General features: G+C 38.5%; 1 pseudogene across 1 annotated transcript; it reads right to left on the reverse strand.

Annotated features, from left to right (window-relative positions):
• Positions 1–82104: 82104 nt before the first annotated feature.
• Positions 82105–82524, reverse strand: LOC308652680 (large ribosomal subunit protein P2-like; annotated as a pseudogene). The gene has a single exon. The product of its transcript is annotated as a large ribosomal subunit protein P2-like (transcript).
• Positions 82525–144179: the final 61655 nt, after the last annotated feature.

Genomic DNA, 144179 nt, shown 5'->3' on the forward strand with positions numbered 1-144179 from the left:
GTTCAGGCTTTCAGGAATCCTGGAATCAAGGCAGCTAGAGCCTTGAGTGGCAGAGAGAGGGGCTGGGACCAGGAGGAAGGAGGCAGGGGGATCTTACCCTGGTGCATACTGGATGAGGGAGGAATCCAGGGCAGCAGTCAAAGAAAGAGTTGAAGAGTGAGATCTGGGGACTTGTGCTCAGGCTAGGCAGCTCTAGACCTCAGGAAGAGATGCTAGCTGTGTTCCGTTCCAGCAGACAGATTGATGTGCATTGGGACTTTTAGGTTTCATCTGAAGATGAGCAGCCTCTGCCAGCATGGAGCACTAGAAAAGTGGTGCAGAAGAAACAGGCAGGCCTGGGTGGGATATGGCTCTGCCACCTGCTAGCTATATGACCTTGGGCAAGATACTTCATCTCTCTTGGCAAAGTGACTTTGCCTATAATATCTAGTTGGTAGTTGTCTTGCAGGATTGGGGAGAAGGAAACAAAAAATGTATTGGTTTTGCTTAAAATATGGCATACTCTTATTATTTTTATAACAATTCTGCCACAAAAGAAGCTTGTCTTCAAAGTAGCCCTTACAAGTGGGTATATCAAATTGCTGGGGTGCCAAGAATCTTCCTTCACTTCTCCAAATTTCTCTCCATATATCCACATGATCACTGAAAGCTTCCTTCCTTCCTTCCTTCCTTCCTTCCTTCCTTCCTTCCTTCCTTCCTTCCTTCCTTCCTTCCTTCCTTCCTTCCTTTTCCGGTGGCAGGGTGTTGGGGATTGAACCCATTAGTCATTTTCCTCTGAGCTACATTCCCAGTCCTTTTTATTTTGAGACAGGAGACAAGTTCTTGCCAAGTTGCTTAGAGCCTAAGTTGCTGAGGCAGACCTCAAATTTGCAATCTTCTTGCCTCAGCCTCCTCAACCCTCTTTAATCCATAGAAAAACACACATACTGTCTCCCCCTTTTCTTATCTCTTCCCAAAAGGGAGAAGGAACATACTGATCCTAATTCACTATTAAATGCAAGCAGTTGTTACATAATAAGACACATGATAACTTTACACTATTTTCTGTTTTTCATAGAGCAGGCAAATTGTGCCAGACTGGACTTAGAGTCTAAAACCCAGAGCTAAAAGACTCAAGTCCTCAAGCAAAGCTAAATCTCAGGATCAAAAACACAACAATTCTTTTCTTTTTCCTGTGGGCTCAGGCAGCTCTCCAGGGAAGATGTCCAATGTGAGTGACCCAGGGATCCAGACTGTTCCATCCTGAAGCTTGGCCATCTCATCTCAAGGAGGCAAGGTCCCCCTCCCACTCATCATGACAGGAGAAATGAGCCTGGAAAAACATCCAGGGCTCTTCACCATCTCAGTCTGGAAGTGACCCATGTCCCTTCTCCTAACAGATCATTGGCCAGAACAAGACACAGAGTGCATTATAAGTGTTGGGGGGTAGAAGCCTAGAATTTCTGAAAGTAAAGGAGAATCAGACTCTACTGGAACTGATGAAGGATTCTGGTGCCAGTGGAGGTCAGCTGTACTTAATCTCTGCAGAGCCCTGGAGTGCGCACAGGGCTAGGCTTTGGTCTGAGGGGTGCACATGAGGCAACCCCCTTTCAGCAAAACCATCACTGAGCACCTGCTGGCTCCCAGACTCTGTGCTAGGGACGTGAAGGAACATAGCCTTTCCTTTGGGAAATCTCACTCTAGAGGCAACTTTGAGTTCAAGCACAAGGTCTTGGTTTATCATTTCAGTAACAAAGCATAGTTTTTAATCAGGCTCCCAGATTCCTGCAACTGCCATTTTCTAGCATGATCTGAGATAAAGTTTATGTCAAGCCAGGCCCCTGGGCTTTGTCTCCCATGGCAAACACTGCCAACTCCTGACCACTAGGCTGGAAATCATGAGCCTATTCAATGCTAAAGCCAGAAGATGCTTCCCTGAGCTTAGCTGTTGTGTTGGCAGCCAGATGAGGACAAAATATCAGTTGAAAAAGTCAGCTAGAGAAGCTATTTAGTGTCATGCAGATCTCATAATGCAGCTGGCTGGAACGTTCATCTCTTCGTCAGCGGTTCTCAGAATGTGGTCCCCAGAATGGCAGCATCAGAATCACCAGGAACTAAATGCAAAAGCAGATTCTTAGGCCCCACTCCAGACCCACCAAATTCAGAAACTATGGGTGAGTCCATGAGATGAGGTTTAACAAGCCCTCTAGGGATGCCTGAAAATGGGAGGGCTAGTGGCATATGAAGGAGAGAAGGCACTCAGGACTTGCTTTTCATGTCTTCTTCAGAAGAGCCCATCACAGTAGCCTGGGGAGGGTGGCATGAAGATGTTATAGGGTGCTTGCCCTGAGTTTTCCTCCCATTTGCTTCATCTGAAGAGATTTCAAAGACAGCATATTCTGATGGTTTGCAATTCTAACTATAGAGCAGAATCATGTGGAGAGATTTTGAACACACTTGTGTTCAGGCCTAATGTTAGAAATTCTGATTCAATAAACCCAGACTAGTGCCTGGGTTTGCACAACATTTTAAAGGCTTCCCAGGTGGTTTTAATGGGCAGCCAGGTTGAGCATATTGGAGTGAAGGCCGGGAAGTGGAGCTAATAACTTTCTTGGCATGTTCCTTTCTGAGTATTGGCTCTTACACTTTTGAGTAGGTAAACATATTGGGGAACTACACATCTGGGCAGAGATGTGAAATCTATTTAATTCCCACGAAAGGCTGTATACGTGCTTCCAGAATACCCATGGTAGAGCTTCACACTGGAGATTGTAGATAAGCCTGATTTCCCCTCTCCTTGCCCCCAGTCCTCCATCCTGACCATAGAACTCAACATATATTGCTGCTTTGCATGGGGCTAGCATTCAGGCATTCTCCTATCTGGGTAGGACAAATTTCTTGAAGATGAGAAGAAACATCAAATTAATATTAATATCAAATCAAGCCCCCTCAATAAGAATCACTCTGGTGTGACAGGTTCCATCTCCAGCCCATGCCATCTCCCAATTCAACATATTAATGCTGCACTGACCTTCCTAACCCTATCTGTGCAATCGGCCAGGTACCATGAATAATAAAACAGACTTAGGACCAGCGGAGAGTAGCATCTCTTCACCTGGGTCGAGGGTGTGGGCCAAACTCTGCTGTGGCCTGTGCCTCCCCAGCAACTTTGATGTATTTCAGATTTTCTACTGGGTTGGAAGCAGAAGTCACCAGACTGTCCAGGGAGGGAGTGACATCATTGTGATCAGATGTCTTCTTGTTCTTCAAACATACACACACACACACACACACACACACACACACACATGCACACACACGCATGCACACACATGCACACACACATACACACACAGGGTTTGGATCAAACCCCTTGAAGACTTGAAGAGCTCCACTGGATAATTTAGGGTGCTGCCTGATGCTTTCCCCCTCAGTCAATTGTCTTAAGTAACTACAACAAATTGTTTGGTAGCCTGTCCTCCTTTCTTCACTAACCCCTTGAAGAGAAGGATTCCTTAGAATATGGCTTCAGCAAATCAAAATTTTCCTTTGCTTCTCTTTGGGGAGACCAGAATCCCCATTTGGAATCTTTCTATGTGGTGGGGCAAGTTATCCAACTTCTCTTCAAGCCAGTTTTCTTAACTGTAACAAGGGAATACCATTAGAACCTATCACATGGGATTGTAAATGAAGTGAAACAGTCATGATGTGGATTAGACACAGAGTAGCTGCTTGATGAATCAAAGTTGTTGTTCTTTTCAAATGCTTGCCAACAGTCTTGGTTGTTAGCTTAAAGGTTCAATGATGTTGGTTTTTTAAAGTTACAAGTACCATGAGAAGGCATGGACCTAACAGAATATAGCTATCCTTCAGTATCCATTGGGATTTGTACCAGAATCATCCCCCAAACACACACACACATACACACAAATACCAAATCCTCAGATGCTCAAGCACCTTATATAAAGTGTCACAGTTTTTGTGATACCTCCTCCTCTGGGTTTTAAATCATCTCTAGATTATCGATAATACCTAGTACAATATAAATATGATGTCAGTGGTTACTACCCTGTCTAGTTTAACAAAAAAATGACAAGGAAAAAAGTTTGAACATATATAGTACAGACACATTTTAAAAATATTTTCAACCCATGGTTGGTTGAATACATGGATGCAGAACCCACAAATAGCTGGGTTCATGGTGGCGCATGCCTGTAATCCCAGAGGTTCAGTAGGCTAAGGCAGGAGGATCGTGAGTTCAAATCCAGTCCCAGTAATTTAGTGAGGCCTAAGCAACTCAGTGGGACCCTGTCTCTAAATAAAATACAAAAAAAAAGGGCTGTAGATGTTCCTCAGTGGTTAAGTGCCCTTGGGTTCAATCCCTGGTACTTAAAAAAAAAAAAAAGAACCACAATATAATGGGTCAGCTGTACAAATGACTTTCAGGGATCTCTATAGCCCTCAAAGTCCAACTAAGTCTGGCCTATTTGTTGTTGCTCAAAAAAAGAGTCATTGCATTTTTAAAAAGAGGAAGAATAAGGAATAAACAGCACCATCTATAAGCCAGAGACACAGGTCTCAGTCCTGCACAGTCTAGGGACACATCTTAGGAGGCCACCAATTGACCCAGCCATTTCCTTCAGATCACCTTGTGGCCGGGACACCCAAGGAATATGGCTTCTGTTCCTATTCAAGTTCTTTATTCTTACTTTCATATGATGCCCAAGCCCTACTGTTGCCCAGGAAGCAGCCAGTGTTCTTGGCTCTCATACCCCAGGCCAGGCACCAAGTACGGCCTCAAACTAGAGCTGTACCTGGCCTCCTGAGCTCCCTCCTCATGGTGAGCATCTATCCTCACCCCACACCTCCTCTTCCCTCCGGTCTCTCCTCTCCCTTTGGAATACCTGGGTCCTTCTTGCCTTTCGTTTTTGGAAGAGTTTCTTCATTCACATCTCTTTAAAGCTCTTAGTAGGTATAATTGATTTTTTGGAAAACATTGAAGATAATTCTTCATCTTTGGGAGTCTTTTAGTAGTCCAATGCACTTAACAATGATGCAGTTACAACGATGTTAACTAGATTTATTGAGCATTTCTTCTGAACCACTATTCTTCAAGCTCTTAGTAGATTAAGTCATTTATTCTTCACAACAACTATGTGAGGTTGGGGAGTGTTATTATCACCGCTAACCAGAAGAGGAAATTGAGGCACTGAGATGTTACAAAACTTGCTGGAGGCTAAGCAACTAATCATTAATAGACCTGAGGATGAACTCAAGCAATTTGTGGCTTCTATCATAAATGTACTTAATATGCTACTACATTTTCTTAATTCCTATATAATTTAATTATGGCAAGGAGGCCTATCAGTATGCTCAATGAGTTGAGGGCAACGGTTTGTGAATTTAAAATGGAATGAGAAGCAGTCTGGGATGGTCAAATGCCAGCCCTTTTTTTATTTTTCTGATGCTCTGACAATTGGTTCCTCGCATAACATAGTGCAAAGACCACTGACTTTGGATTTAGAAAGATTAAAATGTCTTGTTTCTGTTCTGAGCTCTGTTTGTTTAGTCCTGGGACAGGCTATTTAAGCTTTTTAGCCTCAGCTTCCTCATCTTTGAAATGGGAAGAATAATAATAACCTACTGGCTCTTAATCCAATCCTTTCTTTCTGGTTCTATTCTGTATGCCAAAGAAAGAAGACCTCAAACCACACTTTTCAGTCTCTGGTGCCAACTAGATAGGGATTAGTCTCTGCCAATGGGAGGGACTGGTGGGGATCAAAAGTAAAGTCGTTGTGAAAAGAGAGTTGTTTTGTGCTTCTGACTTTGAAAGTGGGAGCAAGAGGAGAGTGGCATGCCACAGAGATGTTTATGGGTTGTTACAACAATGACAATGGTCACTTGTAACAGTAGGGCAAGGGTGACAGTGGAAATGAAGTCTAGAAGTCTGTGGATGGGATGCTGTTTCTGACGTTCCTGGGCAGCTTACAGAGGAAAAGGATGAGCTTGGAGTCTTCATCTCTCAACTCAGGGCCTAGTCATAGAACCAGAGAGCTTCTGGAATGGCATTGAAGAACCCTCTTATTTTGTATACACAGGACTGATATAGGTCCAAAATTCTGCCCCATAGCCTGGAGAATTACAAAAATCTGAATTAATGAATTTAAAATGGAATGGTGAGGTTTCACGGATTGATTTTGGAGGAGTAGGATCCCAAAAACTGGAATGGAGTCATCTGAATGGACTCATTCAAATCTGAGGAACTCCTGGCCACCTGAGTCTGCTGGCCAGTAAGAACAGGTCTCCTCTTCCCCATCTGGGAAGACTGAGTAGTCTTCTATACCTCACTTAAGTGGCTGCCTTATTAAGTGAGGCTGGTTTTCCTAAGAATCACTCTCTCTGCCCATTATGGCCCACTTTATATACTGAATTCCCTCTATTTGAAATACACAGGTAGATTTTTGTTTGTCTAATCGGACTTGGACTGACCCAAGGACAGAGAAATATCATCTTCATGTGGTCATAAGTATTAAAGGAGAAAAGCAAAAAGAGGCTTCATGAAATATCTGATACAACCACAATCAGATTCCAGAAACCCCAAGGGCAAAAGTTTGAAGTCTACCCCTGAAGGATAAAACACATAAATAATTGGAAGATTTTGTTCATTATATTGGTAAAATCCTAAATTAAATGATAGATTGATGATAGAAAGAGATGCAGATAAAGATATGATTTACAGGGCTTTTAGACCAAGGAAAAAGAACAACATAATGGGTTGTACCATTTGAGACACATTTTAGAGATGGATAATCAATTAGACTTTAGAGTTCCCTTTGGGGGGAGGGTGAAACTATCTTTGTACAAGGGATAGTTGCATTGCATTAAGTGGAATCATGAATTTGTTCATGTTCTTGGTGAAAGTTTATGTAGGTAGAAGAACATACACAGATGCTGAGTAGCCAAAGGAGTGAACTGTTCCAGATAGCACTCTTCAATCTTGGCCCCACAGTTGTTCCATATTATTCTCCATGCTGCCAGAGCTAGATGCCTGAAAACTACGTTTCCCCAAATTCTCTTACCAGATGACTTCTGGGAAAATCTATGAAAGGGAGTCACTGGCCAGAGATTTAGAAGACTGACTAAAGACAGAAGCTGTTTTTCTGCTTCTGGATCCAGCAATGACCATACCAGGATTATAGGGTACTTCAGGTGACAGCAGTTTCTTAGATCAGTGGTGATTGCTGCAGCCACAAAGTAGGTTACTACAAGTAGCTGTACTAGGGATAATGGTTTCTATAAGTGAGGCAGTTGCTGTAGCAACAGTGCAGGGAGGAGCATCCAGGCTTCCTGCTCAGCAGCAGCAGTGCGGAGTCTACCCATCACAGAGGTTCAGCAGTGGAGTTCCATCAATCTCAGTAGTGACTGCACTCTGAGGGGCTCTGGGTACCATCACCTTCCCCTTTTGCCCCTCCAGACCTTGCAACTCTCTAACCCACTTTATATATTGAATTCCCTCTATTTGAAATACACAGGTGTATTTTTGTTTGTCTAATTGGACTTGGACTGACCCAAGGACAGAGAAATATTATCTTCATGTGGTCAAAAGTACTAAAGGGGAAAAACCAAAAGAGGTTCTATGTAATATCTGACAAAGAGGAGATATTTTGAAAATAACTTTACCCCCTTGTATTCATTTATTTTAAAAGTGTTAAAGCATAAACTTTGTGTTTGGAGTTTTTGCTGCTTAAAGTCCAGGACTTCAAAAGCAAGCTCATAGAAAAGAGAAGAAAACCACGCTCAAGGAGTGTTTAAGATCAGTCTGGGGAGTGACAATTACTCTTCTATTGTATCTTAGCTCCAGACTCACCCTTCTATACTCTGCTCTGTGATGCTCAGGCTGGACTCTGGAAACCATGCCTTTTCTTTACCAGCTGAATGGTTCCTGTTAGTTCTATCCATAGGAGCTCCAGAAGGAGGCTGGAGAGCAAGAGGTTGATGAGACTTGTCCCCGCCTTTTGTTCCTGTCAGTACAACAGCAATGGCTCTTCACCCCCACAGCAGCAGTTGGTTCCAAGAGCTGTAAGTTCCACTTCCTGCCTTCTTTCAACACTTCCAGAAATGGTCCTAGGCCCGTCTACGGGATCATCAGCACCATCCAGGTAGTGCCCTGATTCCTTGTCTATGCTACCCCTGCAAGATTGCAGCCCCCATAGCTGCAGCCTGTTCCGTGTTGTTCTCCAGTCCTTGGGGCATGGGGCTTCTTTAGCAGTGCTCCTTGTTTGCCTTTAAGTCCTCTAACCATGATATGACTAATTCCCAATATAAATTGACCTCACTAAAAGAATAGTTATAGTTCTGGTTTTCTGAGTGGGCCAGGCACCAGGGATAACCAGGTGCAGAGTTGAGGAAATGTGAAGTGCCTGTAATTGAACCACAGCTATTGGAGAAGTCAAGACTAAACTTTTTGTCTTTAAACGTGTGTGTATGTGTTGATGACTAAATGAAAGACTCTGAACATCATGATATTTTCAAGCAATGCTATCATGATTTAATGATGATAAATGCTTTGTTATGAACAATACTCACCAGGTACTTCTGCTGTATAACAAATGACCTCAAACTTGGGGCTTCAAACAATAAACTATATATTCAGTTCACGAACCTGCAGGGTGTCATTTGGGGCTGGGCTCAAGTGTACAATTCTTGTATTTCCGGCGGGACTCACTTGTGTACCTGTAGTTGGCTTCCAGTCAGGTAGCTCTGCTTCAAACAATTGACTGGTTGTCAACTGAGAAAATAGGAACAATGGGACATGTGCCTCTCATCATACAGAAGTCCAACCCCACCTTGTCCACATGAAAACACAGCAGAGCTCCAGGTGGGGAAGAGGAAGCTGTGAGGCCACTGAAGACCTAAGCCCAGAATCTACAAGTCACAATGTGGGCTCAGACTCAAAGAGTGGATAAATGTAATCTACTGTTTAATGGAACTGCAAAGTCCCACTGCAGGGGTATGTATACACATGGGGGTGGAGAATCGCGGCCAGTTTTGTTATCTTCCACAGACATTTATTTAATACAATATATTTCAGATTAACTTTGTTGTTAAGTTTTCCATGGTTTCCATAATTTATTACAAATAATTACCTACTCATAACTTTACATGTCTTGAAAAAATTGATTTTAAAAATGTTCTTTTTATACTTAAATATTCAGCAACCTAGAAATTAATACTATGTAGAAAGGCTTCTGCCAAAATGGTTTCTTGGAATAATATTCTTTTGCTCTTCAAAATCCAAAGACACCGGGGCTGGGGATGTGGCTCAAGCGGTAGCGCGCTCGCCTGTCATGCATGCGGCCCGGGTTCGATCCTCAGCACCACATACAAACAAAGATGTTGTGTCCGCCGAGAACTAAAAAATAAATATTAAAAATTAAAAAAAAAAATCCAAAGACACCATGAATGACTAGATCAAATTAAGCAGCACCAAGCAGAGGTACATTATCTGAAGAAATCAGATGCTTTGAGTTGCAGCTGTCAATAGGGAGAGTGTAGGGCTCTGGTTCTATAGATAGGTTAGTTCTTAAATATGCTTGAAAAGGTTATTGAGGTTCCCTCAGCAGAAATTAGGGTAAAATCCATGAGATCCAAAATTCCAGAAGCTAGTGTGGTATTTAATTGAAAGATGAGGTTGCTTTATCTCATTGTCTTATGTTAATTAAAGCAACATGTCTCTCTGTAGCATTACAGCCATACCCACAAGACAGGAAAGAACAAATGTGTACTCTATAAACATAAGTCATAGAACATGAGTGTCTGCTCCTGGGTGTCCCCAGCATAGAGCGGACATCAAATCTGTCAACTGGCTGAATCCAATCCTTAATCATGCTTTTTCTTTCAGGTTTTTTTTTTAAATACTCAATGTAAATTCCTTTGGGTGTATCACAGCCCAATTGGACAGGGCCACCATTATCTGAGACTGCTTTTGACATGCTAGGGGAAGTACCTTAGTGATTTCCCCAGAGTTTCTGAATGTTCTAGGCTATGTTGTATATAATTATGTTAGAGTACAATGTCAGAGTTATTGTTTCTAGAATTCCAACAGCCGTTGCCCATGGACACGGGGGGTGTTTCTGAGCCCAGGCAATTGGCTAAAGGGTCTCTTCTTCCTCTTTTTTGGCATTTCTTTTCTTTATCCCCTACTGTGCCTGCTAAACATCTTTCCCAAACCATTCTAAATTTCAGTAACCTTAATATGCACAGCCATCCAGCTCCTTCTTATTTTTTCCCTCTGATTTCTAATAACACAGAGGAGTAGGGACTGCCTGCCTTTTGTAGGGGTGGAAAGGTGCGATATAAATGATAAGTTAACAAGAGAAAAGGATATAAAAAGAAAGACAAGTTAATAAAAGAAAAGCATAAAAATTTTTATTTAATCAAAGTTGTATGTGATGTAGGAGGCTTCAAAAGCAGACTCAGGAAAACTGTTTTCATGCTTAGGTTGATGAAGAACGGACAGCCATGAAGAGATGTGATTGGACAAAAGGGTGGTATAATCTAGCGGTAACAGACTGAGGAGGGAAACCCAGCAGGTCCTGTCTGCTCCGATTATTCTTTGGCCTCTCAGTGTAGCATTTCATTCTCTAGTATAGGACAGGACCCCTCCAGAATAAGCATCTACAAGAAGACAAAAGGGAGTGAGAGAGGGAACTTTCTAGGTTTTATGCCTTGCTTTGGGGGAAAGGGGTTCTAATTTCAATGACATATCTTTAGGAAGAGAAGTTCTGGTTCTATAAATCACTTCAGAGAAGAAAAGAGGGAAAGGAGACCGGAGAGAAGAAGGAGGTCAGAGAGATGCCTCCTGAGTTCTCCCAAGTTTCTTCATTTTAAAGTACTTAGCATGCCAAAGTGCCAAACTTTGTCACATTCTGAGTCCCAGTACTTTTCACTCTAAAGAACTCATCAGTGATTCTTACACAACTTTCCTGAAGTGAATTATTCTATTCTCTCAAAAAAGTGGTTGTTTCAGTAAATATTTTCACTTCTTCTCACCTCTACAGTTAATTGACATAAAAGTTTGCTTAATACAATGCTTTGAGTTTAACTCAAAAGATTAAACATGAGTGACCACCTATCCCAGTCAATGATCAGGGGCACAGGCTGGTATAAATATCAAATTTTTATATAATCTAAGCATCCATAAGGGAAAGAGACTCAGAAGTCCTTTACATTAACCATTGGCCTCCAAAGAGGGTAGAACAGAGTCACTGAACATGGTTTGGCCCTCCCCCAGAAAGGGGAAGACAGCAAAAGAAAAAATATACAGTGAAGTTCTCCTTTGCCTCAGCCTTCTCATACCTTCCTAAGGCTCTTCTTTCCACCTTTCTTGTTCTGAGCTCTCCACCTGATGACTAACCTCCCACAGTGGCCACTTGGGGGACACACACCTGGTCATTTTCCTCTTTTTGTATGCACTGTTTAATGGCTTCTTTCTCCCATTCATTTAAAGTCATTCTGTCTCTTTTTTAAAGCCCCACCTCTTCATCTTTTACCCCTACTCTGGTTCTTAGGAATCCTCTTTCCTTTTTTCCCCATTTTTGTCCCCCCTCCCCCATGCTTCTTGCTCCCTACAATGTTTGTTAGTAAAAAAGGTCCCATTATTGCTTTGAACAAATTGGACATAACTTTCTTACACTCATTTATGAATATACAACCAGGGTAACTCCACACTGTGTTCAACCATGAGAATGGGATCAAAATCGTAATGGGTTGCACTCCATGTATGTATATGTCAAAATACACGCTACTCTTATGTATATCTATAAACAACGGAAAGAAAGAGTGAGTCTCTTCCACTAACTTCTCATATTCCTAGAAATTCCTAGAAATCCCTCCCCACCAAGGTCTGTTGGGGCTCTAGGTAAACCCTGCCTTTCATTGCTCTTCTCATTGTTTTATTTTTTCCCTGTTATATTTTGCTAATAGTAAAGTTTTACGAAGTGTTTTTCTTCAAATACTCAGTACTTTACATGAATCATTAAACATAAAACTTTGTAAATTCTCACAATATCTCTAAGTAATTTTCTCAAAAAAAAAGTTTTTGACTTCCAAAAACCTTTCTTTTTAAACAACTAAGAAGCAGTCCAGTACAATAATTCAGACTAAAGTTATTTATTAAGATTTGTGGCCATGAAAAACCAATTAGAGAGTTGGGGTACAGAGCAGGCAGGGAAAGAGGAAGCACGGGTGTCTCCCACGAAGTGAACTCCTTAGCCACTTTGGGCTCTCTGTGGCCAAAAACAGAGTGGATTCTGTGTAGTCAGATGGAAGCCCTCTGACAAAGAGGCATGAGTTCTAGCTGCTGGTAGAAAAGCATTCAAGGAACTAGTGTGCAGAAGAATGAGTTTGAAGGGATATTTGTTGAAATCCAGCAATGTATGCCACCGTCCTGCCTTACTCACTTTTATTATTCATTGTTTTGTAGGTGTTTGCTCTTATTTATTGAATGAATGTATGAATTCGACTTCATAGATATTTAGTCAGTTTTTTTTTTTCACTGCTGTGACCAAAATATCTCACAAGAACAATTTTAAGGATAAAAAATTTACTTGGGGCTTATGGATTTCAGAAGTCTCAGTCCATAGATGGCTGACTCTATTCCTCAGGGCCTAAGGTGTGACAGAACATCATAGTGGAAGGGTACATGGAAGAAAGCAGCTCAGGACATTGTACCAGGAACCAGAGGGGGGGAGAGAGAGAGAGAGAGAGAGAGAGAGAAAGAGAGTTCACTAGCCAGAGACAAAATATATATACCGAAGGCACACCCCCAGTGCCCACATCCTCCAGACACACCCTACTTGCTTTCAGTTACCATTCAGTTAATGCCATCATGGTATTAATTCACTGATTGGGTTAAGGCTTTCATAACCCAATCATTTCACCACTAAACCTTCTTGCATTGCTTCACACATGGGCTTTTGGGGGACACCTCATATCTAAACCATAACAGATCATTGATAAGATTATCTCATTTGTCTCCGATATGCTCTTCAATTTTTAAATGTCTTTCTCTTCTGTTATTCTTTTTTCTCTTACATTTTTATAAGTAATATAATAATCATTTTATGGAGTGCTTAATATTGCCAGGGGCTCTTTTGATCTTATGGGGTCCCTGATATGATTTAGGGTTTTTTTTTAATCCTCCTAATGGCTTCCCCCCTTTAATATCATCCTTATTCCCATTTTTAACTAGGAATTGTAAACATTAAGTAACAAGCTAGTAAGTGAACGTGGATGGATCTGCTTTTCCCTTCTCTACTGTCCCATTCCCTCTACTTCTCACCTTCTCTTCTTTTCTAAACACACACACACACACACACACACACACACACACACACACACACACAATTTCAGTACCCGTTCATTTTAGTGGGAGTTGCTTGCAGAGCTTATCAGAGACAGAGGGAAGGAGGAAGTCAACTTCGTTAAAATAATGCTGTGCAGCAGAACAGAAAATAAGACGTCACAGAAACTAAACACCTTCACTTTCACAACATAGGAAAGAGATGTGTAAGTGGTGACTTAAGCCAGCCAGAAGTTGCCAGAACCTTCAGCAAGAGCCAGGTGTCAGTGACTTTCACCCACCTGCTCACGTGAAGCTCAGGGAGACCAAAACATGGGGTGGGGAGCCAGGCTTCCTCCCTCAAGCCATCCCCAGGCCCTTCTCTATGCTCCAGTCAACTTAGATATTTGTCCAGAAAGTGAAGATGTTTAGTTTGCCATGACATCTTATTTTCTGTTTCACTGCACAATGCTATTTTCACCAGGGCAACCAAGCTCCCTGATAAACTTTGAGGACATTTGAGCCAGCTTGACAGTGAAAAGACTCAGTGCACTCTGAGTTTTATATATTTATTTATTTCACTTTATTCCATGTTTAGTATGACTGAGTAACCAGTTCAATAAAAATAAAGGTGGAGTAGGAGACCAGTGTGGATTGTATAATAAAGCAGCTCTGAGTATTGCAGACTGTATCCCAACAGTCCCAATACATCTTTCGAAGAACAGATTCTTAACACAGATAGATTAACTGTGATGGGCAGCTGATATTTCATCCCAATTCATATTATGGTTCTGAATAGGAACAAGCAAGAGTGTACTTCAGATAGGCAAGAGGTGCATGCCTCCCAGGACCTTGTTAACAGAGCAATGCGGAAGCAATAGCAAAGGACCTCAGGAAAGGCTTTGTCCTAACTAGCACAAGAACAAAGACATCAAAATCTGCAAGTGGTCTTCCCTCTTGTGTATGATGGCAGGAGCTAGCAATTTTTTCAAGGATGTGCCCAGAGTCAAAGCAAGCCGACCTCACCACCTGGTGTCTGTATTTTCACTATCTGTGAGGGTAGTCCACCCTAGTCTCCCACTTTCCCTTCTGGTTTTCAGAGGACTTCTATTTAACTTCCTATTTCTTTTAGGAAAAAAAGGATTTGAATGTTATTTTAACTCCCTATCTTGCAGTCTGGAGGCTGGGTAATGTAGAATTAAATTACTTGAGAACTGGAAGAGGCTGGAGAGATTATCAGGCATTCCCATGCAGTGCAACAATACTTCTTAAATACACGGGAAGATGATAGTCTCACTTCCTTGTGTTTCAGCCCATGAGAGTATTGAACAGCATCTTTTTTGTAGAGTTTCTACCTGGGTGATTTTACTGGAATTTTCTTCTTTTGAAAATTTCTTCCTACAGTTTTACCCTTTTAACACTTGTGACACTGCCTATCAACATTACCAACTCCAAAAGAACATGACTATATCTTCTGAATTTTTCAGTACTTCTGTTATGGACTGAATTGCATACCCTGAAAATTCATGTGTTGAAGTCTGAGCCCCAAATATCTCAGAATATGACTATATTTGGAGATATACCTTTTAAAAGGTCAATTAATTTAGAATAATTTAATTCAACCAGTTCCTTCTAAGAAAATGAAATTTGAATACAAAAAGATACACTAGAGCTGTTTTATGTGCAGAGGAAAGATCATATGAGGGCATGACAAGGAAAGCAGCCATCAGCAAGTCCAGGAGAGGGGCCTCCTAAGAAACCAAACCTGCTGACACCTCAGTCCTGGACATTATAGCCATCAGAACTGTGAGAGAGTAAATTTCTGTTATTTAAGGAACCCAATCTGTGGGATTCATTATGGCAGCCCCTACCAACCTAATGCAACTTCCATGTCAAAACCAAACCCAAACCAAAAGTTCTCATTGCTTTTTATCCTCAGAGAAGAAACCATTATTAAAATAATTAAATCAGTCTGTATTTCCATCATGATAAGATTTCCCTTATGTACTATTCCCTTTTTCTCCTTGTATTTGTACTAGTGCATCATAGCTGTATATATTGGTGGTATTTGTGCATATTATACAGGCACACTATTTAACAATGTACTTTGGCTAATATACTTCCCCAGTATTTCCTCTTTACCTCCCATCCTTTCTTCCCCTGGTCCCTTTCCTTTACTGATTTCCCTTCCATTTTCATGATACTCCTCTCGCCCCCACACACACCTTTCCTTTCTGCTCTAGCCTCCGCATATGAGAGAAAACATCCACCACTTGACCTGCTGAATTTGGCTCATTTTGCCTAACATAATGGTCTCTAGTTCCATTAATTTTCCAGCAAATGACAAAATTTTATTCTTCTTTATAGCTGAATAAAACTCCATTGTGTATATATGCTGCATTTTCTTTATCCATTCACCCATTGATGGACACCTAGGCTGGTTCCATAGTTTGGCTATTGTGAAGTGTGCTGCTATTAAACATGGATATGCATATGTTGTTATAGTGTGATGGCTTTAGTTCTTTAGGGTAAATACTGAGGAGTGGTGTAACTGGGTCACATGGTGGTTTCATTCCTGGTCTTTTGAAGAGCCTCCATGCTGATTTCCATCCCACCAACAGTGTAAAACTGTTCCTTTTCCTTCAGCATTTCTGCAGAGAATCTCTAACATTCATTATGTTTGTATTCTTCATTATTGCCATTCTGACTGTTATGAGATGAAATCTTAGTGTAGTTTTGATTTTTATTTCTCTAATTGCTAATAACTGAACCCGATTTACATATAATTTGTTGGCCATTTATACTTCTTTTCTCTTTTTTTTCTTTTCTTTTCTTTTTCTTTTTTGAGAAGTGTCTATTTAGTTCATTTGTCCATTTAAAAAAGAGAGAAATGAGTTACAGTATATTGGGTAGAGAGAGATGATGGGAGGGGAGGGGAGGGGAGGGTAGGAGAGGGGAGGGGAGGGGAGGGGAGGGGAGGGGAGGGGAGGGGAGGGGAAGGGGGATAGGAAGGGGATAGGAAAGGCAGCAGAATACAACAGACACTAGTATGGCAGTATGTATAAACGTGGCGGTATAATCAATGTGATCCTGCAATCTGTACACATGGGAATAATAAGAATTCATACCCCATTTGCATCAAATGTATGATATATGATATGTCAAGATCATTGTAATGTTTTGAGAACCAATAAAAAAAGAGAAGTGTCTATTTAGTTCATTCGTCCATTTATTAATTGAGGTGTTTTTTTCGGTGTTAAGTTTTTTGTTCTTTATATTTTTGGATATTAATCCTGTCAGAAAAATAGACAAAAAAATAAGACAAAGATTTTTGTCTTATTCTGTAGGTTCTCTTTTCACATTGTTAATTGTTTCCTTTGCTGTGCAGAAGCTTTCTAATTTGATGCCATCCCATTTATGAACCCTTGACACTATTTCCTGTGCTTTAGGGGTTCTATTGGGAAAAGTCATTTCCTGTGCCTATAAGCTGGAGTATGGGCCCTATGTATAAATGTTATTTCTAATATATGTATGTAGAGTTGAAGTCTCAGTCCACTCATTCATTCATTCATTCAATGAATTCTCACTAAATATGTGCTATAAACCAGGACCTTCCCTAGGCACTGAGACCTCCAAAGTGAATACTACATGCCTCCTCACTCTAGGAATCCACAAGTAACATATGGCAGCACTACACTTTAACAAATGCCAACCTGGGGGTATGTGTTGGTAAAAAGTAGCCAAAGAGTGAGCAGTTAACTCCTCAGGGGCAGGGAGGAAGAGAACAGAAAGGTCATGTACTAAATAACCCATGTACAGAATGATTAAAAGTTTATAGCTTGCAAGGCAAGGAAGACCTTCTCAGATGTGTGTGGTGGAAAATGAACCCTGAAAAATCAGGCAGCTCTAGGTCATACACATTGCTATGAGCCCTGCTCATGGATTTGAGTTTTATTCCCAGGTAATAGCCAAAGAAGGATTTTAAGCAGAGGACTGATAATGTTTACATTTCTATTACCACCAGTTCACAGGATCTTTATGAATCTAATTCATGCCCCATTAGTTTAGGCAGGCTGCAGCTTTCTCTCACAATATTGCTTCTGTTTTCCTCCTTAAACACTTGCGTCATTGTCATTGTAAAAACTTGAAACAATACAGTAGTTTGCAGAGATAATCATTAAAGTGACTTTTTTTCCTTCCTAAAAGCCTGTTAATCTTTTTTTTTATTGGTTGTTCACAACATTACGAAGCTCTTGACATATCATATTTCATACATTAGAATAAAGTGGGTTATGAACTCCCATTTTTACCCCTAATGCAGATTGCAGAATCACGTCGGTTACACATCCACAATTTTACATAATGCCCTATTAGTAATTGTTGTATTCTGCTACCTTTCCTATCCCCTACTATCCCCCCTCCCCTCCCCTCCCATCTTCTCTCTCTACCCCATCTACTGTAATTCATTTCTCTCCTTGTTTATTTTCCCATTCCCCGCACAACCTCTTATATGTAATTTTGTATAGCAACGAGGGTCTCCCTTCATTTCCATGCAATTTCCCTTTTCTCTCCCTTTCCCTCCCATCTCATGTCTCTGTTTAATGTTAATCTTTTCTTCCTGCTCTTCCTCCCTGCTCTGTTCTTAGTTGCTCTCATTATATCAAAGAAGACATTTGGTATTTGTTTTTTAGGGATTGGCTAGCTTCACTAAGCATAATCTGCTCTAGTGCCATCCATTTCCCTGCAAATTCCATGATTTTGTCATTTTTAGTACTGCATAGTACTCCATTGTGTATAAATGCCACATTTTTTTTATCCATTCATCTATTGAAGGGCATCTTGGTTGGTTCCACACTCTAGCTATTGTGAATTGGGCTGCTATGAACATCGATGTGGCAGTATCCCTGTAGTACACTCTTTTAAGGTCTTCAGGGAATAGTCCGAGAAGGGCAATAGCTGGGTCAAATGGTGGTTCCATTCCCAGCTTTCCCAGGATTCTCCATACTGCTTTCCAAATTGGCCGCACCAATTTGCAGTCCCACCAGCAATGTACAAGAGTACCCTTTTCCCCACATCCTCGCCAGCACTTGTTGTTGTTTGACTTCATAGTGGCTGCCAATCTTACTGGAGTGAGATGGTATCTTAGCGTGGTTTTGATTTGCATTTCTCTGACTGCTAGAGATGGTGAGCATTTTTTCATGTACTTGTTGATTGATTGTATGTCCTCCTCTGAGAAGTGTCTGTTTAGGTCCTTGGCCCATTTGTTGATTGGGTTATTTGTTATCTTATTGTCTAATTTTTTGAGTTCTTTGTATACTCTGGAAATTAGGGCTCTATCTGAAGTGTGAGGAGTAAAAATTTGTTCCCATGATCTAGGCTCCCTATTTACCTCTCTTATTGTTTCTCTTGCTGAGAAAAAAACTTTTTAGTTTGAGTAAGTCCCATTTGTTGATTCTTATTATTAACTCTTGTGCTATGGGTGTCCTATTAAGGAATTTGGAGCCCGACCCCACAATATGTAAATCAGAGCCAACTTTTTCTTCTATCAGACGCAGAGTCTCTGATTTGATATCAAGCTCCTTGATCCATTTTGAATTAACTTTTGTGCATGGCGAGAGGAGGGGATTCAATTTCATTTTGTTGCATATGGATTTCCAGTTTTCCCAACACCATTTGTTGAAGATGCTATCCTTCCTCCATTGCATGCTTTTAGCTCCTTTATCAAATATAAGATAGTTGTAACTTTGTGGATTAGTCTCTGTGTCCTCTATTCTGTACCATTGGTCCACCCACCTGTTTTGGTACCAGTACCATGCTGTTTTTGTTACTATTGCTCTGTAATATAGTTTGAAATCTGGTATCGCTATACCACCTGATTCACACTTCCTGCTTAGAATTCCTTTTGCTATTCTGGGTCTTTTATTTTTCCATATGAATTTCATGATTGCTTTATCTATTTCTACAAGAAATGCCATTGGGATTTTGATTGGCATTGCATTAAACCTATAGAGAACTTTTGGTAATATCGCCATTTTGATGATGGTAGTTCTGCCTATCCATGAACAGGGTATATTTTTCCATCTTCTAAGATCTTCTTCTACTTCTCTCTTTAGGGTTCTGTAGTTTTCATTGTATAAATCTTTCACCTCTTTTGTTAGGTTGATTCCCAAGTATTTTATTTTATTTTTTTGAGGATATTGTGAATGGAGTGTTTTTCCTCATTTCCATTTCAGAAGTTTTGTCGCTGATATACAGAAATGCCTTTGATTTATGCGTGCTGATTTTATATCCTGCCACTTTGCTGAATTCATTTATTAGTTCTAGTAGTTTTTTTGTAGACCCTTTTGGGTCTTCTAGGTATAGAATCATGTCATCTGCAAATAGTGATAATTTAAGTACTTCTTTTCCTATTTTTATGCCTTTAATTTCTTTCATCTGTCTAATTGCTCTGGCCAGTGTTTTGAGAACTATATTGAATAGAAGTGGTGATAGAGGGCATCCCTGTCTTGTTCCAGATTTTAGAGGGAATGCCTTCAATTTTTCTCCATTCAGAATGATGCTAGCCTGAGGCTTAGCATAGATAGCTTTTACAATGTCAAGGTAAGTTCCTGTTATCCCTAGTTTTTCTAATGTCTTGAACATAAAGGGATGCTGTACTTTGTCAAATGCTTTTCCTGCATCTATTGAGATGATCATATGGTTCTTATCTTTGAGTCTATTGATGTGGTGAATAACATTTGTTGATTTCCGTATATTGAACCATCCTTGCATCCCAGGGTGAATCCTACTTGATCATGGTGCACAATTTTTTTGATGTGCCTTTGTATCCAATTCACCAGAATTTTATTGAGGATTTTTGCATCTAGGTTCATCAGAGATATTGGTCTGTAGTTTTCTTTCTTTGAGGTGTCTTTGTCTGGTTTCAGAATCAGGGTGATGTTGGCCTCATAGAATGAATTTGGAAGAGCTCCCTCTTTTTATATTTCCTGAAATAACTTGAAAAGTATTGGTATTAATTCTTCTTTAAAGGTTTTGTAAAACTCCGCTGTATACCCATCTGGTCCTGGGCTTTTCTTGGTTGGTAGTCTTTTGATGGTTTCTTCTATTTCATCTATTGATATTGGTCTCTTCAAATTGTGTGTATCCTCCTGACTCAGTCTGTGCAAATCATATGACTTAAGAAATTTATCAATGTCTTCACTATCTTCTATTTTATTGGAATATAGGTTTTCAAAATAATTTATAATTGTCTTCTGTATTTCTGTAGCATCTGTTGTGATATTGCCTTTTTCATCCCATATGACCTTTAGAATCCAAGAATCCACTAATCCTGTCAGCACTGATCATGAAGACACAGACAATACAGGGTGCAGGAGCAAGGCAGGATAAGGCCAAACCAAGGCAACTAGAAGCTGGGGATCTCCAATTCTGTCAGGGGCAGCTCACAGAGAACAGAGAGACAGAGAGAGGTGATGCAGAGAGTGAGTGTAGGACAACAAAGTACCCAGAGATCTGTCATTATTTGTACATATAATTAATATGACTGTATATATGTCAGACTGATTCATTTCATGCTGTACTTTTGGGCCTGCTTGAATTTTTAGTAAGGATTTTTGCATCATCAGGGCCCTCTCAAAGGTTGTTAAAAAGAAGTAGCCAATGAAAAATGGGTTGAGGGGATGGTGATTAACCATGGCATTAATATCCAAGTATGAATCAGAATGTAATACTGAGTATGGCATACTTTTATTTGTTACTTTTAGATATACATGTTGATATAGTATATTTTGACATATTTACACAGCTCAATTCACAATAGCTAAGCTATAGAACCTACCTAGTTCCCCTTCAACAGATGAAGGGATAAAGAAAATGTGGTACATATACACCGTGGAATATTACTCAGCCATAAATAAGATTAACTTTATGACATCTGCCATAAATAGATGAATCTAGAGTATGGCACCATTTTTCAAAAACTGACCAAATAGTCCTAGTTCCTGTTTGGGTGGGCAGCTTTATTGAGAACCCAGAGTATGGATTTCAACACTCTTCCCTGATGGCTTATCTTTTCCTTCTTTCTCCCTTTTTCTCTCTCTACCACTTCCTTCTTGTCCAAATCTGCTTCTCACATGAAATTTATAGAAAGGCATGCTCTGGCCTCGTCAAGGTGGACACCAAACATGAATTCCACACAGGCCCTGGGCTCACTGAGCTCATATCTGGAGACAGTCATCTCTGCCCTGGTTCTCTGCAGGGAGCGGGGCTCCAGTTCCAAAAGAGGTAATTACTCATGCTTGTGAAGAAAGGGGGAGGATTCCAAGATGGCTTCACAGAGGAGAAATTACATGTTCAACCCAGAGCTGTTTGATTCAAAGAGTAAATTGGAGTTACCTGAGGTAACCCAATGCAAAGCACTCCTTGAGAAGTGCCTCCTGCCTCTCAGATGTCAAATGATCTTGTTTCAGATTTGTCAAAGCAGCAGGGATTAGCTGAGCCAGACACCCTTCAGTTCTGCTCCCTCCCACTCTCTGCTGCTTTGTTTGTCTAAATAGTTGTTTTAGTGAGTGGGAAGAAAGAATGGGAGGTAATTAGTGTTTCTTGTAATGTTCCATGTTTAGTTTTGTAATCCTTCTGTCAGGTTTATTTTCATGTTAAGCAAAGAAAGTCCCACTGGAATATTATAATCTCTTCTTAGTGTAAGCAGAAATCCATGCTATTTAAATTAATATTTTTTTTTTTAGAAAATTAAGGCTTTCCTGAGAGTGTCAATTTAAAGAGAGTGCCATTCTTCTGAGCTTGCCTGGTTTCTGAACTGTTTAAGGTCAGATGAGAAGCTTTCTAAGAAGCTGGGTAGGTGTTTTAGGTTTGGATTGTATGATTTTCTCAAAGTGACGTCTGTACTCTGACTTTTGCTTCACAAGGTCCTATATTCCCATTTCATTCTGTCCATGGCCTCTGCCCAGTTAGAGCTTGTCACAAGCCCCTGGACCCACTTCAATGGCCTCTTGACTTGACCTCCACCTTCTGTTCTGTCCTTTCCCACCAACCCTCCTGAACCCCTCATTTACTTCAAAGCTCCAAAGCCATTAAGCCCTACCCCAATGATCAGGTCCTAATCCAACTGTCTCCCTGACCCCAATCTTCCCATTTGCACTCATTCCAGGCGGACTATGGTTCTTTCTCTTACCCATCTTGCACTTTCCTTCCCCTGTTCCTGTCCCTTTGCACATACCATCCCTGTCAGGCTTGATACGGCCCAACCTTCAACCACAGGCTCCTCCTGTAGACAATCTCCTCCACCCTTTCCAGCGGGGAGTGTTCTCTCCCACCCCACATGTCCCGTGGACACCATCTCTATCCGCTGATCACACGGACCAGTTTTCACCTTGTATTATAGACTCCTCATTACCTAAATAACACATGCTCATGTTCTCCTTTTATGAAACTGAAACACTTCAGATAAAGCTTAAGATCCCCTTGCCTCTTTTCTTATTCCCTTCTCCACTCCTTAGCAGTAGCTCCTCTGATGAGGTTGGTATATCTTCCTTCTAGGTTTCTTTTTACATCTATATATTTATGTCTGTATCATATATAAATATACACTATAGAATTATGTATAAAAACACACAATTCTGCAACTTGCCTTCTTAACAGCACTGCTTTTTGAGATTTGTCCATGTCGACAGATTTAGAGATTTGCTTTTCTTTTTTCTATGGTATTGCATCATATGACAGAGCTTCACATTTTATTGAGTCTGTCCTGTATTTATGGACACCGTTCCCTCTACCTGGAAGGTTTCCCTGCCAGCTAGCCCAGCCAACATCCAGATGTGGCCTCCACTCTAAGTTATTTTCTGGCCCCCAGCTCCGCCCTCCTTTGCCACCACTCCTTCAGTTCACACTCCCAGGAAGACAGGCATCAAGAGTCTTCCCACTGTCACATCCAGTGGCTGCTCCTTCCTCACAAGCCCTTGCATCCATGGTGAGGTCCTGGAGGCTGGGCTTCCACCTTGAACATCTACTGATGTATTTATATCGCCAAGCACAGCTCTCCCCCTCCCCAAAGGAGCCAAGGAGCTGACTTGGAAAAACAATGACACATGCAGCAATGGGAACCACCTCTGTGTTTCAGGTGAGCTCCTGAGGGTGGCCGTTCATTGCCGTGTGTCAGGAACCCAGCACAGAGCCAGATACACATAGATCCTCAGTGCATATGTGCTGGATCCCCATGTCCTATTTCTCATATATGGTTGCAAGATCCTGGAGGTCAAGATTTTTATCCTATTCACTCTCCACCCCTTCAAAGGTCTTGCATGGGGCTTTACCAATCTGTGCAAACAAATACTGAATGAATGACAAAACTACAAGTCAATCTGGTCATTTCAGACAAAGAACCACTCATTTCCTTTGAAGAAGTGAGTGGAAAGTGAACTGAAAACTTAGCCACTCCTAGGTATAATCAAGAAAAATAATAATAATAGTTGTAGGGGAGGAGACAGAAATGAGACCAGCTGCTGAACCCCCCACTACCACCATCAGTGGTGATAGAAGAGATGCTGCAAAGAGGTGTGCCTGTCCTGGGATCCAGTCAGCACAAGGTTCTGAACTGGGCTTGACACATCTGTATCTGGAGTCTCTGTGCCTGAGTGGAACCAGGAGCTCAAGGCAGCAGTGAGGTTTACAAAGACACTATAGAGGTAGTTCCTGGACAGAGTTCCTGTTGATGTGTCCTGTGCCCATACAGAAGTCTCATGGAGCTCCTTCAGCCTTTGTATCCGCACCCCATTGGCCTCAGCCACACCACCTGACCCAGGCTCTACAGCAGCTTGCTCTGTCTCTGCAGAGATCTCTCCCAGGTCTCAAGAGAGGTACTAGCACTCACAAGAGCTTTCTGAAAAGGGTTAATTAGATCTTTAGGATCTTTTGTACCTAGTCCCCAAGGCTGTCCAGCTCCAGCCCTTCTCCTTATTCCACCCCTTATTTAAAACCTTCAGTGACTCCCTGATGCACCAGGGATAAAGTCCTAACCCAAGGTGCTCCTGAGCTGGCTCCGATCTCTTCTTGACTCCTGGTTGTCCATACTTCACAAAGCTCCTTGGATGCTTTTCTGCTCAGGGCCTTGCACATGGAGTTCCTTCTTCCTGGAACACTTTCCCCTTCTCTCCTCATGACTTCATGCATCTCTTCTTAGGTCTCAGTCTTCCATGGACAATCCTCCCTCAACGACGTGAGGTCATCTTGCTTCTGTATAGCACATCTCCTCCTTGTAGCGCAGGGAGTGTCACTGCTAGCTTAATTGTGCACCACGTCCGTCTGGATCACTGTGGCGTCCTGCATGCCTGGCAGAGTGCCTTATGTGGAGCAAATGCTCACAAACAACCAAAGAAGAAGTGTCAATGGAGGAACATCTTCCCCTGCCCCACGTGGCTGATCCTACAGCACCTTCCTGCAAGGTTCTTCCTGAATTCCTTTGTTTAAGAAGAAACCCTGGGGGATTTTGATTTAGAGTCTTTTCCTTGAGGGTTGCACTATGTTTTAAGAAAATGCCTATTCCCGGCTGCACAGTTTAGGTACATAAAATTTGCGTATTGCAATAAATACTTGGCCTCATGAATTTCTAGCCTGTTAAATAACAGAACTTAAAATGCTAGGTAAGCATGTAAAAAGAAGATAGCATCGTAAATACCAGAAAATTACAGGTTGGTGATTTTTTTTTCCCCTTTGATCTTGCAACTTTCACCACATGAAAGAGTGGTGGACTTAGAGAGAGTCTTAGGAGAGTTTTCCCTGCCTTGTTTGCTGTGGATTGGTTTGGGGTGAGGGGGGAAAACAGCACTCAGTAGACACCAATCAGGATGACAGCCCAGGTCACAACAGTCTACCCTCCCTACAAATGTCTCCAAACAAAGGAGTAAGCTATTGAGAATTGAGCTGCTGGAAACATTGATGTGGCTGCATTACTGTAGTTTGCTGATTTAAGTCTTTTGAGTATAGACAGAGGAGTGGGATAACTGGGTCAAAGGGTGGGTCCATTCTAAGTTGTCTAAGGAATCGCCATAAGTATTTGGTGATCACATCTGTGCTATGTGAGAGGAGTTGGTTAAAAGACAGACCACTGACCCAAGCAGGACCAACTGATCCTTCTCCTAGAATTTTCCTTCAGTAGTTTTATATTCTCATAGACTGGATATTAGGATGGAGGAGGCTAGGGAGGCTGTTCACATTTCACATATTAGTCCTGCTGCTGAGTTCTCCTGAAGTACTTGTGCTGGCTCTTTCCTTCCTAAGACCAGATTTCTTCCTTCCTCATTCCTGTGAGTTACCCCAGGATCATTTCAATACATTATCTTCTCAGATGCATGAATCTACCCATAAACTCATCTAATTATCCCAGGATCAAGTTAGGAGTTCATTGCTTCAATGTTCTGTCATTTTCTGAAGGAAGCTGACTCGCAGTCTGACCTAGAACATGGGGTGACTCAGCTGCACCGGTCATTATTTGTTTCTCCTACAATATTTTCTAGCACCTGCCAGGATGGAGAAGCAACAGGGGCTTCAGCTCTCTGAGCTCAATGGAAAGGGCATTTTGCCTGCCTTGCTGACAACTACTTGGTTCCAAAAGTAGAGGTCATAATGAATGGAACTGCCATGTTGAGTTTGCTAATCAGCATGTGAGAAACAGATCCCTAGTGGTGAGGAAGTGGCCCATCACGTCAACCATGCAGCATCGCGGCGCCCCAGACCAGGGAGCTAAACATCTGAATGTCCTGAGGAAATACAGTCAAGACTGAAGAGCTCTGCCTTGAAAGGAAATACGGCTCCAGAGGCTTTAAAAATGGAATTCTAACTATAAAATCACAAATAACTCCAAAGAGAAAGGAAAAGAATAGATAACCAGAGAAGCAGTGTGGTTTCAGAGGGAACTCCTTGATAAGCCCAGCTTTTAAATATGAAAAAGCATGGTCCCCATCCTCAAGGACATCACAATCTGGTAAAGAAGATAAAACTCTTAACCTAATAACTCAAACCCAAAGGAGAATGTGCCAAGTACCTTGGAAGAAGGGCAAGCCAGTGGCCACTGGGAGTGGAAAGTGACAAGAGCCACTCCAGCTGGGGAGATAATATCTTATCCTCATCACCATTCATTTCATATAGACCTGGTTGAGTTCCCTTTCATATTATAAGAACATGCAAGTCCCTTATCTTCTTTTATTCTCCCATGGTTTAAGCATATAGTAAGTGCTCAGTAAATAGTCGATTACCTGAGTCACTGACCCGTCATCATCTCATCACACTGGAGATTGATAGCATTGGTAGAAATTTAAATAATTATCATTTCTTTATTGCCTGCTAATTTCAAAGCTCTTTGTGGACATTCATTCCACTTATATTCTGTCTATCCTTATGCTATATAAATACTATCTTTATGCTAAATTGTATTCTTCCCATTTTACATTGAAAACAAACCCATCTTTGGTGAAGGATAAGATGGCTTGCCCAAGACCATATAGCTAGTAAACAGTGAAACTGGGATCCAAAGTCAGATCCTGGAGCTGTCCCATTCTATTCAGCCTCTTGAGAGAAGTTGCAGAATATTGAGTCCCATGCCTCAATTTATGAACAGCCAGGGAGATAACAAGGTCTTTTAGGATAGCTAATATAAAAGGGTCCTCAGTCCACTGGGGGCATAGACAACCTGATGCTGGAACTGTGCCTCTCAGGACAGGGATGTTGTCGAGATGTTGGTCTGAAACCCTAGTCCCTGGTTGGTGAAACCAAGGCAGGCTTGCCCCTAGCCAGGCTTCTGGTACCAGCTAATCTACCATTCTGGTTTAACCTGGCTCTAACCTGACCATCAAAACTGCCCATTTTCATGTCCTTATGTGTTGTCTCTACCACTCTTGGTCATTTGTTTTTACAGTTCACTGTGAATGTTTTGTTGTTGTTGTTGTTTTCCATTAGGCTCTTAGGTCCTTGAAGTCAGTGACTCTAACAGAATAAAAAGCCCAGTATATTGTTGTTTTGAAAAGTCTATATAAGACATTTTTTATTTAATATTCTGAAAAAGAGCTTACTTGGTAAAACTTCCTCAGAACACTACAAGAAATGCATAATTTTTCTATAATTTCATTATGTGCTATGGCCCCAGATGGGAAGAACCTAAAACCTATTTCTTACTCAGAATTTTATATGGATCTTCCTCTGGCCCAAAGAATTACCCCAAAACTTTGTCAGCTTGATGTTGACAAGATGTTGTCCCACAGAGACAGAAAACAGAAAGACTTAAATCATCATATTGTTTCATGAGCTGGTGAAGTGTTAGGCAAAATGGGGCATATTCAGACAAGGGAATACTATCCCTCCACAGAAAGGTAAGAATGACTGACTCATGCCAGGCAGCACCGATGAACCTTGAAAGCACGCCAAGTAAAAGAAAGCAGATGCAAAAGCCCACATATTCTTTGATTCTATTTTAGAAAAAGCAAATTAGTGGTTGCCTTGGGTCAGAGGAATGGGGGACCTGGGGTCACAACTAAAGAGTACAGTAGCGTTTCTTATTGGGGTGATGAAAATTTTCAAAAAATTTATGGAAGCAAGGATTGTACAACTCTATGAATGTGCTAAAAACCACTAAAATGTACAGTTTAATCGACTGACTTATAGGGCATGTGAATTACATCTCAATAAAGCTGTTACCATAAAATAAATAAATAAATCATAGTCTAATTTTATTAAGTGAATTTGTTTCCCTCACTGGCTTTGCCCATCAGGTTGGGCTTTGACAGAAAAATAAACTGGGTAAAAAAAGATCCTTCTCGATTCTTCAATCTCAACTTTTTGCAGAAAATATCACGTTGGTTTCACTCTGAGTGGTGGGTGACACAGAGCGATGTATGTCTTCCCCTGGAGAGCTGGGTAGCAAGGTGGGCTGCTAGGACCCTTGATGAAAGATTACCTTGAAGCTAACCATTTACAGGGTTGAAAAAGGCCTCTGGGTAAATCGAGATTTGAACAGACCAGAGAGATGAACAATTGGGAGATCAAATCTGCCATCCACAGGCTGTGAGAACACCCAGGTAATCTCCCCGCCTGGCATTCCTTGCTGCCTCTTCCTCTATTAAGAGACTCTCTTTCATGTGGTGTTAAGTTAAAATGCGACTAACAAAGTAATTGTCACTTCTGTACTTTTTTATTTTAATTTTTTTTTTTTTTGGTCCCAGACTACAAAAGACAGCTGAGTTTCCCCTGGCCTCATAAATCTTGGACTTGCTGTTGATGAATGACTCCAGCTACGTGTGTGTTTTGTTTTTACTAAACACAGCTCACATTTCAGTAATCCTGTCAACTTCTGGAAGCGCTCTTAGATGGTCAGAACAATCCAGCGCCAAAGGCTCCGCTGGTGCTTGTTGGACAACAGCTTGCAGGGGGCGAGGAGGGGAGCCGTGGTTGGATTCAAGCGACGTGAATAATAACGCTTTGGAGCTGGGAGGGCTGCGCGCGGAGCTGATGCATAATTCATAGGGCAAATTAATCTAGCCTCCTTTCCTATGCCCATTGCAATTACGGGAAAACGCAGTCCTCGGCTTCCTCGCCCTGCCTCCATCCCTTCCCTGTGGCTGGCAGCTCAGAAGCAGCTCTGGGACATCTCGATCTGAGTCGCAGTCAACTCAAGGGGCACCTGCTGGGCAGAGCAGTACCTGGGAACGCGTCCCCCAGTGCCTCTGCTTAGGCGAGGTTTTCTCCGGATGGGTGGGGAACTGGGGAAGCACAAGCAGGGGTTTGGTGTGCAGTAGAGCAGAGAGTGGGGACAATTAGTTTTCTTCATGCTTGGCTGAGCCTTAGTGTAGGGACGGACCGGCTTAGAGGGTGAGGCAGATCGCAGATAATAGAAGCTTCATTTCCAACTGACCCTGCAAGCGCTCTGCCAGGCCCAGGAGAGGGGAACAATGCCGACCACCTCAAGAAACGCGGGCCCTGAATGCTGAGGCGGAGGCTCCACCGAAACAAGGAGGGAAAAACAAAAGCAATGGACGGGGCTTTGCCTTGAAATGGTTTCTATAGTCCCCACCAAAAGCAAAAGGAAAAAGAAAAAGCTCCATTGAGAACAGAAAATGAAGCCTGGTAACGAAACGTGTATTTCTCATACAAGCAAGAAGCAAGAAGAACACACACACACACACACACACACACACACACACACATGCAGACTATTGTAGGGCCGAGTTTCTTCTGGCCGAAGGATGTATCTCCAAGGGGGTGGGGAATTCTTTTCTTTTGGCTTGAAGCAGAAGAGCCTGCACTACATGGCTTTCTAGCTAGGGTATGTGTCACCCAAAGGGTCCCATGGAGTGACTTGAGTGACTACCTGGCACCAAAGAAGGAAGCAAATCAAAAAGGTTGCACCACAGATGCAAAAAAAGCACCACCATCATTTGGAGTTTAAAAAGCACCACCATCATTTGTGGGTTTGATCTTTTCTGCTACTCCTTCAAAACTTAGGGGCTGAAAATAACATCCATTTTATCCTAGTTCATGATTTTGGGGGTCGGAATTTCAGGCAAAGCTCAATTGGGTGATTCCCTGGCTTCATGTGGTATCAGTTGAAGTCACTTGCTGGTGGTCAGCTGACATCTGGACTTGTCTAAGAGACCAAGATGGCTTTACTTATTTATCTTTTGCCTTAGGAAGGACAGCTGGAATGCTGGGCTACTTGACTGTGGACTGGGGAGAGCTAGCTGTAGCCTCTCCAGCATGGTGGCTCAGGACTCCTGGAGAGAATGTTCCCACAGATAGAAGTAGCAGTGGCCACTGTCTTTCTCTGGGTCTGGAAATTGACAGGGCATTACTTCTACCACATGTGACTGGTCAAAGTATTCACAGAGCCTTCTGGGGAACATAAATGTTACCCTTCATTAAGGAGAGCATAAGAATATGGAGTCATCCTTAATCCACCATATATTTCATCATTCTGGGGAGCAAAAGAGAAAAGTCTAGTTATAAATGACTGCCAGTGTACAAAATGTCCATTTGGGAATAACAAAAGAAGCAAAGAAAATCATCCTTACATTTACTGACCAACAAGTTTCTGGGAAGACAGGCCTGTGTAAAGCTCAGAGGAAATACAGGCTGTGTGTAGGGTAGGAATAGAGGACTCTAAATCAGTTTCCCAAACCTCTAACTCAAATGATGTTTTCCCTTTTCTGCATTTGCCTTAAACTCATAGTGACTTCTTCAAGTTTTACATAGAAATGATCACCATTTTTCTTTTTATTATGTTTTACTAGTACATTAAATTATACATAATAGTGGGGTTCATTGTGATATATTCACGCATGCATGTAACATAATTTGTTCCATTTCATTCCCCAGTATTTCTCCTTTAATGATCAGCAATTTTTAATGACTGCTGGCCCCAAAGTATTAATTTCTCCAGAGAATGGGCAAATGAATTTCTGATTCTAACTAGGCTTTTTTTTTTTTTGCACCAAGTATTGAACCCAGGGGTGCTTAACCACTGAACCATATACCCAGCCCTTTTTATTTTTTATTTTAGGGCCTTGCAAAGTTGCTGGGAATGGTCTCAAACTTGCAATCCTCCTGCCTCAGCCTCTGGAGACTCTGGGATTACAGGTGTGAGCTGCCACACCCAGTCAACTAGTCTTCTTAAGGGCAGAGATGTATCCTAAATGTCTTTGTATTCATTGTGAGCTGTGTAGTGCACCGGGAGGATACACATCTGCCATTTTGTGTTTAGTTTTCTTCTTGTGGATTCCTCCTTCCTGACATACTGTATCGAAAGAAACTTCACTATAGGATAGTGTGTCTTCTGTAGCCTGTTTTGTCCATCCATCCATTCTTTCTAGATGTCTTCCTTCTGCTTTTGGGGATAGTATTCTCTTCTTTCTCTGTGTTTCATCCTTTGGGAAAAGAGTTCAATATTCCTGTTTACAAGACTTGGTTTCATGGGAAACTTGGGCATTTCTAGGCCCCATTCAGCTGGGCAGGGACTCTGACGACACAGCCTCAAGGGGAGTGACTGACAGCAGAGCTGGGAATTCACCTCTTTTGTTAGTGCTTTGCATCTGCCAAATGCCAATTCAGACTTCCATCAACAAGCATATTTAAAAGGATACATGTTAGGGAAATTTGTTATCCATGCAATTTCAATGAGAGCCAATTCTATTAACTCCCCTGAAGCCCATGCATTATGACTGGGCTTTCAGGAGCGAGCCTTGAATAAACTTTTCAGTGATTTCACAACACTTCCATTATGGCTGTTCCATTATGAAGCAGATGAACATTTCTTGAACAATTAGACGGGGTTGTATAGAATAAAGAGTGAGGTTTGCCTGAGATCATGGAAACCTATCTGCTTAGGTGATTCATTTTCTTCCAACAAGGCAGCCCATAATAAGCTTTTCTTCTGGAGCCTTGTCTTGTTTCCCATTTCAATTAGTGACAATGACTGGAGAATGGGAAGAATGTCTTCTTCATGTCCTTGTGCAGCAAACAAGGCTGGCCACCGAAGAACAATGAGGGAGAGAAGGGGACAGCAAAGCGGGACAGGGGAGCAGCTGCAGGGAAACCAGCTTGCTTTCCCAGTGAGGCTCCTGCAGGCAGGACGGAGTCTGGGGGAGTCAGGTGGCAGAACTAAACAGACTTTCCATTTGGGATTAAATTCAGCAGGGGACCAAATCCCTGCAGAGAGAGAAGCAGGAGCAGCATAGCATTGAGGGTCCCTGCCTCTCTTCGTGTCTAAGGTCTGATCCTTGGGCTCTGCCCCTTGGTATTTGAGGCAGAATGAACAGGGACACTTTCTATAAGTCATTTGTCTACGTACGTTTATTGACATAGTTCTACTATTTTTTAAAAAACAGAGTTTCATTGTTTTCTTCCACTAGGGATGCAAAGATGCTTCATATCTATCCCTTGAACCCAAATGCTGAGATGGCCCAGTATCTTCTATCATAGCTGCACAGAGAATATCCCTTGGTTTGGTGGTCTGTGTCTTCAGCAAAACCAAAACCAAAACAAAGGCCCACGGGCAGCCTGGCTGTGGTCTGAAAAGCAAGCATTGGCAGTGAAGGGTGTAGGTGCAACTCCCACCTGGGACCCCTGTGCTGCCTTCATTGGATGATGTTTCTCTGGGAGGTTAGAAAGTAAGTATATGCTGCTCTTCAGTAAGGAAAACCCTTTCCATAATAACCAAGCCTCCAAGTCTCTCCTTTGAGTGGAATGAATCTGTCTGATTAGAGGGGGAATTTTTTCTCCTAGTATCTGTACAATAACAGACATTTTCTCATTCCTAATAGGATTCATCACTAAAGGGTTTGTCACCACAAAACCTGATGCTTTGATTCTCAGGTCGTAGAAACAAATAATTGATTTGCATGAATTGCTGATCTTTGTTGGTCTGAGTTCTCTGAGGAGTTTTTACAGCACATATATTGAGTAGGGGTGTCATAATGTTCTATGGCCCACAGGAATGAAACCACTCTTATTTATAGCTCCTTCTGCCTCTCCTGTGTCGGAGGTCATCGTGTCCCAGTCACCACCATCACCATGGGGTGGATTTTCTAGAACAACAGTACCTAAAGTTCCACTCACACCTCCAGTGGTGCAAACGTGGATATAATGTGCTTGGCAATTGTTTCCCTTTGTCAAACAAGAGCAGCTGAAGTTCTTATCTTGCTCAAAAGTTGAGTAGGAACAGAAAGAGGAAGGACAGCCCCAAGGTTATTGAAGATTTTTTCACCCCTGTCCACTTGTGCATAGTAAACTAGCTACTATCTTGACTTTTGTGCTTTTTATGACAACACTAATTGTCATGATCTGAATGTGTGTGTGCCCTGCCCCCTCCACCAGCACAAAAATCTGTATGTTGAAATCTAATCCCTAATGCAGTGGTTAGGAGGTAGGGTCCTTAGGTTGTAAGGGTGGAGCCCCCATGAAGGGAATTAATACTCTTATGAGATTGAAGAGACCAGTCTTGCCCTCTGTCCTGTGAGTTGACAGTGAGAAGACTCCCACCTATGAGGGAAGTGAGTGCCCACCAGACACTGACCCTACTGGCTTTCCTCATTTGTAGAGCCATGTGAAACAGTTCTCTGGTGTTCAAACTCCCCAGTTTATGGTATTTGGTTTTGGCAGCCTAACAGTCTAGACATTGACTCACTGAAAAATACTGTTTTTCACCAACCTTATAGTATTGTGATCTCCATATTCCACAAGATTAAAAAATTGGATCTTGGGGCTGGGGTTGTGGCTCAGTGGTAGAGCATTTGCCTAGCATGTGCAGGGTGCTGGGTTCAATCCTCAGCACTACATAAAGATAAATGAATAAAATAAACTACAACTACAACTAAAAATATATATTAAAAAATCAAAATAAATAAAAAACTAGATCCTATGTAGCAAGTCATAGTGGAGTTTTTCTAAAATGATTTTCAAAGCCTATGACTCTGGAGAGCACATATACTGGCCCACAAATTCATGATCATTTAAACCATCTTGTAGTACAGATCTTTGGATTTTCCCTTCCATGGCTCTCAGCCTCTTGAAATCCTTCATTGATCTTTCTCAAAACCTTCAACCCCATCCTGAAGGTGGGACTCATTAACTTTTATTTGGTTGCTGTGGAAGAATCTCTAGATGTGGTGAGAGGTGTTGGCCAGCCCCCTTTTCTGGACAATTGCCAGGCTCTTGAGTTTCCCAAGTCCCTGTCTCTCTGCACCTAAACCCTCATTGAGAAAGAATGCAGAAATCACTGTCCACTAGACCTCCCATCCAGTGCTGCCCTGCAGCATGCAATTTATTGCTGATAAGTGAGGCGCTGTTATCAGCCCACACTCAAAATGCTACTCCATACTTGCTTCTTAAATGTGTTCTCAACAGCCCACTTCAGCACTAAAAACTGTGAAGATAAGTGGGTTATCAAGCCTCACTGTCAGCAAGAGGTTCTTCTTTCCGCAGTTTTTCTAGCACAATCTTTATCCATAATAACCCACCAACCTTCCAAACCTGCTTATCTGTAACAAGAAAGGCAACTGAGGTCAGACAGAGGCAGGTCAGACTGAATGGTCATTCTACTCAAGTCACCATACTGACCACCTCCCACCAAATGGCTTAGGGCTCAGCCCTCCTATTTCAAAACCCAAGGTGCCCAGAGTCCATCTGCTTTCTGGAAACCCCAAGTTTAATTAGTAAATACCATCAAGCTCTCAATCTCCTTTGTTCTCGAGGACAGAAGGTAAGAGTTGAGGTCTGAGCCCCACTGAAATGACACAGAAAAACAGGTATCCGAGAAAAAAGCCACAAAAGTCACCAGCAACAAAGTGTTGGTCCTTGGTTTAGTCATTTTTTTTTTCACTGCTAAAACTAAAAGACCTGACAAGAACAATTTAGGAGGAAAGGTTAGTTGCAGAGATCTCAGTGCATAGACAGCTGGCTCCATTCCTCTGGGCTGGAGGGGAGGAAGAACACCATGGCAGGAAAGTGTGGTGGAAGGAAGCTGCTCACATCATGATAAGAGAGCAGAAAGACTCCACTCATCAGATACAAAATACATACCCCAAAGCCATGCCTCCCAATGCCCCTCCAGGCACACCCTGCCTGCCTTCAGGCACCCTTAGTTAATCCCTTCCAAGGATTAATTTATTGATTGTGTTAAAGCTCATCATTTCCCCTCTAAACCTTCTTGCTTTGTCTCACACATGAGCTTTTTTAGGACTCCTCTCATCCAAACCATAATAGTCCTCATGCCCCTAAAATCTTTGCAACACAAATATGTCCTTCAGAGACACAAGTGCAGGGTTCCTAATCCCAACATCATCTCCAAACTCAGTCCATGTACCTGCTCAACCTACCCTGGGCCCATTCATAGCTGAGAACACACTCCTTCCTTCCTACCTCTTGGCCTCCTGCTTGCTGTTCCCCTGCCTCAAGTAAGTTTTTCTCTGACCTTCCCCTTGCTGGCTCTTCCTTATCCTTCAGGTCTCAGGACTCCTCAGAGAGTCCCTTTTGGATCTCCCTGCCTAGAGTAGCCTCTCATCCCCACTTGTTTCCCATCTTTTCACCCTGATTATTTCCCTCTTTACACTTGAGTACAGTGTCTGCTTCCTCAGAGCCCCTTGAAGCCACCCACCTTCTATGACCATACTTTACTGAGTGTGTTTTGATCTGTGGTTTCTCCATCAAATTCCATCTGCTTAGTGACTTCAAATGTTCCTTATAGTTTCTGATCAATTAACATTGCCCTTTCTTGTTTTTAAGAACTACTGTGAGTTTTCAAAATATTTTTCTTTTTTCCTTTTTTGGTTAATTTTATTTTATTAAATTATTTATTTATTCTAATTTGTTATACATGATGGCAGAATGCAACTCATTTCATATTAGAGCACAATTTTTCAAGACACTGTACACAAAGTATTTTCACACCATTCATGTCTTATACGTGTACTTAGAGTAATGATATCTAACTCATTCCACCATCATCCCTACCCATATGCCCCTCCTTTCCCCTCCCTACCCTTTGCCCTATCTAAAGCTTCTCCATTCCTCCCATACTCCCCCCCACCCCCATCGCCATTATGAGTCAGCCTCCTTATATCAAAGAAAACATTTTGTCTTTGGTTTTTGGGGATTGGCTTGCTTTACCTTAGCATTATATTCACCAACTTCATCCATTTACCTGCAAATGCCATGAATTTATTCTCTTTTAATGCTGAGTAATGTTCCATTGTGTATATATACCAAAATTTCCCTACCCATTCATCTACTGGAGGGCATATCTAGGTTGGTTCCATAATTTAACTATTGTGAATTGTGCTGCAATAAACATTGATATGGCTGTGTCCCTGTAGTATGCTGTTTTTAAGTCCTTTGGGTTTAAACCGAGGAGTAGGATAAATGGGTCAAATGTTGGTTCCATTCTACATTTTCCAAGGAATCTCCATACTGCTTTCCAGATTGGCTGCACCAATTGCAGTTCCACCAACAATGTATGAATGTGCCTTTTCCCCCACATCCTCGCCAACACTTATTGTTGTTTGTATTCTTGATAGCTGCCATTCTGACTGGAGTGAGATGAAGCCTTAGAGTAGTTTTGATTTGCATTTCTCCAGTTGCTATAGATGTTGGACATTTTTTCATATGTTTGTTGATTGTATATCCTCTTCTGAGAAGTGTCTATTCAATTCCTTGGCCCATTTATTATTGCGTTATTTGTTTTAATGAGTGCTTTATATATCCTAGAGATTCATGCTCTATCTGATGTGCTTGTGGTAAAGATTTGCTCCCATTCTGTAGACTCTCTATTCACCTCACTGATTGTTTCTTTTGCTGAGAAGCTTTTTAGTTTGAATCCATCCCATTTATTGATTCTTGGTTCTAAGTCTTGTGCTATAGGAGTCTTATTAAGAAACTTGGGGCCTAATCTGACATGATGAAGAGTTGGGCCTACTTTTTCTTCCATTAGGTACAAGGTCTCTGGTTTAATTCCTAGGTTCTTGATTCACTTTGATTTGAGTTTTTTGCATGGTGGGAGATAGAAGGTTAATTGTAATTCATCACATAAATAGACTCAAAAGATAAAAATCATATGATCATCTCAATAGGTGCTAAGAAAGCATTTGATAAAATACAGCATCCCTTCATGTTTAAAACACTAGAAAAATTAGGGACAACAGGAACATACTTCAACATTGTAAAGACTATCTATGCTAAGCTCCAGGCCAACATCATTATAAATAGAGAAAATTTGAAAGCATTCCCTCTAAAAACTAGAACAAGACAGGGATGCCCTCTATCACCACTTCTATTTAACATAGTCCTTAAAACTCTAGCCAGAGCAATCAGACAGATGAAAGAAATTAAAGGGATATGGATAGAAAAAGAACTCAAATTATCACTATTTGCAGATGATATGATTCTATACCTAGAAGACCCAAAACATTCTAACAGAAATCTCCTAGAACTAATAAATTCAGCAAAGTAGCTGGATATAAAATCAAACACCCATAAATCAAAGGCACTTCTGTACATCAGTGACAAATCTGCTGAAAGAGAAACTAGGAAAACCACCCCATTTACAATAGCCTCAAAAAAATAAAATACTTGGGAATACATTTAACAAAATAGGTGAAAGTTCTCTACAAGGAAAACTATAACATACTAAAGAAAGAAATTAAAGAAGACCTTAGAAGATAGAAAGATCTACCTTGTTCTTGGATAGGCAAAATTAATATTGTCAAAATGACCATACTACCAAAAGCACTATGCAGATTCAATGCAATCCCAATCCCAATGACATTCCTTATAGAAAAAGAAAAAGAAATTATGAAATTCATCTGAAAAATCAGAGGCCCAGAATAGGCAAAGCAATCCTTGGCAAGAAGAGTAAAACTGGCGGCATTACTATTCCAGACCTAAAAGTATACTACAGAGCAATAGTAACAAAAGCAGCATGGTACTGGCACCAAAAGAGACCTGTTAGACTAATGGTACAGGACATAGAGTCTAATCCACATAACTTCAGTTATTTTATATTAGACAAAGGTGCCAAAAACATACATTAGAAAAAAGATAGCCTCTTCAACAAATGATACTGGGAAAACTGAAAATCCACATGTAACAATGAAATTTTATTTTTTTATTGGCTATTTTTAGTACTGCGTAACATTAGGTTTCATTTTGATATAATTATAAAAGTATAAAATATAATTTGCTCTAATTCAGTCCCCAGCCCTTCCCCTGTGCCTTTCCTCTACTCTACTGATCTTTCTGCTATTTACTTATAGTTTTTTTTCTTGATTGTTTTTGTTTAATGCTTTTTTTTTTTTCGTGGTCCTGGGGATCAGGACCTTGTGCATACTAGGCAAGTGTTCACCACATCTCAGCCTTAGTTTTTTTTAATTATCATCTTATGGATATTATAACAGTATGATTCACTTTGGAACAGTCATATATGTACATAAAAAAATTAGGTCAGATTCATACCACTGTTCTTCCCTTATTCTGTGCCTCCTCCCTTCCCTCAATCTCTTTCCTCTACTCCACGAATCTTTCTTCTATTTTGATGGAATTTCCCCCTTTCTTTTCTTTTTTTCTCCTTATATTTTACTAGTGTCTGCATATCAGGGAAAACATCCGACCTTTGACTTTCTGGGGCTGGCTTATTTCACTCAGCATGATAGTCTCCAGATTCATCCAGCAAATGCTATAATGTTATTCTTCTTTATGGCTGAGTAATATTCCATTGTGTGTGTGTGTGTGTGTGTGTGTGTATTCCTTTTATCTGTTGAAGGGCAGCAGCTAGGTTGGTTCCACAGCTTGACTATTGTGAATTGTGCTGCTATAAACATTGATGTGGCTGCATCCCTATACTATGCTGATTTGAGGTCTTTTGGATATATGGTGGGTCATATGGAAGTTCTATTCCTAGGTTTTTAAGAAATCTCCATATTGCTTTACAGAGTGGTTTCACTAATTCGTAGTCCTACCTACAATGTATGACTGTACCTTTTCCCTCATTATCACCAACACTTATTATTGTTTGTATTCATGATAGTTGCCATTCTGACTAGAGTGAGATAAATTCTTAATTTTGATTTGCATTTCCCTAATTTCTAGAGATGTTAAACTTCTTTTATATATATTTGTTGACCATTTGTATTCTCTTGAGAAGTGTCTGTTTGGTTCTTTAGTCCATTTACTCATTGAGTCATTTGTAAATTTTGGATTTTTGGTTTTATTTCTTGCACTTTAAGAGTCTTGTTAAGAAAGTCGGTTTCTGTGCCAACATGTTGTAATGTTGAACCTACATTTTTTTTCTAGTTGCAGTTTCTGATCTAAATCCTTGGCCCACTTTGATTTAACTTTCTTGCACAGTGAGAGACAGGGGTCAACTTTCATTTTTTTGCACATGGATATCCAGTTTTCCCATCACCAGTTGTCAAAAAAGCTATCTTTTCTCTAATGAATGTTTTTAGCACCCTTGTCTAGCATGAGATAACTGTATTTAGTGGGTTTGTCTCTGTGTCTTCTATTCTATTCCATTGGTCTTCATATCTGCTTTGGTGCCTGAACTATGCTGTTTTGTTATTATAGCTCTGTGGTAAAATTTGATGTCTGATATTGTAATGCCTCCTGCATTGCTCTTTTTGTTCCGGATTGCTTTGCCTGTTCTAGGTCTCTTATTCTTTCAAATGAATTTCAGAACTTCTTTTTCTAGTTCTGTGAAGAATGTCATTGAAATTTTGAGGGGAATTGAATTGAATCTTGATAGCTCTATGGATAGTCATTTTAACACAATTAATTTTGCCTATAAGAACATGGAAGGTCTTTTCATCTTCTTTTTTTTAAGATATCAATATTTATTTATTTTTTATTGTTGGTCGTTCAAAACATTACATAGTTCTTAATATATCATATTTCACAGTTTGATTCAAGTGGGTTATGAACTCACATTTTTACCCTGTATACAGATTGCTGTATCACATCAGTTACACTTCCATTGATTTACATATTGCCATTCTAGTGTCTGATGTATTCTGCTGTCTATCCTATTCTCTATTATCCCCCTTCCCCTCCCCTCCCCTCCCCTCCCCTCCCCTTTTCTCTCTCTACCCCCTCTACTGTAAATCATTTCTTCCACTTGTATTATTCTTCTCTTACCCCTCATTTCCTCTTATATGTAACTTTGTATAACCCTGAGGATCACCTTCCATTTCCATGCGATTTCCCTTCTCACTCCCTTTCCCTCCCACCTCTCATCCTTGTTTAATGCTAATCTTCTTCTCAAGCTCTTCGTCCCTACCCTGTCCTTGGTTACTCCCCTTATATCAAAGAAGTCATTTGGCATTTGTTTTTTAAGGATTGGCTAGCTTCACTTAGCATAATCTGCTCTAATGCCATCCATTTCCCTCCAAATTCTATGATTTTGTCATTTTTTAATGCAGAGTAATAATCCATTGTGTATAAATGCCACATTTTATTTATCCATTCATCTATTGAAGGGCATCTAGGTTGGTTCCACACTCTAGCTATTGTGAATTGTGCTGCTATGAACATCGATGTGGCAGTATCCCTGTAGCATGCTCTTTTAAGGTCTTCAGGGAATAGTCCGAGAAGGGCAATAGCTGGGTCAAATGGTGGTTCCATTCCCAGCTTTCCCAGGAATCTCCATACTGCTTTCCAAATTGGCCGCACCAATTTGCAGTCCCACCAGCAATGTACAAGAGTACCCTTTTCCCCACATCCGCGCCAGCACTTGTTGTTTGACTTCAGAATGGCTGCCAATCTTACTGGAGTGAGATGGTATCTTAGGGTGGTTTTGATTTGCATTTCTCTGACTGCTAGAGATGGTGAGCATTTTTTCATGTACTTGTTGATTGATTGTATGTCCTCCTCTGAGAAGTGTCTGTTCAGGTCCTTGGCCCATTTGTTGATTGGGTTATTTGTTATCTTATTGTCTAATTTTTTGAGTTCTTTGTATACTCTGGATATTAGGGCTCTATCTGAAGTGTGAGGAGTAAAGATTTGTTCACAGGATGTAGGCTCCCTATCTACCTCTCTTATTGTTTCTTTTGCTGAGAAAAAACTTTTTAGTTTGAGTAAGTCCCATTTGTTGATTCTAGTTGTTAATTCTTGCGCTATGGGTGTCCTATTGAGGAATTTGGAGTCCGACCCCACAGTATGCAGATCATAGCCAACTTTTTCTTCTATCAGACGCCATGTCTCTGATTTAATATCAAGCTCCTTGATCCATTTTGAGTTAACTTTTGTGCATTGGGAGAGAAAGGTTTTCAGTTTCATTTTGATGCAAATGGATTTCCAGTTTTCCCAGCACCATTTGTTGAAGATGCTATCCTTCCTCCATTGCATGCTTTTAGCTCCTTTATCAAATATAAGATAGTTGTAGTTTTTTTTTTTTTTAAAGAGAGAGAGAGAGAGAGAGAGAGAGAATTTTTTTTTAATATTTATTTTTTAGTTCTTGGCGGACACAACATCTTTGTTTGTATGTGGTGCTGAGGATCGAACCCGGGCCGCACGCATGCCAGGCGAGCGCGCTACCGCTTGAGCCACATCCCCAGCCCAGATAGTTGTAGTTTTGTGGATTGGTTACTGTGTCCTCTATTCTGTACCATTGGTCCACCCGCCTGTTTTGGTACCAGTACCATGCTGTTTTTGTTACTATTGCTCTGTAGTATAGTTTGAAGTCTGGTATCGCTATACCGCCAGATTCACATTTCCTGCTTAACATTCTTTTTGCTATTCTGGGTCTTTTATTATTCCATATGAATTTCATGATTGTTTTATCTATTTCTACAAGAAATACTGTTGGGATTTTGATTGGCACTGCATTGAACTTATAGAGAACTTTTGGTAATATCGCCATTTTGATGATGTTAGTTCTGCCTATCCATGAACAGGGTATATTTTTCCATCTTCTGAGGTCTTCTTCTATATCTCTCTTTAGGGTTCTGTAGTTTTAATTGTATAAGTCTTTCACCTCTTTTGTTAGGTTGATTCCCAAGTATTTTATTTTTGGGGGGGATATTGTGAATGGAGTAGTTGTCCTCATTTCCGTTTCAGAGGCTTTGTCGCTGATATACAGGAATGCATTTGATTTATGTGTGTTGATTTTATATCCTGCCACTTTGCTGAATTCATTTATTAGCTCTAATAGTTTCTTTGTAGACCCTTTTGGGTCTGCTAGGTATAGAATCATGTCATCTGCAAATAGTGATAATTTAAGTTCTTCTTTTCCTGTTTTTATGCCTTTAATTTCTTTCGTCTGTCTAATTGCTCTGGCCAGTGTTTCGAGGACTATGTTGAACAGAAGTGGTGAGAGAGGGCATCCCTGTCTTGTACCAGATCTTAGAGGGAATGCCTTCAATTTTTCTCCATTCAGAATGATGCTGGCCTGTGGCTTATCATAGATTGCTTTTACAATGTTGAGGTATGATCCTGTTATCCCTAATTTTTCTAGAGTTTTGAACATAAAGGGATGCTGTACTTTGTCGAATGCTTTTTCTGCATCTATTGAGATGATCATATGGTTCTTATCTTTAAGTCTATTGATGTGGTGAATAACATTTATTGATTTCCGTATATTGAACCAGCCTTGCATCCCAGGGATGAGTCCTACTTGATCATGGTGTATAATTTTTTTGATATGTTTTTGAATCCGATTCGCCAGAATTTTATTGAGGATTTTTGCATCTAGGTTCATTAGAGATACTGGTCTGTAGTTTTCTTTCTTTGAAGTGTCTCTGTCTGGTTTAGGCATCAGGGTGATGTTGGCCTCGTAGAATGTATTTGGAAGTTCTCCCTCTTTTTCTATTTCCTGAAATAGCTTGAAAAGTATTGGTGTTAGTTCCTCTTTAAAGGTTTTGTAAAACTCTGCTGTATACCCATCCGGTCCTGGGCTTTTCTTAGTTGGTAGTCTTTTGATGGTTTCTTCTATTTCCTCTATTGTTATTGGTCTGTTTAGGTTGTCTATATCCTCCTGACTCAATCTGGGCAGATCATATGACTTAAGAAATTTATCTATGTCTTCACTATCTTCTATTTTATTGGAGTATAAGGATTCAAAATAATTCTGATTATCTTCTGTATTTCTGAAGTGTCTGTTGTGATATTGCCTTTTTCTTCCTGTATGCTAGTAATTTGGGTTCTCTCTCTTCTTCTCTTCGTTAGCATGGCTAAGGGTCTGTCGATTTTATTTATTTTTTCAAAGAACCAACTTTTAGTTTTGTTAATTTTTTCAATTGTTTCTTTTGTTTCGATTTCATTAATTTCAGCTCTGATTTTAATTATTTCTTGCCTTCTACTTCTTTTGCTGTTGTTTTGCTCTTCTTTTTCTAGGATTTTGAGATGAAGTATGAGATCATTTATTTGTTGATTTTTTCTTTTTTTAAGGAATGAACTCCAAGCAATGAATTTTCCTCTTAGAACTGCTTTCAATGTGTCCCATAGATTCCAATATGTTGTGTCTGTGTTTTCATTTAACTCTAAGAAGTTTTTAATTTCCTCCTTAATGTCTTCTATAACCCATTGATCATTCAGTAACCTATTGTTCATTCTCCAAGTGATGCATGATTTTTCCTTCCTTCTTTTATCGTTGATTTTCAGTTTCATTCCATTATGATCAGATAAGATGCATGGTATTATCTCTACTCCTTTATATTGTCTAAGAGTTGCCCTGTGACATAATATATGATCTATTTTTGAGAAGGATCCATGTGCTGCTGAGAAAAAAGTGTAACTGCTTGATGTTGGGTGGTATATTCTATATATGTCAATTAAGTCTAGGTTGTTAATTGTGTTATTGAGTTCTATAGTTTCCTTATTCAACTTTTGTTTGGAAGATCTGTCCAGTGGTGAGAGAGGTGTGTTAAAGTCTCCCATGATTATTGTATGGTGGTCTATTAGACTCTTGAACTTGAGAAGAGTTTGCTTGATGAACATAGCTGCATCGTTGTTTGGGGCATATATATTTATGATTGTTATGTCTTGTTGGTGTATGGTTCCCTTGAGCAGTATGTAGTGTCCCTCTTTATCCCTTTTGATTAACTTTGGCTTGAAATCTATTTTATTAGATATGAGTATGGACACTCCTGCTTGTTTCCGCAGTCCATATGAGTGGTATGATTTTCCCCAACCTTTCACCTTCAGTCTATGTATATCTTTTCCTATCAAATGCGTCTCCTGTAGGCAGCATATTGTTGGGTCTTGTTTTGTGATCCATTCAACTAGCCTGTGTCTCTTAATTGGTGAGTTTAAGCCATTAATATTTAGGGTTATTATTGAGATATGGTTTGTTCTTCCAGCCATATTTGTTTATTAATGTTACTAAACCTGATTTGTTTTCCTCTTTGGTTACTTTCCCCCCTTTACTATCCTACCTCCCACTGTTGGTTTTCATTGTTGTTTTCCATTTCCTCTTCCTGAAATGTTTGGCCAAGGATGTTTTGAAGAGATGGTTTTCTAGCTGCAAATTCTTTTAACTTTTGTTTATCGTGGAAGGTTTTAATTTCATCTTCCATCCTGAAGCTTAATTTCGCCGGATACACGATTCTTGGTCGGAACCCATTTTCTTTCAGTGTTTGAAATATGTTATTCCAGGATCTTCTAGCTTTCAGAGTCTGTGTTGAAAGATCAGCTGTTATCCTGATTGGTTTACCCCTAAATGTAATTTGCTTCCTTTCTCTTGTAGCTTTTAAAATTCTCTCCTTATTCTGTATGTTGGGCATCTTCATTATAATGTGTCTAGGTGTGGATCTCTTATGATTTTGCACATTCAGCGTCCTGTAGGCTTCTAGGATTTGGGATTCTGTCTCATTCTTCAAGTCTGGGAAGTTTTCTCATATTATTTCATTGAATAGATTGTTTATTCCTTTGGTTTGGAGCTCTGTGCCCTCCTGTATCCCAATGACTCTTAAGTTTGGTCTTTTAATGTTATCCCATATTTCTTGGATGTTCTGCTCATGGTTTCTTAGGAGACTTGCTGAGCTGTCTATGTTCTTTTCAAGTTGAAATACTTTGTCTTCATTGTCTGATGTTCTATCTTCTAAGTGATCTACTCTGCTGGTAGTATTCTCAATTGAGTTTTTAAGTTGGTTTATTGCTTCCTGCATTTCTAGGATTTCTATTTGTTTGTTTTTTATTACCTCTATCTCCCTGTGAAATTGATCTTTTACTTCCTGGATTTGTTTATGTAGTTCCTTGTCAAAGTGATCTTTCATTGTCTGATTTTGCTGTCTCATGTTTTCCTTGAGACTCCAGATCATCTGAAGCGTGTATATCCTGAACTCTTTATCTGACATTCCATCTGTTGCAGCTATTACCTCTTCTAGAGTTGAGTTGACCTGCATTGCTTGTGGTCCTTTCTTTCCTTGTCTTTTCATACTGCTCGCGTTTCTTTCTGCTTGGTGAAACTTGTGTTTTTGAAATTTTCCCCCTATTTATTTATATTGCTCTTGTATAGTTGGGAAATCTCCCTTGCAGGGCGGGTAGTGGCTGTGCTCCTCCTCTAATTAGGGTGATCTGTCTACCACGCTGGTCGGTCGCAGGTCTGCCCACCCTGCGGGTGCGGTGGCGGCTCTGCTCTGCCCCCACTCCAATTGTGGTGATGTAACTACCACGCCCTCGGGTCGTTGGTCCTGATCCGGATGTGGGCAGCGGCTCTGCTCGGCCCCTACTCCAATTGGTGTGACGTGTCTACCATGCTGGCAGGCCTCTAGGCCTGTTCCGCCGGTGGGTCGCAAGTCTGCCTACCTTGCGGGCTCGGGTGGCAGTTCTGATCAGCCCCCACTCCCAGTGGGGGTACCTGACTGCCTCTCCATCGGGTCGCTGGGCCTTTTCCGGACACGGGCGGCGGCTCTGCTCCACCCCCACTCCAACCAGTGTGACGTGACTTCCTCAGTGCTACTTGTCCACCGCGCTGGCAGGCTACCGGGCCTGTCCTGCCAGTGGGTCGCAGGTCTGCCTACCTTGCAGGCTCAGACGGCGGCTCTGCACAGCCCCTACTCCAAATGGGGTGACTTGGCTACCGCGCCGTCGGGTTGCTGGTCCTGTTCTAGGCGTGGGCGGCTATTGTCTTCGGCCCCAGCTACAGTTGGGGTGTCACGATACCACGCCAGTGGGTCACTTGGCCTACTCTGGGTGCAGGCGGCAGCTCCACTCTGCCCCCCTGGCCCCCACAGCACCCAGCAGGACCCAGACCGAGAAGCAGTCACCGCAGGTTCCCCAGCCCTGGGCCAAAGCAGCTTCAGGAGCCAGAACCCGGCCTCTCCGATCCCGGCCACGCTCTGCTAGGAATAGGCTCCAAGGAGCGATCCCCGCGGGTTCCCCAGCCCCAGGCCAAAGCTGCCCCGGGAGTCAGAGCCCGGCCGCTCCAAACTCTCCGAGCTCAGTGCACGCTCCGCTGGGAGCAGGCTCAAAGACGCAGTCCCCACGGGCTCCCCAGCCCCGGGCCAAAACTTCCGGGAGTCAGAGCCCAGCCGCCCCGAGCTCAGCACATGCTCCACTTGGAGCTGGCCTCAACACGCAGTCTCCGCAGGTTCCCCAGCCCTGGGTCAAAGCAGCCCAGGGAACCAGAATCCGGCGTCTCAGAGCCCGTCGCACGCCTTGCCAGGAGCGAGCCCCAAGGAGTATTCTCCACAGGTTCTCCAGCCCCGAGTCTGAGCGATCTGTCTGCGAGACGCAGGCAAATACCAGCCTGAAATCACCTGTTCCGTAGCTGAATGAGCTGAGATCAGTAGAAAACAGGGATGATTCCATCAGCTCTCCAAGATGGCGGCTGCTGTCCTCCTCCATGGTCCGACCGGTGTCGAGAATCGAACTGGACTGCTTCTCTCCTCTGTCTCAAAGCCGGAACTCAGCACTAAGCACGGCCACTGCACCACTGGCAGGAGCCCCCAGAATCCGCATCGCTGCACTCCCACTCCGGCACCTCGCCGCTTCCCAGCGCGCGCCACAGACTCCAGCTGCGGGGCGGTCCGCAGATCAGACAATGCGACCCTCCGTGCGGAGAAATCGCCCGAGTCCGAGCCCCCGCAGCCGAACCTTGCTCGATGGAAATCCGTCCACTAGATTCTGGAGCACCTCAATTTCACTGGAAATTCCCAACAAGATAGCCTTCAGCTGTTTCACCTCATCTTTCTCCCGCACAGTGACGCGGCGCACAGGGGTGATGCACTCCCTTCGCTGCCATCTTTTTCTCTCTCTTTTCATCTTCTAATGTCTTCTTCAATTTCTTTCTTCAATGTTATATTGTTTTGATTGTAAAGGTCTTCTTCACCTTCTTTGTTAGATGGATTGCCAAGTTTTGGTTTTTTGAGGTCATTTTGAGTGGTGTAGTTTTCCAAATTTATTTTTCAGCATATTCATTATTGGAATAGAGGAAAGTGATTAACTTTTGATGTTCTTGTACCTACTACTTCACTAAATTTGTTTATCAGCTCTAAAAATCTTCTGGTGGAGTTTTTTTGTGTCTTCTAAATATAGGATCATGTCATCAGCCAATATATTTCTCTATCACTTCTAAGATTTTAAAGTGAGGAAAGGAGGCTGAAGGAAATGTGTGTAGTATGGCCTATTCATCCAATATTTCTATCCATTTGATAGTTGCAGGAAATGAGTCTCAGAGAAGCTAAGTAACTTTGCAGGTTCACACAGCTAGGAAATACAATCAAACAGGTATGTATCATGATGATAATGAATATACCCTGGGATTGGCATGATAATGTGGTAGCACAGATGAATGAGAAGTCCTCATTTTACATTTTATATATTTATTCTCAACTTCTCCTTAATTTCAAACTCCTCAAATTACCATATGGTTACATCTTGATAAACACATCATAAGTTGAAAATATCATAAATCAACACTACATTTAATATACCTAATAATAGCTTAACAACACAATAAACTAAGCCTATTAGTTGTTTACTCTTGTGATAGCCTGACTGGCCATAAACTGAGATTTGCTGCCACTGCCCAGCATCACAAGAAGGTGGCATACCATCTATTGTGGCCCAAGAAAAGATAAAAAGATCTCAGTATAGTTTTAATTAGCATTTCTATAATGCTAGAGATGTTGAACATTATTTTATAAATTTGTTTGCTGATCATATTTCTTCTGTGAAGTATCTATTCAGTTTCTTAGCCCATTTATTGACTGGGTTATTTGGTTTTTTGGTGTTAAGTTTTTGAGTTCTTTATATATCCTGGAGATTAATGCTCTATCTGAGGTGTATGTGCTAAAGATTTTCTCCCATTCTGAAGGCTCTCTCTTCACATTCTTGATTGTTTCCTTTGCTGTGAAGAAGCTTTTCAGTTTGATTCCATCACATTTATTGATGCTTGACTTTATTTCTTGCACTTCAGGAATCTTGTTAAGGAAGTCAGTTCCTAAGCTGACATGATGTAGAATTGGGCCTAGTTTTTCTTCTATTAGACACAGGGTCTCTGTTCTAATGCCTAAGTCTTTGATCCACTTTGAATTGGGTTTTGTGCAGGATAGAGATACAGGTTTAATTTCATTTTGCTACATATGGATTTCCAGTTTTCCCAGCACCACTCATTGTTTATGTCACTTTTGCTAGTATGAGATAACTGTATTTATATTGGTTTGCCTCAGTGTCTTCTATTCTGTGTCATTGGCCTATATGCCTCAGAATAGCAATTATCAAGAATACAAGCAACAATAAATGTTGGTGAGGATGTCGGGAAAAAGGTACACTCATATATTGCTGGTGGGATTGCAAAATTGGTTCAACCACTATGGAAAGCAGTATGGAGATTCCTCAGAAAACTTGAAATGGAACCACCATTTGATCCAGTCATCCCAGTCCTCAGTTTATACCCAAAGGACTTAAAATCAGCATACTACAGTGATGCAGCCACATCAATGTTTATAGCAGATCAATTCACAATAGCAGACTATGGAACCAACCTAGGTGCCCTTCAATGAAGAATGAAAAAAGAAAATGTGGTATATATACACAATGGAATATAACTCAGCCATAAATAACAAAATTATGACATTTGCCAGTAAATGGATGGAACTGGATAATATCATGCTAAGTGAAATAAGCCAATCCCCATAAAACCAAAGGGCAAATGTTTTCTCTGTTATGCAGATGCTAATTCACAATAAGGGGATGGGTGTTCAGGGAAGAATAGAAGTACTTTGGATTAGACAAAGGGGAATGAAGGGAAGGGAGGGAAAATGAGAATAGGAAAGGTAGCAGAATGAATTGAACATTACTATCCTATGTGGATATATGATTATATGACCAATGTAATTATACATCATATACAACCAGAAGAAGGAGAATTCATACTTATATATGTATAATATGTCAGAATACATTCTACTATAATTAGAACAAATAAAAATTAAAAATCAAAAACTCATTTAAAAAGATCAAAACTACAGAGATATAGTAACAAAAACTTTATGGTACTAATATTAAAATAGACATATTGATCAATGGAACAGAATAGATGACACAGAGACAAACCCACACAAATAAGAGTCATATGATCCTTGACAAAGTTGCCAAAAACATACACTGGAGAAAAGACTGCCATTTTAATAAATGGTGCTTGAGAAAACTGGTTATCTGTGGGTAGAATAATGAGGCTAGATCCTTATCTCTCACCTTTATAAAGATCAACTCAAAATGGATCAAAAGTCTAGGAATTCCAGAGACTATGCAATACCTAAGAAGAAAGCACAGAGTCAGTCGACATTCCAACATTCAGGAACAGACAATGACATTCTCAATAGGACCTCTAAAGCACAGGAAATAATGCCAAGAGTTAATAAACAGAATGGCATCAAATTAAAAAGTTTTGCAGAGCAAAGGAAACAAAAATGTGAAGAGAGGGCTCAGGCTGTAGCTCAGTGGCAGAGCTTGCCTAGCATGTGTGAGGCACTTGGCTTTATCCTTAGCACCACATAAAAATAAATAAAGGCATTCTGTCCATCTGCAACCACAAAAAAATTTTTTTTAAAGAATGTGAAGAAAGAACCTACAGAATGGGAGAAAATCTTTGCTAGCTACTCTTCTGACAAAGGATTAATATCCAGATTATATAAAGAACTCAAAAAAAAACACCAATAAAAAGCAAAATAACCCAACTAATAAATGGGCAAATGAACTAAAGAGATACTTCTCAAAAGAAGAAATACAAATGTTCAACAAATACATGAAAAATTATTCAATGTCTGTAGCAATTAGAAAACTGCAAATCAAAATTACACTGAGATTTCATCTCACTTCAGTCAGAATGGCAATCATCAAGAATACAAACAAAAATAAATGCTGGAGAGGATGTGGAGGAAAATGAATACATTTATATGGCTGGTGGGATTGTACATTAGTACAACTACTGTGGAAATCAGTATGCAGGCTCCTCAAAAGAGTAGAAATGAAAGCACCATATGACCCAGCTATACCACTTCTTGGTATTTATCCTAAAGAACTAAAGTCATCATAGTACAGTGATACATGCACACTCACGTTTATAGCAGCACAATTCACAGTTGTCAAACTATGAAACCAACCCAGGTATTCAATAATGGATGAATAAATAAAGGAAATGTGATCTATATACACAATGGGGTTTTATTCAGCCATAAAGAAGAATGAAATTATGTCATTTGCAGAAAAATGGATAGAACTTGAGATCATGTTAAGCAAAATAAGCCAAACTCAGAAAGTCAAGGGTCATAAATATTTCTATCAAATGTAGAAGCTAGAGAGAAAAAAATGGAAAGTAAGGTGTGTATGTGGAGGGGGTATCATAAAAATCAAAGGGACCATTAGAGTAGAGGACAGGGACCAGGGGGAGGCTGGAAAGGAGGGAAAGGGGAAATATGAGTATGATATTGATCAGATTATATTGTTATATTGTGTGCACATATGAATGTGTAACAGTGAATCTCACCAATATGTATAATTTTAATGCACCAATAAAAACGGGAAAAAAACAGTCAGATATAGTGGAGCATGCCTGTAACACCAGTGGCTTGGGAGGCTGAAGCAGGAGAATTGCAAGTTCAAAGCCAGCCTGAGCAAAAGCAAGGTGCTAAGTAACTCAGGGAGACTTTGTCTCTAAATAAAATACAAAATAGGGCTAACTAGGAATGTGGCCCAGTGGTCAAGTGCCCCTGTGTTCAATTTCTGGTACCCGCCCCTGCCCTCAAAAAGGAAAAAGAATAAAATTCAAAGTTCAAAGTATAGTTTCTACTGAATGGGTTTCTCTTTCAAATAACCGTTAAGTCAAAAAAAAAAATCATAAGCAAACTCTGATTTGAGCTTTCCACAGTGTATACATGTATCAAATTATTATACTAACTCCTATAAGTAGGAGTGATTCAAAATAATAATAGATAATTTTTTTAAAAAATTGAAAGCATAACCATGGTAAGTAAGGGACTATCTACATAGGGTCTATCTGGATTTTCAATCCCCCCCCAAAATTAGACATAGTTCCTGTGGACATAGCAAGGAGGTCCAAGCCTCCAATTTTCTTTTACAGAACACTCAGTTTATTTCATTAAAAATCATTCCTTTTATGAAGACAACAAATCTAAAAACCAGCTTTGCACAAACAGCAGCACTGAATGCTGTTATTATGAGGCAGAGAGTACAGAAAGATGACGGACTTTGAAACTAAATGGATCCAGCCCTTACCAGCTGTCTGATCTTGGGTTTTTGTAAAATGATGATTTTTTAATTGCTGTTTTTCATGTTAGAAACAGTACACAATAGGCTTCCGTTAATTGGTAGTTACTATTCACTTTAATGGAATGGTCCCCCCGATAAAACAGCATAACACATACATCTTTTAGATTATGCAAGATTTCTGACCACCTTGAATTTTATTTTGAAACATTGATCCTACAGATCCTTTTGCTCTCCGAACTTTTCCCACAAAACCCCAGCTTCAGTTAACCTTATTCCTTTGATCAATAGTCTTGTTTCTGCTGCCCTCAAAACCTGTATTGATTGCCCCTGGGAAGCTGAGAATTCTAATGGTGTGAGTTAGGTGAGAGTCATGAGTTTTCCAAAATCAGCTGATAAACCTTTGTTAATTGTGGCTGATTCTAAGGAAATACTAAGAAAAAAGTCTTTTTTCCCAAACAAAACCCACCACAAACAAGGCTTGCCTACATTCCACACAGCAATGCTTTATAGGAATTGAATACACGGACGCTGATAAAGAAAGGGAAGCTATGGAGACTGTTTTCATGAGAAGAAATGGCAAAACTTATGGGGGATACTGAGAATGTAAGTCCTTGAACTGAGACTGATTGGGAAAAAAATTATGAAAAGATTGTCTGCCTGAATAATAGAGTAACTAGCGACCTTGAACACAGAAGGAGTGTAGAATAGGAGTGAAACAATGAAGTCTTTTTAGAACAGAGAATAATACTCATAAGAGGCAATTTTCAAATGAAAGACAGAATGCTCCATAATAGAAATATTGGAGGCCTGAACCACCTTGTGATTCATGAGAGGGGAACACCAGCGGCCTTGCCTAGAAGCCCACAGCTACGAGAAGGGAGAGCAGCTTGAAATAAGATTATTAATTTCCTTGGAATGAGGCCAGTATGACATCCTCTTGCAAAGCTTGGCCAGATTCTTACATGATCCCTTTGAACAATGAAGTCTAATGAATATGCAAACACAAAAGCCAGAGCACATCTGGCTGCACCAACAAGATGTAGAGTTGTTCGCTGTTTTAAACAAAAACACCGTGATATTCTGCCTTCCAGAGACTTTGAAATATTTTCTCTAATTAATGATAGAAGTTTTCAGGTAAAAGCAATTGATCATGAAATATTGTAAAATTTTGGAGAGTAAAGAGATAAATGATATGGGGGGATGTTGATTTTTGTAGGCTTCTATTCAAATAGAGTTTGGAAAGCTATGGTGAACTTTTATTATTTCTGTCTGCCCAACTCACCTCCCCTCTTCAGTATGCTCTGCCATTCTTTGGGGGTCTCCTTCTTCCTTTGAGGAATCATCCTACCCCTTTTCCCACACTCTGGGTTTTCATTCAGAGGTTTCTCACTTACCTCTTTGTGTGTGTGTGTGTGTGTGTGTGTGTGTGTGTGTGTGTGTCTGTCTTTCTCTCTCTCTCTCTCGTTAATATTTTTTAGTTGTCAAGGGATCCTTCATTTTTATTTATTTATTTATATGTGGTGCTAAGGATCGAACCTAGGGCCTCAAGCATGCCAACCAAGTGCTCTACCACTGAGCCACAACTCCAGCCCATCTTTTTTTGTCTCTTAAAAATTAGAGATTAGGGAATTTGAAGCTGTTTGAGCAGAGGTAACATGATAGGGCTGTTGCAGAGGGATCCAGACACTGGAGTACCGAAGGTTGACCAGGTCACCTTTAAGGGATCCCTTCCAGATCCAAGTCCTTGACTCTATCATTCAATTTCACATTGACCAACACATTAAACAACACATGTGATGTTTTGGTGTACATTACAAAGTGATCAAATCAAGCTAATTAGCATATCCATCACTTTACATGCTTAACATTTGTAATGAAAATGTTTTAAATTCACTCTTTTAGTAATTTTCAAATATGTAGTACATTATTATTAACTAGAATCATCATACTGTATGATAGATTTCTAGAACTTATAATCTTGTCTAACTGGAACTTTGTATTCCTGGACCACCCTTTCCCCAATGTCACCCCACCCCCAGTTCCTGGTAATCACTGTTCTAGTCTTTGCTTCTATAAGTTTGACTTTTTAATATTCCACATATAAATAGGATCTTGCAGTTTTGCCTTTTTGTGCCTGGTTCATTTCACTTAACATAATATCATTCATCCATGTTGTGGCAAATGATTGTATTTACTTCTTTTTAAAGCTGAATACTATTTCATTGTGTGCATATGTGTATATAACACCTTTTATTTATACATTCATCCATTGATGAACACTTAGGCTGATTAATGCCTTGGCTATTGTAAATAATGCGGCGATAAACATGAGAGTGCAAATTTCTCTTTAATCTACAGATTTCATTTCCTGTGGCTATAGAGCCAGTAGTGGTCTTGCTGAATCATATTGTTATTCTATTTTTAATTGTTTGGGAAACCTTCATACTGTTTTCCATAATAGCTGCACCAATTTATATTCCTGTCAACATAATGCACACAGGTTCTTTTTTCTTCACATCCTTGCTATTACTGGCTGTCTTTGTCTTTTTGGTAATAGCCATTCTAACAGGTGTGAGATGACATCTCATTGTGGTTTTGATTTGCATTTCTCTGATGATTCATTATTTGAGCACCTTTTTTGTACCTATTGGCCATTTGTAAGTCTTCTTTTGAGAAATGCTTCTTTGGGTCCTTTGCCCATTTTAAAATAATGTTATTTGTTTTATTGCTATTAAGTTGTCTGAATTCTTTATTTATTTTGGATATTAATCCCCTATTGGCTTTACAGTTTACAAATATTTTCTTGAATTCTGTAAGTTGTGTCTTCACTCTTGATTGTTTATATTCTATGCAGAAGCTTTTTAGTTTTATATTGTTCTTTTTTTATCTTCGCCTTTGTGTCTGGGCCTTTGGGATCATATTCAAGAAATAATTTTCCCTCATTTTCCTTTAATAGTTTTATAGGTTCAGGTCTTATGTTTAGGTCTTTTAATCTATTTTGAGTTGATTTTTGTGTGAAGTAAGTGTCCAATTTCATTCTTCTTCATGTGAATTTCCAGTTTTTCCAGCTGTCCTTTCCCCATTGTGTGCTCTTGGCACCTTTGTTGAAGATAAGACTGACCATAAATGCATGGATTTATTTCTGTGCTCTCTGTACTGATCTAAACCCTCTCCTTAAAGGTAGTGAAATCAGAATTACTAAAGCATGTCAAGAGATGGTATTTGGTAAAGTCCATTAAGCATGGGAATGTCACTAAAAAAAATTGAAATAAAACATTTAGTGATAGATATTTCCTGATGAATGACATATGATGAGACTAAATAAAAAATGTAACAGAACACATGAGAAGCACATAGAACAACATCGTGGTTCCAAGATCATAGTACAAACTGTTTTAAGAGCCATGAGCTAGAGCAGGTCTTGATCACCTGTGGCCCACAGGCCAAATCTGCCTTATTGCCTGTTTATGTATGGCCCATGAGCTAAGAATTTTTGCATTTTTTTAATGGATGAAAGAAAGAAATCCAAAGAAGAGTATTTCATGACAAGTGAAGATTATGTGAAATTCAAAATTCGATGATTGCAAATAAAGTTTTATAGGAACATGGTTATGCAAATTCATATGGATAAATTATATTGACCTGTATTCAAGTTCATTATTCCTTTCTTCTGCAGTCTACAATCTGTTATTAAGTCCATTCAAGAAGTTTTTATTTCATATATTGCACTTTCATATATTAAAATTTTAATGCGATCCTTGATGAAAGTTTGTTTCTCTCTTGATGCTTCCCAAATCTTGATCCATTATATCTGTCTTCTATCAATTTTCAGCATGTTTATAATACTTATTTTATGTATCCTTATCAGCTAATTTCAATATCTTCAATACTTGTTTCTCTTTTTATTGATTTTCCCTTTATAATGAGTTACAACTTTCTACTCATTTGAATGCTGATTTTTTAAATTGAATTCTAGAAATGACATAGTAAAATGGAAAATGAAGTGTACATTTTGTTTTGCTTTGCCTAATAATATTCAAGAAAATATGAATGCTTCACCTCTGTGAAAACTGGGGGGGAAAGTTGATTCGGATTCTCTCAAGAGTCATTGGGCTTCTGCGTGGACCGCTACAATATTTAGACACAGGCTGACCTCCAGCTGGTCCTTCCTCCAGCCTCCCACACTACTGCTGCAGAAGTACTGAGCATTTTTGATAATTTCCATGTTTGAGGCAGGAATGGGATCATTTCATTCACCTTTGGATTCCTCTTCAGCAGAGCCCAGAAATCCAAGCACCAAAAGAATACCTTAGACTGTGAAATATATTTAGCCTAACTGTGCCTTATCTCTGCCACTTTCTCAGCCAAAATTTGGAGGGGACAGGGCATTCATTTGCCAGGGTTGCCATTACAAACGACCACAAATTGGGTGGCTTAAACAACTGAAATTGATTTTCTCACAGTTCTGGAGGATAGAAGTCTGAGATTCAGGGGCAGATAGGGTTAATTTCTTGTGAGGCCATTCTCCTTGGCTTATAGGAGGTGGTTGTCCTCTCCCTGTGTCTTCACATGGTCTTCTTTATCGTGTGTTTGTTTCCTGATTTCCTCTGTACGGATGCTAATTATTTGGGGATAAGGCCCTCCTTAATGAACTTATTTTAACTTAATTACCTCTCCAATTTACTTTAATTTACCTCTTTAAAGACATAGCTCCAAATACAGCCACATTCTGAGGTACTGAGGTTTAGGATATTAACATAATTTTTGAAGGGGACACAATTCAGCCATACCAAGGAACTATCAAGTGATTTATTTCTGAGTTTAGAGCTTTCCAGTTCTCTCTGGCATTGAGGGGTTGGCCAATCCTTGACCATTCCAAGTCTCCAGCTCTATAATAGGACAGCTCTTCCAGCTGCCCACATTCAGGTCAGCTATTCAACCCCAGGTCTGGAAGCTCCCACAGCTTCTACAAAAGGCTCATCCCTGTGAAATGAAGTCATCAAAGCTTTTTTGAATCTTATCATTCTTGGATACTCCCACAGATTATTATAATTTTTGGATTATTTACTTTTTAACTTCTTGATTTAAAATAATGATAGATTTTTGTTTTACTATTTACAAAAATCTTATAGAGAGGTCTTGTACAGCCTTTATTCTCTTTCCTCCAATGGTTTTATTTTGTGTGCCTATAGTACACAAGTATAGCATAATATCAAAACCAAACCAAACAATCTGTGTTTAGGTCTATACCATTTTATCATGTATGTAGATGAAAAATTCCCCTCAAACTATCCCTTTATAGTCAAAGGCATCCTTTCCTCTGTACCCACTCTACTCCTCCATCCCCTAATCCCTAGCAACCACTAATCTGTCCCTCATGTCTTGCACCATTGTCATTTAAGAATGTTATATAAAACCTTTCAACATTGGCTTTTCCACTCAGCATAATGCCCTAGAGTTCCATCCAATTTATAGCTTTGTTAATATTTTGATGTTTTACTGCTAAATAGTTTTCTATGGTTTGGATATACCACAAATTGATTAACCCTCATATAGTGAATAGCATTTTGGTTATTTCCAGTGTGGGGCTATTACAAATAAAACTTCATTTACACACAGGTTTTGTGTGTGGTGTTGGGGATTGAACCCAGGGGCTTGTGCATGCAGCTATCCTAATAATAGGTGTGTCCTGATAACTCATTGTGGTCCTAATTTACATTTTCCTTAGAGCTAATGGTGTTGAGCATCTTTTCATGTGCTTATTTGCCACTTGTATAGACTGTTCTGTAAATTATATGTTCATGTTTTTGCCCATTTTCTAGTTGAAATATTTGGAGGGTTTTTTTTATTAAATATTGAGAACTCTTTACAAGATCTAGAAACAAGTCCTTTGTCAGACATGTGGTTTGCACAGGATTTCTCCCAGTCTATAACTTGTCTTTTCATTCTGATCACAAGGCTTTTTACCAGATGAAGGGTTTTTAATTTTTTTAATTTTAATTTTGATGAAATTCAACTTTTTTTTTCTTTTGTGGGCTGTGCTTTTTTATTTCAAGGTGTATTTATTTATGGTATTTGTGCATTTAAAAAATCAGTGCCTTACAATTTTACAAAATAATAATACTTATTGAGATATATTCATATATGTGCATGCGTGATTTGGCCTGTTTTATTCCCCTGTGCTTCCCCTTTCCCTGACTCCCTTCCTCTAGTCTACTGGCATCTCTTCTATTTTCATGAAAATCAATTTTTAAAAATTTTTTAGATTTTTTTAAGAAGACAATCAAGGACTAAAGAACTTGCCAACATTTTTCAGTTATTTCTTGAGTTCCATGGAAGGAAAGCAGGGACTATGCTTTTTGTATCAGGTCTGAGAACTCTTCACCAAGTTCTATGCCCCAAACATTTCCTGTTTTTTCCCCTAAAAGCATAGTTTCCTGTTTTACTTTTAAATCTGTGATTTATTTTGAGATAATATTTCTATAAAATGTTAAGGTTTCGGGGCTGAAGTTGTGGCTCAGTGATAGAGCGCTTGCCTAGCATGTGTGAGGCACTGGGTTCGATTCTCAGCATTGCATATAAACAAATAAAATAAAGGTCCATTGACAATGAAAAAATTTTTTAAAAATACATGTTAAGTTTTTTTGCTGTTTTTTCCCCCCAATTGCACCAGCATCATTAGTCGAAGAGACTTTTATGCACCAGTGAATTTCTTCTCCATCTTTGTAAGCTCAGTTGGTGGTACTTGTGTGGGTCCACTTACAGCTTGTATCTCCCATTCCTTTGAGCTGTGTGTCAATTCCTCCTCCAAGATTCCTCCTCCAGTCTTGAATACTGTAGCTACAGTGTCTTAAAATCTAGTAGAATTATTCCTACCACTTCTTCTTAGCTCTTCTAGTTTCTTTGTCTTCCCATAAATTTTAGAACTATATTTCTAAAATTTACCTACAAAAAAAAATCTTGCTGGAACTTAGGTAAGAATTATGTCAAATCCCTCCATCAATTTGGGTAGAATGGACATCTTTATTACATTGAGTCTTTCAGTTCATGAATACAGTATGTCTCTCTCTTCATTTAGCTCTTCGGTGATTTATTTCATCAGCATTGTCTAGTTTTCATCATACAAATCCTATACATGTTTTACTGGGTTTATATTTAAGTCTCTCTTGCTCTTTCTCTTTTAGTCACTGTTAATGATATTGTATTTTTAATTTTGGTTTCTACGTGTTTATATCTAGAATATAGAAATGCAATTATTATTGTTTCATGTATCATGTATTCTGCAGACTTGTGAATCTACCTATATGTTTCAGTAGAGTTTTTAACTACTTAGGATTTTCTACATAGATTACCATGATATTTCAGAAAGAGACAGTTTTGTTTCTTGCTTTTGGACCTATTTCCTGTTCTTGATTATCACAAGGTCTCCCAGGACTACATTGAATGAAAATGGAGACAGCAAACATCCTTGCCTTGCCAACTAATTCTCTTAATTTTCCTTTTTTGACAATGTATTTGTTTTCTTGTTGAGAGCCACGGCCAGGTCAAGATGGTGCCTGGCATTTTGCCAGAAGAAGTGGTTCCTGCTGCCTTGAATACAGGGCATGCTAATCTTTGAGGTTCTGTCTCAGGATCCCATCTATTAACTACGGGGGTTGAAGGCCATTCAGCATATGTTGTCTCCATAGGCGGAGCTGTTGGTTGGACACCCACGCCCCCCTGTGATAGAAAGGGGTTAGTAGCAACCTCCCGTTGTAATTTCTCCCCTGATAGCCCTTCCTCCTCTAAACTTTTTTCCTTTGTCTGACTAACTCGAGAGACTTCCTCTTTTACTTGATGTAAGATGTCTTCTCCTAGACTAAGCAAACAAGATTGTACCAATGTCCATAATGGTAATGTGCCAACTGGCAGAGTTCCTGGGCTTTCCTTTTGTATCTTTTTTAAATCTTCACCATGATGGTTCCATTGTGATATATTTAACAACTCCTCTTTAATGAACCATGGGCTACACCTTTGTATTGTCTTAACGTATGCCTTAACTGTTCTTGATTTTACTGAGATGCCTCTTTCCTCTAGCACTTAACGCCCTTTCGGTTTGGTTCTTATTAATTAATTTTTAATTCCATATTTCCGTGACGAAGATACCCCTCACTAAGATAATGCAAAAGAAAACCAAGACAAAATGAAACAAAAATTCATTATATCAGCCTTTCTATCCTCCTGAAATGTCCATCTGTCCTTTCTCCCTATCTGTTCCTCGGACACAAATAGTTTTTCCTCAGATGTGAGCGGTTTTTCTTCCGTCCCACCCATCTCCAGGGACAGGCAACTTAAAACAAAAGCGAAACAAAAGAAGAATCTTTAAATGGTTACCCATCCTCTCTATTCACAATCTTTTTCCCAATTAGCTAAGATGGAGCTTCTCTTGAATACACTGCAATGATTCTTCACAACAAGTACAACCACAAGACTGGGGTCCTAATTAGAATAAGATATACTCCATGTTTGTATAAATGATTCAAAATATAATCTACTGTCATATATATCTAAAAAGAACAAATAAAGTTTTAAAAATTTAAAAGAACCTAAAAAATAAAAATAAATAAAAGAGGCATATAAAGATTTTTTTAAAAGATGATTTTTTATCAAATATAAGATAGTTGTAGTTTTGTGGATTGGTTACTGTGTCTTCTATTCTGTACCATTGGTCCACTCGCCTGTTTTGGTACCAGTACCATGCTGTTTTTGTGACTATTGCTCTGTAGTATAGTTTGAAGTCTGGTATCGCTATACCGCCTGATTCACACTTCCTGCTTAGCATTGTTTTTGCTATTCTGGGTCTTTTATTATTCCATATGAATTTCCTGATTGTTTTATCTATTTCTACAAGAAATGCTGTTGGGATTCTGATTGGGATAGCATTGAACTTATAGAGAACTTTTGGTAATATCGCCATTTTGATGATGTTAGTTCTGCCTATCCATGAACAGGGTATATTTTTCCATCTTCTGAGGTCTTCTTCTAGGTCTCTTTTTAGGGTTCTGTAGTTTTCATTGTATAGGTCTTTCACCTCTTTTGTTAGGTTGACTCCCAGGTATTTTATTTTTTGGGGGGATATTGTGAATGGAGTAGTTGTCCTTATTTCCGTTTCAGAGGATTTGTCGCTGATATACAGGAATGCATTTGATTTATGTGTGTTGATTTTATATCCTGCCACTTTGCTGAATTCATTTATTAGCTCTAATAGTTTCTTTGTAGACCCTTTTGGGTCTGCTAGGTATAGAATCATGTCATCTGCAAATAGTGATAATTTAAGTTCTTCTTTTCCTATTTTTATGCCTTTAATTTCTTTCGTCTGTCTAATTGCTCTGGCCAGTGTTTCGAGGACTATGTTGAACAGAAGTGGTGAGAGAGGGCATCCCTGTCTTGTACCAGATCTTAGAGGGATAAAGGGGCTAAAAGCATGCAATGGAGGAAGGATAGCATCTTCAACAAATGGTGCTGGGAAAACTGGAAATCCATTTGCATCAAAATGAAACTGAATCCCTTTCTCTCACCATGCACAAAAGTTAACTCAAAATGGATTAAGGAGCTCGATATTAAATCAGAGACACGGCGTCTGATAGAAGAGAAAGTCGGCTATGATCTACATACTGTGGGGTCAGGCTCCAAATTCCTCAATAGGACACCCATAGCGCAAGAGTTAACAACCAGAATCAACAAATGGGACTTACTGAAACTAAAAAGTTTTCTCTCAACAAAAGAAACAATAAGAGAGATAAACAGGGAGCCTACATCCTGGGAACAAATCTTTACCCCACACACTTCAGATAGAGCCCTAATATCCAGAGTATACAAAGAACTCAAAAAATTAGATAATAAGATAACAAATAACCCAATCAACAAATGGGCCAAGGACCTGAACAGACACTTCTCAGAGGAGGACATACAATCAATCAACAAGTACATGAAAAAATGCTCAACATCGCTAGCAGTCAGAGAAATGCAAATCAAAACCACCCTAAGATACCATCTCACTCCAGTAAGATTGGCAGCCATTAAGAAGTCCAACAACAACAAGTGCTGGCGAGGATGCGGGGAAATGGGTACACTTGTTCATTGTTGGTGGGACTGCAAAAGGGTGCAGCCAATTTGGAAAGCAGTGTGGAGATTTCTTGGAAAGCTGGGAATGGAACCACCATTTGACCCAGCTATTCCCCTTCTCGGTCTATTCCCTAAAGACCTAACAAGAGCATGCTACAGGGACACTGCTACATCGATGTTCATAGCAGCACAATTCACGATAGCAAGATTGTGGAACCAACCTAGAAGCCCTTCAATAGATGAATGGATTAAAAAAATGTGGCATCTATACACAATGGAGTATTACTCTGCATTAAGAAATGACAAAATCATAGAATTTGGAGGGAAATGGATGGCATTAGAGCAGATTATGCTAAGTGAAGCTAGTCAATCCTTAAAAAACAAATGCCAAATGTCTTCTTTGATATAAGGGGAGTAACCAAGGCCAGGGTAGAGATGAAGAACTGGAGAAGAAGATTAACATTAAACAGGGATGATAGGTGGGAGGGAAAGGGAGAGTTAAGGGAAATTGCATGGAATTGGAAGGTGAGCCTCAGGGTTATACACAATTACATATAAGAGGACAGGAGGAGTAGGATAAAAATTATATAAGTGGAAGAAACGATTTATAGTAGAGGGGGTGGAGAGAGAGAAGGGGAGGGGAGGGGAGGGGAGGGGAGGGGGGGATAGTGGAGAATGGGATAGACAGCAGAATACATCAGTCACTAGAAAGGCAACTTATAAATCAATGGAAATGTAACTGATGTGACACAGCAATCTGTATACGGGGTAAAAATGGGAGTTCATAACCCACTTAAATCAATCTGTGAAATATGGTATATTAAGTTCTATGTAATGTTTTGAACAACCAACAATAAAATATTATAAAAAAAAAAAAAAAAAAAAAAGATGATTTTTTTTTTTGTCTTTAGCTTTCTGAAGCTTTTTCATGATGTACAGTGGATATGAGGTTCTTTGAGTTTATTTTGCTTGAGATTGCAATTTTTTTCTTTTGCCCAAGACAGATGCATTGAATAGATATTTATCCGTTGGATTTTATTTGTTATTTCATTTTTGAGCTCTAAAATTTCCATGTGTTCCTTCTTCATACTTTGTATTTATTTGCTGATACGTTCTTGCTTTTCAAATATTTCCAGTATGTTCAGAATTGCTCACTGAGGTATTCTTATGATAACTGTTTAAAATACTTTTACCAGATGATTCCAACATCTGTGCCAATTGGTGTCACCTTCTGTTCAATGTCTTTTCTCAGTCAAAATGAGATTTTCTTGGTTCTTGGTATGGTGATATTTTTTTAAGTTGCATCATAGATATTTGGGGTATTACAAGACTCGGTGTGAGTATTATATAAATCTTCTGTTTTAACAGGCCTCTTGTGAGTCCACACAAGTGGGAGAACAGAGATGCTTCCTACTTACTGCTAGGTGGGATTGAAATGGATTTACCCCATTTACCCTCCTGAGACAGCACAGGGGAGAGAGCAGTACCTCCTTACCACTCCAGGGGATGGGATTTCAGTCTCAATAGGCCTCCATTCTCCTGACCCCGACTGTGAGGGTGGAATGCATCAGTACTTCCCCCCAGGTGGCCTCCATTGACACTGCCAGAGTGGGAGCTGCCTCATTACAGCTGGATCTCCTCTGATAGCACCTTGGAGGAGCAGGAAAGGGATGTCTGATGTCTTGGTGCTGGAAGTCCAACATCCCCACCTGACTCCACTGAAGGCATAGAACCAATTAATTAGCTTTGTGCTATTGGTTTCTCATTTCTTTTCTGTAAGAGAATTTATTATGATTTGCATTTCTTTTTATTTCACTGAGAGTATATTAAAGCCCCGCATATGATCTATCCTGTTGTATGTTAACTGGTGAGGAATGTGTGTTATGCTGTTGTTGAGTGATTTATAAATGTGCATTGGATTGAGGTAATTGTTAGTGTTATTTGAGTCGTCTATATCCTTACTTATTTTCTGTTTACCTGTTTGATCTGTTACTGATATTGGGAGCTTCAAACTTTAATTGTGGTTTGTCTGTTTGTCTATTTTTTCTTTCTTTGTCAGTTTTGCTTTATATATTTTATATTTAACACAAGAAAACATGATAAAGGTTTCTAATCTATTTTTTAAAGACTTTAATTTTTCAGAACAGTTTTAGGTTCCCTGGGGATGAATCTGACATAATTTTCTATGTACATATATGAATACACCAGAGTGAATCTCACCATCATGTACATCCACAAAAAAAAATTCAATTAAAAAATAACTGTGGTGGGGCTGGGGTTGTGGCTCAGCGGTAGAGCATTCAGCTGGCATGAGTCAGGAACTGGGTTCAATCCTTAGCACCAAATAAAAATGAATAAATAAAATAAAGGTATTGTGTCCATCTACAACTAAAAAATATTTGAAAATATAACTATGGGTAAATGGCAGAAAGATCAAAAGAGGGAAGGGACCAAGGGATAGGGGAGGAAAGAAGAAGTAGAAATATTAGGGACTGAATTAGAACAAGATAGATTCCATGCTTGTATAATTATGTCAAAATGGATTCTACTGTCATGTACGAATAAAAAATAAAAATAAAAAAGGAGGGTATAGCCAGCCATATCTCATATATCTCCTGTCCCCCATATGCATAGCTTTCTTCCATTAGCAACATCCTTCACCTGAGTGTTACAATAGATGAACCTACATTGAAACATCATTATCACCCAAAATTTTAATTAATATTAAAGTTTGTCCATCATATTTTTAACTTCAGTGATAATATTGTTCATATTTATAAGTTAAATTGGGATCCTTATGAGTTCTTATTTTGTGCTAAATAGTTTTCAGGCTTATCTTTTATCTCTTTCAACGTAATTCATATGGCTGTTTTATTTTCTGTCTCTATTAATTTCAATATCTGAAGCTTTGGGAATGCAATTAAGGTGTCATGTGTTTCTGCTTGTTCTCATTTATGTTGATTGTTTCCTTGCAGGTTTAATTATTTTTTCATGAATTGCCTTGAAGGTAGAATAAAATAATAATAGCACATTATTTGAAATTATCATTTAAATTAAACATTATCTTGTTAGAATTTTGTCTACTCAACTTATAACTTGTACATCACTATTATATTTCTATAAGATACTTATTTGTAGTTTTGTTTTATGGAACCAGTCTTACAAGTGTAGTAGGCACATTTTTCCTCCCACAACTTGTATTTTTGCCTTATTTTCCTTATTTTTCTTCTTTCAGGTCTTATTTTTTTTTTGCCAAGAAGACTTATTTTTGTCTTCTTTCAGGCATTCAAGGGGGCTTGTCTAACCTATGATTACTTTAAAACCAGTTCTCAGCTTGAGATATTTTAAGTCACCTGGGTCATTTGAATTTCAACCAAAATTCATGTTTAGAAATTCTCAGGGAGATATTTTTCCCTCATTTCCTTGCTGCAGTCATGTACCACATTATGTTTCAGTTAATGATAGGCTGTATATACAACTGTGGGCCCACAGAGTATAATAGAGCTGAAAAAGTGCTACACCTAGTACTTTTACTATTTCATATTGGAGGGTAAATTACAAATTAATATGAATATATCAAGAAGGAATATTTGGTGAAATCTCTCAAAATTAGAACTGCACCTGGACTTTGGATCACCAATTCCATATTTAGAAATATTTTTACAGATATATTTATCAAAGTGTACAAATAATTCATTTCAAAGATCTTCATTTCAAATGAATATCTATAATCTTTTACTAGTTAAATACTCTTTAACTAGTAAAAGATTATAGGGGAAAAAACTACACTTAGAAGACTGATTAAATAAATTGCTACAGTTCTAAGAACTGGAATATTAGGCAGTCATTTAAACATAAGGTCATTTTCTGTGTACAGAATAAAAGACACAGAGACAAATTCACACATCTATAGTCACATGATCCTTGGCAAAGGTGCCAAAAACTCTCATTGGAGAAAAGACTGTCAATTTAATAAATGGAGCTGGGAAAACTGATTATCCATATGTAGAAGAATGTAACTAGACTCTGATCTCTCATCCTGCACAAAAGCCAACTCAAAATGGATCAAAGACCTGGGAATTGGACTGGAAACTATGCAATACCTAGAAGGAAATGTAGGGTCAACACTCCAGCATATATATATACAGGCAATAACTTTCTCAATGGGACCCCTAAAGCAAAGGAAATAATGCCAAGTTAATAAATGGGGTTGAATCAAATTAAAGCTTCTTCACAGCAAAGAAAACAATTAGGAATGTGAAGCGAGAATCTACAGAATGAGGGAAAATCTTTGCTAGATACTCTTCTGATAGAATTAATATGTGGGATGTAAAGAACTCAAAAAACTTTACCACAAAAAATCAAATCACCCAATTATTAAACAGGCAAATGAATTAAAAAGATATTTCTCAAAAAAAGAAGAAAAAATGGTCAACAAATATATGAAAAGTGTTCAACATCATTAATAATTAGGAAAATACAAATCAAGACTACATTGAGATTTTATCTCACACCAGACAGAATGGAAGTCATTAAGAATACAAATAATAATAAATGCTGGAGAAAAATGAACACTTTTACACTGTTTGGGGGATTGTAATTAGTAAAATCAATATGAAAATTAGTATGGAAATTCCTTAAAAGACTAGGTGTGGAATCACCATAGATCCAGCTATACCACTCCTTGGTATTTATCCTAAAGAATTAAAGTCATCATTCTACACTGATACATGCATACCCATGTTTATAGCAACACAATTCACAATAGCCAATCTATGGAACCAGCCTAGGTGTCCATCAACTGATGAATGGATAAAGAAATTATGGTATATATATACACAATGGAGTTTTATTCAGCTACAAAGAAAAATGAAATTATGTCACTCGCAGTAAAAGGGATGGAAATAGAGACCATTATGTCTAGCAAAATAAGCCAAACTCAAAATGTCAAGGGTCATATGTTTTCTCTCAGACATGGAAGTTAGAGAGGAAAAAGAAAAACAAGGGCTGGGGTTGTAGCTCAGTGGTGAGTGTTCATCTAGCACATGCAAGGCCCTGGGTTCAATCCTCAGCACCACAGAAAAATAAATAAATAAAATAAAATATTGTGTTCAACTACAACTGAAAAATAAATATAAAAAAAGAGAGGTGTGGGGGATTGCCTCATGAAAATCAAAGAAAAATCATAGGAATGAGATCAAGGGGTGAGAGGTGGGGATAGAGGCAGGAAGTTCTGGCTAACTTGTACTTTTATATGTGTATATGGACAAATACGTAACAAAAAATCCCATCATTATCTACAACTATAATGAACTAATAAAAAATGTTGAAAGTGGGGGAAAATGAGGTTACTCATAGACACTTATAAAATCAAAAGTATCATGAAAAACTTTTTTGAGAAAAGGGTACACTTGTACATTGCTGGTGGGACTGCAAATTGGTGCAGCCAATTTGGAAAGCAGTATAGAGATTCCTGGGAAAGCTGGGAATGGAACCACCATTTGACCCAGCTATTGCCCTTCTCGAACTATTCCCTGAAGACCTTAAAAGAGCGCACTACAGGGATACTGCCACATCGATATTTATAGCAGCACAATTCACAATTGCTAGACTGTGGAATCAACCCAGATGCCCTTCAATAGATGAACGGATTAAAAAAAGTGGCATTTATACACCATGGAGTATTACACAGCACTAAAAAATGACAAAATCATGGAATTTGCAGGGAAATGGATGGCACTAGAGCAGATTATGCTTAGTGAAGCTAGGCAATCCCTAAAAAACAAATACCAAATGTCTTCTTTGATATAATGAGAGCAACTAAGAACAGAGCAGGGAGGAAGAGCAGGAAGAAAAGATTAACATTAAACAGAGACATGAGGTGGGAGGGAAAGGGAGAAAAAAGGGAAATTGCATGGAAATGGAGGGAGACCCTCATTGTTATACAAAATTACATATAAGAGATTGTGAGGGGAACGGGATAATAAACATGGAGGGAAATGAATTACAGTAGATGGGGTATAGAGAGAAGATGGGAGGGGAGGGGAGGGGGGATAGTAGAGGATAGGAAAGGTAGCAGAATACAACAGTTACTAATATGGCATTATGTAAACATGTGGATGTGTAACCGATGTGATTCTGCAATCTGTATTTGGGGTAAAAATGGGAGTTCATAACCCACTTGATTCTAATGTATGAAATGTGATATGTCAAGAGCTTTGTAATGTTGTGAACAACCAATAAAAAAAACTTTTTTGAAAATTTATACTTCAAAGAACAGTAAAATCTAGAAGACACTGGCAAATTTCTAGACACATACAACCCGCCCAGATTGAACCAGGAAGATACAGAAAACCTAAATAGACAAATATCAAGTAATGAAATTGAAACAAAGGAATTAAAAATCTTCTTAAAGAGAAAGCCTAGGACCAGATGGATTCTCACCTGAGTGCTACCAGAACTTTAAAGAAGGACTAACACCAGTCTTTCTCAAATTATTTCATGAAACCGAAAGGGAGGGAACACTCCCAAATACATTCTATGAAATCAGTAAAACCCTGATAACAAAACCATTCAAAGACACATCTAAGAAAGAAAACTATAGACCAATATCCCTGATAAACATAGATGCAAAAATCCTTAATAAAACATTAGCAAACCACATATGAAAACACATTAAGAAGCTAATACACCTTATCAACTGGGTTTCATCCCAGGATGCAAGGTTGGTTAAAGATACACAAAACAATAAGTGTGATTCACCACATAAATAGAACTAAGGACAAGAACTACATGGTCATCTCAATAAATGCAGAAAAGGCCTTTGATAAATCCAGCAACCATTTATGTTAAAAACAATGGAGGGGCTGGGGTTGTGGCTCAGTGGTAGAGCACTCGCCTAGCATGTGTGAGGCCCTGAGTTCGATCCTCAGCACCACATAAAAATAAATAAATAAAATAAAGGCATTGTGTCCAACTACACCTAAAACAACAAAAACAATGAAGAAGCTAGGGATGAAAGGAACTTACCTCAACATCATAAGGTTATATATGACAAATCCAAAGCCAACATCATACTGAATGAAGAAAAGCTGAAAACTTTTCCTCTAAAATCAAGAATAAGGCAAGGATGTATACTATCACTATTTCTATTCAATATAGTTCTTGAAACTAGCCAGAGCAATCAGGCAAGAGGAGGAAATTAAAAAGATATTAATCAGAAGAAAAGTCAAACTGTCTCTGTTTGCTGATGGTATGATTCTTTATCTAGAAAACCCAAAAAATTCTATCAGAAGACTGCTAGAAATAATAAATGAACTTAGCAAAGTAGCAGGATACAAGATTGACACTCATAAATCAATAGCTTTTTTTATACTCCAGCTGTGATTCAGCTGAGAAAGAAATCAAGATAACCATCCCTTTCACAATCACCTCAAAAAAATCTGGGGATTAATCTAATTAAGGTTAAAAAGCTCTACAATGAAAACCACAGAACACTGAAGAAAGAACAGAAGAAGACCTCAGAAGACAGAAAGATCTTAATTAAAGATCTGGATAGGCAGAATTAATATTGTTAAAATGGCCATGCTGCCAAAATCAATATGCACATTGAATGCAATCCCATCAAAATGACATTCTTCACAAAGGAAAAAAGTCCTTAAATTTATTTTGAATAATGAAACACAGAATAGCCAAAGCAATTCTGAACAAGAAAAGTGATGCAAGAACCATTATAATATCCAATCTCAAATTATACAGGAGAGCTACAGTAGCAAAAACAGCATGGTATTGGCATAAAAATAGACATGAAGATCAATGGGAAAAAAAGTTAAACATAAAACATAAACCCAAATACTTACAGCCATCTGAAACTTGACAAAAGTGGCAAAAATACATGTTGGAGAAAAGGCAGCCTTTTTAACAAATGGTGCTGGGAAAACTGGATATCCATATGTTGAAGAATGGAATTAGATTTCCATCTTTCACCCTGCACAAAAGTCAAATCAAAATGGATCAAAGCATTAGGAATTTGACCAGAAAGCTTACAACTATTAGAAGAAAACATAGGGTCAACACTCCAACATAGAAAGGTGAAGACACGGACTTCCTCCAAAAGAACCCTAACACTCAAAAAATAAAACCTAGAATAAATTGTTAAGTGGGATGACATCAAATTAAGAAGCTTACGCACAGCAAAGGAAACTCAAATTACCAGCATATATGATGAAAAAGGTAATATCACAACAGACACTACAGATACAGAGGATAATTAGAAATTATTTTGAAATTTTATACTCCACTAAAATAGAAGACATTGGGCTGGGGTTGCAGCTCAGTGGTAGCATGCTTGCCTACCACATGTGAGGCACCAGGTTCAATCCTCAGCACCACATTAAAAATAAATAAAAGTATAAAAAAATAGAAGACATTGAAGGCATTGACAAATTTCTTCAGTCTTACAATTTGCTCAGATTGAGTCAGGAAGATATACATAATTTAAACAGACCAATATCAAGTGATGAAATAGAAGAAACCATCAGAAGCTTACCAACCAAGAAAAGGCCAGGACCAGATGGATAGAGCCGAGTTCTACAAGACCTTAAAAGAAGAACTAATACCAATCTCTTCAATTTATTTCAGGAAATACAAAAAGAGGCAGTAATTCCAAACTCACTCTATAAGGCCAACATCACCCTGAATCCAAAATCAGACAAAGACACATCAAAGAAAGAAAACTTCAGACCAATATCTCTGATAAACGTAGATGCAAAAATTCCCAATAAAATTCTAGCAAATCAAATACAAAAACATATCAAAAATATTGTGCACCATGATCGAGTGGGGTTCATCCCAGGATGTAAGGTTTGTTCAATATACAGAAATCAATAAATGTAATTCATTACATTGGTAGACTTAAAGATAAGAACCATATGAACATCTCAATAGATACAGAAAAAGCATTTGACAAATTACAGCACCACTTCATGTTCAAAACACTAGAAAAACTAGGGATAACAGAAACATATCTCAACATCATAAAAGCTATCTATGCTAAGCTCCAGGCCAACATCATTCTAAATGGAGACAAATTGAAAGCATTCCCTCTAAAAACTGAAACAACACAGGGATGCCCTCTTCCACCACTTCTATTTAACACAGTTCTTGAAACACTGGCCAGAGCAATTAGACAAAAGAAATTAAAGGGATATGGATAGGAAAAGAAGAACTCAAATTAGCACTATTTGCCGACAATATGATTCTATACCTAGAAGACCCAAAAATTTCCACCAGAAAACTTCTAGAACTAGTAAATGAATTCAGCAAAGTAGCAGGATACAAAATGAGCACCCATAAATCAAAGGCATTTCTATACATCAGTGACAAATCCTCTGAAAGGGAAATGAGAAAAACTATCCCATTTACAATAGCCTCAAAAAAAAAACACAAAATACTTGGGAACCCACCTAACAAAAGAGGTAAAAGACCTCTACAACAAAAACTACAGAATACTAAAGAAAGAAATTAAAGAAGACCTTAGAAGATGGAAATATCTCCCTTGTTCTTGGATAGGCAGAATTAATATGATCAAAATGACCATACTACCAAAAGCACTATACAGATTCAATGCAATCCCAATCAAAATCCCAATGGTATTCCTCATAAAAATAGAAAAAGCAGTCATGAAATTCATCTAGAAAAATAAGAGACCCAGAATAGACAAAGCAATCCTTAGCAAGAAGAGTGAAGCAGGTGCCATCGCTGTACCAGACCTTAAACTATACTAGAGAGCAATAGTCACAAAAACACCATGGTATTGGTAGACCAATGGTACAGAATAGAGGACACAGAGACTAACCCACATAATTACAGTTATCTTATGTTAGACAAAGGATCAAAAACACACATTGGAGTAAAGAGTCTCCTCAACAAATAGTGCTGGGAAAACTGAAAATCCATATGCAACAAAATAAAATTAAACCCCCTATCTCTCACCATGCACAAAACTCAACTCAAAGTGGATCATGGATCTAGGAATTAAACCAGAGACACTGCACCTATTAGAAAAAAAAGTAGGCCCAAATCTCCATCATGTCGGATTAGGTCCCGACTTCCTTAATAGGAATTAAAATCAAGAACCAATAAATGGGATGGATTCAAACTAAAAAGTTTCTTCTCAGCAAAAGAAACAATCAGTGAGGTGAATAGACAGCCTACTGATTGGGAGCAAATTTTTACCACTCGCACATCAGATGGAGCACTAATCTTTAGGGTATATAAAGAATTCAAAAAGATAAACACCAGCCCCTTACCCCCCCCCAAAAATAACCCAATCAATAAATGAGCCAAGGAACTGAACAGACACTTCTCAGAAGGTTATATATAATCAATCAACAAATATATGAAAAGTGTTCAACATCTCTAGCAATTAGAGAAATGCAAATCAAAACCACTCTAAAATTTCACCTCACTCTAGTCAGAATGGCAGCTATTAAGAACACAAACAAACAACAATAAGTGTTGGTGAGGATGTAGGGGGAAAGGCACACTCATACATTGCTGGTGGGACAGCAAATTTGTGCAGCCAATATGGAAAGCAGTATGGAGATTCCTTGGAAAACTGGGAATGGAACCACTTTTTGACATAGCTATCCCACTCCTTGATCTATACCCAAAGGACTTCAAAACAGCTTACTACAGGGACACAGCCACATCAATGTTTATAGCAGCACAATTCATAGTAGCTTAACTGTGGAACCAACCTAGATGCCCTTCAGTAGATGAATGGATAAAGAAAATGTGGTGTATATACACAATGGAATATTACTCAGCAATAAAAGAGAATAAAGTCATGGCTTTTGCAAGTAAGTGGATAAAGTTGGAGAATATAATGCTAAATGAAGTTAAACAATCCCAAAAAAACAAATGCCAAATAAGTTTTCTCTGATATAAGGAGGCTGATTCATAGTGGCATTGGGAGGGGGAGTATGGGAAGATTAGACAAACTCTAGAATGGGAAAAGGGGTGGGAGGGGAAAGGAGGGGGCATAGGGGTAAAAAAGATGGTGGAATGAGATGGATATCATTACCCTAAGTACATGTATAAAGACATGAATAGTATGAATATACTTTATATACAACCAGAGACATAAAAAATTGTGCTCTATATACACAATATGAATCATAACATATTCTTCTATCATATATAACAAATTAGAATTTAAATAATGAACCCAAATACTATGTATTATTATAAGATTCTAATTTTTAAAATGAGGACATTCAATACATACTGATGTGTTTTGTTTACCAAAATACACTGTTAGATGAAAGCAGGGAGTTACATAATATTGTAATCAGGAAGCTACAAATTGTGTAAACTGAATAATTAGCCAATGGGCTGGGTTAACAAGTGAAAAACATACTTCAGAATTTTGAATGATGTTCTAATATTATATCTTTGAAAATAAAAAATTAAGAAAGAAAATGTAACCTTTCTTTTTTTTTAATTTTAGTTGTAGGTGGACAAACTATCTTTACTTCATTTATTTATTTTATATGGTCCTGATGATCGAACCCAGTGCCCCACATGTGCTGGGCGAGTGCTCTACCGCTGAGCCACAACCCTAGCCCATCTTCCTACTTCTAATATATCATTGTTGTTGTTTTTATATAAACAAATGAATATGCATTGGGTTTCTTTGCTCCTCAATACTGTTATGTTAATATCCTGGGTTATATATTAAATTCTCTAATTTTAGATGATTCTTGTATTTTCTGCATAAAGCTATTTTTATTACCTTAACACACTGTTAGAATTTTATCTAGTCCCTTTTTACTTAGTATTTCTATGTTTATATCCTGAAGTTAGATAAAAAGCGAATCTATAGTTTAATGCTGATAGTACTTTCTTATGATATTTTAGAATTTGAAAGAAGAGATTGAGAGCATTTCTAATTTTTCTATGCATGACAAGAATTTTTTAAATGTAGGGGTTATCTGAATTTGATGATTTATTCAAACAAATCAGCACTAGATTCATCTGGTAAATCTTTTTTTCTTTTAAATGGTGCTGGGGATTAAACTCAGGACCTCACCCATGAACATGCTCTCAGGTGCTGAGCTATACCCTAGCCTATGCTGGTAAATATTTCTATTTAATTTTTTCTATTGTTCATGTTCTTTCAAGATATTTTATTTTCTCAGGTAAATTTTGGTAATTTTTGTTCACTTTACCTAATATGATATTCTGTATTATATGTATTTTTTATTTTCATAAAATGAACACATTTTAAGGGCAGAGCTCAATAAATGTTTCTATACATATACAATCATGCAGCTAAAATCCATTATCAAGATGAACAATGTTCCCATCATTCTAAAAAATCAATAGTCTTTCCAGCAAATAGGGGTTTGGTTTGACCAGCCTCTGAGGTAAAACCAAATTTTTGAACTTCTATCATCATAGATAATCTGAAGGCTTGCTATCATTGTGAAGGGAGGGGGAACACAAGCATTCAAACAGGCTTTCTTTTAGGATTCCAGGTCCTTGAGTAGACTAACTCCCACCCTCAAGCATGGCCATTGGTTGTGCAGATTCACCTGGGTGCTATTAAACCTCAAAAGAGGCTGCATTCTAGTGGTGGCCAGCATCTTGTGTTCAGGTTTTGGTGCACTTCCTAAGATCCTCTACTATGCTCCCCTTCTTAAGCATTCCTCTAGTTTCTGCTGGTGGTATCTAAAATGTGTCTGAATTTATTAAAGACATGATTATCAATAGGAAGCATAAAAGGTGATACATGGAGTTTAAAGTTCTGGAGTATTTCACTGCTCTGTCAGATTTGGTTTGATTGGTTGGTTTTGCCATTAGTGTAGCATCTAAAACAAACCATATCCCTACTCCTTCCTTCTTTGGACTTACTGCCAATGTAAAAGTGACTTTAAAGAAAATCCTCCTTTAGCTTAGTAAGACTCCTACCAAGTGAGACCAGGATTTGGAACCTACATCCTGCCAATCTGTGTCTGTGAGGGGGTGCTGGGGAGCTGGAGTGCTAACAGTTCTCTTAGTAATCACACCAAATAATGTCCTAGCCCATCTTCCTTTGAGTTTTCCGCTTTTCTTGTACTCAGCTGGGGAATCAGTCAACTGACTTCTCTTTGGTGATGATACATGGACTTTTAAAGCATTGATTGACTTTTCTACTAGCTTTGTCCATCTTTTTTTTTTCAATTTTTCAGAAGTTCTTCAAAGTTTTTCTGTCTCTGCATAGTGTTACACACCATTTTCCAAAGCTGTTATAGGCATTTTGGGGTTTTTTGGTGTTTGAATTGTTTTTTACTTCCAGGATTGGGATAAAGAAGAGGGGTAACTTTGTTGATTTAACTTATCAACTTCAACTTGAAAATCTGAAATGAATATATTTCAAAAACTAAATCTAAAAGGGCCCCAAAAGCAGATGCTTCATTAGGAGCAATTAGTTTGATGTATTCAAATCATTCCAGAAAATGCTTAGCTCTTGGTCCTTTTGAACTTGGGGTAGTAGATGAAATTGAATCTCATCTGATCAAAGCAGTTAAACAATGTGTAAAAAAAGTAGTATCAAAGAAGTTTATCTATACTTATCATACTTTTAGAACCTTTAAGAACTTTCTAAAGGAAGATGACTTGATTCAAACCTTCATTTTCCTCACCGAAAACTTAACAAAGGAGGCAGTTTCTTACTTTGTATCAAGGCTCATGTTGTCCTTGATTTTCACACCACAAAAGATTAAAGATAATACCACCAATTATAATATTTACAAAAAGCTCTTCCTGAGAATGATCTGCCACTGGTATTGTACTATATAAAGACTTTGAGAAATAGCTTTGATAATTTATACTCATCAACAGGAGAATGCAGGAGATTAAAGGTAGCAAGGGTGAATAGCCCCCTCATTTTTGCAAAACTTGTACAACCTTTTATTCACCTACTAAAGCCATTATTATGTAATAATAAAAAGGAGGTGTGCTGCCTATATGAACTCAGAGACAGAATAAAGACACAAGAAGCTATTTTCTCTCAAGAGAACTGTAGTGTCATAGATTAAAGGTGGACAGGCAGCCATCATTTAAAGCAGCTCACATCTCCAAAGGATATTTATTCACAAATTGATTAGGGTTGGAAATGAAAATGATTTAGTTGGTGGGAACATTACAGCAGCCCTTTAAAGTGTGATGGAAAAGATGAAAAGGAGACTCACTTACCCTTTCCCTTAGCATGCAGACAGAGATCAAAAAGACCAGTGTCCCATTGATAGACCTAATGAGACTGCGCTTCTATTTAGCTCTTCAGTTATTTCCAGTGACTCGGGAGGCATGTTCTGTCTGAAAAACCCTGGCTATCACATTGCTGGAGGGTGCCTCAGATTTCACAAATCTCTTCTGGGTGATTTGATTTTTTCCAAAATGTAATGGTAATTAGTGATACTGACTCAGACGGAACCCTTGATCCCCCCTCTAAAGACTGACTTTGTCTCCACCGCTACCCATTCCCAAAGCCTTAATGATATCTTCTACTTGTCACTTTCTCTCCCACCTCCCATCAAATCTACCAGCAAAGCTCCATCCTGAGTCTGACCATTTCTCTCCCCTTCCACTTATCCATCTTAAGTCCAACCAATCAACCTCCATTACTGTTAGCTGTCATTCATTCAGGAATTGAGAGCTCTGAACCAAACAGTTATCCAAGTCCAAACAATTAAATTAGTGAATGTGCTAATAAATTGAGGGCCAATGAGACCATTTGTTTCTGAATATAATTAAATTAAGTAATATATTCATAAACTAGTCAACCCCAGGAAAAATTGTCAGGACTTCTTTAAAGACTAAAATGATTATCTCCAAAATCAAATTTGTTTCTTTATACATCCAAAGAAACTGGAAGTTCCAATGTTCGTACTTATTTTAGATGCCAGGTTCATGGGGCAAAAACTCTCATCCATGAAGTAGCTCATTAAAATCACTATTTTAATAATACAATAAGCCTATGTGAGAAAGACAGTATTAGTTGACTCACTTTTAAAGATATGCCCACATTTACATCAGCATCTTTTGTGGGCTCCACAATTTCTAGTACTTACACCATTCCTTTTTCCTCTGATATTAAGGAAAGGAAAAAATACCTCAGATGGGGCATAAACCTGTAATAGGAAAGAGTTGTTTCCTTGATGTAGATATAACCAAGATATATATTTACCTTTCTCAATCTTAGCACTGGGCAAAGGAAGTAAGGAAAAAAATCCCTGTGGATTTTAAAACAAAGTAGAGTTTAAGCTAGTTTGTAGTCTGAATTCTCACTACTTGGTGTAATCCATGATCTCGGGTTGGCCATGCCCATGGATGATGGGCTGATGCTCTCTGGACAAGTTCTAATTTCTCTAGACTACAATGCTGTCCTCATTTCAGAGACATTAAATGTTGAAAGATGTGTGTTTTACGCTCAATGAAATTCTTCACCACCTTGTCGATTTCTAGCCCCACATACTGTTAGTGTGGGGTCCTCTCTGCTTGTTAACTATACAAAATTTAGTTGTGCAGTACCCCAAAAGTTAATAAGAGGTATTCAAATAAAGAAAAAAATTATAATAAAGATAAAACTAAGCAAAAGTCTCATCAGATCTTCTGAAGTTCTTAATCATTCCTTCATGCAAATATATAAATAGAAATAAAGATTAATTATACTGTTTAAGTCAGCATTTTTGCTGCTGTGACAAGATCTGATCAGAACAATTGCAGAGGAGAAAAAGTTTATTTAGGAGCTCCCGGTTTCAGAGGTCTCAGTTCATGGACAGCAGGCTCCATTCCTTGGGGCTCAAGTTGAGGCTGAACATCATGGCAGAATGTGGCAGAGAGAAGTAGCTCACATGATCAGAAAGCAGAGAGAGACTCCACTTTCCAGATACAAAATATATACCCCACAGCCATGCCCCCAATGAACCACATCCTCCAGCCACACTCCTCCTGCCTCCAATTACCATCAGGGATTAATTCACTGATTAGGTGAAGGCTATATAACCCAATCATTTCTCTGCCAAACCTTCTTGTATCGTCTCACACATGAGTTTTTGGGATACAACTCACATCTAAACCATTAACATATATTTAAAACAAAATATGTTAAAAACCACCAATGTTGTTACATCTGTGGGGGGAGATGCAGGTACAGAAATAATGAAGTGGGTTGCAAGATGAGCACCTAAGTAGGTACAAATTATTGTAGGAACTGTAGATTTGTGTTAGTGGATTCTCTGGTGCATATGAATGAATGAATAAATGAACGAACGAATGAAGGAACAGAAGCCATACATAAAATAATGATGAAACTTTATGATCAAAAACTATGGTTAATCCAATTAATTCAATCACAACATCCCAGAAAAGAAAACACAAACTTAAGTACACAAATTTAAAAATGCAAATAATCCTAATTGACCAAGAGTCCACGCTGGAAAATAGAACTGAAATGAAGGCATTTAATACAGGGAATTAGCTATAACAGTGATGGACTATCTAAGAGGCCAAATGATAGACAACTTAAAGATTAACAATGCCCATACCATCCTTAGGCTACAGGGTAAAAAGGGGTATATCTCTATCAGTGTAGTTATTATACTCATAAAAGGGTATTTACTGAGATTGCAGTAAGTTTCCTAAAGATATGGCCAATATATGCTGCAAGATATGGATTTTTTTTAAAACCAAATGGTTATCCATTGTCACGATATCAAACCCTTCTTTACCTGACTAATTTGAGAAGTTTCATTTACAATACATCAAATTCCACATAATTTAGGTCTACTTCTGGGTTTTCTGTTATGTTTAATCTGTCTGCCTATTTGTATGCTAATTCCACCACTTTATCTATTGATGTTTTAATTATGTTCCTTAATAATAACTTCCCTTTTTCAGAGGTTTTTCTATATTTTATTGTTCATTTTATACAACATTTAGACAGTATGGTAGGTGGTACACTGTCTCTTGTTCACCAGAAGATGTTCATGCCTTAATCCTCAGATTATGCTGCTTAAGTTTCCTATCCAAAAACATGGTAAGTTTGTTTTTTCAAATCTATCTATATGAATTTCAGGAGTTTTTTTATTTTTTTATATGGTTTTTATATTTCTTTTCAAATTTACTTTATATTCTTAAAGTATTTTAAATTTTCAGCAGCTATAGTGAATATTATCTTTGCTATAGTTACCTTTCAGGGGTTTTTTTATTGTTGTTTTGTTTTATTTTGTTTTGTTGAGGTAGTGGGGATTGAACCAAGGTCCTGCACATGATAGGCAAGCACTCTACCACTCAGCTATATCCCCAGCAACATACCAAATTAAAACAAAATATTTGCAACAAAGTCTTGTTAAGTTAATCTGGCTGGCCTCAAACTTGCAATCCTCCAGTAACAGGATTACAGGTGTGTGCCACCACACCTAGCTTCTTATTATTCCTTCTGATTAGTTTGTATTTATATATATAGAGACTGGATATCAATATATAACTTCTATATCCTGCTACTTTACTATACTTTTTTCATTAATTGTAATAATTTTACCAGATATGTGATCATGCCATCTTCAAAGAATAATTCTGTGCCCCCCTTTCCAATTCTTATATCTCCACCAGCTTTCTCCTATCCAAGTACATTGGCTAGCACTTTTAACAAGACTTTAGATAAGGGCGAGTGCAAGGGAAATCATGGTCTTGTTCCTGACTTTCACAGAAAAACACCCATAAGCAAAGGAGATTTATAGCCTATATAAATACATTTAAGATTCATCATGAAACATACAGTTGAAGTTCAGTGGCTTCATGAAAAGTATGAAGAAAAGAGTGAGAAGAGAGAAATATACAGAGAAGCTTTGGGGATTATAAATTTCAAATTAATTTTTAACTTAAAGTTATTTACCTGTTAACTATATCATTAGGAAAGAAACATTGTTTTCCTCAAAATAAAGTTTTCTTGCCATCATTCTTTCAATTTAAAAAATATAATTATTCTTAAAATAAGGTATCTATAGCTCATTTATCCATCTATTAGTAGATAAAAGCACCTGTTACTATGTCATGACATTATAGCTAATTCAAATTGTGCACATTTTGCAATTTCTTTGACACTTGAATTCCGATTATAGCACTTGCAACATCCCACTATATTGTTACCAACTGAATTCAATCAACAGTTTCATGCTCCACCTAAATTAAAGGACATTTTTAAAGTTTTACAAAATCAATTGCCAATATATGATGGTGGCTCACTCATTCTTACTGCTTTATGGCATTCCTATATATGAAAATACTTCATAATTTATTCTGTTGGATTAACTGTAGTTTGGGACTATTTTGATAAATGCTACAAACATTCCTGCACCTGTCACCTGCTGCAAATGTCATCAACTGAGTCATACATGAAATATCTGTACACAGAATGTGTAGAAGTGTGCCACACTGCATAATTTTTCCAATATCCACTTAGTCACATCTTTAGCAGTGCTTTCTGCTGAAGTATGCGTTGACAAAGATAAGGAATACATTTTAGTTTGACACCACATGGTTTCAACTATGTTGTTGTTTCACCATGGCAGGGAGAATAAGTGTCTTCCCAATAGTGTTTTTTTTTTTTTTTTTTGTTTTCACTCCTAAGTGGAGAATTTACAGATGCTTCTCAACTATTTCTATTATAAAGTTTAATTTAAAAAATTTAAACAGTGAATTAAATTAAATTCTGTACTGTTAAAAACCACTTTAAGCATTTTTTTCATTCATTTTTTACATATATATGACAGCAGAATACATTACAATTCTTATTACATATATAAAGCACAATTTTTCATATCTCTGGTTGTATATACAGTATACACACACCAATTCATGTCTTCATACCTGTACTTTGGACAATAATTGTCATTACATTCCACCATAATATATAACCCCATGTCCCCTCCCCTCCCCTCCAACTCCTCTGCCCTACCTAGAATTCATCTATTCCTCCCATGCTCCAGCTCCCTATCCCACTATGAATCAGCCTCCTTATGTCAAAGAAAACATTTGGCATTTGGCTTTTTGGGATTAGCTTGCTTCACTTAGCATTTTCTTCTTTAACTCCATCCATTTACCTGAAAATGCCATGATTTTATTCTCTTTTATTGCTGAGTAATATTCCATTGTGTATATATGCCACCTTTTTAATCCATTCATCTATTGAAGGGCATCTACGTTGGTTCCACAGTTTAGTTTAGTGAATTGTGCTGCTATAAACATTGATGTGGCTGTGTCCCTGAAGTATGCTGTTTTAAATTCTTTGGGTAGAGACCAAGGAGAGGGATAGCTGGGTCAAATGGTGGTTCCATTCCATATTTTCCAAAAAATCTCTATACTGTTTTCCTTATTGGCTGCACCAGTTTGCAGTCCCACCAGCAGTTAGAGTGTACCATTTCCCCCACATCTTTTCCAACACTTATTATTGTCTGTCTTCATAATAGCTGCTATTCTGACTGGAGTGAGATGAAATGTTAGAGCAGTTTTGATTTGCATTTCTCTAATTGCTAGTGATAATGAACATTTTTTCATATATTTGTTGATTGATTGTATATCATCTTCTGAGAAGTGTCTGTTCAGGTCCTTGACCCATTTATTGATTGGGTTATTTGTTTTTTTGGAGTTTAGCTTTTTGAGTTCTTTATATACCCTAGAGATTATTACTCTATCTGATGTGTGAGGGGTAAAGATTTGCTCCCAAGATATAGGCTTTCTATTCACTTCATGGATTGTTTCTTTTGCTGAGAAGAAACTTTTTAGTTTGATTCCATCCCATGTATTGATTCTTGATTTTAATTCTTGCACCAAAAGAGTCAAATTAAGGAAGTTGGGACCTAATTCTACATGATGGATTTTTATTTTTCTTCTATTATACGCAGGGTCTCTGGTTTTATTCCGAAGTCCTTAGTCCATTTTGAGTTAAGTTTTGTGCATGGTGAGAGATAAGGGTTTAATTTCATTTTGTTGCATATGGATTTCCAGTTTTACCAGCACCATTTGTTGAAGAGGCTATCTTTTCTCCAGTGCATGTTTTTGGAAATGTTGTCTAATATAAGATAATTGTAATTTTGTGGGTTAGTCTCTGTGTCCTCTATTCTGTACCATTGGTCTACTAGTCTGTTTTGGTGCCAATACCAAGCTGTTTTTGTTACCATTGCTCTGTAGTATAGTTTAAGGTCTGGTATACTGATGCCACCTGCTTCACTCTTCCTGCTATGGATTGCTTTAGCTATTCTGTGTCTCTTATTTTTCCAGATAAATTTCATGATTGATTTTTCTATTTCTATGAGGAATATCATTGGGATTTTGATTGGAATTGCATTAAATCTGTATAGTGCTTTTGGTAGTATGGTCATTTTGATAATATTAATTTTGCCTATCCAAGAGCAAGGTAGATCTTTCTTTTTTTTTTTTTTAACATAAAAAGGCTTTATTTGCAGAGGAACAGGAATTTAATCAAATAGCCCGAATCCCATGTCATCATCAGACTCCTCAGACTCTTCTTTCTTCTCATCCTTCTTCTCCTCTGCAGCAGGGGCAGATCCAGCAGCAGGAGCTGCAGAGCCAGGGCCAGCAGAAACAGCCACAGCTCCTCCAGCAGGCACACTGGCAAGTTTGCCAATACCCTGGGCTATGACATCTTAAATGTTTTTCCCATGCAGCTCATTGATGACCTTGTTGAGCCGATCGTCGTCCGCCTCGATGCCCACGCTGTCCAGGATCTTCTTGATGTCCTTGGCGCTGGGGGAGGCGTTGCCCCCGAGGGCGGCCAGCAGGTAAGAGGCAACGTAGCGCGTGTCGGCGGCGGCGGACTGGCCTCACGAGTGCGACCTCGGCGGCGGCAGGGAGCGAAAGCAGATCTTTCTATCTTCTAATGTTTTCTTTGATTTCTCTCTTTACGGTTCTGTAGTTTTCATTGTATAGATCTTTCACCTCTTTCGTTAAGTTGATTCCCAAGTATCTTTTTTTTTAGAATATTGTGAATTCATTTCCTCATTTCCTTCTCAGAGGATTTGTCACTGAAATTCAGAAATGCCTTTGATTTATGGGTGTTGATTTTATATCCTGCTACTTTGTTGAATTCATTAACTAGTTCTAGAAGTTTTCTGGTAGAGTGTTTTGGGTCTTCTAGGTATAGAATCATATCGTCAGCAAATAGTGCTAATTTATGTTCTTCTTTGTCTATACATATCCCTTTAATTTCTTTTGTCTAATTGTCTGGCCAGTGTTTCAAGAACTATGTTGAATAGAAATGGTGAAAGAGGGCATCCCTGTCTTGTTCCAGTTTTTAGAGGGAATGCCTTCAGTTTTTCTCCGTTTAGAATGATATTGGCCTGAGGCTTAGTGTAGATAGCCTTTACGATGTTGAGATATGTACCTGTTATCTCTAGTTTATCTAGTGTTTTGAACATAAAGGAGTGCTGTATTTTGTCAAATGCTTTTCCTGCATCTATTGAGATGATCATATGATGATTCTTATCTTTAAGTCTATTAATGTGATGAGTTACATTTATCGATTTCCATATGTTGAACCAACTTTGTATCCCTGGAATGTATCCTACTTGATCATGGTGCACAATCTTTTTGATGTGTTTTTATATTTGATTTGCCAGAATTTTATTGAGAATTTTTGCATCTATGTTCATTAGAGATATTGATCTGAGGTTTTTTTTTTTCTTTGATGTGTCTTTGCCTGGTTTGGGGATCAGGGTGATATTGACCCCATAAGATGAGTTTGGAAGTGCTGCCTCTTTTCCTATTTCCTGAAATAAATTGAAGAGTATTGGTACTAGTTCTTCTTTGAAGGTCTTGTAGAACTCAGCTGTGTATCCATCCAGTCCTGGGCTTTTCTTGGTTGGTAAGTTTCTGATGGTTTCTTCTATTTCCTCACTTGATATTAGCTGTTTAAATTGTGTATATATTCCTGACTCAATCTGGGCAAATCGTATGACTTAAGAAATTTGTCAATGCCTTCAATGTCTTATATTTTATTGGAGTATAAGATTTTGAAATAATTTCTAATTATCCTCTGTATTTCTGTAGTGTGTGTTGTAATATTACATTTTTTTATCATGTATGCTGGTAATTTGAGTTCTCTCTCTCCTTCTCTTCATTAGTGTGGCTAAGGGTCTGTCAATTTTATTTATTTTTTTCAAAAAACCAACTTTTTATTTTGTCAATTTTTTCAATTGTTTCTTTTGTTTCAATTTCATTGATTTCAGCTAAAATTTTAATTATTTCTTCCCTTCTACTGCTTTTGTTGCTGGTTTGTTCTTCTTTTTCTAGGGCTTTGAGATGTAGTCTGAGGTCATTTATTTGTTGACTTTTTCTTCTTTTAAGGAATGAACTCCATGCAATGAATTTTCCTCTTAGTACTGCTTTCATAGTATCCCAGAGATTTTGATATGTTGTGTCTATTTTCTCATTTACCTCTAAGAAGTTTTTAATCTCCTCCTTGATGTCTTCTGTGACCCATTGTTAATTCAGTAGCATATTGTTTAGTATCCAGGTGATGGGGAAATTTTTATTTTTTATTTTGTAATTGATTTTAAATTTCATTCCATTATGATCTGATAAAATGCATAGTAGTACCATAACTTTTTTGTATTTGCTAAGAGTTGCTTTGTGGCATAGTATATGGTCTATTTAAGAGAAGGAACCATGTGCTGCTGAGAAGAAAGTATATCCACTTGATGAAAGTTGAAATATCCTATATATGTCAGTTAAGTCTAAATTATTGATTGTGTTATTGAGTTCTATAGTTTCTTTATTCAACTTTTGTTTGGAAGATCGATCTACTGGTGAGAGAGGTGTGTTAAAATTACCCAAGATTATTGTGTTGTGGTCAATTTGACTCTTGAACTTGAGAAGAGTTTATTTGATGAACATAGCTGCACCATTGTTTGGGACATATATATTTATGATTGTTATGTCTTGTTGGTGTATGGTTCCCTTGAGCGGTATGTAATGTCCATATTTATTCCTTTTGATTAACTTTGGCTTGAAGTCCACTTTATTTGATATGACTTGCTTCCGCAGTCCATGTGAGTGGCATGATTTTTCCAACCTTTCACCTTCAGTTTGTGCATGTCTTTTCCCATGGAGGTAGCATATTGTTGGGTCTTTTTTTTTATCCAAGCAGCTAGCCTATGTTTTTGATGGGTGAGTTTAGGCCATTAACATTCAGGGTTATTATTGAGACATGATTTGTATTCCCAACCATTTTGGTTTATTTTTTGTATTTAACTTGACTTGATTTCTCCTCTGATTAGATTTTCCTTTAGTGTAATACCTCTGTCTGCTGATTTTCATCATTGTTTTTCATTTCCTCTTCTTGGGATATTTTGCTGAGGATGTTCTGTCATGCAGGCTTTCTAGTTGTAAATTCTTTTAACTTTTGTTTATCATGGAAGGTTTTTATTTCATCATCAAATCTAAAGCTTAGTTTTGCTGGTTATAAGATCTTTGGTTGGTATCCATTGTCTTTCAGAGTTTTGTATATGTTGTTCCACAATCTCCTGGCTTTGAGTGTCTTGGGTTGAAAAATCTGATGAGATACAAATTGGTTTCCCCATATGTGATCTGATTCCTCTCTTGCAGCTTTTAAGATTCTATCCTTATTCTGTATGCTAGGCATTTTCATTATAATGTGCCTTGGTGTAGATCTGTTGTAATTTTGTACATTTGGTGTCCTGTAAGCCTCTCGTATTTGGTTTTCCAATTTGTTCTTCATGCTTGGGAAATTTTCTGATATTATCTCATTGAAGAGATTGTGCATTCCTTTGGTTTGAAACTCTGTGCCTTCCTCTATCCCAATAACTCTTATATTTTGTCTTTTGATGCTGTCCCATAATTCTTAGATGTTCTGTTCATGGTTTCTAACTTTCTTCACTGTGTGATCAACTTTCTTTTCCTGATTGAAGACTTTGTCTTCATTATCTGACGTTCTTTCTTCCAAGTAATCTAGTCTGTTGGTTATGATTTCTATTGAGTTTTTTATTTGATTTATTGTATCCTTCATTTCAAATATTTCTGCCTGATTTTTCTTTTCAGAGTCTCTCTCTCTCTCTCTCTTGAAGTAATCTTTTGCTACCTGTATTTTCTATCTTATCTCATTGTTGGAGTGATCAATTTTTGCCTGTATTTGCTCATTTAGGTCATTCTTTAATTCACAGATCATTTTAATTATGAGCCTTCTGAATTCCTTCTCTGACATTCCATCAATTCTGCTGTCCATGGCTTCTGTTGTTATAATGTACTGGTTTGTTTGGGGGCACTTTTCTCCCTTGTTTTTTCATGTTTTCTATGTGTCTTCCTTTCTTGCAGTGTGGATCTGAGATATCAAAGTTTCTTCCCTATATTCTTGTAGTACCCATGCGGATTGTCTCACCTTGATGTTGGGTTTCCAGACCCTGCTGGTATCCCTCAACATATGCCAGTGCATCCTGGATCTGGGTCCTGCACCAGTTGGTGTGGGTGGATCTGGGCCACTGGGCTTGACCTCCTGCAGTAGTCTGTTGGTCATAAGGGACAGTCCTGCACCAGAGGCTAGGCTCTGACAGGTGTCTGCCCAGCTGGTGGAGGGGTGGGCCAGGCCTATTGTGAGCCAGGGTCCCCAGCAGGCTGGTGTGGGCAGTCTGGGCTGGATCATGGCTCCGGTGGTAGTCTGCAGGTGGAAAGGGGCAATCTTACTCCAGATGCTAAGCTTTGGTGGGCATCTGCCCCCACCGGGGGAGGAGTGAACCAGGCCTACTGTGAACCTGGGTCCCACATAGACCAGTGTGGATAGTTCTGGGCCACCAGGCTTGACCTCCCAGGGTAATCTACTGGTGGGAAGGGGCAGTCCTGCACCAGAGGCTAGGCACCCACCAGGGGAAGGGTGGACAGAGCCAATTGTGAGCCTGGGTCCCCAGCAGGCTGGTGTGGGTGGTCTCCACTTTAAGCATTTTTGAAAAAAAAACTTAGAAGTTTGTCCTTATGCTCTAAATACTGAGACTTTATGGCTTGCTGATTTTTAATTCTGGTTACTATGTCAAGGTCAATGTGTAACATGGGTAAAGGTTCTTTTGTTAATAACAGTGGATGTCATTCATATTTCTAGTAGTCTTTATCATTTAGGACTTGTATGTGCTTCTCTTCTGTTCATACTAGATTAGATCTTCATTCTTTTTGCCTCACATGATTGCTGATGAAGCACTCACCCAAGGAAACAGGAAAAGAGTGGACTCATCCATTTCCTTGTTCACTTATGCTTCCATTGTTAATAATATCTTCAACCATAACTTCCTATTTAATTAAAATCATATAATATTATCTTTACATTTACTTAACTGGGCATTCACTCACTGCAGTATTCTGTAATAGCTTAAAAGTACTGAGGGAGAATTTGCTCTCTACTTCCTACTTTTTTCCATCAGGCTAGTTTGCAAATGACAGGAGACTGATCAAGTGAAGGCACCACATCAACACAGAACCTTTCTTTGTGTGCACTCCACTAACACAATACGGGTTTGGGGAGGAAAGTAGGACTCAAAGGCAGGGATTCCAGTCTGATTCAAAATGAGACAGTGCTATGATGAGACTATTGCTTAATGATACCAATGTGTATAATTCGGGGGATCAAGAAACCCCCAAAAGTCTGGGCATTTATGCAAAAGAATAAAAAGTAGGGACTCATAGATATTTGCACTCAAGTTCACAATAGCATTGTTCACAATAGGCAGAGTGTGGAAGCAATCCAATACCCATCTATCAAAGAATGGATAAATAAAATGTGCCATAGATATGTGCAAGGAAAAACTATTCAGTCTTGAAATTTTGCAGTATGCAACAACGTGGATGATTAGTGAAATGAATCAGTCACTAAAGAAACAATACTAGGGGCTGGGGTTGTGGCTCAGGGGTAGAGAACTCACCTAGCATGTGTGAGACCCTGGGTTCGAAACTCAGCACCACATATAAATTAATAAATAAAATAAAGGTGTTGTGTACAACTACCACTAAGAAAATAAATATTAAAAAAACAATATTGTATGACCTCAATTATATTAGGTACCTAGCATAGTCCATTTCATAGAAACAGAAAATGTAATGATGGGGGAGAAGGGAAGTTAGTGTTTAATGGGGACTAAGTTTCAATTGGGGAAGAAGAGAAAGTCTGAGAAGAGGATGGTGACAATAATACAACAATATGAGTTTACTTTATGCTACTGAAGTGTATTCTTAAAAATTGCTAAGTAGGTAATTTTTATTGGTGCATTACAATCATACATAATAGTGAGGCTCATTATACCATATTCATATGTGCACATAACATAGTTTAGTAGATCTCATTCCCCTCTACCTTCCCTTTTCTCCCCTCCTCCCTCTCCCATCCACTTACTCTATCCTACTGATCTCCCTTCTATTGTAATGTTGTTATTTTAATTAATGCATTATAATTTCATATAAAATTGGGATTTATTATGACTTACTTGCATATGAACATAGCACAATTTGGTAATTTTGTTCCTCAATACTTCTCCATTCCTTCCCCTTCTCCCTTCCTCTGGATCCCCTTCCTCTTCTCTTGGTCTCCTATGTCATTGAACTATATACTTAAAAATGGTCAAATAGGTAAATTTTATGCTATGCATATTTTACAATAAAATATTTACCAAAAATGTTGGGCAGGGTGAGGGAGAGTCTCTGAAAGAGCAGTTAAGTCATGATCACTGAACGGCTGGGAACATGGCACAGCCTACATGAAAGATATTTAAGGTTACAAAATCCTTTCCTAGGAGGAGAAAATAAACCAAAAGATGCTATTTATGACTTCATTAAAATGGCATTGCGTAGGCCGAGTGTTTCATAGAGACTTCAAGTCACTCAGGTTGGACAAGCTTTTAGTTTGATAACCTGGCTCTGCTCTCCTGTCTCATCAGTACCTAATGTCAAACACATAGAGGGTCAGAAATTTTCTTTTGGTTAAAACTGTTTAAAAGGTTGTAAATTCCTAAGGGACCTACATACAGGTTAGGCATAAATATGTTTATGCCTCCTATGGGACTCTAAGCTTCTCAAAACAGGTTATATCTTATTTGTCTCTAGCCCTCAATCCTGTGTCCCTCTATATGACATGAAGAAAATTTTTAAATGATGCTGGGGAAACAAAAAGCAATTGAACCAAATTGCCTTTGGTAAGAAATGTGGAAAAAAATGAGGCATCAGGGCTGGCTGACTCCATGTAGTTCTACAAAAGCACAAACCCAACATGAGCGATCCTGCTTGTATTTTTTAACCTCTTATCATAAAAATTTCCAAACATCATGGATGCAGAGTACCCATCACCTAGCTCCAACAAAGTATAAATGTTTTGTCCATTTTATTCCTTAGCTGTCACCCTCATTTATAAATATTTCCTGGAATTAAAAAAATCCTACATATGTTATAATTTCACCCATATATACTAAATATTTCTAAAAGATAATGATAGTTTTCAAAGCATGGCTTGTTTTTTAAAGAAAAAACTGGTTGAGTTCAGGAAAATATAATAAAAAACAGCTAAAATTGTTCATCTGAAATCAGCCACAAGGTTTTGTAACCATTCAAATCAAGCAGACAACAAGATTGAGTGAGTCTGACAAAGAGAGGGTAGTAAACTAAACCCAAGTAGCTTCTGGGAGTAATTGAACCAAATTCTGGGTTACGGTTCCCAACCATGGGCCCTCAGAAGCATGGTTCTCTCAGTAACTACAAGATACCACAGCTTTTCATGGGCAAATGCCTTAACCAAATGCATAAGGCTCATCTGAAAAACCAGAGTGCTGATTTATTGTCTTAGCAAGGAATACTTCTAGGTATTCCTTGGTAGAAGACTCATGTTGGCAAGAAGAACACATCCTCTCCTTGAGGCAAGATTGGCTGGGGAACCAGTTAAGGGAAAGCTACCAGGGGGACTCATAAGATAGTTATAAGACTGATCAAATAACCTCTCCCTCGTCAGATGTCAAAAATTCCTTGAGCTAACTAAAATAAAGATGGAGGGTATTTATAAGGAAGCAGAGCATCCCTAGGGCAGATATTATGGCTTAGCTTTATAAAGAATGATACCGAAATCCAGAAAACCTCAGGCTCTCCATCCCTGCCCCATCATCCAATCATCCATCCATATCTCTCCTTGTCTCTTTTTCCCTGGATTCCTCCTCTCTCCCCCTAGTATCTCTGCTTCTTATTCCATTTCCTCTCATCACATTTGTCTTTCTCTCTGCTGACTTGTTTAAGAATGCCATAATCAAACACAGTCACCTCACAGCAGCTGAATTTTGTGTCCTCAATTGTAGTCAGTTGAGACTCTCTAGAATCACCATCCAAATTTTTAGGAGCCAAAATTCCAAAACTTAGGTTTGAGGCCCAGTGCTTGTGTAATCAACTCCAGCCAACTCCAGGCTTCTGGATGGGTGAGACAGATTCTCAGAGGAGCGGCCTTGGCAGTAGAAAAACATTCTGATTCTTCCTCCAAGGCTGGGACTGGCAGGAGAACACCAACATTTGTTTCTTTAGTATTCCACTTTTTCTCCACATTTATAGCATCTACCTGATTGACACACATGTTGATCACTAATTGGTGAGCACATAAAATCAAGTTTTAGTTGATTCTGCTCACCTCAGAGCCTTCTCCTCTATATGGTCATCTTTGTTCTTGTTCATTGTGTGTTAGCTTTACAATGGAACCTTCAGCCGGTAATATTTTCCTCTTTCAAGTTCATAGAGAACCAACTATAGAACCAAGTCTTGAACATTCCCTTTTCCCAAATTAGTTTGTTGAATATAGAAAACCTAAGGAGAGGTCAGAGGTTTTGAAGCCAAAAAGTGTCACAAAATGATTAAGAAATACAAATATAGTTAACCTGAAAATTTCAGAAAAGAGTATTAGACATGTCATCCATGTAATCTCTTGAAGGAAAAAGAATTGAGAAAAAAAAGAAAAAACTGAAAATGGAAAACACACTTTAAATAATTCTGATAACCCATATGCTATCTCTGTTCCACATTCATGTATGTGATATATAGAAATAGATACAGAGACCGTGTCAGAACTGGAGGTAGTGATGGATGCAGACATCTTGCAGCTGAGGTTTACAGAAGAGTTGGAGCTGCTGTGTTTGGGATCCTTTACAGTATCTAGACCACTCCACTCAGGGTAACTTAACAACCACAACAGCTAAATTTCATGGTAGAGGAACTTGCAAATTCAGAAAGAGCTAAAAACCCACCAAAATTCCTGCCTTCTTTTTCTGTATTGTATCAGAACCAACAGACCCATGCCCTTGTTCAAGTTAAAAAAGAGAAGGTATTTTTTCCCTCTTTGTCAGAGAATTAAATTGTAGCTAAAAGTGTTTAATGCTACTTCAGCCTAAAATGGGGGAGGGGGAGAAAACTATTTTGTCTATAGACAAATAGAGAAGACAGGAAGAGACTTTAAGATTTTGGAGCATTAAAAGTGATGCAAAGCTCATTTAATGGACACCCCCGGAGCTTTTTTTTTTTTTCCTCCCAAGCACCGCAATTGATTGCCATGAGATTATGATGCCATTAAAATTCACTCTGCCCATAAACTAATGCTGCGGAAAATGCTGACGTTTATAGCAGTTCCTACAAGGGACATATTTCAGTGTGAAAGTAAGTCCTAATGTGAGAACTTTATCTCAGTAAAGCAACATCTAGGAAGGGGGAAGGAGGAGGAGGACGAGAGGCTGTCCGGGAGTGCTGTGAGTTTTATTTCTCTCAATAATGGGTGTATGGATGCTAAATTTCAAAGACTTTTTAAAATAAATCTATTGGCCTTTGACAAAATCAATCCAAACCCCATAAACCAAGAAGTCATCCACTTGATATTAATGAGCCCACATTTGCATTTATTTGTCTCTTACACTAGACAAACCATTAATTTCGTGTTTATGCTTCCTTTGAAGTCTGAATGCTCATAGATAGATGGCCTCATCGAATCTCCTGCTGCTACATTAATATTTCGCTATAAATGATAAATTTTATCATTTTCCACAACACCCCTTTTTACTTTAAGAAAGCTGTGAAAATACAAGCAATAAGTCTTAAGGTCTGAAAGCACAGCTTTTTTTTTTTAATACTCTTCAGCAGGGTTCATTAAAATCATGGTATCTTTAACATCAGGGCACCTTTGATGGCCTCTAGAAGTTGAAACCAAAATGATGTATAACTCATCAACTAATCAATGTTTCTCGAATAAAAGATGGTTGGTATGGCTACAGCTAGCCCGCAGGTCCATTCTTGACCCAACACTCAATTTCTAAATTTTTTCTGGAATTTACCTAATAATATGTTAGCTTCAAATATGAGACTAATTCTTTGGTTTTAAAAGGGAATATATTTGGAAAGGTTTGAAGTAGAAACATTTATCACCAGCAGGATGTTCTCACTCGGTAGGGTTCAGGATGGCAAAGCACCAGGTAGAAGGGTCAAGGGTGTCTAAGTGAAATGGATTGAGGCTATGTGATATACAATGTATTATGCCACAGAGATGGCCACAGAACATTCTATTACTCTGTCTGATGATGATGATGGATGAATACTTACTCCCTTCCTGTATATCAGACATGAGCTCTGAACTCTGCAGCCATCTTCTCAAGAATCCTAGGAGACAGTTGCTTTTGTTCTTCTCAGCTTATGGTTGAGGGAAATGAAGCCCAAAGCGGTAAATACTTTGTCAAAGGTGTAACTACCAAGTGCTGTCCCATCAAATCCACCAGGATCTCCTAGAAGTGCCTGCAACCTTTTGTTATATGCATACCAATTCTTTTAGTTCTGCCTCCATCATAGAGGTTAGGAGGAGACCCAAGCCAAGAATTTCCAGGCAATTGACTTTGGTAACAGTCACCTGGAGTCAGCTTGGAAGCATGGAAGAATTAGAACATCTCTATAATGTCCATCTACAAAAAAAAAAAATTCTCTCTCTCTCTCTCTCTCTCTCTCTCTCTCTCTCTCTCTCTCTCTCTCTCTTTAAGATACACTTTCTTGGCACATTCTCTCTCTTCTCTTGTTACTCAAATAGCCTCTTTTCTGCTGCAGACAGCTCCAAAAATGATCTCACCACAGATCCCTTAACCTCACCTCCACCACCAAGATGTATTTACTTTTTGCTCATATAGTTTTTGCTACAATTCATGTTTTGTGTTGATGTTTCATTAAAATTAATGTTTAGCTTTCTATAGATCATTTAAATATGCATTCATAACCAGTTATATTTTTTCAGATTAATATTACATGTTCCTTTTGGAAGAAGATGGACAGCAATCTCTTTGATCAGAGAACTCATGTTCAAACTGATTCCATAAAAAAAAGTCTACAGGGGGCTGGGGATGTGGCTCAAGCGGTAGCGCGCTCGCCTCGCATGCGTGCGGCCCGGGTTCGATCCTCAGCACCACATACAAACAAAGATGTTGTTTTCCGCCGAGAACTAAAAAAAAAATAAATATTAAAAATTCTCTCTCTCTCTCTCTCTCTCTCTCTCTCTCTCTCTCTCTCTCTCTCTCTCTCTCTCTCTCTCTCTCTCTCTCCTCTCACTCTCTCTTTAAAAATAAAAGTCTACAGCTGGGATTGTGGCTCAGTGGTAGAGCACTCGCTTAGCATGGGTGGGACCCGGGTTCGATTCTCAGCACCACATAAAAAATAAAGGCATTGTGATGTGTCCATCTACAAAAAAGATTCTCTCTCTCTCTCTCCCTCTCTATCTCTCTATCTCTTTAAAAAAAAGACTATTTGTATTATCTATAAGAATCATAACAAAGACATTTACAAATCATTGTGACATCTGACATCCACAGCAGGATTGGTTTGACTTTTTGTTAAATTCTGAGCCAAATATGTGATTAAGAACTGCAGTGAAATTTTTTAACATGTAAATATAAGCTTTGTCATTAAAATACTAGATTGTTCAGGAATGAAAAAAGCAGCTCATTAGTAAAGTGACCGAAAAATCCCCGTTTGAAGAAAGCACTCATGGGAATAAGTACTGATAGACTAGAATAGTCTGTCCTGCATTGTCACATGAGAGGTAGAGCAGAAACCAAAGGGCGTAGTCAGACTACTGTGTCACAGGAAAGGCTGCAAAAGCAAACTAGGTTGTCTTTATGTAGCTAATTAGTGACTGAAGAAGGAAAACCATCAACTGCAATAAGGAATGCTGAGAAAGCTCCTTTATGAGCTTTTTATGCCCATCAGACCTGCATTTGCAAAAGTTGACATGTGCCAAGGTTTATGAGGTGCCACGCACTCTCAAACTTCACATTTGATCCCACAACCACCCCGTAAAAGGATACATTCCTCCCATTTTACAGATAGCAAAAATAAGATCCTGGGAAGACAGCTAACTTGCCTAAGGTCTCACAGCTACTGAGAGATGAAGCTGGGCTTCAAAGCAGAAGTCCTCTCTCCAATACATCATTGTATTGCTTCCTTAATAGACACATATTAACCCTAGGAAGAAAGCGTGTATCAACACACTGTTGTTGTTGTTGTGTTTATCTACTTTAATAAATGGGTTTCTTTTAAGGCAATAGAAGAGGAGACCATTATAATCTCTCAGATAATCATGACTACCAGTGAAGTCAGTCTTTCCAGACCTGGAGCTTCTACTAAAGACCTGATTATATAACTTCCCCATTTCCCAGTAAAGCATCAAGAGGAAATAGCAGACTCTTGAGTGATGGGCATGCTATCTTAAATTTGAGAGCTGTACGCAGAATACCATTCAATGGAATTAGAGCGACATAACTTTTAAAAATTGTCATCTCCCTTTGAAAAAGTAGTTATGCCAAGCTATTGGCCTGTCTGTGACCAGAATTAATCAGATTAGATCTAGAAGAGTTTTGTCAATGAAGGTATAAGGCTTTGACAAATCATTTTGGGGCAGTAAGGAAAATGGGGAACTCCCAACTGATGGTACAGCCTTTACTTTCATTCCTTCTTTTTTTTTTTAATTGCTCCTCCATGCTTCTTCCTTTGGGGTAAAACTAGCTCCATCTTTTAATTATCTATAAGGAGAATCTTCAAAAGGATGATAACACACTATGGGCTAGAGAAATTAAAGTAGAATCCTGAGGGAAGGATGGGTGTAAACCAGGACTTGAACAACAGAGGGAACAAGAGCCTTGTTTTTCTACTGAACTAACCCACCAATCAACTCTGATGGTGGTAAATAAAACTCTAGCACCAAAATTCAGAAACACCAAGACCTAGTTCCAAGATCTTGGTGCAAAAACTTGGCTCTAGATGGTGTTTCCTTTTTTTAATTTTTTTTTCTTTTTTAGTTGTAGCTGGACACATACTTTATTTTATTTATTTGTCTTTACGTGGTGCTGAGGATCAAACCCAGGGCCTCACATATGTTAGGCGAGTGCTCTACCGCTGAACCACAACCCCAGCCCTTCTTTTTTTCTTTCTTCTTCTTCTTCTTCTTCTTTTTTTTTTTTTTTTTTTGTACCAGGAAATGAACTCAGGGGCACTCAACACTGAAGCACATCCTCAGCCCTTTTTTGAATTTTATTTGGAGATAGGTCTCACTGAGTTGCTTAGAGCGCCTCACTTTTGCTGAATCTGGCTTTGAACTTGTGATCCTCCTGCCTTTGCCTCCTGAACTGCTGAGATTACAGGTGTGCACCCATGCCCAGTTTACGTGATGCTGGTTACATAACTACAGATCAGTTATGCCCAGTGAGCCAAGAACTACCTTAACTCAACTTCCCTCACGAAGAAACTAGCTCAAAACAAAAAAAAAAAAAGGAGCTTTGTACTACTACTGAAGTGAACATAAACTGAAAAACAGGTTTCAAGAGAGTAAAAACAATTAAATACACAATTGAGACTTGAAATAATTCATGTAAATAAGCCTGGTGGCACTGGAATTGCCACAAATATTGATGCTTCTGGAATCCGTTTATCTCCACCTCCTGCCATACAGTGAGGAGCTTAGATTCTCAACCAAAAGGGGAGGGTCTCCTGCCACCAGGTCCTGCCCCAAGTCACTAAAGACTCTTTAGTGTTGTTCTAGAAGCCCAAGCCCTTGTTGATCCTCACTGTTTGTGGGCTCCAGGACAGACATGACCCCCTCACCGACATTTTCCCCTCCCTAACTAATATCATTAAAGAGATGGCAGTAACTGAGTGCATCACTAATGTATAACTTCCATCCGCCCCTGCTTTTCTACCAACTATTTCAAGTGCTGCGTTGGATTTCCTGATTCCAGAACCAAGGCTAAAATTTGCTTTGGTCTATTCTTTTAAGAGAGATGGATAAAGAAAAGAATAGGAAAACAAAAAAAAATTAAGAAAGAAATGTTAACACATACGGCTCAGTGGATACACAGAAGACAAAGTTCTTTTCATTCCATAACAATAATCACCAAGAAGTAGGCGCCATCGTTTTGGGCAAGGTTGTACCCCGGCTCCCATTGTATGCGATGCAGACTATATATCTGCACTTCTGCCGCCAAAGCCTGTTCGGTACTGAGAATGGCACCCATTGTGCCCGTGTTGCTAGGTAGGACTCAGGCTCACCAATGGAAAACACTTGCTTTCACCTTCCCCTGACCTCTGCTTTGCCGTCCAAATTCACCGTTATGGATATAATGCAGACCTCTGGCATTCGAGGTCCTCCTGCCCTGAACTTCTGAAACAAAAGCTATTATACTGCACCATGAAAGCAGGACACAGAGAGATAAAGGGACCAGAAGACTACACTAAACAGAGGGAGCCTAAACTCTATTTAAAATCAAAAACTCAAGGAAAACAAAATACTTCCAATTAAAAATGAGCCTTTGTGTATACACATATATGCATTCATCAGAACATTTCATCTAAATGCTCATGATAGAAGCAAGTGACCTGTCCTTGCTTTCAGAAACCAAGAGAGGAATAGCTGGAGAAGAGGGGAAGAAAAGAAGGAAGCCTAAGATAGCTAGCCAAAGCTCATTTTAATGAATGGGCTCCAACATAGGGTGGGGAAGGAGGAAAGGTATCTTTTAAAATAAGAAATGGCAGGGAGGGGGTACAATGTGCTTCATGCCCCTGAATAAGTGAAGGAAGAAACCAGACATTTGTTTATAGCCCCTTCCCCATTTAGGAGAGAAGTAGCTGAAAGCAGGTACCATTTTGTTTCCATTGAGGGAATTTCAGTGCTCACCCAAAATCCCAGGGCAGATGTGTCAGATTTGTCATTTCACTTTCTGAGCAGCTCAAGGTGTTTCAAAAACTTAGAAGTCAGGGGAGAAAATGCTCAGCAGACTCCTTAGGTCTAGAGTGAGGCTGAGAAATTATGAGGCTTAACCTGGCTTTAGGCATCACCCATTCAACACCCATGGCCCAGGAGTTTTAGATGTGGCATTTTCTTAAAGTCATCCAGAGCAAAACATCTCATGACAGCTCTCCCAACCCCAGCTCCCCGTGACACCCATTCCTATACCATACTCCTCTATGGCTTTGCTCCTGTTGTCTCTCTGCTTGGAATCCCTTCCTCCTCTCCTCAGTTCATCTATCCAGCTCCTATTCAATCCTTCGCAACTGACTTTTGACCAACAATAGACCCTCCAACTCCAAGAACAGATGATGTACACTTTTGCCCACAGGCCTCTGCCTTAATCATTTGAGGCTATATCAAAAGTCTCCCCTACTCCATTGGGACCTCTAGTATACTAACAATAAATACAACTGCTGACAAACGGCCCATGTTGAGTAAATATATAACTGGTGAATGCCTAATAATTGGAAAGTCTTTCTTTTTTAAAAAAAATTATAATCAACACATATCAACTGTACAAATTAAGGGTATGATGGTGACATTTTCATACATGTATATGTCATGCTTCAATCTTCCTTCTCTTTCCTTTCCTCTTTCCCTCCTTCCCTTGTCAGCTTTCCCCTTCCCTATATTCTCTCTTTCATGGAAAGTCTTTTTTATTCCAGTTCTAAATCTTAGTGCTATCACTTAAAGTTAAGATGATTAATTCAGACTGTCCCCTTCCACAGTCTGAAGGATGAGTAGACACTAAGGCTCACTCTCGGTTAGCTATAATCTAGACCAGTATGTTATACGCAGGACCCAAATCAAGCCTCTATGGAAACCTCCAGGCCCAGGGAGAGACCTTCCTTCTAATCATAAGGGCAAAGCCTGGGATCATCCATCCTGCTTCAGGTAGAGGGCACTGAATACAGAAAGAATCACTGAAACTGGAGTCAGGTCAAAGAAAGGAGTATTATACACTGGGTCAAGGCAGAGCACAGATCTTGGGTGCTAATCTCACTAAGGTGAGGACCAAACTTCAGCAGTGAATATCAAGACATATCAAGAAAATCATAGACCTAAGCACCACAAATTGTATTGTTTTAGCAAAAGAAACCCAAATTCCTTGGCCAGAGAATAACATAAAACTGGATTTAAAGCTGAGGATTGAATAGGAATAGCCCCCAAAGATTAGATATATATGAGCCAGGCAAACAAGGATAGCATAATCTCACTTAGTCTTGTTTTTTATTCCCAAGATGTAACATTTCGGTTATGAGGGGTTTTAATAACAAATTTTACATGTCCTTTCTGGCCATGGGACACATGCATGACACTTCCTGAAAGGGAAGTGAGTCCTGGTTTTTCAAATTAGTATCCACATGTGTTAGGCAGCTTTTCATCACTGGGACCAAAATACCTAACACAAAGGAGAAAATACCTTTTTTGGCTCCCTGGTTTTGGAGATTTCAGTTCATGGTTGGCTGGTTCCATTGCTTTGGCCTGTAATGAAGCAGAACATCATGGAATAGTGGAAGGGTGCAGCCAAGGAAATCTGTTCAGCTCAGGGCAGCCAGGAAGGGAGGGGCAGGACAAGAAATAATTCCCAGTGACCTACTTCTTTCAGCCAATTCCCACCTCCCATGGACTCCATCGCCTCCCAGTAGTCCATTCAGATTAATCCAGTGATGAGGTCAGAGCCTTCCTGATCCATCCACTTCCCAAAAGCTCCACCTCAGAACACTGGGAACATTGGGAACCAAGCCCTCAACTCATAAGTCTTTGGGGGATACTTCATATTGAAACTATAAGACTAGAATGTCCAATGCAATGCTTTCTGGTCAAAATTGGAGTGATGAATATAGGTTGGGCATTAGGACAAAGTAGTATTTCCCACTTTCAATCAAAGACCTCTATCTTGAGAATCACAGACCCAAACATTCCTGTAGTGACACCTCTGAGCCTCAGAACAAGTTGTGACTTTATTTTCCCAGAAGACTGCCTGAAAGTCTCTAGGTCACCTCTAGCATGATGCCACAGGGGCAGGACCCCAGTGAGCCACCTGCACCTGGTCAATGAACAAAAAACACAGCAGGCCTGGTTCTGCTATCGAAATTTAGTCACTCTGTTCTACAGTAAAATGCAGCCCACAGAATGTCAGGCCCAATGAGGCAGCTTAGTAAGTGAGGAGGTAGAGATCTCATTTGGCCAAGGCAGAAATGGAGAAGCTACTGATTCATGTTGCTGTTTTAGAAACAAAGAACTTCCTGGATCTCTATGTTCTCTCTAGCTTCAGATATAAAGGTAATCTCCACACCCAGGAGAGCCAAACCAGTAAACCAGTACAAGAGTGAGAAATTAAGCATTTATACTCAGGTAAGGTAGGTTTTAGGTGTGGAAAGTGGAAGAACACATGTCTGAGGTTCAGGGGATGAGTTGGTTCTTTAGAAATCAATCCAGATTACAGATAATTATAATGCCACCAAAATAAAATAATAATAATAATAATAATAATAGAAAGGAAATGAGTAAAATAGAGCTAGTAGATCAAAGGGAGGGAGGAATGGAAGAAAAGTAGAGGCACAGGGAAATAAGATTGACCAAATTGTTATGTGCATGTGTGAATATGGCATAATCAATCCCATCATTATGCATAATTACAAGGCACTAATAAAAAAGAAGTTGATAACAAATGAAACTACAAGGATTTGAAAAGTTTTGATCTCACTTAACCATTGTTTTTATATAATTTTATAAACTAATAAAAATAAAATATGATACTGATTTTTAAAAAAAACTCAATCCAGAAGTGAAGATGGTATATTTAGAAGTTTTAAAAATAGTTTTTAAATTAACAATGTTAGGGCTGGGGTTGTGGCTCAGCGGTAGAGTGCTTGCCTGATACATGCGAGACCCTGGGTTCGATCCTCAGGACCACATAAAAATAAATAAGTAAAATAAAAAGGTATGTGTCCAACTACAACTAAAAAATAAATATTAAAAATAAAATAACAATGTTAAAGCATATCCACATTGGAGAATAGTTTAGATGTACCTCTTCTGCCCAAGCAATGAAATAAGTAGCTTTATTTTTTTAATTAAAAAACAAAACAAAACAAAAAAAAAAACTTTGGTAGCTGCAGCATTTTGTCTTCAAAACTAAGGATTTAGAAAAATTTTGGAAGTAGAGCCTGAAGACAATTCTACTTTTTCTGCAAATGCCAGAAATAAGTCATCTTACTCCCAAACCATTCTGTCTGTTGAGTTCCCCAAGGGGACCTTCATTCACCAGTCACTCATCAGAAATCTCAGAGATTCTTCCTGCTCTCTCAACCTTCATGTCCAGCCTGCTATTTAAGTCCTGTGACCTTAGTTACCTACCTTGTGTGTGTATTCCCTCCCTCACCTACACTCCATTGGCAGTGCAGGACTCCCCATCTTCTCTCTCTTTCCTCCTCCTGACCCAAGTCCTGACCTTTCTCTTACTCCAATTCCTTCTTTATTCTTCACCTTAAGTAAACTTTCTCAAATGTAAGTCACAGGCATTCCCTTGATTGTGTACAGTTTTTCTTTGTTTCTCTGGTGTTTTTCCACTGCCAATAGCAATGTTTTAACCACGAAAGAACCAGCTGAGGGGCTTTTACAGACTTGGTGAATAAAAATTTCCAAGGGTTATAAGGAGACAGTTTTTAATAAAGGAATGGATGGTTTACTGTAGAGGACATGAAAGTGACAGGCTGGTGACACACAGAAGGGTGGCTAATCAGAAAGAAAGCTAAGATGGAAGACAGTGATTTTGTGGTGCTCTCTGTAGAGTTATAAAAACTCCTCAACAGGGCTCAGCATCCTGTTGTTGGAGCTGGGATGGTAACAGATGAAACGGATCACATATAACCACCAAACCAACATCTAAACCATAGCACAAAGTGTGCCAGTCAATGGCCCACCACTGCCCACCCAGTTCAGGATCCTGCCCAGTTTAATTTCAACCCACATTTCCAAATTTATCTCCTGTGGAGTCAACCCCCTAACACCACAGCACTGTCCTGCTTCCTGTAAAAGTCCTGGGCTTTTATTCCTATCTCTGCCCAGGCTCTTCCAGCCACCTGAAAATCTCCCTCTGACTCTCACATCACACCTGAAATCCCTGGGGCTGTCTAAAACAAAAGTAAACCTCCCCTTTGTTTTTCTTCTTGTCAAAGTGCACAATTAATTATTAAAATGTCATTTGTGACTATCATACTTTATGAGATAAAGACAACATGGTTGTTTTGTTGAAATTGGGCATGTAAACAGGAAGCAAAAGTAACAAGTTTATACTGAGTATCAAGCACTTACACAAGAATTGGTTGAAAGGTTTTTATGAAATTTACTAAAGAAAGCTAATAAGATGTAGACCCCTGTTTCTACCAAGTTGGCCTTAGATGTAAATCAACCAATGAGAAGTAAAGATCAACTTCTGGAATACTACCCTAGGAAGAAGACAGATATAAAGAAATGAGCTTTCCATCATCCTCCCTCCATTTTGTATCCTGCTTGATCTTTATCAAATAATATGCTAAAGTCTCTGAAAGTGGGAGCCCAGAAGCTACCTAGTCCCAATCTGACATCAAGTCCATCAACAGCCACATCCTTCCTGGACAAGAACCAGGGATATTAGGAATAGCACAGATCAGTACTTCAGCTACTTTTTAAATTTACTGTGCCAACAAAGAGGCCTGTTTTAGGTTTTTGGGTTTTGTTATGGTTGTTCTGTTGTTAAAAAGGCTTGATTGGGGCTGGGATTGTGGCTCAGCAGTAGAGCACTCACCTCGCAGGTGTAAGGCCCTGAGTTCGATCCTCAGCACCATATAAAAATAAATAAATGTACATATAAAAAAAGAAAATACTCTTTAAAAAAAAGACTTGATTAGACTGGGCCATGTGGGTGGGTTGAAGAAGATTGGGATAACACGTTTCCTCCTACTCTTAACTCTTCTAGATAATCCTAGTAAACAGCTACAAGCAGTAACAGAGAAAAACACAAGAAAGAAGGAGGACAGAGAAGACCCCTGAGGAGGGGCTGCTGAAGTTGAGCCCTGAGGGAAAACCTGGGTGTCCTGAAGAGACCCCTTAAGCCCAGATAGAGGCAAAAAATGACTGTATTATTTGGGAAGCACTTTCAAGACTTTCTGAGTGAATTTGTACTGTACATAATAAACTCTTTAATTGATTGGAACACATACAGATTCTGGGACCTAGAACCAGGACAGATGGGTGGCTCTGTACCTTGATAAACAAAAATAGCTTATGAAACAGTACCACTCATTATTGGAATGTCCTTCTAAGTACTATTCTTATCACATTGATTTTCTGTGCAGGAATTTATCAGACTCTCTACTGTCCTTTGGGACTAACTTCCTCCATTCTGGATTCTGCTTGATCAGACTATGTGTGAAAGTCTCTGAAGGGAAGAGGCAACTCCATGTATTCGTGTCCAAACTATCTCCCAACTTCATCATTTTGTTTTAGACAAACCTGTTGCCTGAGGAACCTCAGATCCAAACATGCTTCTTTCCTCCTCTTCATCTTTGCTTAGACTGTGTCCACCATGTGAGCAGGAAAGGTGGGAAGTAGCTGAGAAGAAAGACAAAGAGAAAGAGGGGAAAAGAAGAACAAATCAACACCAAAAGCAGTAAAAGACAAGGAGCAATTAAAATTAGAGCTGAAATCGATGAAATTGAAACAAAAGAAGCAATTGAAAAAATTAACAAAACAAAAAGTTGGTTCTTTGAAATAATAAATAAATTTGACAAACCCTTACCATGCTAACGAAAAGAAGGAGAAAACTTGAATTAAAAACATATGTGAAGAAAAAGGAAATATCACAACAGACAATACAAAAAATAATTAGAAATTATTTTGAAAACTTGTACTCCAGTAAAATAGAAAATATCAAAGGCATTGATAAATTTCTAGGGTCATATGATTTACCCAAAATGAATCAGGATGATATACACAATTTTAACAGATCAATTTCAAGCAATGAAATAGAAGATACCATCAGAAGCCCAGGACCAGATGGATACACAGCCAAGTTCTACAAGACCTTCAAAGAAGAACTAATACCAATATTCTTCAATGTATTGTAGGAAATAGAAACACTTTAGGGAGCACTTCTAAATTCATTCTATGAGGCCAATATCAATCACCCTGATTCCAAAATCAGGCAAAGACACATCAAAGAAAGAAAACTAATGAACATAGATGCAAAAATTCTCAATAAAATTCTGGCAAATCAAATACAAAAACATGTCAAAAAGATCAAGTGGGGTTCATCCCAGGGATGGAAGTTTGGTTCAACATACAGAAATCAATAAATGTAATTCATCACATTGATAGACTTAAAGATAAGAACCATATGATCATCTCAATAGATACAGAAAAAGCATTTGACAAAATACACAACCCCTTCATGTTCAAAACACTAGAAAAATTAGGGATAACAGGAACATATCTCAACATCATAAAAGCTATCTATGTTAAGCCCCAGGCCAACATCATTCTAAATGGAGACAAATTGAAAGCATTCCCTCTAAAAACTGAAACAACACAGGGATGCCCTCTTCCACCACTTCTATTTAACACAGTTCTTGAAACACTGGCCAGAGCAATTAAACAAGAGAATTTAAAGGGATATGGATAGGAAAAGAAGAACTCAAATTAGCACTATTTGCCATCAATATGATTCTATACCTAGAAGACCCAAAAATTTCCACCAGAAAACTCCTAGAATGAGTAAATGAATTCAGCAAAGTAGCAGGATACAAAATGAGCACTCATAAGTCAAAGGCATTTCTGTATATCAGTGACAAATCCTCTGAAAGGGAAACAAGGAAAACTACCCCATTTACAATAGCCTAAAAAAAATAAAATAAAATAAAATACTTGGGAATCAACCTAACAAAAGTTGTGAAAGACCTCTAAAACAAAAACTACAGAATGCTAAAGAAAGAAATTACGGAAGACCTTAGAAGATGGAAAGATCTCCCTTGTTCTTGGACAGGCATAATTAATATGGTCAAAATGACCATACTACCAAAAGCACTATACATATTTAATGAAATTCCAATCAACACCCAATGACATTCCTCATAGAAATAGAAAAAGCAATCATGAAATTCATCTGGAAAAATAAGAGACCCAGAAGAGCTAAAGCAATCCTTAGCAAGAAGAGTGAAGCAAGTGGCATCACTATATCAGACCTTAAATAGTAATAAAAACAGCATGGTATTGACATTAAAATAGACTGGTAGACCAATGGTACAGAATAGAGGACACAGAGACTACTCACATAATTACATTTATCTTATGTTAGACAAAGGCACCAAAAACATACATTGGAGAAAAGATAGCCTTCTCAACAAATGGTGCTGGGAAAACTGGAAATCCATATGCAACAGAATGAAATTAAACCCCTATCTCTCACCATGCACAAAACTCAACTCAAAGTGGATCAAGGACCTAGGAATTAAACCAGAGATTCTGTACCTATTAGAAGAAAAAGTAGGCTCAAATCTCCATCATGTCGTGTTAGGCCCCTACTTCCTTAATAAGACTCCTATAGCACAAGAATTAAAATCAAGAATCAATAAATGAGATGAATTCAAACTAAAAAGTTTCTACTCAGCAAAAAAAATAATCAATTAGGTGAACAGAGAGCCTACTAATTAGGAGCAAATTTTTACCACTCACACATCAGATAGAACACTAAAGAATTCAAAAAGCTAAAAACCCAAAAAACCATATATAACCCAATCAATAAATGGGCCAAGGAACTGAACAGACACTTCTCAGAAAGTGATATACAATCAATCAACAAATATATGAAAAAAATGTTCATCATCTCTAGCAATTAGAGAAATGCAAATCAAAACTACTCTAAAATTTCATCTCACTTCAGTCAGAATGGCAGCTATTAAGAACACAAACAATAAGTGTTGGCGAGGATGTGGGGGAAAAGGCACACTCCTACATTGCTGGTGGAACTGCCAATTGGTGCAGCCAATTTAGAAAGCAATATGGAGATTCCTTGGAAAGCTGGGAATGGAACCACCTTTTGACACAGCTATCCCACTCCTGGGTCTACACCCAAAGGACTTAAAAAGAGCATACTACAGGGACATAACCACATCAGTGTTTATTGCAGCACAATTCACAATAGCTAAACTGTGGAACCAACCTAGATGCCCTTCAGTAGACAGATAAAGAAAATGTGGTATACATACACAATGGACTATTACTCAGCATTAAAAGAGAATAAAATCAAGGCATTGATTTATGGATGGCATTGGAGAAGATAATGCTAAGTGAAGTTAGCACATCCCAAAAAAACAAATGTTGAATGTTTTCTCTGATATAAGGAGGATGATTCATAGTGGGGTTGGGAGAGGGAGGAAGGGAAGATCAGACAAACTATAGATAGGGCAAAGGGGTGGGAGGAAAAGGGAGAGGGCATGCAGGTAGGAAAGATGGTGGAATGAGATGGACATCATTACCCTAAGTACATGTATGAAGATACCAGTGGTGTTAATATACTTTGTATACAACCAAAGATATGAAAAATTGTGCTGTATATGTGTAATATGAACTGTAATGCGTTCTGCTGTCATATATAACAAATTAGAATTTTTAAAAAAAAAAGAAGGAAAAAAGAGAATAAGGTTAAAGGAAAGGAAAGAAAAGGACAGTCTTTCTGCAAACATGGGAATATAGAAGAAAGAAAATAGAAATATTTTCACTGAACTACCTATTCCAAATGACTTCCCATCATAGCTCCTCATAGCTCTTTTCAAGAAGGTAGATTAACCAAATTAAAAACTCAATTGAGAGTATCACTAACAGAGTGGAGCAAGTAGAAACCAGAACATCAGATAATGAAGACAAAATATACCATCTTGAAAAGAGTCTAGCCAACTCAGAAAGGCTGGTAAAAAATCACGAGAAAAACATCCAAGAGTTATGGGATAACATGAAAAAACCAAACTTACAAGTCATTGGGATAGAAGAAGGTACAGAGATTCAAACCAAGGGAATGAGAAACCTGCTGAATGAAATAATTACAGAAAACTTTCCAGAAATAAAAAAGGAAACAGATATACAAATTGAAGATGCATACAGGACACCGAGCACACAAAATCACAGTAGACCAACGCCAAGACACATTGTTATGAAGATATCCAATATACAGAACAAAGAGAAAATATTAAAAGCTACAAGAGAAAGGAGACAGATTACATTTAGGGGTAAACCAATAAGGTTAACAACGGATTTTTCATCACAGACACTGAAAGCAAGAAGGTCATGGAACAATGTATTTCAAACACTGAAAGACAATGGATGCCAACCAAGAATTCTGTACCCAGCAAAATTAAGCTTCAGGTATGACAACGAAATAAAAATCTTTCATGATAAACAAAAGTTAAAAGAATTTGCAGCCAGAAAACCAGCATTGCAAAGCATTTTGAGCAAAACACTAAAAGAAGAAGAAATGAAAAACAATAACCAAAACCATCAGTGGGAAGTGCCTCAGTAAAGACAGAGGGCGAGGGGAAAGACAATCATGGAGAAACAAACTAAAATTTTTTTAAAAAAAGGATAAACAATCAAACATGGATGGAAGTTCAAACCACATATCAATAGTAACTCTGAATGTTAATGGCTTAAACTCTCCAATAAAGCGACATAGGCTGGTATCATGGATTAAAAAAACAAATCCAACAATATGCTGCCTCCAGGAGACACATCTGATTGGAAAAGACATACACAGGCTGAAGGTGAAAGGATGGGAAAAAAATATACCACGCACACGGTCCTCGCAAGCAAGCAGGGGTGGCCATCCTCATATCGAATAAAATCGACTTCAAGACTAAGTTAATCAAAAGGGATAAAGAAGGTCATTATATACTGTTAAAAGGAACCATTCACCAACAAGACATAACAATTATCAATATTTACGCACCAAATAATGGTGCTGCGACGTTCATAAAACAAATTCTCCTCAAATTCAAGAATCAAATAGACCACAACACAATAATTATGGGAGACTTCAACACACCTCTCTCACCATTGGACAGATCCTCCAAACAAAAGTTGAATAAAGAAACTATAGAACTCAATACCACAATCAATAACCTAGACTTAACTGACTTATATAGAATATATCAACCATCATCAAATGGATATACTTTTTTCTCAGCAGCACATGGATCCTTCTCAAAAATAGACCATATATTATGCCATAGGGCAACCCTCAGTAAATATAAAGGGGTGGAGATAATACCATGCAGTTTATCTGATCATAATGGAATGAAACTGGAAATCAATGATAAAAGAAGGAAGGAAAAATCCTACATCACATGGAAAATGAACAATATATTACTGAATGATCAATGGGTTACAGAAGACATAAAGGAGGAAATCAAAAAATTCTTAGAGATAAACGAAAATACAGACACAACATATCGGAATCTATGGGACACAATGAAAGCAGTTTTAAGAGGGAAATTCATCGCCTGGTGGTCATTCCTCAAAAAAAGAAGAAACCAACAAATAAATGAGCTCACACTCCAACTCAAAGCCCTAGAAAAGGAAGAGCAAAACAACAGCAAATGTAGCAGAAGGCAAGAAATAATTAAAATCAGAGCGGAAATCAATGAAATTGAAACAAAAGAAACTATTGAAAAAATTAACAAAACTAAAAGTTGGTTCTTCGAAAAAATAAATAAGATCGACAGACCTTTAGCCATGCTAAAGAAGAGAAGAAGAGAGAGAACTCAAATTACTAACATACGGGATGAAAAAGGCAATATCACAACAGATGCTACAGAAATACAGAAGACAATTAGAAATTATTTTGAAAACCTATATTCCAATAAAATAGAGGATAGTGAAGACATCGATAAATTTCTTAAGTCATATGATTTACCCAGACTGAGTCAGGAGGATACACACAATCTGAACAGACCAATATCAATGGATGAAATTGAAGAAGCCATCAAAAGACTACCAACCAAGAAAAGCCCAGGACCGGATGGGTATACAGCGGAGTTTTACAAAACCTTTAAAGAAGAATTCATACCAATACTTTTCAAGTTATTTCAGGAAATAGAAAAAGAGGGAGCTCTTCCAGATTCATTCTATGAGGCCAACATCACCCTGATCCCGAAACCAGACAAAGACACCTCAAAGAAAGAAAACTACAGACCAATATCTCTAATGAACCTAGATGCAAAAATCCTCAATAAAATTCTGGCGAATCGAATACAAAAACACATCAAAAAAATAGTGCACCATGATCAAGTAGGATTCATCCCTGGGATGCAAGGATGGTTCAACATACGGAAATCAATAAATGTTATTCACCACATCAATAGACTCAAAGATAAGAACCATATGATCATCTCGATAGATGCAGAGAAAGCATTCGACAAAGTACAGCATGCCTTTATGTTCAAAACATTAGAAAAACTAGGGATAACAGGAACTTACCTTGACATTGTAAAAGCTATCTATGCTAAGCCTCAGGCTAGCATCATTCTGAATGGACAAAAGTTGAAGGCATTCCCGCTAAAATCTGGAACAAGACAAGGATGCCCTCTCTCACCACTTCTATTCAATATACTTCTCGAAAGACTGGTCAGAGCAATTAGACAGACGAAAGAAATTAAAGGCATAAAAATTGGAAAAGAAGAACTTAAATTATCACTATTTGCAGATGACATGATTCTATACCTAGAAGGCCCAAAAGGGTCTACAAAGAAACTACTAGAACTAATAAATGAATTCAGCAAAGTGGCAGGATATAAAATCAACATGCATAAATCAAAGGCATTTCTGTATATCAGCGACAAAACTTCTGAAATGGAAATGAGGAAAAACACTCCATTCACAATATCCTCAAAAAAAAAATAAAATACTTGGGAATCAACCTAACAAAAGAGGTGAAAGATTTATACAATGAAAACTACAGAACCCTAAAGAGAGAAGTAGAAGAAGATCTTAGAAGATGGAAAAATATACCCTGTTCATGGATAGGCAGAACTAACATCATCAAAATGGCGATATTACCAAAAGTTCTCTATAGATTTAATGCAATGCCAATCAAAATCCCAACGGCATTTCTTGTAGAAATAGATAAAGCAATCATGAAATTCATATGGAAAAATAAAAGACCCAGAATAGCAAAAGCAATTCTAAGCAGAAAGTGTGAATCAGGCGGTATAGCGATACCAGATTTCAAACTATACTACAGAGCAATAGTAACAAAAACAGCATGGTACTGGTACCAAAACAGGCGGGTGGACCAATGGTATAAAATAGAGGACACAGAGACTAATCCACAAAGTTACAACTATCTTATATTTGATAAAGGGGCTATAAGCATGCAATGGAGGAAGGATAACATCTTCAACAAATGGTGTTGGGAAAACTGGAAATCCATATGCAACAAAATGAAACTGAATCCCTTTCTCTCGCCATGCACAAAAGTTAACTCAAAATGGATCAAGGAGCTTGATATCAAATCAGAAACTCTGCGTCTGATAGAAGAAAAAGTTGGCTCCGATCTACAGATTGTGGGGTCGGGCTCCAAATTCCTAAATAGGACACCCATAGCACAAGAGTTAACAACTAGAATCAACAAATGGGACTTAATTAAACTTAAAAGTTTTTTCTCAGCAAAAGAAACAATAAGAGAGGAAATAGGGAGCCTACATCCTGGGAACAAATTTTTACGCCTCACACTTCAGATAGAGCCCTAATATCCAGAGTATACAAAGAACTCAAAAAATTAGACAATAAGATAACAAATAACCCAATCAACAAATGGGCTAAGGACCTGAACAGACACTTCTCAGAGGAGGATATACAATCAATCAACAAGTACATGAAAAAATGCTCTCCATCTCTAGCAGTCAGAGAAATGCAAATCAAAACCACCCTAAGATACCATCTCACTCCAGTAAGATTGGCAGCCACTATGAAGTCAAACAACAACAAATGCTGGCGAGGATGTGGAGAAAAGGGTACACTTGTACATTGCTGATGGGACTGCAAATTGGTGCGGCCAATTTGGAAAGCAGTTTGGAGATTCCTGGGAAAGCTGGGAATGGAACCACCATTTGACCCTGCTATTGCCCTTCTCAAACTATTCCCTGAAGACCTTAAAAGAGCATGCTACAGGGATACTGCCACATCGATGTTCATAGCAGCACAATTCACAATAGCTAGACTGTGGAACCAACCCAGATGCCCTTCAACAGATGAATGGATAAAAAAAAATGTGGCATCTATACACAATGGAGTACTATGCAGCAATAAAAAATGACAAAATCATAGAATTTGCAGGGAAATGGATGGCACTAGAGCAGAATATGCTTAGTGAAGCTAGCCAATCCCTAAAAAACAAATACCAAATGTCTTCTTTGATATAATGATAGCAACTATGAACAGAGCAGGGAGGAAGAGTAGGAAGAAAAGATTAACATTAAACAGAGACATGAGATGGGAGGGAAAGGGAGAGAAAAGGGAAATTGCATGGAAATGAAGAGAGACCCTCATTGCTAAACAAAATTACATATAAGAGGTTGTGAGGGGAATGGGAAAATAAACAAGGAGAGAAATGAATTACAGTAGATGGGGTAGAGAGAGAAGTTGGGAGGGGAGGGGAGGGGGGATAGTAGGGGATAGGAAAGGTAGCAGAATACAACAATTACTAATAGGGCATTATGTAAAATTGTGGATGTGTAACCGACGTGATTCTGCAATCTGCATTTGGGGTAAAATTGGGGGTTCATAACCCACTTCAATCTAATGTATGAAATATGATATGTCAAGAGCTTTGTAATGTTGTGAACAACCAATAAAAAAATTTTTAAAAAAAGAAGGTAGATTAATTGTTTGACACATTTCAAGTAAGTACTGAATGTTTTTCTCAAGGTGTTTTATCAGGTCTGATAAATTCTGCTTTGTGACATCTGAAGTCACCTCTTTTCCTTCAGAAAATTATATAGAAAGAAGATAAGCTAATTCTTATCCACAAATATAGGAAGTAGGACAGTACCTCTTGCAAAATCCTGGTCCTCCACTTAAAAGTCCATTGTGCATCAGTGTTTCATTTTAGTCATCCTCATGCCTCAGAGCACTGACACATGTTAATCTGGATTCTAAACTGAAGCAAAGATGCAATATATTGGGTTTTTGAAGAGTTATCTCTCAGACAGTTGTTTTTTAGATAAGTTCAAGAAACTGACCCAGTATGTGTAATCATTCGGCTTTCCTTCTTAGACTTGGCACTCCCACCAAAATCCTGCCCCTGAGGCCTCCTCACATGTGTATACAAGATGGCAAAGCACCAAATGAAACCACAAATAACTCAATCTAAAGCCAAAGCCAATTCTAAATGATTTGTCTCAACAGAATTAACTGAATTTGCCAAATTCTCTGATGTTCTATAAACATAATTGCACTTCATAATTTGTTGCAATACAGACACTGGGAGATAGAAGTGCAGAATTAATTGTACCATTTTTGTGACCTCTAGACTTTCTCCATTAAGAGTGAGTTAATTTCTCAACATGAGAAGATTCATTTTTTGTGCAGAATAATATCAGTAATAAACCCACAGCATAAGTGAGCAGTGTGTACAAATGGCTGCTATCAAACAGCCATCTGATCACACCCTGGTTCAGCTAAATGCAATTTATGTCAAATGCATTAACAGAGGATGTTAAGGATATTTGATTTGTTTTGGTTTTGTAGGCAAATAGCATCATTTCTCAAGGATTTGGATATATATTTGTGACTAGGTAAAACTAATAAGTAGGAGTATTCACCTCAAGGATCATTTGTGGGATCTTGATGCAATTCTGGAAGAGATGGGCTTCACCACAGAGACACAGAGGGGATGGCTTGTCCTGGGAACTCCAGGTCTTCAAGAGGCCAGTGGACACGTGTTCTTTTTGAAGACTTCTCTTCATCCTTCAGGCTTACCCTGACTATGTGGGCAGCAGTTGAGCCACCCTTAAGATGGTGGCTTTTTTTTTTTTTTTTGAGCTGTAGTTTTGACCTCAGTATATTTGTAAGGCAGGCTAACTGCGGTCCGATGGTCTTGCTGTGAAGTGCACCTTAGATGTTGTTTTGTAGCTTCTTTCTGTTGTACACTGAGAAGTGGCCCCTGGTGCTGTCCAGGTGCTGACTGAGGGTCCATCCATTTCTCTGCAAATTATTGAAGATGGCTAAAACTCATTTGTGAGAAAAGGGGACTTAGAGTTCAATGCTTCATGATTTCCAAAGGACTGACTGGCTTTACTTTAAATGACTTGTTATTTTTAAAAGCTAATATTAATCTGATTTATTTTCATGAGAAATGGGAGATGTAAAACTTAAATCTAAATCATTCATAGCCTCTTCTTAATTAGGATGATTAATTCTTCAGTTACTATCTAAATTTCTATTTTGGTTCAGAGTTTTCCCACTAAACATGATTATAAATGCTAGATAATTCTGAAACAGTATACCTTCACAGAATTTGTATTATTTCTACTATAAATTCTATTTAGCTCTAAATAGTAAAAAAATCAGCGGATTGGCTCCTCTGCGGTGATGTTTATTGGGCTGTTTCCCCGCCCTTCAGACTGCCAGCTGATGATTGGCTCACAGCGGCCCCAGCAACATCTAGCTGATTGGCTCCTCTGCCGGTGATGTTCATTGGGCTGTTTCCCCGCCCTTCAGACTGCCAGCTGATGATTGGCTCACAGCGGCCCCAGCAACATCTAGCTGATTGGCTCCTCCACGGAGCTGCTCATTGGGGGACTTCTTTGGCTCTGCCCACACGACCCAGCCAATCAGCCTTAAGAGCAGGAAGATTGTGGGAGGTGGTGAGGTTTGTGTGGGGGTGAGAGGCTTGGGGAAGCCGGTGGTGGCAGTTGGGCTCTGAGGGTTTTTTCCTGAGGAGCTGTTTTGTTTGGCGTTTGTAGTTCTAAAAATAAAGTTAGTTTCTTTTGACAAGTGGCTCCTGAATTGTGCCCAGCCAGACTGCGGCACCTATCCCCCCTCCCCTCCCCTTCCCTCCCCTCCCATCTTCTCTCTCTACTCCATCTACTGTAATTCATTTCTCTTTTTTTCCTTTCCCCTCACATCCTCTTATATGTGATTTTGTATAACCATGAGGGTCTCATTCCAATTCCATGCAATTTCCCTTCTCTCTCCCTTTCCCTCCCACCTCTCATCCCTGCTTAATGGTAATCTTCTTCTCATGCTCTTCCACCCTGCTCTGTTTTGAGTCACCCTCCTTATATCAAAGAATACATTCGGCATTTGTTTTTTAGGGATTGGCTAACTTCACTTAAAGTGATTAAAATACAATCTCTCAAGAAGTAAATCATTCAAGTGTTACAGTATATGACAATTGTAAGAAAGTTAGGACAAATTAGCAGTCAGTATAGTTGTCTTTCTTATTTCTCCTGAAAAAAAAAATGGGAAAATTAGCCAAATATCTGGTACAAGGCAAAAACTTGACATTATCATCACCCAGAGGCAGAGCAGCATCTAGCAAACTTGCAGCCTTGAAAGTGAGAGCATGCAAATATTAAGACAAAGGAAAGGATGCTGGCACTAGGAGCTTCAGAATAATCCATAAAACATTAAATCTTAGATTTAAAGAATGGCACCTTGTGGAGAGCTGTGGTCTGACTGAAAAACATCATTACTTTTTTAAAATGTCAAGTTTCACATGGAATAAGCAAATATGTATGTATGTACTCAGAAGTTCAAAGGAAATGTGAAAACATGCAGCACACTATCAAACTTTTTGATTATAATAACTCTTCTTGAATATTTTTGGGATGCTGTGGTCCAAACTTAGAATGAAGTTGGTTTTTCTGCCATATGGAATGAAATGGTGTATGAGGCAAATTTGCCACGAAGAGACAAAAGTTGATGTGGGAATTTCATATTAAAATAATTGTTTTCAAGTATTCTTCATGTATACCAGAAAAGAAATAGTAAAAAATAGTATTTGTATATTGCTTATATAGATGTTGAACTTCCCCAAAACAAGCTAAAAATCCAGAGTCAACATGACTATAGTCAACCCTCAGTATCCACAAGAGATTGATTCCAGATCCCCAAACCCCCAACACATATCAGACTCTGCAAATGCTCAAGTCCCTTATAAATGATATACTATTTGCATATAACGTATACAATCCTCTGGTGTACTTTAAATCATCACCAGATTACTCATAATACCTAACACAATGTGACTGCTGTACAAGTCATTGTTATATTGTATTGTTCCGGGAATAATGATAAGAAGCAGAAGTTTGTATGTGTTCAGTAGAAACACAATTTTTAGAAAAAAATTGTTTATTGTGTGCAATGTTTTGAAATATGTATACACTGTGGAATGACTAAATCGAGCTAGTTAAGGTATGCATTATCTTACATATTCATTATTTTTGTGGTGATAATACTTTTTTAAAACCTTTTGTTTTTTTTAGTTACATATAACAGTAGAATGTATTTTGACATATTATACAAACATGAAGTCTAATTTCCCATTCTTGTGGTTATTCATGATGTGGAGTTACACTGGTTGTGTATTCATATATGAACATAGGACAGTTATGTCCAATTCATTCTTCAGTCTTTCCTATTCCCATAACCTCTCCCTTCCCTTCATTCCCCTTTGTCTAATCCAAAGTACTTTTGTTCTTCCCACACACACACACTTATTGTGTGCTAGCATCCACATATCAGAGAGAACATTTCGCCTCTGGTTTTTTGAGATTGGATTATTTCATTTATCATGATAGTTCCAGTTCTATCCATTTACAGGCAAATGCCATCATTTCATTCTTCTTTATGGCCAAGTAATATTCCATTGTGTGTGTGTATGCATGCACACGTGCATTACATTTTTTTAATCCATTCATCTGTTGAAGGACACCTAAGTTGGTTCATGCTTAGCTATTGTGAATTGAGCTGCTATAAACACTGATGTGGTTATGTCACTATACTCTGCTAATTTTAAGTCCTTTGGGCATAAACTAAGAAGTGAGATAGCTGGGTCAAATGATGGTTCCATTACAAGTTTCCTGAGAAATCTCCATACTGCTTTAAGAGTGGTGGCACCAATTTGCACACCCACCAGCAATGTATGAGTATGCTTTTTTCCTCCACATCCTTGCCAACATTTATTGTTACTTATATTCTTGATAATGGGCATTCTGACTGGTGTGAGATGAAATATCAGTGTAGTTTTAATTTACATTTCTCTAATTGCTAGCAATGTTGAACATTTTTTCATATATTTGTTGACAGTATTTCTTCTTCTGTGAAATGCCTGTTCAGTTCCTTTGTCCACATATTGATTGGATTATGTGGGGGTTTTTGTTTGTTTGGAGTTTGTTGTTGTTGTTGTTGTTGTTGTTGTTTAGTTGGTTGATTTGGGGGTTTTTGTTCTTTGGGGTTTTTTTGTGGGGGGCGCTAAGGTCTTTATATATTCTGGAGGTTAGTGTTCTATCTGAGGTGCAGGTGGCAAATATTTTCTCCCATTCTATAGACTCTCTCTTCACATTCCTGAATGTTTCCTTTGCTGTGAGGAAGCCTTTTAGTTTGATACCATCCCATTTATTGATTCTTGATTTTACTTCTTGTACTTTGGAGTCTTGTTGAGGAATTTGGTTCCTAAGCCAATATAATGGAGATGTGAGTCAACTTTTCCTTCTAGTAGGTGCAGGGTCTCTGGTTTAATGCCTAGGTCCTTGATCCACTTTGAGTTGTGTTTTGTGTAGGGTGAGAGATAGGAATCTAATCTCTTTTTGTTACATATGGATTTTTTAAATTTTGTTTTAATTAGTTACACATGACAGTACAATGACCTTGACATATCATACATTTGAATCAGATGGATTTCCAGTTTTTACAGCACCATTTGTTGAAGAGGCTATCTTTTCTCCATTATATGTTTATGGCACCTTTATCTAGTATGAGATAATTGTATCTACATGGGTTTGACCCTGTGTCTTCAATTCTGCACCACTGGTCTTCATATCTGTTTTAGTGCCAGTTCCAAGCTGTTTTTGTTATTATAGCTCTGTAGTATAATTTAAGGTCTGGTATTTAGTACAGACACTATTTTTTTCCAAATATTTTCCATTGGTTGAAGCCATGAATGTGGAACCTGTGAATATGGCGGACTGTTTATTCTTCCCATCCTTTAGTACTCAGACCAAGCTCCCCTCCTCCCAGAAGCTGCATGCCATACATTCAAGGAGTTGTTAGCTCACACTACTGTTCTAGGCACTCATTTTGAGATTACATGTCTAATTTCCCCCCCACACACACACACGGACTGGGAGCTTCCTGAAAGAAGAAAACATGTATTTATTTATTTGTATAAGTGTGTTCTGATGTGAAGAAGTCAATAAATGCAGGAAGGGAGAGGACAGAGAAAGAAGAAAAGGATGAAAAGTGGGAGAAGAATATGGAGGAGACTAAATTCGAAATGATGGAAAAGTTCATGCAAGGAAAAAGTAGAATTACTTTCAGATTTTTATATTAAAATAAGCACCACACTATGGAAAAGTATGTGCTAATGTAAAGAAAGATGAGATAAAAGCAAGCAAAGGGCTCAATGAAGCACATGCTTTCTTTTCAGTGCTTCAATTTAACAGAGCAGCCTGAAACCCCTGGGGGTGAACAATCCATGTGGGGACAAGACTGAGTAGTTAATCACTGGAAATAAACTGCAAGTTGGGATCTTGGTTAAAAAAAAAAATGCATAACATGAGAAGCTAGTTACTTAGATATGGAGTTCAAAAACTAACTTAAGGAGAAATAGGTCCAGAGTCATAACTGGAGCCAACTTAATGATCAGTTGATGGGCTTAAAGAGGGGCAGAAGCAATAAGGCAAGAGAATCATTATATTGATTTTACTTTCCATTAATCTTTAATTATTCCAAAAGTCACTCAATTAATTTTTCTTGGAAAGGTAGGAAGGCCTAGAATTATAATCCAGCTATCACATTTAGAGATGGGATGCAGAATGGCACCAGCTGGGTTCTTCAGCAGCAGACCCTTAATGTGGAGCTTGAGGGATACAGTGTTTTCTGGGATTCAAAGGGAGGGAGTAGGATGGGGTAAAGAGAGAAGGCAAGCTGCCAAGCAACCCTGACAAAACCTTAGGCAACATGACAAGGAGATTTGGAGCAAATTCTGTTGGTCATAATTGTCTTCGTCGGGTTGAGTTTTTATATCCCTGCTTTGCTCTGTCACCAGATGTGGGCTGTCCCATGAGGGAAATAATATCATAAAGGTGTGATTTCAGATGATATGGCTTGCTATAGCTAAGGCCAATTATTGAGGATTTCACAGCCAGAAGGTTTATGCTGGCCACACTCTCACAATTTATCTGAGTGGTAGATCTCCATGTCTATGACAGCCACCCCTTGTAAGACTCAAATCCACTTCTCATACATATTTATGGAACAGCAACTCAAAGATTCTGTTGTCTCTCTTCTTGAGAATCTGATCTCATGGGAGTGTTATGGGCTATATAACATCCACCCAAAATTAACACATTGAAGCTAACCTCAGAATATAACTATGTTTCTAAATAAGGTTTTTAAGTAGGTAATTAAGTAAAATGAAGTCTTTAGGGTGGGCCCTAGTCCAATATGATTGGGGTCCTTATGAGAAATGAAATGTGAGCACAAAAATGCATGTTCACAGAGGAAAGACCATATAAGTACACCACAAGAAGGTAACAAACTTCATAGCAAGGAGGTCTTAGAAGAAAGTTAGTGACACCTTGAAATCTTGAACATCTAGCCTACAGAACTATAGTAAAATGAATTTCTGTTGTTTAAGTATCTGTCTGTGGTATTTTGTTATGAAGCCCAAGCAAACTAACATAGAGGAATAGCAATGGGATGAACTATGGCTGTAACTGCAGTTGTTCTCAGGGCCATGACTCATCCTCATTGCTTTCCTCCTCCATATTCCTCTCTAGGTATTCCTTGCATTCAGCTAGCACCTCTGCAGGATTCAGTGGCTTACCTGTAGATTTACAAAGACACTCATCCTCAAGTGACCTGAGACTCTGGTTACCATACCTTCCCCATTTGGGGTGCTATACCTGTTCATATAGAGTCACAGTTGGTCAAGGGAGAACCACAGGAACTCAAGCAAATCACCTGAATAATTTCCTTTCAAGCCCCTATCTTGGTAGGGTAATCTCATGAGCCTCTTGATAATCATGAGGTCATTGTGCCACAACAGTGACCTCTTTTATTTATTGCTGACCCCTAAGGATGACCCCTAAAGTGCCCAAGCAAAAGCCATACCACAGTGGCTTAAAATTAAATGGGACCGGGCTGGGGTTATAGTTCAGTGACAGAGTGCTTGCCTAGCTTGCCTGGGTTCGAGCCTCAGCACCACATATAAATAAATTAAATAAAGGTATTGTGTCTATCTGCAACTAAAGTTTTTTAAAAAACTAAATGGGACCATTGCTAATACCTCTGTTTAAGTAGTTCCCTTGGGAAACAGAACTTATAACTTTACAGAGTGTAGCGTTTCAAGGATATGGATTGTAAAGTCCTCCAGCAGGTCCTTGGGAGTAGGACGGTCATTGGTAAGTGAGCCATTCTGGCTTCAGCATCTTTGTTTCTAGACCTAATTATTCTTCCTAATGGGAAACCTAGAAACCTTTTCTAACCTTTTCCTATTTATCTCTTTTACATGATGGCAGAATGCAATTCATTTCATATTACACATATACAGCACAATTTTTCAAGACACTGGTTGTACACAAAGTATTTTCACACCATTTGTGTCTTATACATGTACTTAGGGTAATGATGTCTAACTCATTCCAGAATCATTCCTACCTCCTTGCCCCCTCCTTTCCCCTCCCTCCCCTTTGCCCTATCTAAAGTTCCTCCATTCGCCCCATGCTCCCCTTCCATCACCATTATAAGTCAGCAACCTCATATCAAAGAAAACATTCAGCCTTTGTTTTTTTGGGATTGGCTTGCTTCGCTTAGCATTATATTCTTCAACTTCATCCATTTACCTGCAAATGCTATGATTTTATTCTCTTTTAATGCTGAGTAACATTCCATTGTATACATATACCAAAGTTTCCCTATCCATTCATCTACTGATGGGCATCTAGGTTGGTTCCACAGTTTAGCTATTGGGAATTGTTCTGCTATAAACATCGATATGGTTGTGTCCCTGTAGTATACTGTTTTTAAGCCCTTTGGATATAAACCAAGATTTGGGACAGCTGGGTCAAATGGTGGTTCCATTCCCAGTTTTCCAAGGAATCTCCATACTGCTTTCCATATTGGCTGCACCAAATTGCAGTCCCACCAGCAATGTATGAGTGTGCCTTTTCCCGCACATCCTTGTCAATATTTATAGTTGTTTGTATTCTTGATTGCTACCATTCTGACTAGAGTTAGATGAAGTCTTAGAGTATTTTTGATTTGCATTTCTCTAATTGCTTAGAGATGTTGAACATTTTCAAATCAACCCCCCAAACAGTAGGAAACAGGAAATAATTAAAATTAGAGCTAAAATCAGTGAAATTGAAACAAAAGAAACAATTGAAAAAAATTGACAAAAAAGTTGGTTCTTTGAAAAAATAAATAAAATTGATAAACCATTAGCCATGCTAATGAAGAGAAGGAGAGAAAACTCAAATTACTAACACCTGTGATAAAAAAGGATATATTATGATGAACACTACAGAAATACAGAAGATAATTAGAAATTATTTTGGAAAAAGTGTACACCAATAAAATAGAAAAGATAGAAGACATCAACAAATTTCTAGAGGCATATGATATGCCTAAACTAAATCAGGATGATATACATAATTTAAACAGATCAATTTTAAGCAAGGAAACAGAGGATGCCATCAGAAGTCTACAAATCAAGAAAAGCCCAGAAACAGATGGATTCACAACTGAGTTCTATAAGACCTTTAAAGAAGAACTAATACCAATACATCTCAAACTATTTCATAAAATAGAAAAAGAGGGAACACTTCCAAACACATTTTATGGGGCCAATATCACCCTGATTCCAAAACCAGGCAAAGACAAACCAAAAAAAGAAAACTTCAGACCAATATCTCTAATGAATATAGATGCAAAAATTATCAATAAAATTCTGGCAAATCAAATACAAAAAGAGTGTATCAGATCAAGTAGGGTTCATCTCAGGAATGCAAGGTTGGTTCAACATAGGGAAATCAATAAATGTAATTCATCACATCAATAGACTCAAAGATAAGAATCATATGATCATCTCAATGCATGCTGAGAAAGCATTTGATAAAATACAGCATCCCTTCATGTTCAAAACACTAGAAAAATTAGGGATAACAGGAACATACTTCAACATTGTAAAGGCTATCTATGCAAAGCACCAGGCCAACATCATTCTAAATGGAAACAAATTGAAAGCATTCCCTCTAAAAACTGGAACAAGACAGGGATGCCCTCTTTCACCACTTCTATTTAATATAGTTCTTGAAACTCTAGCCAGGACAATCAGACAGATGAAAAATATTAAAGGGATATGGATAGGAAAAAAAAAACTCAAATGATCACTATTTGCAGATGATATGATTCTATACCTAGAAGACCCAAAACATTCTACCAGAAATCTTCTAGAACTAATAAATAAATTCAGCAAAGTACCTGGATATAAAATCAACACCCATAAATTAAAGGCATTTGTGTATATCAGTGACAAATCCACTGAAAGTGAAACTAGGAAAACCACTCCATTTACAATAGCCTCAAAAAAATAAAATACTTGGGAATAAATTTAACAAAAGAGGTGAAACTCCTCTACAATGAAAACTACAATACACTAAAGAAAGAAATTAAAGAAGACCTTAGAAGATGGAAAGATCTCCCTTGTTCTTGGATAGGCAGAATTAATATGGTCAAAATGACCATACTATACAGATTCAATGCAATCCAATCAAAATCCCAATGGCATCTCTTATATAAAAAAAGCAATCATGAAATTCATCTGGAAAAATAAGAGACCCAGAATAGGCAAAGCAATCCTTAGCAAGAAGAGTGAAACAGGTTCCATCACTGTACCAGACCTTCAATTATACTACAGAGTAATAGTCACAAAAACACCATGGTATTGGCACCAAAATAGACCTGTAGACCAATGGTACAGAATAGAGGACACAGAGACTAACCCATATAACTTCAATTATCTTATTTTAGACAAAGGCACCAAAAACATACAATGGAGAAAAGATAGCCTCTTCAACAAATGGTGCTAGGAAAACTGGAAATCCACATGTATCAAAATGAAATTAAACCTCTATCTCTCACCATGCACAAAACTCAAGAGATCTTGCACCTAATGGAAGAAAAAGTAGGCCCAAATCTCCATCATGTCGAATTAGGCCCCAACTTTCTTAATAAAACTCCTATAGCACAATAATTAAAATCAAGAATCAATAAATGGGTTGAATTCAAACTAAAAAGCTTCTTATCAGCAAAAGAAACAATCAGTGAGGTGAATAGAGAATCTACATAATGGGAGCAAATCTTTACCATAAGCACATCAGATACAGCACTAATCTTTAGGATATATAAAGCATTCAAAAACCTTAACTCCAAAAAAACAAATAACCCAATCAATAAATGGCCCAAGAAACTGAACAGACACTTCTTGGAAGAGGACAGAAACTTATTTTTTAAAAGTATTTTATTCAATACATATAATAACACCTAAGCATGCCCCTCCATCCTTAAAGATCATTGCCTCCAAGCTGGAGCTTGAGCTATCAATATCTCAGCTGTACAGTTGAAAGTTCTATCAAGACATCAGTTTACAGATGACACAAAATGTTATGATCAGAAACACTGATGGGGGGGGTCATGCACCTTATTTACTATTAAATTGGTCCTCTGATGACAGTATTATGTGGAGCCTGAATCAGTGGATCAAAATCCATAACCCCTCAGATGGAGACGCAGCTTGAAGTCAGACAGGAAAGGCAAACCTACACACTGAATAGTATTTATTCCTGTGAGAACCAACCTCTGGCTCTTCCGGGGGCGGGGGGGGGAACCTAAGGAACCTAATGTATTCTACTTTCCTTCAAGTGGACATTAGTCTCTGCAAGGAAAGGTGTCTTGTCACATGCTCAGCATTAGTGTCTGTTAGTGGCAGGTGGATATTACATTGTGCAGTAACTAGATCAGCCTTGGTAAATGGAGATCTATGCTGCTGGGCCAATAGGTAGTCTCCACTTTGACCACAATGGCACTTTATTCATGTGCTCATTAAGCAGTTGACCAATGACAGAGAGTATTTAAAATCAATGGTCTAGGTCATTTTTCCTCCTCTATGGGATAACACTCTCTAGTGTTGGATAGCATATAATTCAAACAACTTCACAATTTTGCCCTCTGCCATATGTCTTTTTACATGCCTCTATTCAAGATGCCCTTGTTCTTCCAATATTTTCTTTCCAGAACCCTGACTCACTGGTCAGGCCACTTACCACTGCCCATGTTGTTAGTCTAACTTTCTTTATAAAGAAAGTAAATATCCAGGTCCACCACTCAAAGATACACCCATAATAAAATATTCTTTAACTATTATTTTTCAAGGCCACCCCTAAGTGAGGTTAAAGTGCAGTTATTTTTGGCTGTACATATAAAGCCAACCCATCCATAAACCAGCTTGTTTGAGATGGTTGGTTAACATGATTCCCCATACAGATCACAATTTTGACACAATGTGTTGTGGGCTAGGAGCCTGGGGTATCACTTTGCTTACATCTCCAACCCTACTCATTCATGATCCCAGATGTAGCAGTTCCACATTACAATGGACTACTGGGACCACCCAACCTATGACTTGGTGGGTCTAATAGGATCCAGCTCATGATGGGCTTCTTCAGCCATATAGTCATATGGTGGCCCATAGTCAGATGGCATATCTTGTTCAGAGTCCAGCAGCACAACAGAAGTTGCTTTTTGAAAGGTAATTTCCATACAGCATCTTTTCCTATCACTTATATCCCTAACAACATAGGATCTGCCAGATGGTAGAGCCCAATGTATAGATCCACATCCAACTTGGGGCTCCATTAAAGCTAGAAGCTTCTTACATCATTCAGTGTATATACCAAATAAGTCCCTCAAGATATGAAATATCCTGCCTCCAAAATCTAAAGAAATCCACCAAGTATTCTGTTTCTTCCCTTTTAGTAGGAGATGGAGGATGGATGCAATAAACTTTTTACTTTGAATGGATGTCCCAGCAACCCCTAATCACTATACTCCTAAATATTTGTACAGGCATACAAGTCTTTTCAGTCTTCACAGTGCTTTTTCTCCCACTGTTGGAGGGCATGCATCTACAAACCCTCCAGCTTGCTATCCAGTCATCAGCACAATGTCATTGAAGTGACAAACCATGTGATGTTCTGTAGAATGTCCAGATGGTCCAGATATCTTCAGCACATATTATGGTAATGGTTGGGAGAGTTAAGCCTGAGGATTAGCTGAACATAGTTGTGCTGCAAAGGGCTGAAAAGGTTGAGTCTTTTTCTTCTACCTTGTTAAGTCATCTAATGAAAACTATTAGGAGAAGTGTGACCTCAGCTTTATGCAGTGGAGGTCAACCCTAAAGAGACTGACAGCTGAAAGTCACCTTCTGACCATATTCCCCAATGTAACTGGGCAGCAAACCCTCCTTGATGAGGAATCTAGGTGGTGCATGTCCATGACTACCTCACAAAGGTCACCAACAACCATGCCCCATCTTCCTTTTATTTCATAGTAATAAATCTGTAAGTTTTATGTGAACAGAACAAACATTACATTTCCCAGCCTAGCTTGCAGGACTCATATCCATATGGCCAAGTTCTGGTCAATGGAACATGGATGTAAGTTTCAATCTTCCTTAACAGATTACTGCTACTTACCCTTTTGCCATTTGCTTTCATTCTTTCCTCACTACTAACATGAATGCATACAAAACGTCAAAATCTGCTGTAAGCCTTTTTGGGGATATGAAGGGATTGTGGGGACCAAGGCCATGCATATGAGACCAACAGAGGAGAAGTCTTCAGGTCTCTGAGGACTTTGTGAAGCAGAGCTGCATACCATCTCCAGAATGCCAATCTCTGTACCCTCAAGAGAAAAACATCCCACCTTGTGTCATTGTTATTTTGGTCTCTGTTTTTAATAGCCAAAACTAATACTAATTGATTCAGATGAATTCTGATTAAACATTCACCTGGCATAGGCTTTTCATAGATAATTATTATTCACTTTGGAGAAGACTCATCCATGGTATAGAAGACTATCTCTAGCTAAGATAATATCGCCTTCAAGTTAGATTCTCATCATAGTCCTCAGATTCTCAGGGTCTCAGCCAAGACTTCAGTTAAAACCTTGGTTGGCTGTACAGTGATGCCTGCCTGCCTGAGAGGCAGGTGTGGGTGCCTTCAACCCTTGTCATTCTGGGTTCCCTACCTAATCTCCCCTTGAGACTCTGCCTTTTCCTTACAATGCCCTAGTTTTCTGATGTTGCTCTGGCAACAGTGCTTTCTAAATCATTACAATTTACTTCACCTGTGGTGGATGTGCCAGGATTTCCTTTTTGGGATCACAAAAAAATAAGTCAAACACTTTTCTTTTTTGTCAGTGACATTCTTTTTTATCTAGTATAAATTGTTTAAGTGCTAATGCCTAACATGCCTGATTTTCTGAGTTATAGTGGCATTTTATATTATTGACCTTAAACTTTGAGTCAGGTTTCAGGTCCAAAGCTACTATTCATAGATTATGTGGCCTAGAGGAAACAAATTCTCCTCCCTCCTCCCTGAGACTCAGTTTCCTCGTCTGTTAAATGATCACCAATTTTGGCAGGTCATCTCCAGTGCTCCCTTTCTGGGGAAAGCAAGATGCTTGTCCTACAGTATCAATGAGTGGCTACTGCCCTCTAGTGGTTGTAAGACGATTTGCTTTCCACCAAGAAAGCCAGAGGCCTGATTGCTTGCTTCCTGGGGACTAGAAATCTTTTTAGACCTCTCAACTGAGTAACAGACAAGCTTCATTTTCACATACGGTTAGAGAAAACTACTAAAAGTGAAGGAATTAGAAGAAATATTTTGCTATCTTAAAGCATAGAATAAAAAATTCAAAACTGTCATCACAAACTTGACAATACCTTAAAAGTTAGTGACTTAAAAATAACCAAAATTGGAGGGTTGACTCTGTGCCCTCTGTAATATTTCTGAATACTTTCTGGTAGATCCAGCATGAGTCAAGATTTGGAGAACTTATTACTTTACAGTGTCACCTGCATCACCCACTTCCACAATCCTCACCTCCTAGCTCATGTTCTGGTACTTAGGAGGTTCAAGGTCAAGTTTAAAGAATGGGTAAATTAATTCACATAGTTGCATTGTCAGATGGCTCATCCCACAGAAGGAATATTAACAGTTGATACTTAACAAGTTCTTAACCATGTAATGGGCACAATTCAAAGCATTTACTATGCATTCACTCATTCACTTCTCATGACAACCCCATGAATCATTATCATTGCTTCTTTTCAGATAAGGGAATTTGCTCAGACTTCTTATAGGATCGCACACATTCCCCACCTGAAGTCAGGCATAACTGCCTGACTCTAGTGGGCCAATGAAGTGCCACTGGGAAGTGGCCTTGGTTCAAGCCCACGTAACTTTGAGATCCATGTGACCTCAGGGACATCACTCAATTTTTCTTCATTTCAGCTTCTAACTGTGGGATTTGGGATAGCTTTCTAAATTTCCCTGTGCTTTTTCTTCTTTTTTTTTTTTTTCACTTGTAAAGTGAGAGCAACAAGACTACTTCACCTGGATTTATCAGAACTGAATGAAATAGTCTTATGTAAAACACCTACAAGTATAGACAGTCAATAAATATCAATCATGTCTTGCATAAAATCATCAGAATTTTAAGGAGATCCATGCCCTTATGTTATAAATATTTTTTGAAGTTATTTAGAGGTCAAAGAATGGATTTCTTTTTCTTTTTTGAGGGGAGAGCAAAATCAATACCTTATTACTGAAATATTTAGTCTCTTATTTTTTCCCACATTTTTATTGGTGCATTGTAGCTGCACGAGGATGATATCTGTTCTTGCATAATCATGCATGCAAACAATATAACAATATAATTTGGTCCATATTACTCCATAGCACTTCTCCCCCAACTCACACCCCTTTGTCCCTTTCCTCTACTGATCTCCCTTTGAGATTCTCCTCACCTTTCTTTCCTTTTTCCTCTCTAATGTCTACATATGAGAGAAAACATATGACCCTTCACCTTCTGAGTTTGGCTTATTTTGTTTAACATAATAGTCTCTAGTTCCATCCATTTTTCCTGTGAATGACATAATTTCATTTTTCTTTATAGCTAAATAAAACTGTGTGAGTGTGTATCACATTTTCTTTGTCCATCCACCCATTGACAGACACCTGGGCTGGTCCTATAGTTTAGCTATTGTGAATTGTGCTGCTATAAACAGGGGCATGCATGTATCACTGTACTACGATGACTTTATAAAAATACCAAGAACTGGTATAGCTGGGGCTATGGTGGTTCCATGCCTAGTCTTTTGAGGGATCTCCATACTGATTTCCATAGTGGTTGAACTAATTTACAATCCCAACAACAGTATTCTCCACATTCTCTTAGCCTTTATTATTTGTATTTTTGATGACTGCCGTTCTAACTGGCATGAGATGAATCTCATCGTAGTTTTGATTTGAATTTCCCTAACTGCTAATGATGTTGAACATTTGTATATGTACATGAACATTTGGCCATTTGTATATCTTTGTATGATAAGTGTCTCTTTAGTTCATTTGCCCATTTATTAACTGTTTTTTTTTATTTTGGGGTGAAAACATATTTAATTCTTCATAGATTCTAGATATTAATCTTCTGTGAAAGAGTAGCTAGCAAAGATTTTATCTCATTTTGTAGGTTCTCTCTTCAGAGTTGTTTTCTTTTGCTGTGAACAAGCTTTTTAAAATTTGATACCATCCATTTATTAACCATTGACATCAGTTCCTGAACTTTAGGAGTCTATTGAGACAGTCATTGCCTGTGCTTATAGGCTGAAGTGTTGACCCTATGTTTTCTTCTAGGAGTTGCATAGTTTCTGGACTAATTACTAGGTCTTTGATCCATTTTGAGTTGCTTTTTGGGCAGGGCAAGAGATAAGGGTCTGGTCTCATTCTTTTACATATGGATAATCAGTATTCCCAGCACCATTTGTTAAAAAGGCTGTCTTTTCTTCATGTGTGTTTGGGCACCTTTGTCAAGGATCAGATGATGGTAAATGTGTGGATTTGTCTTTGTATCTTCTGTTCTGTACCACTGGTCTATGTATCTGTTTTTATGCCAGTACCATGCAGTTTTTGTTACTATACCTCTGTAGTGTGCAATTTAAAGTCAGATATTGTAATGCTTCAAGCATTGCTTTTTTTTTGGGGGGGGGGGCGGGCTTGGACTTGCTTTGGCTATTCAGAGTCTTTTAGTCTTCCCAATGAATCTTAGGAGTGTTTTTTCTAGTTCTGTGAAGAATGTCATTGGCATATTGATGGAGATTGCACTGAATCTATATATTAATTTTGGTAGTATGGCCATTTAACAGTATTAATTCTGCCTATCCATGAATATGGGAGGTCTTTCCATCTTCTGAGGTCTCCTTCAATTTCTTTTTTCAATGTTCTGTAGTTTTCATTGTAGAAGTCTTTCACCTTCTTGGTTAGATTTATTCCTAGGGTTTTGTTTTTGGTTTTAGTTTTGGTTTGAGGCTATTATTAATGGAATTGTTTGCCTGATTCTTTTTTTAACAAATTCACTTTTTTATACCTTTATTCTATTTAATATTTATATGTGGTGCTGAGGATCGAACCCAAGGCCTTGCATGTGCAAGGCGAGGAGTACTCTACCACTGAGCCATAACCCCAGCCCTATTTGCTTGATTTCTTACACAGCATATTCATTATTGGTGTACAGGAAACAAAGAAGGGGTTTATATGGCATGAATAGAGAGCACAGGAAAGACCCAGTGCAGAATGCGTACTTAATTTGAAACAAGTGTGGGTGTTCCTCCAGACTTGACAGAACTGTCAGTAGCTGTCCAGCTATACTTTTGGAAATGCAGCATCAGTCCTACCCTAGGTTGGGAATGTGCTAAGGAGACAGGGATACAAAATATGACTGGGAGAGGAAAAAAGAGAGCATTTACCCCAAGCATTCCCCCACTGCTGGCAGAGTACATTGCTGTGGGAATAAGATGGCAGTGGCTGCCTGCAGCCTAGATGAGGGGAGACCCTGACAAGGTGTGTGTCCCTACCACGGAGATGAGACCTGACACTTTTCCCCTGCCTATTAGTGGATTGTTGGATGTGGTGCCCCATGGTTTAGCTTAGTACTTGCCTTGTCATTGACCCTCAAAAAGTGTCCGTGGGAATGCTACTAATAATCACATCTGCCACTTAAAACCCCCTATAGTAGGAACTTTACATTACTTCCTTTAAATGTTACTGCAGTTGGCTCTTTCATCTTCCAGATAGGAAAACTGAGGTTCTGTAAGGTTAAGTAACTTCCTGTATCAACAGCCACTGAGTGGTAAAGTAATTCAAAACTTATGTTCTTAACTACTGTATCTGAAATAACACCTTTGCTGAAAATTCCCCCATGGTTATGGTTCCAGGAAAGAAACTGTCTTTCCCCAACCAGACACCAGGAGGCACTGAAAGTCTGAGAAACATCCTTACCTTTCAGAGACACGGGCAGAACCTTTTATCAGAGAAGTTTGGGAAATCATAGAGTAGAAGCTTGAGGATGATCTTTCTGGTTTTGTGGCTGGGGCTTTGGAATGGACTCAGGATTAGTAGTTGTAGGATAGTAGCAGCAGCTTTACATGTATTAACTATTTTATCTTGTCTACAATTCCATGCAAATGATGCTATTATCATTCCCGTTTCACAGATAAAGAAACTAAAGTACAGGTAGTTTTTAAAACTTGCCCAGACCACACCACTGTGCTGGGATTTAAACCCAAGCAGTCTGGCCCCAGAGCCCACAGACACACTACACTCTGTGTAACATGGGATAGCAGTGGAGACCTGCCCACAGAGCCAGGACATGCAGAGGCAGTTTGGAGGACCCATTATAAGGCATGGCTTGTGCAGGAGACTTGTACATTTTACATTGGTTTCTCACTGATACTGTAACAAAGTACCACAAACTTCATTACTGAAATCTATACTTATTTCTCATCTTGCAGTTGCAGGTCAGAAGTCAAGTATAGTATGGCTGAGGTCCCTGTTCAAGTTATCACCAGGCATCAATTGGGAAATTGTGGTTTTTACAAGGAATTCAGGGGCTCTCTCAAGCTCACTGGTATTAGCAGAATTCAGCCACTAGTGGTGGTAGGACCAAAGTTCCCATTTCTTCAACACAAGGCACCATTCATCAGCACCTAGCAACAGCACAACCCAGTCTTTTCATGCTTTGAGAATCCCTCTCTGACTTTCCCTGAAATATCTCTGACTCATTCTGACCTTTCTGTGCCACCAGAAAGTTCTCTGCATTAAGAACTCATGTGATTACATTAGGGCCACTTGAATAAGCCAGGAGCATCTCCCTCTTTAAAGATCCATTAATTAGTAATCTTAATTATATTTGCAAGGGGTGGAAGTAATAACCAAAATTCTCCACATCACTCCGTCTTCCCCATGTGTGGATGCCTGTGTTTTGAAAAGGGAATCCAGTGTAAGCCTCATTTACTAATGACCATAACCTCCACTATCATCTCTGCAAGGGCCAGGAGAGTGTGTTGTGTGTGCGTCATTGTATTTCCACACCAGCACAATGGCCAGCATATAGTAAATGTTCAACGAATACCTGCTGACTGCATGACTGCCTGACCCTAACAACCACCACTAATTTACTAACCATCATTTGTATCTGGCAGTTGAGAGAGAAAATAATTTACCCCCATCTATAAGCATTTGCATTTTCTTCTTTTCCCACATCAGGGGAAAAAAAAGATCTGTTCCTTTTAAAAGAAATTTAAAGCATTGGCAATCAGGCCTTAGTGGCTGGAGCACTCTAAATCACACCTTGACGATTTTTCTCCATGAGTTAATTCTCCCCATTTTTCTTGAAGAGGCATGCCAGCCTACATCTTCTGAAGATGGTAAAATAAGATGGTAGAATTAATTCTAACATGAACTGTGATTCATGTAAAAGATTAATTCATCATTTAAACTGTTGATGTTATAAGAATTTTTAAAATATCATCCTAAAGTAAAACAATAAAAAAGATGAAAAATTAGTAAAAAAAAGATATATCATGAAAAAAATTACCAAAAAACCCAAACCTCTAGGTAATCAGTATTAACTGCATCAAAAAGACTCTAAGATTAGAATTGATAAAAATAAAGAAGAACATGACATAATAAGAAGAAGAATATTGAAGCAAAATATAATGATGAAAGCTACTCACCTAACAGCATGGGCTCTGGGGGGAGGAGGTTGTATTTTCTAAGTCTGTCCACAAAACATCTCCCATCCCACATTCTCCTCTGTGGTGTGACTCTGATACTCCCCAAGAAGAGGTACAGTCTATTTCCCTTATCTTGAATCTGAGTTGAAATAATTAGATGCAGCAGAAATGATGCTGAGACTGCAAGGGGCAGAGCCAGAGGCAAACTTGAGTGTCCACCCAGGCTTCTGGGAATGCTTGCTCTCCCGATATACCCGGTGGGTGCTCCTCTCAGACCCTGACCACGACGCTGTGTGAAGGCCAAGCCTTTGGAAGAGATATGTGCAATCCCAGTCTTAGAGTCATCTCAGCTCAGGCCCTAGACACACAAGCAGTGTCCAGGTGATTCCAGTATCCTGTCACTCAGGACACCCCCAGCTATATTTGCATCTTCCCAGCAGAGGCCCCACAGGTGACAAAACAGAAACAAGCCATCCATGCTGTTCTCTGCTCAAATTCTTGTCTCAGAATCCATGAACATAATGAAAATGGTGGTTACATAATGCCATGTAGGTATGCTACATCGATAACCAAAATAGGCTCAAAAACTGAGGTCAAAAACCAACTCAATAGGCTCAGTGTGTACAAACTAAAAAATTATAAAATTACAAGGGAAATTAAAGAATCTCTAAGCATAGCTCTACAATAGATCAACAATGATAGATCAAGCAAATGAAAAGTGTAAAAATATAAAACACAATTAGTAAACTGATCTAATCTTAACCCACAAAATAAATAATGCATATTCTTTACAGCATCTTTCAGATGCTACATTAACTTTTTTAACTATTTTAAAAGACAGAGTGAACCTGACCCTATATCTCTTTATCAGGTCACAAAAGACATCTCAAATAATTTCAAAGAATCATCAATAAAAGAGACATTTCTTGATATAACACAATTAAATCAGAAATGAATAATATGCTGGCAACATATAAAATATACTACGGTAAAGTATATGAACTTTGTGTATACAAATGCATCACTGAATAATTCACTGCTTAAAGTGAAATTCAAAATAGAAAATAAAAAATTTCTAGAACTGAACAACAACAAAAGTGCTACCTGGAAAATTTGTAAAATGAAGCTGGGTTACTATTTAGAGGCTGATTTAAAACTTTTAATCCATTCTTTTTAATTGTAGGAAAATTCAAACATGTACAAAATAGAGAGGAGAGTGTAATAATCTTCTGTTCACTCATCTTCAACCATTATCAACACTTGACTATCTTGAATTATTTTGGAGCAAAAGGTATCATACATTTCATCCATAAATTCTTTAGTGTATATCTCTAAAAGATGCACCCATCCCCTTTTTAACTAAACAACTCTATCATTACAACAAATAATAATTCCCTAATAACTTGAATATAGTTTGTTTCAATCAGGATTCCAAGCAAAATTCATTTATTGCATTTAATTTATATGTCTTTCAGGTATCTTTTAATCTGTAAATTCCATTCCTTTCCTTTCTTTCTCTTCTCTCCTCACCCTCTCCTTGCTAATTATTTGTTGGACTCTTATGTTTTTCCTGTAGACGTTTGCACAATCTGGGTTTTATTGATTCCACCCCCATGGAATTGAAAGTGTTCCTCTGTTCACGGCACTTCCCATAAACTATTGGTTAGATGCTGGGGTGCAATTCAATCAAGATTGCATTTGGGGCAAGAATAATTCATAGGTGGTGGCAGATCCTTCCTGCTGCATCAATCTGGCAAGCTTTTGCAGTCATGGAGGATCCTTGTCTAACTCTGTATGCTCATTAAGGATGGCAAAGTGGTGCTATCCTAAGTCTATCATTATTCATTAACTAAAATTATTTCAAAAAGAGCCCTCCCACATCAATTACTCCTTAGATTCTTTGAAGTATAGTCTGTATAGGAAAAACAGGATAAATTCTGACATTCTCCTTTGTTTAAGAGTTTTTAGAATAATGAGTTAATATACTAACATCAAGCATTGCCAAGAGGAATATTTTTAGTGTCATTATGAGCTCATAGATTTTAATATACATGATGTATTTCAATCCTCTGCAGATATTATTCTTTTTCATGGTCATATTGTCCCATCTTTGGTCAGGGAGAATGAACCCCTTTAATTAGACGTCAGGGTCCTATTGTTATGACCCTGGTAGTCTTTGATTGCTTCTTTGTTATCTATTGTGACAGATGTTCCAGGCTCATTTTGTATATTTTCTGCCCCAGATCTGGACTCAGCCATTCTCCAAAAGGCACTAGTTCCTTTCACTTTTTAATGGACAGATTGGAAATAAATTAGTTATATAGTCATTTCAAGAACCTAGAAATGGAAATTTTTTTATAAAAGAAATGGGACAAAAAGTAAAGTGAAGAACAGAAATTAAGAACTAAAAGATGGATCCTTGCAAAAACTAATAAGATTAGCATAATAATAACAGATAAACCTTTAACCAGACCGAGCAAGAGGGAAAAGGCAGAAATAAGCAATGTTACAGAGGAACAAAAAGAAGACAATGCTCTATCTATAGTAGATAAAAAATCATAATTTCATACTAGTGATCATTTAATATCAATAACATGGTAAACAGATATATTAGGAAAGTTCCTAAGAAAAATCTAAAAAGCAAATTAAATAAAAATAGAAATACTGAAGAAATCCAAAACCATGAGAGAAATTGAATGGGAAATCAAGACTTTCCTCCCCAGGACCCAGAGGAATAGGTGAGGCTTGTCTGCCACTTTCACCCCCGTGACTTTTTAAAAGAGGGCCTAGCTTGGCACAATCACACAATAAATAAATAGGTTCTAAATCAATTGTCTTGAATATAAATAAACTGTTTCAAAGAAAGGATAAATATGGAAATTAACTCATGGAGGGGTGTAAGTAAATTCTCAGTGTTAAAATGAGGGAAGGAAGAAAGGTAGGAAAGAAGTAGAAAAGTGGGAGAAAGGGAAGGAATCATAGATTAATCTCTCTTTAAAAATCCTTAGGTAAAATGTCACCAAACTGAATTCATGACAAAGTAGGGCATATTTGAGGAAGACAAGGAGCTCCATTAATAGAATAAACCATAATGTTAGATTAAATGAGAAAAACTATGTGATTATCTCAGCAAATACAGGAAAAGATTTGACAGGTCCAAGTTTTTCAGGATGAAAAGTAACTTTCAGCAAACTGGAAACAAAACAATGTCTTCAACCTGAGACAAGGAATTTATTAAAACCTAAAACAAATAATATACTTAATAGTGAAACATTCGAAACATTGTCCCTTTAAGAACAATGCAAAATTGATACATCATTGCCTTGGTTCACTATTATATTGAATATCAGAAATTCCATTCTAACATACACATAAGAATTGAAAACAGGAAATTAAACTGTCTTTATTTGCAAATAAGAGAATTCCAAAGTACTGGGGGGTATAGTTCAGTCGTAGAGCACTTGCCTAGCATGCTTGAGGCCCAGTGTTTGATCAACAGCATAGCAAAAAGAAAATAGAACCAGCTAAATCTCTGGAGAAAAATATCTGCATATAAAAATCAATTGATACCAACCAAGAAAAGCCCAGGACCGGATGTATATACAGCAGAGTTTTACAAGAACTTTAAAGAAGAACTAATACCAATACTCCACAATCTATTTCAGGAGATAGAAAAAGAGGAAGAACTTCCAAATTCATTCTATGAGGCAAATATCACCCTGATCCCCAAACCAGATAAAGACACCTCAAAGAAAGAAAACTACAGACCAATATCCCTAATGAATTTAGATGCGAAAATCCTCAATAAAATTCTGGCAAATCGTATACAAAAACATATCAAAAAGATCGTGCACCATGATCAAGTAGGATGCATCCCTGGGATGCAAGGATGGTTCAATATACGGAAATCAATAAACGTTATTCACCACATCAATAGACTTAAAGATAAGAACCATATAATCATCTCGATAGACGCAGAAAAAGCATTCGACAAAGTACAGCATCCCTTTATGTTCAAAACATTAGAAAAACTAGGGATAACAGGAACTTACCTCAACATTATAAAAGCTATATATGCTAAGCCTCAGGCTAGCATCATTCTAAATGGAGAAAAACTGAAGGCATTCCCTCTAAAATCTGGAACAAGACAGGGATGCCCTCTCTCACCACTTCTATTCAATATAGTTCTCGAAATACTGACCAGAGCAATTAGACAGACAAAAGAAATTAAAGGCATTAAGATAGGAAAAGAAGAACATAAATTATCACTATTTGCGGATGATATGATCCTATACCTAGAAGATACAAAAGGGTCTACAAAGAAACTACCAGAGCTAATAAATGAATTCAGCAAAGTGGCAGGATATAAAATCAACATGCATAAATCAAAGGCATTCCTGTATATCAGCGACAAATCTGAACTGGAAATGAGAAAAAACCACCCCATTCACAATATCCTCAAAAAAAATAAAATACTTTGGAATCAACCTAACAAAAGAGGTGAAAGATTTATACAATGAAAACTACAGAACCCTAAAGAGAGAAATAGAAGAAGATCTTAGAAGATGGAAAAATATACCCTGTTCATGGATAGGCAGAACTAACATCATCAAAATGGCGATATTACCAAAAGTTCTCTATAGGTTCAATGCAATGCCAATCGAAATCCCAACGGCATTTCTTTTATTTTTTTTTATTGGTTGTTCACAACATTACAAAGCTCTTGACATATCATATTTCATACATTAGATTGAAGTGGGTTATGAACCCCCAATTTTACCCCAAATGCAGATTGCAGAATCACGTCGGTTACACATCCACAATTTTACATAATGCCCTATTAGTAATTGTTGTATTCTGCTACCTTTCCTATCCCCTAGTATCCCCCCTTCCCTCCCCTCCCAACTTCTCTCTCTACCCCATCTACTGTAATTCATTTCTCTCCTTGTTTATTTTCCCATTCCCCTCACAACCTCTTATATGTAATTTTGTATATCATTGAGGGTCTCCCTTCATTTCCATGCAATTTCCCTTTTCTCTCCCTTTCCGTCCCATCTCATGTCTCTGTTTAATGTTAATCTTTTCTTCCTACTCTTCCTCCCTGCTCTGTTCATAGTTGCTCTCATTATATCAAAGAAGACATTTGGTATTTGTTTTTTAGGGATTGGCTAGCTTCACTAAGCATAATCTGCTCTAGTGCCATCCATTTCCCTGCAAATTCTATGATTTTGTCATTTTTTATTGCTGCATAGTACTCCATTGTGTATAGATGCCACATTTTTTTTATCCATTCATCTATTGAAGGGCATCTGGGTTGGTTCCACAGTCTAGCTATTGTGAACCAACAGCATTTCTTATAGAAATATATAAAGCAATCATGAAATTCATATAGAAAAATAAAAGACCCAGAATAGCAAAAGCAATTCTAAGCAGGAAATGTGAATCAGGAGGTGTAGCGATACCAGATTTCAAACTGTACTACAGAGCAATAGTAACAAAAACAGCATGGTACTGGTACCAAAACAGGCGGGTGGACCAATGGTATAGAATAGAGGACACAGAAACCAATCCACAAAACTACAACTATCTTATATTTGATAAAGGGGCTAAAAGCATGCAATGGAGGAAGGATAGCATCTTCAACAAATGGTGCTGGGAAAACTGGAAATCCATATGCAACAAAATGAAACTGAATCCCCTTCTCTCTCCATGCACAAAAGTTAACTCAAAATGGATCAAGGACCTTGATATCAAATCAGAGACTATGCGTCTGATAGAAGAAAAGGTTGGCTCCGATCTATATATTGTGGGGTCGGGCTCCAAATTCCTTAATAGGACACCCATAGCACAAGAGTTAATAACAAGAATCAACAAATGGGACTTACTTAAACTAAAAAGTTTTTTTCTCAGCAAGAGAAACAATAAGAGAGGTAAATAGGGAGCCTACATCCTGGGAACCTACATCCTGGGAACAAATTTTTACTCCTCACACTTCAGATAGAACCCTAATATCCAGAGTATACAAAGAACTCAAAAAATTAGACAATAAGAAAACAAATAACCCAATCAACAAATGGGCCAAGGACCTGAACAGACACTTCTCAGAGGAGGACATACAATCAATCAACAAATACATGAAAAAATGCTCACCATCTCTAGCAGTCAGAGAAATGCAAATCAAAACCACCCTAAGATACCATCTCACTCCAGTAAGATTGGCAGCCATTATGAAGTCCAACAACAACAAGTGCTGGCGAGGATGTGGAGAAAAGGGTACACTTGTACATTGCTGGTGGGACTGCAAATTGGTGCGGCCAATTTGGAAAGCAGTATGGAGATTCCTGGGAAAGCTGGGAATGGAACCACCATTTGACCCAGCTATTGCCCTTCTCGGACTATTCCCTGAAGACCTTAAAAGAGCATGCTACAGGGATACTGCCACATTGATGTTCATAGCAGCACAATTCACAATAGCTAGACTGTGGAACCAACCCAGATGCCTTTCAATAGATGAATGGATAAAAAAAATGTGGCATTTATACACAATGGAGTACTACGCAGCACTAAAAAATGACAAAATCATGGAATTTGCAGGGAAATGGATGGCACTAGAGCAGATTATGCTAAGTGAAGCTAGCCAATCCCTAAAAAACAAATGCCAAATGTCTTCTTTGATATAATGAGAGCAACTAAGAACAGAGCAGGGAGGAAGAGCAGGAGGAAAAGATTAACATTAAACAGAGACATGAGGTGGGAGGGAAAGGGAGAGAAAAGGTAAATTGCATGGAAATGGAAGGAGACCCTCAATGATATATAAAATTACATATAAGAGGTTGTGAGGGGAATGGGGGAAAAAAACAAGGAGAGAAATGAATTACAGTAGATGGGGTAGAGAGAGAAGATGGGAGGGGAGGGGAGCGGGGATAGTAGAGGATAGGAAAGGTAGCAGAATACAACAGTTACCAATATGGCATTATGTAAAAATGTGGATGTGTAACCGATGTGATTCTGCAATCTTTGTAATGTTTTGAACAACCAATAAAATAAAATAAATTTTAAAAATCAATTGAAATTCTGTATAATAATAATAATTGATTAGAAAAGATAAGAAAATATCCCATTCATAACATCATAATATAAAAATCTACAAGGAGCCTTGGAATAAATATATACTTTATGGGAAGAAATTACAAAATATTATTGAAGTACATGAAGGGATATTGAATAAATAGAGAATACTCTCCATTCATAGAAAGAAATATTTAATATCATAGAGATGTCAAGTCTTACCCAAAGTAACCTCTAAATTTAATGCAAATCCAATCAATGTCCAATCAATATTCTAACAGAGGTCTTATTTATGGAATCTAATAAGCTCATCCTTAAATTCACAGAGAAGAGCAAAGAGCCAAGAAAGTCAATGGCTGTTGTGGAGAAGAGGAACAGGTGTGTCTGAGGAACCAGAGGGGGAGGGGAGCAGGTCCTGGTGCTACTAGACGTCAGACTTTCTATAAAGCCACCATAACCAAGAAAGAGTGGTACTAGTGCCACAATGGATAAAGAATTCCAACTCTGCCACTTATTAGTTATGTAACAAGGGCAAAATCCTCTGAACAACTTCTCTAAAGCCATTTGGAAATTTAGTTTTTTTTTTAATTGATTTTATTTTTTTAAATACATGACAGCGGAATGCATTACAATTCTTATTACACATATAGAGCACAATTTTCCAAATCTTTGTATATAAAGTATGTTCACACCAATTCATGTCTTTATACAGGTACTTTGTTGTTGTTGTTGTTGTTTTTGCATTACAATTCTTACTACACATACACACCACAATTTTTCATATCTCTGTATATAAAGTATGTTGGCACCCAATTCATGTCTTCACACATGTACTTTGGATAATGATGTCCATCACATTCCACCATCCTTGCTAATCCCCTGCCCCCTCCCTTTCCCTTACTCCCCTCTTCTCTATCCTAGAATTCATCTATTCCTCCCATGCTCCCGCTCCCTACCCCACTATGGTCAGCCTCCTTATATCAGAGAAAACATTCAGCATTTGTTTTGGGGGGAATTGGCTAACTTCACTTAGCATTATCTTCTCCAATGACCTCCATTTACCTGCAAATGCCATGATTTTATTCTCTTTTATTGCTGAGTCATATTCCATTGTGTATATATGCCACATTTTTTATCCATTCATCCACTGAAGGACATCTAGGTTGGCTCCACAGTTTAGCTATTGTGAATTGTGCTGCTGTGTACATTGATGTTGCTGTGTCCCTGTGGTATGCTGTTTTTAAGTCCTCTGGGTATAGACCAAGAGAGGGATAGCTGGGTCAAATGGTGGTTCCATTCCCAGATTTCCAAGGAATCTCCATACTGCTTTCCATATTGGCTGCACCAATTTGCAGCCCCACCAGCAATAAATGAGTGTGCCTTTTTCCCCACATCCTCTCCAACACTTGTTGTTGTTTGTATTCTTGATAGCTGCCATTCTGACTGGAGTGAGATGATGTATTAGGGCAATTTTGATTTGCATTTCTCTAATTGCTAGAGATGATGATCATTTTTTCATATATTTGTTGATTGATTGTATATCCTCTTCTGAAAAGTGTCTGTTCATGTCCTTGGCCCATTTGTTGATTGGGTTATTTGGGTGGTTTTTTGTTTGTTTGTTTGTTTGTTTGTTTTGTTTTTTATTTTGTATTTGTTTTGTTTTGTTTTTGGTGCTCAGCTTTTTGAGTTCTTTATATACCCTAGAGATTAGTGCTCTATCTGATGTGTGAGGGGTAAAAATAAGAAATAGCCCACGATGTAGGCTCTCTGTTCACCTCACAGATTGTTTCTTTTGTGGAGAAGAAACTTTTTAGTTTGATTCCATCCCATTTATTGAAATATCTCTAACATAGGTCCGTTAAGTAAACTATATAGATCACTGGTCAATTAAGTAGGAAACAGTAGGGACAAAAACGGGTGGATATGTGTCTAATATTAATTATTAAAAATATTAATTAAGCTGTAATAAGCCTAATTAAAAATATTAAATGGGAAAACCCCACTTCCAAAAGTTTTGGTCTCACCCAATCTTCAGGGCCTTTTCTGCTCTACTGTTAGCCCCACGTAACCTATATTTAAAAGAAATAAAAAATTGAGCTGGGGTTGTGGCTCAGCGTTAGAGCACTCATCTAGCACATGTGAGGCCCTGGGTTCAATCCTCAGCACCATAAATAAATAAATAAATAAATAAATAAATAAATAAATAAATGTATTGTGTCCAACTACAACTAAAAACTAAATATTAAAAAAAGAAAAGAAATTGGTGGCTCCTGACCCTCCCCTCCTCACTGCTGCTGTGTCTTGACCAGCATTCTTATTTCTGATGCTGGTTTGCACCAGATGCCATCCCTCTCCCCACTGAGAATTCAGAGATCCTCAACGGTTTCCTTGACCTGGATGCTACCTATCCACCCAAATACACACAGCTCAGTAAAAATCTCAGTCCTTTCCCCGACTCTGGTGACAGCCCACACAGGAGAAGAATATGCACCCACCTGCTCAGTGGATATGGGCTAATAAGATATTGAGGGTATCTCACTTTAATTAGAAATAACTTTTTAGTTCTAGAAGGTATTATATGAATCCTCAACAGTAGTTATAGGTAATTTGACTTGATTTGTTTGCTTAGGTTTATTTCCCAAGTTTTCTATCCCACAAGTAACACATTTTATAAGCATAAAAAATTAGAGGCATGTTAGAGGTATAAACAATGTTAAATGATATGTTTTATTTCATTTTTAATGGAAAAGATATATTGCAATAGTACGTCTCCTCTTTGAAGGAAAAGGCAATAGTTTCAGCTGAGTTTCTTGGGCAGTTCCTGGTCTCTACCATCAGGTCCCAGATTTCAATATTGTCATTGTCTCCCACTAAGACATAATTTTCCTTTATAGGTGTCATAATTAGGTCAGAGAAACTAGGGACTTCATTACTTGGTAACAAAAGTTATAAATTATTTCTTTTGATAGTGTGATTTTAAAATTTATTACATGTGACATACTTGCCTTCAACAGCATAGAATCAAATTGAGATTATTAATCCAGGATATGAGTTGAAGCAATCAATAATGGCCGTTCTTAGCATCTTTCAATCCAGTCAAGTTTACAACTTATACTGCTTCTTTGAGCCCAAGAAGTATTGCAATTCTGATCCTCATTTAAGTTGGTGAACAAAAATTATAAACAGTCCTGATTGGAATCTCTAGACCTCAGATTTTCCCAACCGTTTTCTACACCACTACATAGGTGACACAAGATGTCTCCATGAAGTTCATTCTCACAAGAACATGCTGTAATTATGGTTAGCCACAAAATAAAATAGGCCATTGTTTATGCATGGTTCTTAATAATTCCTTTCTCTTTTCCTCAAGAAATAACACCAAAGACAGACCTTAAGACCTTAGGGCTCTTCCAAGGAATAGAGCCAATAAAATGTGTATATAAGATAGAATATGATAAGATAGGATAGGATATATGATATATATTCATATAAATTCATAATATAATTCATATATGATACACATCTTATTTGTTTATTTATTTATTTATTTATTTTCAGTCCTACTATGGCCTTCTATAAGCTGAAGAGACTAAGAAACCAGTAGCTAGCTGATCAGGCCAAGAATCTGGAGTCTTGGAACAAGAGGGGTCAATGCAGCCTCCATCAGAGGCTGAAGGCCTGGAAGCTCCCGGGACAGTAACTGATGCAAAAACTGAAGAATCTGGAATCTGATGTCTGCAGACAGTGGTAGCAACAAAAACAAAAAATAATGCACCCACTCAAAAAGAGTGGAGGCTGCCCAGGCATCTGAGTTTTCCCTTCTCCCCCTTTTTCATTGATGTTCCATGGGGCTCCCAGCCTATCAGACAGTGCTGCCACCATTCAGGGTAGGTTTTCTCTACTCAGCTTACTGCCCCACCTGCCAATCATTGCTGGAAACACACACACAGACACACCCAGAAGTCTGCTTCACTAATGTTCTTGGCATCTCTCAATCCAGTCAAGTTTACAACCAAGGTTAACCATCACAAGGGGACACCCTGAAACTTCTTTAGTTTTTAAGCTCATTAAATTGCTCAAAACTCACAGGTTTCTTTCACCAACTCATCACTGTCATAAGACAACACCTGAGTCTTGCTGTAAAGACTGAGCCTTAGGCAGAAGCTCTTTAGTGATACTACCTTCTGATGAGAGGAACACTCTTCCCAGTAGTCAAGAACATCTCAGGCCTCCCAAGGAAGCTCCTAGAATCATCTCTCTCTCCCAACCCATGATGGCGGTGGTGGAATTCTAGAGTGCACTGTGGATTTTATTGCACATTCACCTTTCATCCCAATGTATAAATTTAATAGAACTAATTCTTAAAACTAGGAATTTTTAAAATCCTTTCTGAGTTGAGTGAAGGTTTTCCTGGTAAAACAGGAAGCAGGAATCTTTTGGTTCAGTGGCACTTTTAAAAAGAAGTTTAATTGAAGTCTGAAATGTTGCATAAATGGAAGATATAAGTTTTAATTGAAAAATAATTATAACCACTTAATCATTTTTAAATGAGGGCTGTAATTGCAGTCAGCACACAATAGCCACATACAGACACTGAGATTTCCGCAATAAAGCAGGGATGGTACAGCTTGATTTGCTAATAGCACTTCCACTTCTCCTCCCTTTTGTCTCAAAGATTAATTCAGGCAAGGGCTATTAGTGCTGTTAATTGGTTCTGCAATTTAGACCTTGTGCCTGTGAATGAATGACTGATGCAGTCGCTCAGCCAATAAATGGGAGCACTCCGTCAATGCTTCCCATTGTCCAGCAGGGCATCATTCGGGCTGCCCAGCCTCCCTCCCACTAGCCCTGGGGGACAAAAGGCCCAGTGCCTCTTCTAGGTCACAGTTTCAGAAGGACCTATGATAGGTCGGCAAGATGCCTTTGAAATGAGGCCGACTTGAATCTGGTGGATATCCCACTAGCACTCTGCCTCTTCACCCTCTTCTTGCTCTGCTAGAAGGCTGTGAAGGAGCAGGAGGCCCAGTTGTCATGAAGCTTGGCAAAAGGAAGACCAACTGTAATATTAGCTTGAAGATAAATATACCCCAGAGCTCAGGGAGAAAACCTTCTTTAATTGCTGCAGCGTCTTCTTGGCATGGGCAACCACACCCCAGGGAGGCTTCGGAGAGTTATCAGGCCCAGAGGAGAGCCATGCAGATTGTGCCTGCCCCCGCCCCCGCCCCCAAAAAACCCTGGAGATAATCACAGTCTGAAACATCACCACAGAGGCATCTTGATTGAAGACCCCTACTCAACAGCATCATTTGCAAAGCTACGCTGGATTTCACAATTGAGAAAACTGTCATGACTCCATGAGATAGCCCCCCCCCCCCTCACAATTGCAGCTCCTCACTCTCTGCCACACACATTCAGGTCAATGCTCTTCTGAATGAAGATATTAAGAATCAAGGACCTGCCTGCTGGATTAGCTCTTTGGAGCATCCTCAAGTCAGAAATAGAAAAAGAAGGGTGTGGCATTCCCCAAATGAAGGGAGGGTGGTTAGAATGAAAAGGGCCTCTGGGACCCACTTGACATTGAACATGGACAATCCCTGAACTCTGTGAACTCTGTGCAGACTGTGCTTTGGGGTTGCACATTCATGCCTCTGCTCAGGGGCGCCATATTCAGCTAGTTCCCATTCATGGAGTGAATCTTAATTCCAAAAGAAGTGTTTGCAACGTCTTCTTCTATTCATACAAGAAAGACTGCACCATATGGGAAGGAGATCCAGTGCCAAGGTGAGAGTGAAAAGGAAAGCTAAAGCACTGAGAGGCCGTTTCCAGAATAATGAGTATGGATCCCCAGACACAGACTCAGGTGTACAAGAAAATAAGCACTCACGCTTTGATAACTAAGGATAAATTTTACTTTTGAGCCCCATTCTGCTCAATGACAGAAACTGGGCCTTCTTTCTATGTTTTCCTCCAATCTCCAGAATTAATAAGGTACCAAGATATCAGGGATGAATCATATGTAGAGAATTTAAAGGTGATAATCATATTCACTAAACGTATGCTTTTTATTATCATTAAATGGCCTTTCCATGTGTTGCCAATGATAACTACTTGTCCCCCAAAAAATATCTTTCATGGGATTAAAATATGAACAATTGCAGCATTTATTCTTGGATATTAATAATATATATGTAAGCTTTGAATTAGCCCATTTTTACAACTTCTATTTTAATAAGAATTTTCTACTTAGAAGTTCAGAAGTTCAGAAAGTCCCCAGCTGTTCAAGTTGGCCCAAAGACTCCGAGACTGTACTGTATACATTCATTTCAAGGGTAAGTGCTTTTATTTTATTTTATTTCTTAATCCTGCATATCCATGTTTACTGTAGTACTGTTCGCAATAACCACCTTCTGGAATCAGCCTAGATGCTCATCAGTGGATGAGTGAATAAATGAATAATGAAACTGTGGGATACATGCATAGTG

This window comes from Spermophilus citellus, assembly GCF_964194105.1.
Source record: "Spermophilus citellus genome assembly, chromosome: 7".
NCBI classification, from domain to species: domain Eukaryota; kingdom Metazoa; phylum Chordata; class Mammalia; order Rodentia; family Sciuridae; genus Spermophilus; species Spermophilus citellus.